This window comes from Numenius arquata, chromosome 11, assembly GCF_964106895.1.
Source record: "Numenius arquata chromosome 11, bNumArq3.hap1.1, whole genome shotgun sequence".
Taxonomy (NCBI): Eukaryota; Metazoa; Chordata; class Aves; order Charadriiformes; family Scolopacidae; genus Numenius; species Numenius arquata.
In genome coordinates this window covers 14,742,004-14,884,248 of record NC_133586.1, presented here as the reverse complement: position 1 = coordinate 14,884,248, position 142,245 = coordinate 14,742,004, and the positions used below count along the sequence as shown (strand labels likewise).

Sequence of the window (142,245 nt, the reverse complement as noted above, 5' to 3'; positions counted from 1 at the left end):
GATTTACACTGAGACTGGTGCTGATTGGCGCAAAAGGGATGTAAACACATGCTTAAGGTTTTGCCGTGTTGGGCCCTTGGGTTCCATTGCGAGCTGTGCTCCTTCTGGAAGTTTTCAGCTTTTCATGGTTGCATATACCTGCATTGCATCTGCCTGGTGTGTTTTCAGTAAAGACTGACTGTACATGAAAAACTGACTTATACAAATGTTGCTTTTTGATTGTTTGGCTTTTGGTTTTGTTTTTTTTTTTTTTAAAGTTGTGAATGAATTGCCAGTGTAGGAGCCAGGTATGTATCTCATATTGTGGTGGTCTGGATCCTTTCACTCCGTGTGCCATTTTCTCCTAAGGGCAGCAGTGGCCGACTGGCTAATGGAGGATGGAGCTGAATTGTATTAATTTTATATTTGTCTCAGGGGATCAGCTCTGTGAATTCCATTGCATGAGGGAAGCTAATGTTTGCCCTGATTTGAATGTAACTTTTTAATATCTTTTAAAAACTATTTTGTTTAATAACGTGGATTTGTTTTTCTTTTTCTAGCATTCTAGTAAATGTTACCTAGTGTGTTGGTTCATTTTTCCCCTCCCAGGGTTGTTTATATACTACCCCAAGGTCATGCCAAAAAGTAATAGAAGTTTAAATGCCAAATGTTTATGAAACTGCTGTCTAAATAACTGATTGATTGCACAGTTGAAATAAAAGTTTTCCTTAGTAAAAGTGCTACTTGATAAATATTTTATTTTCAGTGTCTCTGATGAGTGGCTCACAACAAGGAAGATATAAATACAGTGCCTCATTTTAGGCTGAGTAGCCAGGGAAACGTTGGCACGTAGTCATAAAAAGAGGTAGAGAGTAAATTGCACATGCCTTGTCATTGAAACTCACAGAACTTTCCCAAAGATGGATTCATGTATCATTTATATACCTGGAATTACTTCTCACCTAAAAACTCTGCCTGTGTCCCACTCCTGTCAAACACCCATGCAAGATCTCTGTTTTGGTTTACTTTCATTGGGTGAGGAAGATACAGTTCTCAGCACGGTTGTTCTCAAAAGTCTGGAAAGCTGCCGGCAAAGCGGAACGACTGAGATTTTCCCCAGCATTTGTACACCTGCTAATTGATGAACCTGGTATTTCAACATATGACAAGACTATGAAAACGCAGCTGCTGTTGGTCAAAAGGCAACCTGCTATTTTTACGAAGGCCTATGGCCTAGATGAAAGTCCAGTTAAATTAGTGAGGAAATTATGTTCTATAGGAATTAAAATATTTCTATTGCTCACAGGTTGGTTACTGATTGCCACTTGAAAGCAATTGAAAAATTGGCCAGGCGGTTTAGAGTTAGGTACAAGGTTGGATTTAGAGTAGTGGTGCCTGAGAAAATCTTACACTACTGGAAATGAAACCACAGTAATTACTGCTGTTATTTACCAGGGTCTCTAGGGACAATAAAAACAAAACAGCAATGGAATCTGAACTCTCACAATACTTAGGTAGCTTTGACTTTGGTTTTTCAACTATATTGTTCCTTAAAAGACTGGAACTTTTCACTGGCACTGCATATACTTAATGGGAAACAAAGCGTATTTCACAGATATTTCAAAGCTTTGAAATCACAATATTGGGAACTGAAGATTTGAAATAAGAGTTCACTACCTTTCTTCTATGTCCAGGAAAGGACTGCTTCTGAATACATTAATTTTTACTTTTATTTTGACCCTCTCTAAGGGGCGTGCACCCTGTCACTTAGGGGTGCCCCTAGGAGCCTTTCTGCTCTGGCAGACTCTTGTGCTGATGAATCAGGCTGCCTGGATTCGCCAGTAAAACCATCATGGCTTGCTTTCCTTTTGAATTCTCAGAAGACAAAGGAAATCTGAAAAGCCTCATCATGCTTCTTTATGAATCACAGATGTTCTTACCTGCAGAGTCTGCCTATAGAACAGTTCTGCCTAGTTGGGTAGCTTATATGACATTTATCCCTGGGAGTATTAGAGCACCAGCTGTGGTGACTATTTATAAAACAAACTCTAATCCAAAATTCGTTATTCCTTATGTTCAAATATAGGAACACTGAAATATTATTATTCATAAGTAATTGAGCAAATTAGACCAATGCTGGAAAAAAAATTATTTTAACAACGTATTTGTAAAAAAAAAAAAAAAATCTTAAATATAGTAAATAAATTCAATTTAAAAAGATAGCAAAGAATTCCTAATAGCTAGGGAGCAGTCAGTCAATAGCAATAAATAAATAGTAAAGCCCCATCTTTCATGGAGTTGTTATTGCAAAGGAAATCTTTAAAGCAGCCCTGGTTTGTGATCTGATGCTGTGCTACCTGCCTGCAGCCTGCCACCAACCTGAACCTCTGAGCTTCAGGCAGGTGAGCTCCGTGGGCCACTTTCACTGAATGGCTGCGGGAATTGAAACGACAGCATTGCTGTTTCTCTGTTTAGTTTATCAGTGACATCAATCTATCTGCAGTCTTTGCTTCTCTATTTTTTGGCTAAAAGGACTGATACCTTGGAATACATAGGCCAGCCTTCTGCCATGCTTTGCAGGTTGCTCGGCCCCAAGCAGGAAAGCAGGGAGTAGGGAGGGAAAGGACCTGCAAGTGTGGCAACACACCAGGATTGTGGTATGTGAAATAGCCCTTGCACTACAACAGGTGAGCACCAGTTCTTTATGGGTTAATTCCTCTCCCTGCCCTCATCCTTTCACTCCACAGGTAAAACTGGCATCTCTGTTAAGAAGCAGAGTCTGTGCCTGTATTTGGCTGCTAATACTGTGCAGAGCACCATGCCTTAATGAAACTGGATGCCCCAAGGTCTAAACTGGGTAGGTATATCTCGAAAACCAGCCCAATTCTCCACCAAATCTGGAGCTCCGGTGACTGTGGATTTGGAGTCTCCTTTACACCTAATGCCAGACTTTGCATTTCGTTATATATGAAAAAAGACATCTGATACCCTTTCATTTATTCCTAGTTATTTCTCTGAATATTTACAAATAAATCCAGTTGGGTTTTTGGTTTGGGGATGCATAAGCATTTGTTATCAGTAGGATTAACCTATGCCATATTTTATTTCCAACACATGTTGGCACTGTGCAGCCCAGTCTGTCTCCCCTTTTTCCTTCATCTGCAGTCATGGTCTCCGGACTGGTGCTGGACAGTAGAGCATATCCTCTGTCAGTACGAGAGAAGCTGTAGATGCTAATGCTGTTGTTGTGCATATTGCAGAGTCCTACTCTTTCTGTAATAAATGGATTAAGACGTGGCTTCACCTTTTCCTCCCCACACATTGAAGAGGGTGGAATTTGAACCCTCCTATCTGCACATACCTGCATGCTAGACCCCCACGTAAACAAGCTCAGATGTGACAAAGAGATGCCACGTTGTTTCTACATGATAGTGGAGTGTAAACTTTATTTAAATCTCATAATTTAATCCCATTCCCCACACAGGAATGCATTGTTAAAATATGCAAAAAATGCAAACAATTCAGAATCTAGGTGTGCCTCTGAAAGGTATACCATGTATGGATATCCCTAGTTCGTAGGATCTCCCTTGGCTGGCAGTAGAGGTCTGGGGGCTGGCAAACACTTGGGTGCCAACTGCTCTCTGAGAAACTTCTGCCCTTACTGTCAGGTGTGAATCCCTGTTTGGCCTTCAAGAACCAGCTGAGGTGGTTTTCTGGCAGTGCTGCAAAGTGGTCCAAGTTCCTCAGGGTTTCTTGGGAGAGATGGCGCAAGAGTCACTGGGAGTTGACCAAAATTCCAGGTGAGTCCAGGGGATGCCAGATACTGTAATCATCTGCAGTTTTGAAGGATGAACATGAATTTCTGTGGGTGACTGAAGAATGTTTCCTATTATACTGCTCCATGGGAAGTTTTAAATCAGTGCCCAAAACACTAGATTCTGTTTTAGCTGGAAATTGACTGGGGACTTCCCAGAGGTCATGTTAATAGAATGGTTTTGAATTGCCTTTTTATCTGCATGGCGATACACTGGGGGGAAAAAAAAAAGATTTTTCATGAGTAAAGCAGCAGATTTCTGGCTAGGCTGCCAGGCGGTTGCACCACATGAAAGCAAGAAAAGTGTTGCTCACACTACAGCTCACTACAGCCTTTAAAAATTTGCATTTTGGTGTGCAGGTCTAGGAAATTAACCCCTCTGGTTTGCTGAAAGCTGTCACCAGGGGATGAGTGGCAGAGCTTAATATATGCTGCCTCCTCACTTTTTGCAGTTTACAGTCATATTAGCTTAAAACAATCCCACTGAACTACTTGCTCACAGCCTTCCCTGTATGAGGTCATGCAACTGAAGTTGGAAGTAAGATAGTTTACAGCACAGACCATAAAATTAAAAAAAAAAAATCCATTAAAAATTATATCATTCTTGCTAGCAACCATTATGCTTTGGAATAGATTCTGAATATTTGAAAGTCAGTAACAGCTTGCTCAGTTTCTACCAAATAAAACAATCTGGCTTTGCTTTACGCAAAACCCACAGTCAAGGCAGAATGAATCCCTTGAGATCAAGATTTCCAACTTCAAAGAATAAGCTAATTCCAAGCTTGAGTTCTAAGTATTTCAATTAAAATTCTTCTGCAAAATCAAAAGGAAGACAACCTCTAATTCATAATGGGAAAGAATTCTGATACTGGCTTTTAATAGACTTTATAGAAAAATGACTAAGAGGAAAGCATCTACTTATTTTTTTATTTACTGCATCTCTAGCTTTGCAATCTACACATGGCAAGATAAAATCAGTGAAGGTCTGCACATTAGAAGCCACTGTGGCACAGCCTAGAAGCACAGTCAATACCCAAGAGTCCACTTCTGCCATTGTAAAGACTCAGAGCTTTACCTGAGCCTGGATGACCTGCACGATTAACTTTTGCACACTGACTGGAGATGGGAGAAGCACGCTGTCACCCAGCAGTGTCCTGGCTTGCATCATATCCTATGATTTAGAAGTCTCGGCCTGAGTGATAAGGTTACTGTTTGTAGTTGGGTTGACTGGAAACAGCCTTTTAATAGGAGCAGCCCACAACTTGGTTTAGTGTTCAACAAGGTTTTAAGCGTTTGTGATGATGTTTCTCTTTGGTAGCTCAGCTGGGCTAAAACTTAGAGCCCAGCCCTGCAGCTGCAGATAACTAAATGACAGGATTCCCGTAGGAACAGATGTATAGCACCCTAAAATGTCTGTCTGGAAATCTCAGATTTGGAATTGTACCCACTAGGCATAATACATGTCAAGCAATTTAATCCAGTTTGGTGTTTGCAGACAGTACATATATTTTAAATAATTAGTTCCACATTCTTTTCTTGAAATCCTGGATTTCATATGAATTTTAGCCTGGGGATTAGGGAAGCTGCTCTCAGATGTAATGGGTGAATGCAGCATCTATGTAACTAGGTCACAGTGTACTTAGGCATATTTAGTTATCTGTTCTTGTGTTCTTCCTTACTTTTGTTGCACAATAAACAAAAGAGGTAACTAAGATTGATTCTTTATCTCCTTTTAAAGGATGGCAGAATTCTGAGATTTCATAGTGCTGGTTTTTTACTGCATTTTCTAACAATGGTATGTTTGTGATCTTAGCTTTCATTTTGATTTTTTTTTTTTCTGCTTTAGCTGCATTTTTCTTCAATAGTCTACAAACCCCCAGATGCTTGGTAATTACTGCAAATTCACAGAGGCCACCCTGCTACTGAGACCCCTGCTACCGAGAGCATGCCACCTACATCTAACACAAACATTAATGATATTGTTGTACTAAGATTTTGGTGCCATTTTTTGTTTATTATAGAGCTGGCTTCTGAGCATCCTGCTCTGAATTTCAAAGAAACAAAATTATAGTTGAAAAACTCAACTACTGATCTGGATGGAGGGAAAGGCAAGTGATATAATTTGACTGGTTATAAAAATGAATTGTTCCTCCTGACAGACATGTTCTTGCTAAAATCTGGCCCCATTCTTGGCTATCCATGTCTTTCCTAGAGACATCAGATGTACACCATAAGGCCCAATACAGAATCCTCCAAAGAGAAACTAGTATAGAAACATGAAAACCAGCTGGGCTCTAAATCTGGAGTTCTGTAGCCATGAGCTGAGTATCAGTATTTTGTCTCACTACTAATGCATATCAATTTTAATTGAAGACAGTGAATCACAAATGCATGGATTAAATCTATTCCTTAGTGTGCTCTTTGGCTATAGCAACGAGGTACTGATCCTCTTCCTCAGTGCAGAAAGCTGTTTTTTACCCATCTGCAACTAGGGTTAGAGCAACGGTGGCGTGGCCGGAAGTTGCATATAGTGCTATTGCATAAGCCAGGACAGTCAGAGGTACTGAGGGAGCCTCTGCTCTCCTCCCAGAGACTCTGAGCAGCAGTTTCCATATGGGCTTAACTGACTGGACAAGCAGTTCTAGTGGTTGAAATTCAAGGACTTCAGTCAGTAATGTTCAGTGGGTCTGACCTATCCCAGAAGCAGCGCCCTGTGGACTGCTCTCTCCAAAACCATAAAAAGCAGGCCACAAACCAAAACAAATGCATTTTTGTGTGCAGAAGTTTCAATAATATATAGATCTTGTCAAATGACTATGACTTGCAAAACTTTGTAAAGCAGTTGTTGGTGGTGTATAAGAGAAAAGAGGCAGCGTACCCAGGGAAGGATAGTTTGGGAAGCATTCTGTCTGTCCGGGGCTGGTGCCGAGGCACGGGGCCAAGATGGGAGCGCACACACACACAACCCTGCGAAGCCTGGAGAGCTTAGAGTTAGCTAAGTTACCATTACTGCACCTTCAGTTTTATGGCAAAGATTTCACTTTGGCAATTCTGCAATGCAAACCCCAGAAGAGTCTTTGCCTAAATTTAATTACTTTTTTACAAAGGCACCGATGCATAGGACTGCCTGGGACAAGGCTTCCTTGGATTTTTCTGCAACAAACTTTATAATTTTGACTCCCAGCAAAGTCATTGACAGAGTCTGGATCCAAGAGCAGATTCATAAGCAATTATTGCAAAGATCAGCATGGCCTTTCAAGAAAACTAGAAAGGGCTCTTGAGAGAAGTGAGTAAGCGCAGAAATTAAATGCTTGCTTCTCTTTTCATCACATCACGATAAACAGGAAAATGTAAAGGATTAAAGATGATAATCCAGAGGCACAAGAAATTGCATTTCTTTTATTTCCCCACAGAGTGTCCCCATCTCACTATTCATTGCTCAACAGGAGACCACTTCTCTGAGTAGGCAGTAGTCCGGTTTGCAGAGGAGGCCACAAAGGTTTGTTAAACATGTATTTGCTCCTTTTTAAAATTTATTATATTGATAATGTTACCATAGTAAACTGAAAGTTCCCTTCTACATATCCTAGAGGCAAAGGGAAAGAAATCTTATGTTCTTTGGTAACTTGAAGATCAAATGAGGTTTTTATAATGCACATATATATAGACACACTGGTTTTCTTGTCAAAACTTCTGTACTTAGGTATATAAATAAATACAATAATGAAACTTAAGTTCCTTGGTGATCCATGTCTGTCTTCATGTTTTAAATGTTTAGGTACTATACTGATTAATTTTTACATACTACCTATAAAATTTTATCATTTAAAACTTGGTAATTTGTAGGTTTTAACTTTATAAGTCATATGTGTTGTTGGCAAGAGTATCTGGTGTATTGAATTTTTTTTCCTGAAATACTTGAGCATGGCTACATTATAATGGTAAGTTGAAGAGGTAAGTATGCACTCAAAAAACCAACTCAATTAGTCTCCCTAAGTTTCAGATCTGTCTAAGAGCTCACTTAGAACTTTAAAATTTTTGTTCCAGTACAGATATGACACTAGAGAGCCCTCTGTACACATTTCTGAGACATTTTTTGATCAGCCCACTAATAACTTGTCTTGCAAAGCTTAGAAAAATGTTTCACCAGCCAATGATTTGCTATGTGATTAGACAAAAAGATGATCATTGTCAGGATTTTTACTTGATTTCAAGATATATCATGGAAGAAAACTAACACAATGGACTACAGAAAAAATCTGTCATTCTTTCATGGACTAACTCTTAAAGCAATCTGTTCTGCACTTTTTCCCTACAAACAGTTTTGTATTAATTTCAGATTAAAGTTGAAACATGGATTTTGTTTTGTACTTTGTATTATGTGGATGAATGGTTAATGCAGAAGTTTAGACAGTCTTAATTTTTGTTGATTAAAAGCAGAAATGAAACAGACATGGGCTCATGAGACCTGGTTTACATCACTGTAACAGATGTAGCATTCATCAGTAGGCGAGCAATTTGCGCTAAAATAGCTTCAATGACTTGTGCTCAAACTGTTTCAGTTACGCTCCCTGAGACTGGCAGAGAGATGCTCTACATCTGATACACCCAGAAGGGACCTGGTTAACACATTTTTCCAAAGCAATACCAACTGCATAACCAGCTAGATTAAAAAGGCATAAAAAGCACATCTCTGTGTAACTTACGAACATGCACATGTTTAGTTTTACTACCCTGAAAAAGGGAGATGTGGAGGAGGAGAAAAAATGAGTCTGGAGGAAGAGGTGTAACTATAGCGTAACAGCAAAAACAGATTCCTAGTGTTGTCTCAGGCCTGACAGAAACTCCCTCCAGCTTGATAAATAGTCCTACTTATCACAGTAGTATTGTGAAACACGTACAAGTTTGTATAACTGGCACTTTAATTTGTATAACATGAAAAAGGGCCTTTTAGAAAAGTGAGTTACTGATTTTATTTTTTTCCCTCATAGCAGATGGGGGAATCAAATCTACTGATGCTGGAAGATTGTTATGAGCTAAGGCTACCACAATCCAAATTCCCTTAAACGTGTCCCTTTTCTTCAGCTGAACACTTTCTGTCCAGACGGGAGAGAGACTACTGGCTGCTTGGCTTCTGTGTCCACGTGCCAGAAACCCTGTGCTGCCGGCCTTTGCTATGTGTGTGCCGTACCTTGGCACTGCCCAGGCAGCCTGCTGGACTCCCAGCTCCATGTCCACTGCACAGGGGTCCGTTTCTGTCTCACTGTATAGGAAATCTTCTGCGACGAGTTGATAAACTGCAGTAACTTGACAGGTTAAAGCTGTGTGTGCTTTATTTTAGATCACATATGACTTACATGAGAGGAAAACTTTCGTATTTTGCCCTGGTACTGGAAGTGGCAGAGTTACGGTTCAGCCAGCTTCCAGTTTTTTTTCCCTTCTGATGTCACGCTTTTTTTTTTTCCTTTCCTAATTTTATTCCTCTGGGTTGGAATCTTGGCCCCCATGAAAACAAACAGAACAAATTTTTCACTTTTTCCCTTCTTGAATTCCTTAAATGTTAGTAAATTTCCCCAAGGTGTTTATATTTTTTCTATTAGAACATTTGCATATGTTCATATGTTGCCAAAATGGGCTTCTATGCTACTCTGCTCCCAAGATATGCAGTAGATAAAGGGTTTTACTGCATCTTTTCACATCTAAATGTTAATGCTTTGTTATGGATCCACATCTCATTGATATTTCTCTCCTGATAATGTAATGCAGTGTTGAATGTTCAGACACTATGACAACGATTAGTAAAAGAACTTCCTTTACCTGCTGCTAGTTTGTAGAGAAAGGTTCTTTTAGCAGCCTTCTTTTTAACCTGAATTCAGAAGGAAAGGAACCTAAAAGTTACCACAAACAGCTCGTGTATACTTAATAACATTTTTAGGCCTGATGTGTCACATGGGATTGAAGTTACTGTTATCTCACCAAAGCCACCCTTTTCAACAGTCAAGGTGAGTGGTAATGTATTAAACTTAAATAGGATTTGTTCACAACTGGGTACTCTGGCAGGGAGCAAGAGCTTCCTGTGTGGTTGGTTATTGTTAAAAAGCAGAAAATTATTTCGGAATCACAGTATCATTACAGTTCAAAGTGACCTCACGAGGTCTTGTCTTTTCCTGCACAAAGCAAGGTTAATGCTGAACTTAGGCCAGGCTACTCTGGGCTTTGCCCAGCTGGGTCTTGAAAACCTCCCAGGATGGAGATTCTACAATTTCTTTAGTTTCTTGTCCCAACACTTGCTTAGCCTCAAAGCAATTCCACTCCACTCCCCAACCCCGTCCTCATAGCCAGCCGGAACCCCATTTCAAATTATGACCACCGAGTCTCATTTTCCTGTAACGCACTTCAGTTACACTCTTCTTGGTAATCTTCACTTAGGTGTTGAAAGGTTGCTACTAGGTACCCCTAAACTTTCTTAATTAATGCCAACTTTTGAGAGGAAGAAACATCAGAGTAATTTTAAGGCCAACCACTGAGCCGCGGGGCTATCAGGCGGTGTGTGATATGGTGTGTGATAATGAGAACTTCTGTAGACTTTTTGGGACTATTTGAGATGCTGGTGCAGGCACCTGAGCAGGTAAATTAATTCCCCTCAGACACTGCGTCAGCCGTTTCCAGTGTAGGTTTGGAAGTGTTAGGTCGGTCCAACAGGGTTTTCACAGGCCACTCGCTAAAGACCTGAGTGCAAGTTCAAGCTGAATTTGGATGAAGAGCAAAACAGACATAGTTCTTTGCAACCGGAGCACTGGGTTAAATCTGAATTCCCTGCTCACATTTCTGATGCAGACAATCTCCCCCTAGGAGCCTTTATAGACTCAGTGACATCAATCTGCGCATCCATAATTACAGTCTACATGCTATTACAAGGCAGCCTTGCACAAAAGCTCAGGCAGTCCTGGGAGAATCATCTAGGCCTACAGCGAGCTCCATCACAGAAAATGCAAATCTCTTCACAGATAAGACACATCTTCCTCCACATATAGACTAACTAACTCACACCCACCTTGCTAATAACAGGCTCTACTTCTCTTCAGCAAGATTACACAAAATTAACTAGCAGATCCCACAAGAATATTGGCAATATGCTATAATTCGAGGTACATGCATTCTGGGAATTGCTGCAAAGAAGGAGACTGTGGACAAATAAAAATGATATCTAGGGAGGGACAGAGATCGACATAAAAAAAATTAATGTCATTTTTGTTTAGTTAGCCATGCAAAATGTAAGAGCAAAAACACAGTAATACCAATAACTTAACCTTTACACAAACACCACTTTTTTTTTCCCCTTGGAAAAAGTGTTCCAAATACTAGAAAAGTACCAATTATCCGTCTAACAAGGTGGTATGTAAAGAAATAGCACTGCTATGTGAAATAAGGTGTGTGAGCAAAACCTGTACTTTACAGTTGGACATCTTTATCCCAGTCAAGGGAGGATAAATTCTTATTCAAAATACAATTTTTAATACAGTTAACAGTTTTGATTAAGGACAAGGACTCTGTATGTAACACCTCTGAAATGCAGCCACTGTGGCTGCAGGGAAACTGGCAGAATGCACGCTTCCACAAAATTACAGTGACAGAGCAGCAATTTACCTATCGGCTTGTGTTTTTCAAGGGTTTGTAAGGGTTTACTGACACCGCAAGGGTCACCAGTTGGGCCTAGTGGGTTATGTCTCCTCTGTACCACCCTTGGCCAGTGACCAGCCTGTATGGCGGGAGCCCTCCTTGGAGAGGGTCCTTCACCCAATGTGGGCCTACCTGGAGCGAGCCGCTGGAGCCTGGTGCTTCAGCTCAACGCCCGCCCGGCCTGGAGGGGAGAAGAACGAGTTAGTGGAAAGGTGAGAGGTGAAGCCATTAGAAACCCGGGGAGCGCAGCCCAGAGCGAGAACCAAGAAGCTATTACCCGCGCAGCGCTTGAGGCGGGTGAATGTGGCCGAGAAGCGGCCACAAGGAGCCCGACGTGGTGGCCCCGGTCCCGGCTCCCCCTGCCCCCGGCCCCTCCAGTCAGGGCGGGCAGCGACCGCTCCTCGTGCCCCGTCCCCCGCCCTCGCGCCCACTAACGGTCCCCGCGGCCGCGCGCCGGCCCCTCTGCAGCCGAGCCCGCCCTGCGGCCGGCGCCTCGCACAGCGCGTCCCGCCGGCCAGCGGCCCGCGGCGGAGCCCGCCCCAGCCCCGCCGCCTTTGTTCCCCCCGGGAAGGGCCGCACTCATGGCGGGAGCGCGGGGAGCTCCGCCGCCGCGGGAGCTGCGGGGCCGGCGGCCGGCCGGCAACGGCGGCCGGGGCCCGGGGCGGTGAGCGGCACTGGTGGCCGGGGAGGGCGCTGTGCGGGGCGGCGGGGCCTGGCAGCCCCGGCGGCGGGCGCCGAGCGAGGCAGGCGCCCGCAGCCCACGGGGACCCTGCCCGGCGCGGCTCGGCGCTCTCGCTCACCCCCCGGGCGGCGGCCCTCCGCTTGCCAGGGCCCGCCTCGCCCGGCCCCCGCCGCGGGCCGCCGCGGAGCCCTCCCGCACCCAAACTTTGCAAAGTCTGGCAGCTCCGCTGCTGGGGCGGCGGCGGCGGCCACGGCTGCGGCGGGCGGGGGCGGCGGCGGAGGAGGCGGGGGCGGAGGGGGCGGGGTGCGGGCCGGCGGCGGCGGCAGCAGCATCATCAAAGAGCCCCGATTCTTGCCGCCCTGGGAGCCATGCGCTGCTGTCTGTAATGTCAGCGGAACAGGAGAAGGACCCCATCGCGCTGAAGAGATCCCGAGGTACGGGTAGGGCCGGGGGGGGGTGGCCGCTGCTCGGGCCTAACTCCCGTGAGGAGAGCCGGGATGCGCCCACCGGCCCGGCCCCACCGCCGCTGCCCGCCGGGCTGCGGGCCGGGTCGCCCGCGGTCCCTCCCTGCGGCTGGCGGCGGCGGCGGGGCGGGAGCCGCGCTAAGTTTGCACGGTGGGGCCCGGCCCAGCCCCGCGGGTCCCCCCGCAGCCTCCGGGCCTTGAAATGGCAAACCGGGGGACTGGTCGTGCCCGCAGATGTGCCCCGCCAGCGGAGGCGTGCGGGAGCGCGGCGGGGTCTCCTGTGTCTTTCTGGCTGTGCTGGCCATTAGTATGCGGCGTGCGTACTGCTGGTGCAAGGGAATACGGCGGCGGTGCCACATGTCCGAGTTAGGGTTGATGCAGAGCCCATAAATTACACTTGAGTGTTCGCTTCTCTACCTTGGGTCTGGCTCTTGGGCTTGATTCTGGTTGGGGGGTCGTTTTTTCCCTTTTCAGGAAATGAAAAATTTATCGAAATATTATTCTTTAATAGCACCACTGTTGTATGCCTCTAGTGAGGTTTGGAGTATCCGTTTCTTTGAGATGTGTAAGGAGAAGGGTAGAAATACGGCATCTCTTCCGACTTCGGCTGGGCAACTGACTTTAATGGCAGTAGCCCCTCAGTCTATGTGCAGTTGTGGTGTCCTTATAGTCCTTAAAACCAGAAATGCGTTTCTGAATGAAATAACGAAAGACGGTAAGGTGACCGAGTGGGTGAAAATCATGGCAAAATGATAAGATCTGCAATTTATTGTTTCTCTTTTCCTCACGTCCTGTTTTGCCCCTGGAATTCTTTTGTTCTTGATGTTTTAAGCTTTTTTATGGTTGGGGAAAGGTGTGGATTCTGCTATGCATATTGTCATTGATTTACAGTTTGCTTTTCTAAAACTGCTCTAGTAACAGCTGGATTGCAACCTTGAGAATGAGAGAATGAAAATATGCAGCAGTGTTACGAAGGAGACTGGGATTCATTAGACTCCTTTACTCTAAGCCCTGATTCTGCAAATATTTAAGCACATACAGTTCCACATGCCTGAGTTACCCACCGAGTTCCATGCGATTACCGCTTAATATCAAAACTGTTTACAGTTTCGGGGCCACAGAATCCGTAGCAGGCTCACCAAATCTGGTTGAAATTAGACTCTTTTTAGTTTTCTGTCTACAATGAAAAGTTTATTCGGCTATTTATGTTTCTTGGGAAAACGTTCTCACTGAGATAAAGCACTGTTTAAAAAGACTCTGGCATTCATCCTGTAAAAACCTAGACAGAGATTTGTTAGTGAATATGAAAATGCTCCATAGTGGATTGGCAGTATGCTCAGTATGGCATAAATTACACGCAAAATCATAATCTCTTAATGTGTAAACAGAACTACAAGTTGCAGTTCTCCACTGAAAATGTCTGTCTTGTGTGCGTATGAAGTGAAAAAGAATACAGGAATTATTTCTTTTCCTTTTCCCAAAAGTAAATGACTGAAATACGTTTTACCTGTTCATAAATAAGGGAATAGTTATCAGATACGTATTTATATCTCTAGATCCATTACATATATGATGTTCCAGTCAAAAGGATTGTATTTTTTTGCTGGAAAATTAGCCTCAGACAATGAAATAATTTTTAGCGCTCTTGGTGCAGCATTCCATAATGCTCGGTACACCTTTTAATGCAAGTCTGTGTGGTAGGTACCAAAAGTGACTTTCTGGAAAGTTTATTTTGGCTGCATGAAAATGACCCTTATTCACTTTTTTTTTGGAGGCATGCTAGGACTAACATTCTGTTTCCTTTCATGTATAAATTAAATCATTATAAAATCCACAGGGAAAATATAAATTCGTAGAGCTAAATTAAATCATTGGCCTCACACAGTGAGAACTGAAAATACAAAAGCTTTGTAGCTTTCCAGACGTAGGACTCTGTTCTGCAAACCATATGAATGGCTTCACCCAGGTAATTCATTCATGTGGAAATTGGTGGAACTTGTCACTGGAATTCTAATATTCATATGCTTGTGTTTTTGAGGAATTAAGCAAATTATATAATTATAATTTTATAAAGTTTTAATTTTGCTACTATAAAACAGCACTTGCATGTGATCCTCAGTATTCTGCTCGATCACAGATTTATTAATGTCTCTGCTGCTAGTGTTGAATTTATTAAAAGAAACCTGGATGTTTGTAATATTTTGGTAGCAGTGGTTAACGTTTATGTATTAAGAGTACAGGACCGTGAACAGGAGTGTATTTTATGCAGTTGTGAGGAATGGTGTTCACATTACAATCTCCCACTGAATTTATGATAAATGTATAGGAATGCTGGAGAGGAAGCTAATGGAAAGTGCAGGGACAGTTTTGAGCAAATAGTTTATCAAGAAGATGATTTGTAGAGTTGAAATTTAAGGGAGATCTGTCATCATTCTTTATGTAAAACTTTACGCTGTGATTATTTAGTATCTATGGTCAATGCAGTGGCACTACTTCATAGCATGCTAAGTATATGCAGGATTTTGTATTCTAAATCAAGGCAAAAAGGTGGTTTCTTCTTGTTTTAAGAGTAATCCCTAGTTAGTCTGGTGGTGGATTATACCGTGATATGCTATGCTCAAGCATGAGTTATTTTCAGAACATGATCGTGACATCATGCCCTAGTCTTTGAAATTCAGACTTAAAATTTGATAGGTGTGGATTTGGGATGTCCACAGATCTTCCTTATGTATAATGAAAAATGAAATTAAATTTCAATAGTGACGGCCTAAGCCAAAAGGAAGTTAAAGCAGAAGCAGAACTGGATTCTTACTTGAGGTAGGACTGTTAAATTCCCTGAAACCTCAAAAAAGGAGCAGGGGAGGAAGGAAGTGCTAGGTGTGAAAATTTGTCAGACCTCCTTTGATCAGGAGTATTTGAAATAACTGTTTGATATTTCAGTCTGTATACAGTAGGTCCGCTTCTTCCCTGTGAGAAGAGATTTTGTGTTACTTTACTGAATAGTCCTAAAGATGTTTCAGCTGTCTGCTGGGAATACTTGTCTAACGTAGAGCAGTCTCATGTCATACGTTATGCTTCTTAGCATAATACTATTAGTAATTCACAGTTATCTTCAGGTTGCCTTTGGTAATAAAAACAAACCCGTGTGTTGCATCTTGATAAAGTTTGACTTGTATTCTGAATATGAGTTTTAAACAAAGAACAGAAAAAAAAATTATATATACAGTAACAGTCTAGAATATTAAGAAGTGGGCAATGCAATGTAAAAATTTTAAAGAGCAAATAAGCTATTATTTTAATGGACCTGGGAAAAAATGAATTAATACACAGTTTCTTAATGTAATGGTGTTAGTATCTTAACACGTGTTGCTCTCATGTCACCTGAAAGTGATTTTCATACTTCAGCTCAGGGTTTTCTTTGCATTCCCATATGATGGGAAATCTACTTGAGCCCCCATAAAGGTAGGCCAACTGGGATAATAAGGAATGTGCTAGAATCTTTTTGTTGTTGTTGTTTTTTGTTTGTCTACAGTCTAACTAGAATTTTAAAAATGAAAGCCACGTTTTATACAACTTTGAGAGCTTGTCCCAGTATTACAAAAGGTGGAGAAGAATCCCAGGTGAAGTACAGATATCTCTTTGTATTGCTCAGAGTCATGTCTGATTGAGTAACCCATAAAATGAACATTCTTTACTTCATTTTGTGCCGGAGCAGCCACGCTCGATTATTCTGTGAGGTTTCTGCAGAGTAGGGCAGGTTCACTTAGAGCCCCTCTCATTTTTGCCAGGTGTCTTTTTGTTTGATCAAGTCTTGCATTTAGTGAAATTCCGATCTGATAAACTGGAAATCTGTCTAAACAACATGGCAGGTTTTCAGTGGTTTTCATTCATGCATCTACTACTGTTTGTTTTTTCCTTCATGGTGTATTGTAATGCACTGTTGTATATCAGTACAGTTAGTTTGATAAATGCTATGCCTGTGTAAGTGAAATAGGAGGTGAATCTTAGGCAGGATTTTAAGCAGTTCTTTCAAAAATTTTATGCATTATGCAAACAAGAAATACTTAGCTGGTGAAGGGGAGATGTTAAGAACCGAGGGACAGACAAACATAAAATAAATGGAAATATTTATTCAAACTGCAATGAGCATGAATTGGACATTAAAGTGGTAATGGAGTAAGATAGCTGTATCCGAGGTATGTTAACTTTTACCTCCAGATGTTTTCTAGGACTTGCAATGTAAGGCACCAGAATTAATGCAAGTACAGTATTTGTAACAGATATCTGTTGCTATGACAGACGGAAGTAAACTTAAATACAGTCTGTAAGAAAACTAATGCAGTATTGTCCTGATTGAAATTTTGTAGGTGGTGACAGTGGATTGGATGGGTTAGGAGGACCAGGAGTACAACTTGGAAGCCCTGATAAGAAAAAGCGCAAAGCAAATACACAGGTAAATTCCCTTTGGTTCTTTGTGATTTCTAATAAATAGTGCACTCAGATGTTGTTTGCTGGTATGACTGTCTCGCATTGTTCAGAATATCAGTCTGTTCTCACAAACAGCAGTTACATACAAAAAATATTTCAGTTGTACTGTGAAGTTGAAATCTTCATAATACTAGTTATCCTCACTGAAGTTATTTTAATCTCTGTAGGTTGCCAAAGACCTTTAAAGAGAGGAGCACAGTGAGACTGCAACAACTTGTGTTTTACCATATGGATGTAATTCTGAGACAGACTTTCTTTTAATGACTTTGTAGCCATTGGTAGAAATCTGTACAGCATGAGTAGTTGCCATGAGACTACTTTTCTTCATACTTTTATTCCTAGATGTGTAGGTTTGTGGGCTAATGGATCAGTTCAGTTTGCTAATGTTTTGACCATACTCTTGGCATATTCCCCAAGTGATTTTCAAGCAAAAGCTGTGAGGCAGGTTCGGCTCCTTTCCAGTGAATCCCTGCAATTTGGCATTTCTATACAGTTTCTGTTTCCAGAAAAAGGAAGCCTGAGTACAAAACATCTAAAGCAATTAGATATCTGTAGTGCAGAATTTTCCTTTGTGTGTTCATTTAGCTTTGAATGAGAGTATCTGTTAATTTGGTACTGCCCGGTGAGAGTAATTTTATTTATGTAGGTCAAACATCTACTTTCTGTTAGGCCTATCCAGATCCCATTGAGATGTGGATCTGTTCTCTTAGTTTTTGTTTTGTTCTAAAGTAGTCATGGTGAGAAATACTCGGTTAATTTAATGGTTTCAGACTCCTTCCGGGTGGAGCTTTCCTCTTTTTCTGGAATGATGACAAATGTAGAGGGCACGCAGATTAGTTTCGTTTCTTTTCTTTTCTTACCAGGTTCAAAATTTGCAGCACAGCAGAAATTTTTTTTTTTTTTTTGGGGGGGGAGAGTTCAGTTGAAGTTTATTAGCATTTAGGAGGAAATGCTTCCTGTGAACACAGTTAGCTTGAGGGTGAACCAGCTAGATGTTCCCCACAGGCTAGTCTACAATTGAATTTCATTCTATAGCCTCTCTGATGACATTTAAACAGCCTCTGGGCTCCATTAAACACTTGGTTATGCTCTGTAGCCAGAAATCCTTGTATTTTATACCTACTGACTATGCTTTGCAGACTGTCCACAAGCACTGAATGCTCATAAGGGACACCTCTGTTTGGTACACAGAATATAGAAAATTCCTACATGCAGACTTCTATATTTTATATACCTTTTTTTTAGGGTTTGTAGATTGTCATAGAAGTGGGGTGTCTTAAGACACGTATATTCAGTAAAATGAACCCAAAATAAAACTAAGGAAATGCTTCAAATCTGCTCTTCAATGTTTGGAAAGATTTTATGCATGTGTTTAAGTGACAAATGGCTTTCTGTTTTGTTGCTTTTCTTATGTAAAAGATTAAGAACTAAGTCACACATCAAGTAGTATTTTCAGAAGCATGGTTGTGCAACTGCACAATTTTTAAAACACTGAGATTACAATAAATCATCATGTTGCCTGGAGCCCAAACTCCTCTCTTGCCTCTGTACTGAAATTTCAGACAGCCTGGCAGGGTACAGCGGGTGAGCTTTACAAAACAGCTGAACAGTTCTTTTAGCAGTAGTGCTGTTAATCCAGGACCTTTGAGGTTGGCCTGTCTTCCAGGGAAATACTAAAACTAATTTAAATGTTGTATTTAAAATATTTTTAGGGATCATCATTTCCTCCTCCATCTGAATATGCTCCACCGCCGAATCCAAGCTCTGACCACCTTGTAGCTGCAAATCCATTTGATGACAACTATAATACTGTGTCTTATAAACCACTTCCTTCAGGAAATCCGTATTTTAGTAATCCTGGTTATCCTGGCTTTGGAGGCTATAACACTTTCAGAATGCCACCTCACATGCTGCCTAGAGTGTCCTCGCCATATGGTGGTTCTTACTCTCTTAGAAACCAACCACATCCCCTTCCTCAAAACCCTGTGGGAATGGGTTTTAGCCGACCCCACTCTTTCAGCTTCGGTCCACATGATAACCCAGGTTTTGGGAATCAACCACCTTACAGTAGCGGTCAGATAAATCAAAATGTCAATATGCCTAGTCAGCATTTCAGACCAAATCCTGGTGAGAACTTTGGTCATTCTGGTCAGATACCTCACCCTGATGTGCCATCTAACTTTGGTCCTGGAAACAATCCAAATTTCCCAAATTCTCAGCTAGAGTCAAACCATTCTTTTGTTCCTCCACCAAACACGTACAACCAGACAAAATCATCAGCACAAAAGCAAGACTTTAGTCAAGGTGCAAGCAAAGCATCCAGCCAGAACACTGCTGCTCATCAGCATCATCACAGGACAGAGGACATTGTGGGTCAAGGTAACAGTGACCTCAAAAATGTTACTCGAAACAATGTGGTAAATCAGGATAATAGCCATTCTAATAGCGCTGATAACACTAATGCTGGTCATTCAAATGGGACTCAGAGTAAGTCCCGCCAGCCTCGAGGTACTGCTGAAGGATGCAACTCTGAAAAGAGTGGCAAAACAGCCCTTCATCCCAGTCGTCATGGTCACTCATCCTCTGAACCCGTCTATCCATGTGGAATTTGTACACATGAAGTTAATGATGACCAGGATGCCATCCTCTGTGAAGCCTCTTGTCAAAAATGGTTTCATCGGATCTGTACAGGCATGACTGAATCAGCTTATGGCCTTCTTACAGCAGAAGCATCGGCCGTATGGGGCTGTGATACTTGCATGGCTGACAAAGATGTCCAGTTAATGCGTACAAGAGAGACTGCAGGACCACCTGCATTGAATACGGACGGCTAACAACGTGAATTGGTGGTAGTGGTTGAAATACTTGCTATGAAGATTTGGTTACAAATTGGGTACTTCACTTTCTGCAGACAATCAGTTGTGTTTGATTGCTGTCGTCTTTTTTCCCTTTTCTGTTTTCACTTATAAACTTCCATCTCGGCTTTTGTACTCTTTGTTTTATGTGTGCAAATGTTTTACAGGATGGAATGTTTTTTGTTTCCGATTAAACCGTAAAACATAACTGACAACTGATCACAAGTAGGATGTGCGTTGACAATTTTATCGAAGGCAAAAATGTGCCTGTATGAATAGCACCTAATTTGCTAGTGTAATGTCTTAGTAAATAACACTAGCATTTAGTGCTTGGGTTTAATGGTACTATATTTGCAAGTACTCATTACATATTTTTTTTTGGGGGGGTGAATGTCCATTACAGATGTTCTTGCTATTTTTTCTTTGAATATAGTGGAGACGACATGGGGGAATGTGCAGTACTAATAGTTTTTATTTTAGGGTAAATACAGAGAATTTCATGTGTGCTTTTTCCTATTTTTGAAGCAAAACATTAACACACTATTCAAAAATCGATGACTTCATGCTTAGTAACACAATGAAACCTGCTAACTCTCACACATTTCTATTTCCTTGAGAAGGCAATGATCTCTTTTGACTTCTCAGCAAATACTTTCTGAAGACTCTTGCTAGGTCTTGCAGGATTTGGAAATAGCTACAGAATATGATTACATTGGAAAAAGAACACATCAAGTTTATGAAGTCCAGTGCTTTAAATCTAGAGAATACCAAAACTAGGGTTTCATATGTAACCTTAATTTACCTTAAGCACATACATTAGGAAACAGTTTCTCTGTCTGTCACAGCTGTGCAATCATGCACCTTTCTCTCATCCTTTCTCATTGCTGGTTCTGGTCTGCCGCCTCGCTGCTGCCTGAGAACTGTGAATGAACTAGTGCAGGGAAAGTCCTGCCCATCTTCTAGGGCTTTCAGCTAGAGCCTGCTCGGTCACCCTGAGCTTCCACAGTCCACTTAGCATGAAGGAGGGTGCAAGGTGATGGACTGTGCTCAGCACAGGCTCTGAATTGCAAGGTAATTTGGTCCGCAGAGTCTTAAAACTGAATTACCCACCGCTGCCTCAGCCAGTCTTGCACTGAGGGCTGGGAGATCTAGGGTGAAGAAAAATACAGCTTTCACATCAGGTAAGCTTAGCTCTCATCAGGAGCAAGTAATTGGAATTTAGCTTCTTAGCTAAACTTGATATCCAGCTGACAAGTATGAATGGCACTACAGCTTCACGTGTGATGCTAAGAATTCTATTTTAATATGGGTAATTTGATCTTATTCTTGATCTCAAAAATACCCCCCCCCCCCTTTTTTTTTTTTTTGCAATGTGGGGAAGCATCTGGCCTTGAAGACTTCAGCCTTAGCAGTGTGATGAAGTTGCATATGCAACTGAAAATGGGTCTTTCTGTAGAGAGAAATGTTGTTTTAACTTAACAAAAAGGTGGCACTGTAGTAACAGACTCTGCTTGTAATACTCACCGCTATACTGGAAACCTTTAGTTTTTAAACAATCAGCAATTAAATCATATGTCAGGCATTACAGGTACTAGTCACGCTCCTTAATGTGATAAATTGTTCAGGTCTGTGGTGATGAGAGATGTAGGAGCCTATATAGACTACAGTCATCTATATAAAGAGGTAGTTTTTATGGTAAGCTATGCTAATGAGTGAAAAGCAAGGCCTGTTTGCTAGTTCATCATTGTGCTTCATTTTCAAGGGGCTCTACTGGTACTTTCCTGGAAGATATTGTGCAGATCTACATAACTGTTCTTGTTTTATTTTAGAAGTGTAAAGCTTTGTATACTGTTTTACTGGAGAAGTGCAGTATTGCTCTCCTTTTTTGTCTTGCCTCTCATCAGGAAAAAGGAAATGATGTCTAAAGTGTAAATGACACAATTCTTATCTTGAGGGTTTCCTGTATGGGGATGTAAAGAAAGTGTAAAGCAGATCCATGGCTTCTCCTTTCATCACTGTTTGCTTTATTTAGCAGAGAAATGAAACTTAATTTTTTTTTTTTTGAGGTGTGATATTTAAAAGCAAACAACAAAAAAACCAAGCAAGCAACAACCTCTGTTAGAGAGATTTATTATTCAGTAGTTTTCGTAATGGCTGACTGACTGTTAGAATTTGCTTTTGGTATCTAAAGTAGACATTAAACTAAACTTTGTTTAGGTAGATTTGTTCCTCTGGGAACCAGTGTAATCTCTGCAACAATTTGCACTGTGAAGGTAGTGGAGCCGGTTCAGACTTACAGCAATGTCAATGAAATAAGAAATTTTGCTTAGTGAAAAATCAACAAAAGCTCCAACGATGATATTGTTACCCAAACATACTGTTCAAAATACCTTTCCCACTCCCACACCCTACTCCTGTTGTAAGAAGATGTTTGGGGTGTTTGTTCTCAGAAGTCCAATTAATGTTTTAACCTTTTGGAGAAGACATTGTATTTAAAATACCTGTGTATTTCTTAATCTCTTCCTCAACCCTACATGAAGTTAGGCAAGTGTTTTCTGTATTAGCTACCAAGGATTAGAATTTAAATATAGTGTTCTTACAAACTTAAAATCAATTGTAGGATCACTTTATAAGGCCTTAAATCCTTTATTTGTGAAAGTTATTTTAACAATTTATTTCAGTTTTTCTAAACTGCTACTATGTTGGGTTTGTAACCCAGTAAATTTTCTGCGTTTTAATAGCCTGCAAATTCAAGGCATTAGCAAATGCCAATTATATAAAATAAAAACAAATTAACAACTAAATCAAACTTGTTATGACACAGATCGTAGAGATATGACTGATTAGGATCTCCGAAAGTCATCCAGCCAATACGCTTGCCCTGCTGATACGCTCTTGGCGTGCCTGGACTCTTCATCTAGACAGAGGGTTACACTTTGTTTTTCTCTGCATGTATTGACTAGTAGTAGTTCAAGTATGCACAGGAAAAACAACAATCATGTTTTGTTAGTAAGGTACTAGAAAAATGTCAGCTGGTTAGAATTAGAAATTAGTTATAGAAGGGTGGGTGGGAGGGAGGGTTGATTAGAATAGGTGAGGTTTTTTGTAATACTCTACATGAAACAATTTGTATTGAACTATCATGTGCTTCTTTCATTACTAGTGGTTTAGACTCTACTGGTGCTGCACACCAAAAATATTACAAAGATTTTGTAAATCTTACAAACCTTAACATTTTTGTGTCCTTTTTAAATAGCTCCTTGTCACGGTCAGAAATACAGCCTGTATTACCCAAAATGTTTTGGGTGGTTTTTTGTTTTTTTTTTTTCCCTTTAGGCTGAAATAAATAGGTATAAACTGGATTGAACCGCCCTTGTTACTTAGGGGTTTTCACCCCTTTAAAATACTTGTTTCATTGGTGTCAGGCTAAGTGACAGTACTGCAAATAGGCTACAAGGTAGGTATCAAAAATCCTGTTTCTGGCTGTTTTAGTGATCCCTTCTACAATTTGAGACAAGCAGGTTAACTGTTTGTACCTCCATCTCTTCTTTCAGAAGATCGGACCAACGCTTACTCCCCAAGGGTGTTTAGAGGCCTAGTTATTATTTGAGATCTTTGGGTGAAAGAGACAAGATAAAAGTAATAAAGTTTGCTCTGTTAAAACAGAAATACAACTTCGAGGGCTGCTCAAAGAAGACTATACTTCGTGACCTCTGAAGTTTTTCCATCCAAGAACAAGTTTTGTAATCGCATTTTTCAGGCTTAACTTGAAGCACATGAGCATTACTGAAGTCAGTGGAACTGCATGTGCAGTTGAGACGGTTTCAAAGTGTTTGCAGTTTGGGGCCTACGATATTTGCAAGCAAAATGCTTTTTATGGTTTGAGATTTTTACAAAATCAGTGGTGTTCAAATGTAGCACTTTTTTAATATTTGTCTTTATTCCGACTTAATACGATAACACATCTGCATTAAATATATCCCTTTCATTCTATAAATAAACATTGCCTGGCAGTAGAAGTATTGGTGTAACATTTTTAAAAAAAGAAGTCATGCTTCTTATCATGTTGTATGTGACTTAAATGACTGTTTCATATTAAAACTAATCTTTCCTTATGTACTGCTTAAATATACCTGTTTTGGGATATCAGTTCAGTACTTTTTATACAATCTTGAATGTGTTCCACATTGGTGACATGTATTTTTGAAACAACCTTTTTGTTTTGATTTTAAATTAGAGCATGTCTGAAGTAATACATGCATTAGTGCTGTGGTGTGTGGCAAAGTTAATGTATGTAATTCAAATTGGAAAAAAGTTTCCAGACTTTGTCCAACATTAACCCTGTGGCCAGGGATTAAATTACTATGTAATACAAATTATTTCATATCACGATGTGTTTTAAGCTACTCTATGAAGTATGTGAAACATTATTGTTTATGGATTGGTAGCTCATGTGGTATCTTGCATAGAATGAGGTATGATAGATGGTAGCAATTAATGGTAATTAAAACTGATTACCTTTCAGAACACGCAGCACTTATGTGCATTGTCATCTTGTTGCCATAACTGTTAGTATGAATTTCTTTATATTATCCACTGACAAATGGGTGAACATTTGGTAATAAGCTCATGGGTGTGAAAATTCTATTCTAACACTCTTTACTTTGTTTACAAAACACGCAAGTTTTTTATGTATTGGATGTGATTAGATATATGCAGGCGGATGTAGAACTGGATGTATTTTAAAGTTATTCTGCAATTACTGAGTTTTGTCTGAAGCTTTCTATATTAGAATAGACTCTTCCTTAAAATTGGAAAATTAAGTGTACTTAGCAGAACTCTTAAGGCAATATAACTATCCTACACTACATCTTGAGTTATGCACATTCACTTCTTTGTATGGAACTCCAATGATTCTTGTTGGCTTATGCTTTATATGGAAATAAAGGGTCTTTTTAGTGCCCTAGTGTTGTGTGTCATCAGTTCTGAGGTAATTAATTCTGAATGGTGGTCAGCCCCTTAGGGGTGCTGCATATAGCTTAAAGTATTCAATGTTGCTCTTAGTTTCCTGGTTGAGAAATGGCAAATCCCAACATCATAGGGAATACATATTTTTGTACTGTTTGTCATACTTGATTGATTTTCCATTTTGAGTTCAAACAAATAGTCTGTCTCAATTTTTGATCAAACCCCACCTTTTTACTCGGAGGTTTGTGCACCTGTATTGGAATCACTGTATTGGGGACAGTTTGGGATTGGAGTCAGGAGAGATGTTGTGTCTGTTCCTACACGCTCACCTCATCTACTAAAGGATGGTGTAAATCTGAACTTCCGTATAACTTAAGGAGGGCAAGCTTTTAATATATTTCTTTGTTTTGTTGCTTTTCTTGATGTTGTTTTCTGAAATGTGAAATAATATGGAGCTGTTGAGGGATTTTTACTTAAAAGACAGTCTCTCCTCCAAGCTTTAGAGCAAACAGTGTGTTCTTTAGCGCCTTCTGACTTGGGATTTTTTTGTCCACATTCTCCTTTCAGTATTAAAGATGAGTTGAAAAAGGCAAGTTACCAATCTACTGCCATCCAAACAATGCAAAATATAAGCTGGTTAAGATTGTTGACATTTAGTTTTTTTGTTTAATAATGATGTGAGATTTTACCTTTTAGAAGAACATATATCAGAATCTGATTCAAGCGTTCTTGGAAAATGTGTATGGTAGATTTTGTCCAGCACTGTATGTAACTTGCTTTCTGTTGTCTGGTTTCAGTTTCTTTTAAAATAAAGATAATTTTTGCGGGGAAGTTGCCTGTTGATTTTATGAAGATGATGTAATGCCTAGATTAACTCTTTTAAAAATGTTTTGCCTGTGAGACTGCATTTGGATTAGTTATAATCCTGCAAAAACCGTATGAGATTGTATTGATCAGAAAAGACAGCTCCTGCCTCTCTCGGAGAGGTCTGCTGGTCTGTAAAGGCATTAATCTGAAGTAACTTCAAAGCAGATTAGAAGAGGTCTTGCACCGTAAACCCCGTATCATTCTTACGAGATGGGAGGGAAGGCTCAGGCACCACTTGGCTGAAGAGATTTTTTTAGAGCTTTCTGCACTTGGGAAGAGATTACGCAAAGAATTATTCTAATTTATAAAATTATTACTGAACTATTCCTGTTTGTTGAAATGCCAGAGCTAACACATAGCAAATCAGTACCTTACTAATAATTTTTAAAAGCAACTGATATGGGTGGTCCTAAGCCACACATGCAAAGCAGTTTGTTGGAGTAAATAGCACCTCATAAAATGTTCCTGCTCTTCTTAAAAAATATGGAAAGATGAAAGAATTTAGAATTTGGAAAGGACTGGAGAAAAAAAGGTTATTTATTACATTAAAGATAAGAAAATGTAAACTACTTAACAGACTTTTCCCCCCCCCCATACATTAAAGCCTCTGAAGCTACTAGAAGTGAAAATAACCCCTGGAAGAGATGGATGTATATATTGGCAACTGGAAGGTCCAGAGTATTAATAATATTATTAAGATTTGACTGGAATATAAATCTCCATCCTTCATAGCACAGGAGATAGGAATTTAAGAATAAAGTTTTCCAAGGAAAATTTTATCTCCTCTCACTACAGTTTCATGCACTTTTGACTGATAAGTTAGTGCCGACAGAAGAACAGTCCTGGATGGATCTCTGTCTTGGTTTATTTTGCAAAAGTGTCACAGTGAAAGCTTAGTTATTTGTCCAAGTAAGTTAGCAATGGGGAATGTGTTGGTGGTGGGAGTGGTGTGGAGTGGAGGAATGGGAGGTGGTGCTTCTTCAGGTACATATTAATACAAGATTTTTAAGGTTGATCCAAGACCTTGCTCAGTCCCTTTTATCTGATACCTTGACTTAGAAATGTGTTAGTGACATTTACTGTATTCCACAAATGAAATGCATAGTTTTGCGTTGAAGATCTAGCTTTTAAGTAAATAGACTTTTTTGTTAATGTATTGGAGCTATTTTTGTGTAACTTGAGAACACCAAATACAGGTAACTATAGCTATGTCCTGTCCTGTAAAGTGTGTACACATAATATGTCCTTTCTGGCAGGAATAAATAATGAGCTGCTTCATTTCAGTATATTCTCTATGATTAAACTAAAAGTGACACCTGGATGGCCAAGACACAAGACCAGCACTCAACCGACCTAAGACTCTTATTGTCCGTGAATGAACTCTCCAAAACTGAAGGATGCATTTTGGATGACCACAGCCGCCGCATTCTGGAGTGGTAGGACATTTTGAGTTACTATTACATTATAATCATTCTAGCCAGTGCTGCTATTGGAACACCCTGATTTAAAACCAAACCAAACCCTATACCCTTTAACTGCCAACTCTTCCATTACTTCATCTAGGAAGCAAATAGGATTTTGACTACTGTGTGCGGTTTTGGCCTTTCCATTTTCAATGTAGTAGAACTGGGAAAGCTTCGGAGTCAGCAAGGAAGATAAAGCCATATAAAAGAAAAGTAAGCTAAGAGTGTTTCTAGGTAAAAAACATCTTTCAAGAGCGGAGAAAGGTCTATAAAAACTGAATGGCACAGAAGGGATGTTTGAACTTCCTTGCTTCACACTTGTCTGCACTTGCCTGAAGTTTGTCTTGCAATACCAACAACTAAGAGAGATTAAATAAAGGTAACACGAGAGAGGTTTAAAACAAACAGGAGGGGTTTTGTTCTCACAGGGAGAATCTTTCCTCAGCTTTTATTTACTTACTTATTTTTCCTTACAGTTTGTTAGACTGATAGCAGTCTGTTTATGGAGATGTCATGGTTTAAGTCTGGGGTCAGAACTATAAGCCACAGAAGTCTCATCTTCTGCAGCTGGACAGCAAGGCTCCTTATGCCATGGTGCAGATCCTACCGTAAGTCTGAAAACATATATTGTGCAAGGTTTACAAGAAAAAAAAAAAAGTCACCTGTGCCAAAAATACCTAAAGCATTTTGACTTTCAGTTAATCTCCTTCCTCTTCTACTTTTCAGTGCTCTTGGAATGAGGAATTTAATTCAATTCTCAGATTCCAGTCCATGCAAGCATTCATCCAGACGATACTGATGTAGATGAGTGGGAGTGGAGAATAACCTAGAAATTATATCAATTATGATGGATTTCTTGCTCTGAAAAAGTTTTGAACCTCTGTGATATCTACTTTTATATATATATATATATACGCTGCTTAATAGCAACCACTGCTCTTTAAATATTGCTTTAGAATATAGATAATAGAACATAAAAATCAAATCTTCAGTGATATCAGAAATCTTAGCTCAGTTTTCCTTGGTCATATTTTAAAAGAAAGAAAAGGGGGAAAACTAGACTTTTTGGTTCTGGATTTTTTCCAAATAGTTCTAAGTAGCTGTGTACTTTAGAGGGACTCAGGCATACTGGGATGCTTATCCAGATGTGTTTGGCTCTCCTTTCAAGCTCCCCAGCAGCCGCTGCTTTCTCCACAGTAGCCGTTGTTTCAGCAGACAGAGGGTTACTGTGCGTTCGAGGGAGGCAGAGCACATTGTGCAGACCGGCGATCCTGTGAGAAAATCCGCGTTTCAGAGGACATGGGGAAGTTTCAGTGTATTGCTAAATCGGCCCTCAGCTTCTAATAGTTTTTACCAGACGTTCTCAAACAGCAGTTTGTCTCTTCATGGAAATGCATTTGGATAATAAGAGCCGCGTTCCTCCGAGCCCTGCTGAGGCGTGAACGACGAAGATCACCTCACGCGCTCCTGCAAACATCGCCGGATCCCTCCGCGGTGACCCCGGAAGCGCTCTTGCAGAGCACCGGAAGCTCTCCTGCCCCTGGCAACGGCGGCGCGCCCGTAGCAACAGGGCCGCCATGCCGGTGTGGCTGCGGGAGCACTGCTGGCGGCAGACAGCCTCCGCCGTCTACCTCTCGCTGCCCGTGCGCGGCCTTCGGGTCACCCCCGCCAACATCTTCTGCACCGACCAATACCTGAAGGTGAGGTGGCCGAACTCCTCTCAGGAGGCTGCTGTTCATGAGGTGTCACCGCATTGGCATGTGCTGTGACCAGAGGCCTGTGGCTTGGCCTTGCTTTATAGCTGTGTTAAAAAGCACTGGCTTAATACGCCATGGCAGCAGTGCTGTCAAGTTTATAATCTTTTATAATATTTATTCTATAACCTCTTTCTGTATGGTGCAGGCTGGTAAATACCCATCTCACCAGAGATAGCAGCTTTACCACTCTTCATTCTTCTCTGTGGTAATGCTCCTGCTACTCAATAAGTACCAGCTGCCTTTTCTCTCATACACAGCTGCTTATATTATGACTCATAATTCTAATTTTGAGGCTTCTGTTGCAGTGCTGAAGAACCAACTTTTTCAGTTTCTTTTATCTAGTCTAATAAAATACATAACCTTTATACTGCATACTAAGCAAATTAGTTTTGTCAATAGCATGTGTTTCTTGAGGATTACTGTATGCTTGTACTGAATATTTTGAATATATGAGATTTAATTAAAAATTGTAAATATTAGTACACGTTATATTTTTATAGGTAAGCATCCCTCCCTTTTTATTTGAAGCCATTTTATATGCTCCTATTGACGACACAAACAGCACAGCGAAGATTGGAAATGGAGTCATTTTTTTCACTTTGTATAAAAAAGAGGCAGCCATGTGGGATTCCCTAACTCTAGGAAATGGTAAGTTCTCTACTGTGAAACTAGGTTTTGTGTGAGAAACTCAACCTGTGCCAAAACGTTACAAACTCTAATAAGCAATGTGAAACTTCCTGCTGCTAGATAGCTGGTAAGTTAAACCTTGTTGTTTATTGTTTAAACCAGAAAGTATATGAAAACAGACAAAGAATATCTACTGCCTCTAGTGCACACAGCACAAAGCAATGTTTCTTGTAACTTACATTTTGTGTGTTAGCAAATCTTAGACTTTTCTTTTTTAGAGATGGGCTTGATAGAGACTGCTTTGTGAAATTTGAACCATGTTGCGTTTTCCCTGACAAATAGCAAAAAGAATACTGTTTTTATGAATATGGTACATAACAGTAGAACTTCATGCCTAAATTACTAGAATAGTTTTTATTTTTTTGTCAAGCTGACAAGGAGAAACTGCAGTATCTAAGAGAGAATGCTGTTCTAAAAGCCCATGAAAAGGCAAAAGAGGAGACAGAAGCAAAAAAAGTTACAAAACAGGAACACAAAAAATATGCTTTGGAGGCCACAATGAAGGTAAGCTTAGGAGAAACTCTGCAAGACATGTAGTGTAAACAATTACCAAATAATCTGGCAGCTGCTTGGTTAAATGTACCTTAAAAATATGAAAAGTACTCATTTCTACTACAGTGGTGGAGACCCTTGTTATATCTTTGTAGTTAAAACATATCTATTACCAAATATGAAAATGATACAGAAAAAAAATATTTATAAGTTGCCATTTTCCATGAGTAATACTAAAATAATAAAAATAATTGGCGAGGAGGTCATATTTTTGTCAATTCAAAGGAGGCTACAATAATATGGCAAAACCATAATCTTTTGTGGCCTTTGCATCAGTGCAAGTGTTTAGTCATTTGGCACTGTTAAAAATACTGATTTTTAGACAAAATTTTTATGTGTATAAAAGTCTGGTCACTTTATTTGTGTTGAAAAAGATTTTAAAAAGTATACAATGAGATTTTAAGATTGCATATGCAATTTGGACCAAAATGGACTGCAGTTAGTGACTTTCTTAATAGCAATGTTGTGCCTATTCTGCCTATGTAATAATCTGAAAGAGGAGAAATAAGAAATAGTGTATTAAAGTGAAGCCATGTATTTTACATCTATGGATATTCCAGAGACCTGCGTTGGAATATGGGTAGGATTTTCATTGTTTGCAAGTAAAACTTATTTCTGAATGTTTCTGGATCATACCTTAGTCGTGGTAGTGAAATAGTGAAAAGATAAGACTTGCAAAATTTAACCAGAAATCTTTATCAGTCATTTTTAAGCATCTTTCATAACTCTGCTTATATGATCACAGCAATGATGATGCTATGCTTGGGATATGAAACTGGGAAAATAATGGTAACTTTTGTTACCATTGGTAATAGTCATCTTACTATTATCAGGTGTTACATGTCTCATAGGTTTATCATTCAAACAGCTAGAAGAAGCAGAAAGAAAAAGAATTGAAGATCTGAAAGAAAAGGAGCGGCAGAAGGTCACTGAGGAGTTGGAGTTATGGAAAAAACAGCAAGAAGATGCTGAGAAACAAAAGAGGGTACAAAAAGAAGGGGAATTACATGAAGAAGTAGAGCAATTAAAGGAGAAGAAAAAGGAAAAAATGAACAAAACTAGGATTCCTAATGAAGGAACTTCTAAGACCAGACTCAAACCTACTAAAGGTTGTATTATTGGAGTGTATTTTATTATTCTTTAAAGTGGGGGTATAACTTTATTCCTAAATATTTCGGTTCATCATTTATCTTTGTCTCCACCATATCAAACTAATTCTTTTAGACTGCAGTTATTTTAGAGTCTTTATTTTCAGGCAATTTATTGAGCTAAAGCATGTGAGTTCTTAGCTCTTGTTTAAATCTTTGGAAATACAGGGGCAGGTTTTGTTCTAAGCTTTAGAAAAGTGAAACAGCAAGCCTCTCTGACAGTGTAATGCAGACTTTGAGGGTGGAGTTCCTGTTACCGTAAGTTACCTAACTGCTGGTTTTCGGAGAAATACGCAGTCTCCTTTCGCACTCTCTATCCCATGTCTTGGCCCCACAGAGAGCCAATTCAGGGAACAATCTAAAACAACAGAAAATGTTTCATTTTTGTTTTGCTTGTTTGTTTTGGTAAGGTTAGTTTTAGCTAATTAAGCTAACAACTTTTGCAGTTGCCCAGTCAGAGAATCATATAAGCAACAGAGATAGTGATGTAAGAGAAGTTTAACTTCAGTTCTGATAGATAATGTAGCCAGTAAATAGATGGCATGATACAGCCAGAACAAACATTTTTTGAACTTTCCCTTCAAAAGAACAACTCTAGACCTATTAGAGGTTAAGTTCTAATGTGCAAAATTTCTAAATTAGGGGTACTTTGGTAGAAAACCAGAAAAATCCCTTTTACTTCATTTTTCATTTCCAGTACTCCAATTCTCTTCATAGGTCATGGTTCCTATAGTATGTTTTCAGAAAACTTAAAGGAAGAGCAGTTACCAGCTCCTCGATCTGCTGCTACAATTAAAATCACCTTTACATCACGAGTTTTTCCTACAGCTCTGCGAGAATCTTGCGTCGCAGAAGAGGAGGAGGTAGGATTGCTCTCTGTTTTAGTATGATGGTTCTACTGTCTTCCAAGGTGGTGAATTTTTTACACCTTACTCAGTAAGTTGACAAAAATGTTACCTCTGCCAAGAAACGTTACCTGTGCGATATTCTTACCTTCTAAGGAAGACAGTCTTATTTAAGTTAAGATTTAAAGAAAGCCTTTTATTTAAAAATTATTTTCACCAAGCATGGGATTATGCAGATTAATAAATAGCATGTACTTTTTTTGTTGGGAGGGGAAAAAAAAGAAAGGCAGCGATATTAATTGAATTCCTTGAAGTACAAAATTTGAAATGTCTTTACTATTATATTTAAGATTCTTTAAGTTCTTCCTTCTTAAAAAGAAGCTCACAGTTATCTCTTTTGAGCTCTATTGAATGAACACAAAGAGTCATTTTGGAAGTTCCAAAACAAACAAGCAAACAAAAATGTGTTAGTGATGCAATAACCTTAGTTCTCACATAGTCATAAAATATTTGGGGAAACTTGGAAGGTTTTCATATCTGACAATATTAAATATTTCTGCCTGTCCAAATATATGGCAAATGGAATTCTTTTGATAGGACTGAGTGAAGAGATGAAAGCAAAATCCTTTTTTTTGGATTTGAATTTTCCTTCAGAAACAATACTTGCACGTTGTGTATTGACAGTGGCTACGTAAACAAGCAGAAGCTCGAAGAACATTAAGTGCTGATTTGTCTGAGCTGGAAGATTTAAAAGAAGAGGAGAAGAATCCAGATTGGTTAAAGGAGAAAGGAAAGTAAGTTACATTCCATTTGAAGATGTATTTAAAATGAAGTATTAATTATATAATGTGTGTCTATTGTTTAGTTTTGATATTTTTATCCTAGACACAGATTCATTTCCTTTCATTTGTACTTTTTATTGAGAGGTTAAACATCTGTGTAAAACAAGCTGTAGGGATTTGATAAAAATATTGGTATGTTTATATAGCTGTGTTATACAGAAAGGTTTGATTAGGGGATCGTAATTAGATACATAGTTTACAAAACTAGTCCCGTGTCTACATAGATATGTCCACCTCTTACTGTTCTTCATTGCTTTTAAGCAGTCACTGATTTTAAGTCATGTGTCTATATGCTTTATTGTCAGCATCAAGTTTCACTGAACTTCAGCTATGTTGTTCTCAGGAAAGGCTGTAAATGGCCATTTGCAAGGAAAAGTTGCTAAAACTTCAAATTTTTTGAAAATTAATTGTGAACAATATGTAGTTATTTATTTTGTGATATATCACCTTGTTTAAAATGCGTATTTCACTTTTTGTTTTATACTTAGCAAAATGTTTGCAACGGGAAACTATCTTGCAGCTGTAAATGCATATAACCTCGCAGTGCGGCTAAACAATAAGCTTCCCCTACTGTATCTGAATCGTGCTGCTTGCCACCTTAAACTGAGAAATTTACATAAAGCTATTGAAGATTCCTCTAAGGTATAAATATATAGGTTCTCAGACTGTCATCTTATATGTGGTTGTGATTTACTACTGTGATGCTTCTGTTTCATGCAGATAATAAAATTGATTCAAAATTGATAAAATGAAGCCATTTTAATGAAATATTAAATTTTATGAGCTTTCATAAATTTAAAAGAAAACAACAGCAAAAACCCCCCCCAACAATGCTTCCACGCATTTAGGCCAAAGGGCCTTATGTTGACTCAGTATGTGTTTCTTTACAGTTAAAATAGTGTAGCAATATAGACACTTGGAAAAAAAAGACAACTTTGAGAAGGAAAAAAGAAACTGTACAAGATACTTTTTGTATTATGTTGTGGTGTTCTTAATTTTGTGGGAATAAAAAAAAAAGGTGATGGTGATGAGGAAGATGCCTTAGAAAAACCCGAACAAACCAGTTTTAAAGAAGGACTTTATCAATTTGATATTTTAGTAGCCATTATTTGTGCAATGAGAGAGGAGGGATATCAAATGGCGTGTGAATAATTTGAAGAAAGTTGTCCCAGAATTATTATTTTTTGAAGTAATAAGTACTTGATGCTTGAAACTTGTTTTTTTTAGTAACTACTGCTGCAGCGCATGTACTTTTTTTAGGGCTGGTTTTTTTTTTTTTTTTTGTAGCATGGTATGTAATATCATGTATGAAAACAGAATACATTATTTGACTGTAATAAACATTTAACACAGTATTTTTCAGTTTTTAGCCATGGCAATGAAACTGTATTTAGCAAACTGTGGGGTGACATACAAATCTTAATGACTAGAATCACAAGGTATATAATTATATTTGAGTAGTTATTTTTTATTTCTATTCGAATTGTTATGTTACTGTATAATAACAGTAATTAGGTGAGAGAAGTGTGTGTAAATAAGAAAAAAACACCAAAATTATGGAGAATCGACCAAAAAATATTTTGGGTATTTTCGTTTGTAAAGGCACTAGAACTGCTGACGCCACCTGTTCCTGATAATGAGAATGCTCGAGTAAAAGCGTATGTGAGACGGGGAACTGCGTTTTGTCAGCTGGAATTATATACTGAAGGTGAGACCTTGATTTTGTGAAAACATGCACATGGATTTATAGTGACATGCAAGTAATTCTGTTTAGCTGAATGAGATGGCTCACACCTTTATTTTTTTTTCAGGAGAGTTGTAAAAGGAGGCCTATATAATCTATGTCTCTTTTTGTTATGAGCTGTTATACCACATTCCTTAATTTTTTTTTTTTTTTTATGTTACTGGCTAATTGCAATTCCACTTGAAAAATCTTTACAAGTTTTTTTAAAAAAATGATTGCATACTCCTAATTTAAGGGAGTACATGTCAGTTTTTCCTTTGAGGAAAGGGCTTTAGTGAGTTGTGTATCCTCTGTTTGGTCTATTGGGTAGTCGGTCTTTCTGTGCATAACACTCAGCTACTGACTGAAGCAGCAGAAGGTATTAGTTAAAAAAAAATGAGAGGTCAGAGATGAGGTATTTGCATTAGGAAGCATTCAAATGTGGGATGCAAACTGATATGAACTAGGTTGCACTAGTTTTGCTGTTCATGAAGTAATGGTTTATTAGTTTTGAGATTATATTTGCAGTATTTACAACTATAGAACAAATTAACTTACGATAACCTGAAATACTCCTATAATATTTGCTTGTGAAGTGCTTAGTACCATATCTTTGTAAAATGATGTATGAAACCTGTATTGATGAGCAAAATGTTTCATAAAGTATGTGTGATTTGTGTGAAAATACCGGAATTAGGTGTCCCTACTGAGGTCTCCAAGAGTATCAGTTTAGCTGTGTAAGGCAAATTTACAAATGAAAATTGGTAATAGAAAGCGAAGCATATTCAAAATGTTAGTGTGGGCTTTTTGCATTGGTTACCTTTTTCTGCCTATGAATCACTTTGTCATTCCCTTACAGCTTCATTTACACTTGGAAACCTTATAAAAAAGACAATTAAACAAGATTTTATTTACTTCCTGTACTCAGGGTTTGCTTTTTTCCCCCAAGTTCTAGCATTCACAGTTCATGTCCTTGTTTTTTTTCTTGTTTTCATGCACTTTAGTTCTGTCATTCAACTTTTCTCTCTTCTGCAGAACGCTTTTGAACACTCCCCTCATGCACGCATGCATATATATACATATATATTTATGAATGAAGAGGCCCTGTTTTCATGTTTCAATACCTGAAGATGTTTATGTAGCAGTTTCCACTAAAATGTTTTTTAAAATAATATAAACAAAATATAAATTTATTTACTGACAAAAGTTAAACCTAATGTCATTCTGATTCCATCTTGCTCAGTAGCAAAACTCAAAATCAATACTTTATGCATATGATTAAGGAACAGTTATTTCCAGGTAGTTGCTGAAGAGGATGCTCTTGCATTATTGATTGACATTCTTATTGATGTATCTAAATTAGGTCTCCAGGATTATGAAGCAGCTCTCAAGATTGATCCTGAAAATAAAACTATAGAAAAAGATGCTGAGAAGATTCGACACCTAATTCAAGGAACAACACAAGATTCTTAATTAAAAAAAAAAAAGCAGCTTTTTGACCAGGGTGCCTTTTGAGGGCATCAGAAGGAACTTTAGTTCCCTTCAATATCTTGTTAACTAGACATTTTTCTGTTTCACTCAGAACACCTACAGAATTGGTAAAACGTTGGGTATATGAATTACTATTTTTGGAAAGTGTAGTAGTATTATAGATTAGATATATTTTATATCATTTTGATACAAAGTTGTTGTGGTTCTGCTTTCTATGAAATATTCGTGGGTTGAATATTAAAACATGCTTTTGGTACTTGATTTAAAGTTACTCATGACTAAATGAAGTATCTGTCTGGAAATATCTACTGAATCTAGACAATGGATTTTCAAACAACTTCAGTAGCTCTATATAGTCAACAGCTGTTAACTTCTTATCTTTCTGTTCTCCACCAAAGCTGAAACAGATGTGTGTGGTATGGTTATGGGTATAACCTTTCCTCTTTTTTTATTGTTCATAGTGTTTAGTACATCTGAAACTAAGACAGTGAATTTAGATACTCAAATTCAGGCCTCTAGTTTGGAAAAACTCCACCTGGAAACTTAGAGGTAGATTTTATGTAGTGCAGAACATTCTTTTTAACATTATGTACATTCAATATTTTCAGAATATTTTGAAATATTTGTTCGGGCTGACCAAACAAGGTAATTGGAAAAATTATAAACTTGTAGCATTGTATTCTAGTGGTAAATTAATCCTGTGATAAATTGTCCTATCAATGAATATGACTTAATTCTTCCATCCTACTGCAATTAGTAATCTTACAGTTTAGCTATACAGCATATTCTAAATCAAAAAGATTGTTATGTATATGAGCATATAATTTTTTCTTGAGCTAGTATTTTAACTTGTACTCTGTTGACATTGGCCACTGTCTCGGGAATACTGGTGTGATTGAAGATTCTCAAAAAAAGGACCATCCTGGAGAGGTTACAAGTGGTGTAAATTGGCATGAAGTATGACACTGTGCTTTGAAGTCCTGCACCTGTCATTTTGGATAGTGGAAGAATGTAATATAGTTTTATATTGTTTATGTATATATGTTAGCATTTGTATTACAGTGACAATGAAATGCCTGAAATACCGGACTTGAAGTGGTTCTGTTTTGTTAAGCATTCTATGCAAGTTGTGACCATTTCAACTACGCTCCCTTCAGTAGCCGTTTTAGCAGACTTCTGGATTTGCCACATCAGCCGGTTTCCTGAATACCATTTATGACTGATTTCTGTCTTTAGAAGGAAATATTTATTATGCAGATATATGTCATCCTGTGTAAACTTTTTACTCTTGGAACAGGGAGAAGGTGGCAGGTGTTGGTTCCAGTTGCTTTAGCTAGAGCCTTGAGAGGAGTGCTGGGGTGAGTTAGAAATGTTTGGGGTAGCTGCTGTTCTGTCTTTCCTACAGGTCCCTACTGCATTGCAATGGAAGGAGGTGAGAATACTTTATTTATAGCAATTAAAGGAGGGCAGTGCAGGAGCTGTAGTGGCTCAGTTGAGTGTAATGGTACACTTGCCAAAATAGGGCTATTTTCTGAGGGGAAGTGGGGGCTAAGGAGGAGAGACAGTGGCAATGGGAAAAAGAAAGTGCAAAGAAGGAGGCGCAGGTTCGAAGTTCCATGCTTTCTGTTTTGCTTTCAGAGCCTGTTAGAACAACCTGTATACATCTGTGTAGGCTGTTTGTATTGTAGTGGTTTGTTATAGATATAGAGAGGCATCTTGTTCTACTGCTGTGAAATAGAAACAGTGCCCTCTTTAAAGGTTAGGGAAGCAAATGTGCTTGGTGGCATGAGGAATATCTGCCTGTTTCATCTGATTATATTGGGAGCAAATGGATGTTCAACTTCTGACTTCAATAGCTAAGCCGACGGTGTGTACATCGTATCAAAGTCATGCTTGGTGTTGGTATTAGTGTCCTGAGATGTAGGAATGTGGAGACTGACTAAGTTTTAAAATCAGAAAATACTTCCATTTAACAAATAGACCTTCAGGTCAACGTCTCTTGCACTTAACTCTTCTATAAAATTCGAGTTCCGCACTTATGATACCGGTTTCAAAAGTTTTATTTTTATGTGTTTAGGTCTGATTGAGAGAAGTGTATCATCAAATGGGCTACATGTTTTTTGATACATCTTATTCAACCCAGCAAAACCAAAAGAAATCAGATATTGACAGTTATTCCCAGAATGACTGAAATAACAGATTGGTTTTCTTAAAGCTAAGTATCTAGTCTAACTTGATGACAGAAAGATAGAGATGCATTTTTACAGACTATGCTGTAAATTGGGGTAGTCACATACCCCACTTCTGTCAATGGTGGTGTTTAAATAACTACCTTGAAATGACCCACAAACGAGTAAGTGTTTTGGAAAGGTTTGATCCACTGGGTGATAAGTTCCGGTTACCACCTGTGAGATAGGTGGAATAGCACCATATTGACTTGAAGTTGTTTTAAACAGTAAAACCTGAGGCTTTGCCAAAGAACCATTGGTCATGAGTGTTTTGGGGTTCAGCATATGGGAAAACACCAGATTGTCAGGATTTGCGCAGAGAGGCGAAGGAGGAGGTTGGTTTAACTCAGTGTTTGGACTTAAGGCAGTTTCTCAGCAGAAGTCATTTTCTTTCCCTACTGAGAGATTTTAATTCAGCATTTCAAATAACAGGGCAAAGAATTTCATATTTGTTAAATGTTTGTGGTTGAAGCAAATATTGCTCAAGATGTGTATTGAAATACATGCACCATGGAAAGCGAGGAACTTAACACTGCTGAGCTTTGACCTTATTTAGTAATCTGTGGACAGCGATAAGTGGACTCATGTTGACTATAAAGTATAGCAACAGTTGGAATTTGCATCAATTTCTGCATTAGTGATAATCTTGAGCATAGAAAATATCTTAATATGTGTGGCAGAAATAATTAGTATGGATAATAAAAATATAAATGAGAGTAAGAATATGGTGAGGCTTTGTGGATGCTTTGTTTTAGTTTTGTCTTTTCTAACGGATAGAAATACGTATGCTAAAATAGAGCCTTAAACAAACCTACAAATGACTAACTACTTCCTTGCTCATGTTCATGTGCATGCATTTTTATTTTTTTTCCTCTGTGGGGCATGAATTAAAATATGACACATACTTGGTAGTACATTCATGCCACGTACTCTAACATAATATTGATGAGCGTGGAGTAAAATGGCACGGAATCAGGTACCTCCCTTAGTTTTGCTGAGTGAGCCCTTCAAGGCCTGTGCTTCAGAGGTGCGATGCAATCTTTATTTCTCAATCACTTAAGAGATGAAGAAAACACTGAAGTTGCTAGTTTAGCTAAAACTCAAGTAAGAAACTCTAACTTCTCCTTTGCTGTGTATTAACGAGGCCTGTTGTCTCCCGTTTATGTTTTGCACCGGTACCAGAGCCCTGCTCGGCGGAGACCCCTGGGCCTTGGGCCCTGCTCCGCGGGGCCCGTTGATGCGGGGCGGGAGCTGCCTCATCCCGGTCGCGGGCGGCCCTCGGGACGGACAGCTGCTCCTGGAGCAGTTCCAAACCTCCGCTGTTGGGAAACTTTCCAGTTAGGTTAATTCGCCGCCACCTACTCGAAGGATCGAGTATTTCTAGCCCACAGGCAGGCCCAACCTGGCGCTCGGCGGCGCGGCGTTGCCATGGCAGCGGGGGCCCGGCGGGGCGGGGCAGGTCGGCCGCCGCGGTGCTTGCTGGGCATTGTAGTTCGCCGGGCGTGAGGGGCGGCGGACGGCGGCGGGGCGCGGACTGCGCTGCCCAGGGTGCTGCGGGGCACCGCCGCAGTGCGCAGGCGCGGACCGGGCGGGTCGGTGTTGTTTTTGACGGCGTCACCGGCGGTGGCGGCAGCGGCGGCCCCTCGTCCGTGCTGGGCCCCCCTGGGGGCCGTGCTCAGGTAAGGCGACGGGAGCGGCCCGCGGCGGGGGGGGGCTGCCGCCTCCCGGCCGGACCTCGGTGCGCAGTCACCCGGGGAGCGTGGCGGCCCGGGCCGCGGAGGGGCTACTTGGAGTGGGGCGAAGCCTGGGGGCGTTGGGGCCGGGGCAGGGAGCCAGTGAGCCGGGGTGCAGTGGGGCCGCCGGGCCTCTCTGAGGCGGCCGAGCGGGCTCCGCGGGCAGCGCTCCCCGCCGGGCCGGCCCCGGGCGCTGGCCTTTGCCAGCTTCCTCCTCTTTCATCATCTGCCTCCGTCTCTCCGGCTGATGCAAGGTGTTCTCTTTCATAAATGGTGTTACTGTGGCTGTAGCTGTTGCGGCCCGGCCCGCGCTGTGCTGCAGGTGTGAGCGTGAGGGTGGCAGCGGGTGCTGGGCGAGGAGCGCCCGGCCGTGGGGTGGGCCGCCGTTCAGAAGCTGCGTTGGCCTGGCTGGAAATCATAGCAGGGAAATAGTCGTTATGGGTTGCTAAGTATATTCATCAAGAAGAATGTTACTTTGGGGAAGAAATTATACAGCTTTGTAGAAATAATAAACCTGCACGAAAACCCTGAGGTATAATACTGCTGTAACATGTTTTTATTTTTGCTGTGCAGCAAAGAAGCTGCTGTAGAAGAGAACTGAGTTTTTACTTGGAATGACAGCACAGCAAACTCTAAAGAACACCGATGCCTGTCGGTGCCTTGTTATTCATTTTTGTCAATGCTTATTGAGGTTTTTTTTAGTCTAGGAAATCCTCTTTGGAGACAGAAAAACTTGTTTAGACTGTAATGGTTATTCTTTCTGAGACTGGTATTTATTTTACTTCAGAGTGGATAAATAGGATGTGATATGTGTTACATTGTCAACAATACATATGGCTGTAAACTTACGCACCTTACGCTTCTGGTTTGCATTTCACTAAGCTGAGGAAAGTAGTTCACACTTCTGATTCCCTGCACCCTTCCCTCCACCCCTAACAAAAATACTTGGAGGTTGAACTCTGAATATAGTGGGTATTTATTTTGTCTAGATAGAAATTTAAAAGGTGGTGTCACTGTGAGCGTAGGATATTTGTGGGCCTAGAATCAGCTTTGCAGTTTAAACTGGAGTATAGAAGAACTTGAACTGTAACTTTCTTTTGAAAAATAGCAGCAATGAAGGTATTTAGCGAGAAGCCAAACCAGTGAAGCTGTGTCTGGGGGAAGTGTGTCCTTTTTTTTTAATCTTTCCTTCTGGCTTGGCCAGACATATAGGGGATGTGGAATACTCTACTGTATCCTACAGTTATCCCTGCTGATATTGGACTAGAACCCCCGTTAGCATCATCTTGATTTGTTAGGAAGTTTGCAGTCTTAATGTCTGTTTAATTCCTGCCTGAAACAACTTTTTTTTTTTTAATAGCTTGCATTCAGGAAGACAGTGCAAACTGTATCCAGCACCTTTGGGCAGGTAGGAAAAGCCTCCTGGTTCTTAGTGGGTCTTTATCACTTGGTGGTGAAGAATACAAGCAGATGAAGATTTTGTGAATAGATCAGTTCAGCCATTGGCTGAGATTAGCTTTGCGTGTTTCAGTTTACTTGTATTTGACCTCAGATTTAGTTATGACTATGTGTGTTATATTAATCTCTTACAGAAATAAGCTTTTACAGAAATTATCTCTAGCTAATGATTGAAGTTTAGGAACACTGTACCTAGGTTTGTTTGTTTGTTTGTTTGTTTTTATTTAAGCTTTTTTGGCTGTTTTGCTCTTTTAGAGCTAACTAATGATAATTAATAAAATGCTTTACTTTTGATAACTGTTTTACACATGTATGTGTGCTGAATGTGCTTGTACGAATATAGCAACCCCTAGAGATACCCTTCAATCTGATGCCACGCTAGCTATCTATCACCTCTGATAAATTTAACAGTTCTATCTGTAAACCTCAACAATTCTGTCATTATTCTTTTTTATTCCATACTTTTTCTTGATATTAAAAACTTTTCTATTTTGGATATTGATCACCTGTATGCAGTTAAATATGCAGTTTTAGTATAATCTGGTTGAAAATAAGGTAAGTAAGGCCAGCAAATAATAGAAAATGATGATTATTTGTCTGCTTGTTCCTGTGTTTATTTTTTTAATATTTTTTTATTATGCCATTACTGACATAGTTAGGTCCTGAAGCTTTCATTTGGGAACAGAAGACAGGTGATTAATGCTTCATGGAGCCTGAGGCCATGGTTGTGTATTCAGTAGAATTGGTTTTATGCAGTGCTTAATTACCTGTCAGTCTGTGGTCTGGTTGGAGAGGGAGAACGCGATAAATGATGAAATGCTGAGTTAGCTAAGACAGACACTACAATGTTCAGCACAGAGTCTGCTGTTAAAACTTGCTCTTTCCAAATTTGTAAATGCACTTGTATCAACAGATTTTTAATTTTTTTTTTTTCCCTGTTAAAGTGTTTGCATTATGTGACTTGGTTGTTTTTCATCTGGCACTGAGATGCACTAACACTGGAATTGCCACGTTATGAAACCACAGCCTGAATTTCTTCCACAGTGGAGATCAAACTCGCTAGTAAGGACTGGGTAACCACCTGTACTTTATTTGCCCCAAACTGTATTTTTTGTGGTTACACAAAAGGCTTGGTTTTCAACAGCAATAAATTTGGTACTCTTGTGGTCACTCTTATTCACTGAACTGTAGAATAATTCAATGGAAATGTTTTTATACTGAAGAGAATTCTTAAAAGATAATTTCAGATCACCAGTACAGTTTTTGCAATGTAGCCAGTGATGTTTCTGACAGGGAGCAAGTTCTGGTGCTGGTAGTTACCTTCCTCTGAAATGAATGCTGCTGCTGCTGAATGCCTGGTCAAATTAAATAAAATAAAAATAATTTCATGACAGCAAGCAGATGTTACTGTCTCGTGAGAACTCTGGAACACACAGTCTTTGCCATTTGGGCATTTGTTATTTTTTGATGATTGAAGTAGTGTGATTTTAAAAAAATATATTTATGATTCAAAAGAGTATGAATTTCAAAAAACTAAACAAGGAAAAAACCCCACCCAAACAAAAAAACAACCCAAACCACCTCCCATACTGATGTTGCCTACCTGAGATTCCAGGAAAAGCACTAATGAAGGAAGAAAAAGATCTAGAGGGAAATGACAACCATATTCAAAGTGAGGCTGTATAATAAATGGAAATCCAGTTTTTCAGTAGGTTTGATGCCTATGTTGATTGTTAGTATTTTTGCTTTATAAACTGTGGCTGTGATGATCACTTGATTACTATTGCCTTTTTTACAGAGGAATCCCAAATACGTTAGTTGAAATTGATGAGGAAAAAGTGTTACATTAGAAAAACAGATGATAGCTACCATAATGCAGAGATATGAGGCAAATGTTTACTGTATTATTTAAGAAACCTAAATGGAAATGGAAGTTTCATATTTTGTTGTGCAAATTTTTAGCCTCACTGACATATTTAGATGTTCTAATTCAAGGTTTGTGTATATTTTCTGTGTTAACAAACTAGGAGTAAAGACAGAATTGATAATGAAGTAGGGAGTAAATAAATTTAAACAAATAGGTGCTTTTCTGTGTGTTCTTACTGGAAGTAACGAGGTGTGGGAAATAAAGCAGATGTCTGAAGTTCTCAGAAATCTGCTTTTCTATAAAACAACGTTTATATTGACGGCTTTATTGAACCAATATTTCTTTTGCTGTTTTGTTACATTGGATGCATAACTTAACACACGATAGGAAATTGTTCTATTTTGGGGAAGTTTTTTTTCCCCCCTGAGTTAAATCTATAGTGAATTTTATTTAACAACTTGATATATTTTTATTTTAAGGAACAAGAAATGTGTTAAATTTCGTTTTAAAGTCTTTCTGTTAGTTAAGAACTTTAAAAAATAAGCTGGATGTGTAACAATAATGAGTGCTCTGTGTTCCTGGCACAGGAGAAAAAATAAACAGGCAGCTGCAGGCAGATAGTTCTCTTCTGAAAATAACTTCCCAAGTCATCCAGTAGCATTGTAACAAGTGAAATTTGTACTTTGGGTTTTTTTGTTCTGTTTTTGTACTCTCCAGGTACTCTCTCAATTTTCTTCAGAATCAGTATTTTTAAGAGTACTTAAAAGGAGTGAAAGAAACACAAAACATTGTTTTTGCACAGTAGTTGAAGATACTTAGTTCCAAAGCTCCTAATGTGTTGTCTCCAAAAAAAGGTTTTTTCTTGAATAAACTGTAGTTCCTGTGCATGTAACAATGACTTCACCTACTGAAACGTCTTGAACAATTATGCTGCAGACAAACTTTAATTATTGATTTATTGACTAGCCTCGTTTGTATCTGTTCTTAGCTAGTCTAAGAGCTTTTTGACTGGCTAAAATAGTTATGTACCTGACAAAGCTATGTTTGCTCTGACTATAAAAAAGATAATAGGCAAATATAAAAAAGATAATGGGCAAAATAATATTTTTTCCCCTAAACTTTTATTCTATCTTTTTCTTTTTTTTTTTTTTTTTTTTTTTCCCCAATTCCAGAATAACAGTTTGTGAGTTAGCGTAGTGTTCTGTAACATTATGATTTGGATTCTTCTGTTTTCTTTGTTTCAAGAGAGCAGTGAAATTACATATCTCGCGTGTTAAAAGAATCTACTTTTACTTGCAGTGTGTTTTGAAAATGTCTGAAAATTCCAGTGACAGTGATTCGTCTTGTGGCTGGACTGTCATCAATCATGAGGTACCCAATCTCAAATTAATAAAGTTCTATCAGGTTAAGACTAGCCGTATGCAGTAAACTATTAATTCAGCTTCATAGTTCTTGTTTTGTGTGGACATTGCATGTCAACACAGAATATAGAAGAGAGAGATATATAAATAAGAAAGCATATAATAATAATAATATATAATTCTTGTAAATAAGAATTTTAGTGAGATGTTCTCCTTTGTTCCGTCTTTCCTGAAGACATTGACATGCTCTGTGACTTTTCTGTTGTTGCTAATCTAGTTCTTCTTATCTCCTTCCACACCCCCCCACCCCCACCCCCCCCCCCAAAAAAAAAAAAAAAAAAAAGAAAATGTTGGGAATAATGGGCAGGAAAAATAGAAGGAGATGATTGCATGAGTTCTCCAGGTGTTTTCTACCACTAAACTAGCTGATCCTAGCTCAACAGTTGCTGTTTAGGAGCAGCCTGCTGTCCTTATATTCTGTCTGCCTTACTATGAAGCTACAGTGAGTACAGGAGTGCCAACATTTTATTAGGTTTACTGGGAAATGAAGGTGATGGCAGGGCAGTGCAGCTCTCCTTACAGGAGGTCAGGAAGGAGAAGAATAGCCTGCTTGGAGCTTAACATGGTGATTGTTGAGGGCTTGCTGTGCTTACGCTTGGACAGTCTTGAAAACTGTAACAGCCTGGAAGAACGTTGAGGGCGGTAAGAGATTCTTCTGTGGGAAGGGCTCAGTTTTGAAGCAAATTTCTTCTGTGTTTTCCAGGGACTCCCAGCAGCTTTTAGCTCAAGTTCTTTGCAGTTCACGCTGGAATTCTGGGTTTCCTTGGCCTTATTTTTCAGGAAGGAGAGCACAAGGCATAAAATACATAGAAATAATCTGGATGTTGTCACCTTGTGGAGGAGGAATTCAAATGGCAGTGCAGAACTGAGCTAGTGGCAGCAACTAAGAGAATGGGGTTTTGTCCATTAGGCAAACTGTCGCTGAAGAGGTATCCTCCATAAGGAAGTGTACAAAAGTGATCTAGTTATTGTGTAAGGAAGTTGTCGTGGTAGATTGTGTGGCAGCAGATGGGAAGAGCTAACAGGCAAAAGACTGTTCTTGGTTCAAAATATTTGCCTTTTAAAACTTATTCAATTGATGTGTGGAGCTCTATCAAATTTGTATGGTTTCAGTTTTGTTTCTGTCCATCTTCTGATCTCTGCTATAGCTTCATTTATTAGGCATACTTTTATTTGGGATGAAATGCTAGAATTCCCTCTTTATTTGGTCAAGTCTTGGGGTATAGCTCTTTGTAAAGTCACTGTTATGTCTGTGTAGCCCTGGTTTAATTTGTGTGTTTGTTTTCTATCTTCTGATGTTTGATTAGTTATGTAAAGTGACAATGGCTTTACTAAAACAAAGGTAATTTTTAATTCCTAGTAGAATAAACCTTGAGACAAAAGGAAAAAAAAAAAGTGAAGCAATTCAAGTTCTGTTGGAATGGGATTCGTCGTTGCCTAGGTGTCTGCAGGGTAGGCGTCTGAATCTGATGTTGGTGTCTAAGTTTGCATAGTATAGATTAAATCAATACAATCAATGGAGTCTAGAGAGTGGTAATTCTTATGCCAAGGTCAACACTTATATTTGATCAAATGACTTGCTGTCTTGACTTTGTTCAATGGACTTGTTCGTAAAGGTGCCTTCAACAGTTTGCTCAGGTGTAGGCACTTGAAGTTAGATAAGATTAACGTTTTATCTTACTTTCCCCTGGTGGTGAACAAGGCAGGCCTGAGTGCTCACAAACTCTGAGGGGCCCTACCTATTAGTGTGGACCTCCAGTATACTTTTCTACTTTTAGTCCTGAGGTTTTTTGTATCTCTTCAGATCTTGGCTGATGGGTGCATCTAGTATGGGGGTGAGGTTTTTTTTGTTTGTTTTGTTTTTAAGTATTAAGCATTGTCTTGGAAACTGAGCAGGTTCTTGAGCCAGAATCCTCAGAGCAAATGGGTTAACTGTTTTCCTGGAATGACACTTACGTATTGGCTGCTTGTGTTGTCTTGTTGCCTGTCCCAAAACATTTCAAGGAACAGTACTTGAGATATTTCATTCATAGGAGGAAAATAGGAAGTAATGGGAAGAGATCATGGGTAGTGATCAGCTGTTTCTCCTTCACTGGACACTCCCCTCCTTGCTGATTATAATGAAAATCTAGGTAATTCGAAAGGCAAGCCATTACAAGCTTGTGATGGTACTAAAGTTTTGAAAGCTCACTTTAATTTCAAAAGTGGGATACAGGAGTGCACAGGCTGCCAGACTTTACAGATATCTAGTAAATGTGAAAGGATTTAGGAGTTGGCTACAACAGTTGGGTCACTCAGCTGTGAATTGCAGGCTTTACTTTCAGACTTGGAATGGTTATTTTACACATTATATGTATCTATAAAAGCTAACCAAGTCCAAAACCCCAAATAATTTTGTATTTTCTTTACTACTATTTCACTCAGATTTTAATAAGTTACTTATAATTGAGTGGTGAATTTCTGCAAAACGTTTGAGATGAAAATTGTGATACTTTTTTAGTCAAAAGAAAAAAAATAGAAAGTATTTGTTAAATTACTAAAGCAGTTAATTTTTGAAACATTTTAAAAAGTAACATAACTTTGTAATGTGATGTAGAATGTATCTCAAGCAACTCTTTTTGAGGTATCTAATCTTCCTGAAGTACAGCCTCCTCTTAAAAACAAAAACATACATGTTTGCTTGAGTTTTGAAATGAGACGTCTAGGGAAAGTGATCTGGAAGTATTACTACTACTGTAATTTCACACCTGCTGTTGCAAAAATAGCTATGTCTGTTTACAAAAACAGCTCAAGTTATTTATAGAGCAGAGTGACTTAGTATTTTTCGGTTACCTTTTGCATGTTTATAGTTTTCTAATAACCTTACTTGTGTTCTATCAGTTCTTGTAAACAAAAATTGCAATATGAAAATTAAATTAGAATTGTCAACCATATTGCTTGGCTTTAGTGCCCTGCAATCTCTGAGCATTTTTTATCTTCAGTTCCTGTTTTGCTCTGAGGTTGTTGCTGACTGGCAGCTGACTAATAATTAAGGCTTCTTTCTGGATTAAAGACAGAAATCCAATTTAGAGACTGTATAAATATGTATTTTCCGGGTGTCAGAGATGTACTATTAAAACAGCCATTCAAATTTGCTGAGAGGAATTGAGATGGAGTAGAGTTATACATAGCTTTTTCCTGGTACTTACTAGAGTTGATGGTGATACTCTTGAATTTCCATTTTTGGGAGTGGGTGGTGTATTTACATACAATATATGGGCATATGTGCAAGAATTAGATCTCATATTCAAAACTCATTTGACAACCTCCTCTGTCTCTCTAAATTCTATTTAATAAATAGGTCTAATAAAGCTAATAGAAAATAATTATTTAAAATACTTAGCATAGTTGTTAATTGATGTCTAAATTGCTTTGTTTTCTAGAATTGTCCTCCTCTGTCCTTTTTTAATCATGGTCATAAGTATTGCACACTAACAGTTGTTTCCCTCTAGTTAATTACTTGGTATTTCTCTTGCTTTTCGCTTAAAAATCTTCAGTTTTAAAGGTTATTCTTCTTCTCTTCTGTTTTTATTGTTAATGTCCTGTTTTCTTTGTAACCTTTTCCTTCTGCTTTATTGATGGAAAACCCAGTAACTGTAATGTTCATTTAAAACTCTTCAACTCTCCAGGGTTCTGACATAGAAACAGTGACTTCAGAAAATGGAAGCATAAATGATAACCATGAGTTTGTTTCAGAAGAATACGTTTCTTTGCAAGAAGAGGAGCAGCCAGTTGATTTGCAAGGTAAGATATTAAAAGAGGAGCAGTTCCATAAAATAGGTAAGTGTCTGTTGTAGCATTGGCACAAAATTAGTATTTTTAATGGTTTGTGTACTTTGTAGGCCTCTGTCAAAGTACCTGCTTCATCAGTGTTATGGAAAATATTCAGTCATCAACTTTAGACAAGTATTTTTTTTCTTTAAATAGATATTAGTAGAGTGTCTTCCATTTTGTCAGTACTTTAGATGTGTTATAGTATGCACTAGTGTTGCTGGAAAATAGTTCACAGAAGTGCTATTCATAAAAGAAATTTGCTATATTAAACGTTTCTTAATAATAATATCCTAGATCAAATAAGAGTACTTTGGAAGGAACTATCAATGCTTTTACACCTAAAAATAACATTGTAGCACTGTGTTGGCATTTCTTGAGTTGGAAGTGTAAGTCTGGTGCATATTAATATAATGAAAATCCTTCCACTTGTTTTAATTACTAAATTTAATACTCAATTTGTTAATAGTGGTATGAGAACGCAGACTTGACAGGTTCAGTGTGCAGTTGACTAAATTTGAGCTTGGCCATGTTCCCAAATTCATAACTTCTCCTTGTAGAGACAGGGCTAGACACTCAAACTCCATGACTATCTGGAAAATATCTTAATTACAAATGTACTGTGGTATCAGCTTACAGTATAGTGTTGGTTTTTATCTAACTGTGCTTTTCATTCATAGGTTACTTGCATTATGATCAGTATGAGCGTTTGAATTTGTGTCCTCCAAAACATTGTATTACATAATGACAAATTGGATTCTGATGTTTGTTAGAGGGATATTAAAAATGAGATAGAGTATATTTTTAGGAAACCTTACCTGATATGAGTAGATAACAGAAATCTGTGACAATTATACGTATTTTAATATTATATGGGAGTGGTCATAATATGTGGAGTTACTGGTTTTAATTCTATGTTTGTTTTTTCCTCTTTTTATTTAAATAGCTCAGTGTGACAATGATGGAGAGATACCAGAGATAGATAATACTCTCTCTGCTTTTGAGGAAACTCAGACAGTTCCAGAGGTAAATTATGTTATGTTACTCAGAAGCTTCTGTAAGCCCCCTCTGCCAGTGTCAAGTAATGTTTTGAAGGCATTAAAATAAAGATACTGATTTTTTTTGAAGTATTAAGAATTATTGCTACTTTAATTTTTTTTTTTTATGTTGTACGTATCTGAGTAGTTTTTACGTTGCTCATTTCCCTAGGGAAAGAAAGAGAAAATCCCTGATGATGGCTCCTGCATTGGAACTATTAGCGATGATTCTGACATTGTTACGCTTGAAGCTCCAAAACCAGAAGAAACTCAAAGTCAGGAGGAAGCTCCAGCTGATGGTGAAGAAGCTCGAAGCTCAGAGGATTTTAACATGGGTTCCTCCTCCAGCAGTCAATATGCATTTTCCCATCTGGAAACTGGTAAGAGCAATAAATTACTAAGCAACTGTGTGCAAAAATGTCACTGGGGTTGGGAGGGAAATGATCTTTGCTTAGGGAACCTTCTTTGTGTGCAGAGGGGAAAAAAAATGGTCTTGTTGAGCAGAGTTCTGAGTATTTGCAGTCTCTAGGACAACTCTTAGTTGCCCTAACTCTAAAACTTTGTCTAAATATATGTTTGCAATCTTTTTATTTGAAAGCATTTCTTTCCCATTAAGTGTTAAATATTTTAAATAGGAAGTAAATTTCTAGCTTATTTTTGAGAGTTAAAATGACTTTTAGTTTGTAGAAAAATTGTAGGTTTCCTATTGGAAATTTTCAGCTTTTATAGAGTTGGCATAAATAACTAACAACTGGGAGAGGATTGATTTTTGGGGCCATGAGGACTAATAGCAGCATGAGTACAAAAATTTTTTTGCTTACCTTCATAGCTATGTAGAATATATATATATATTTAATTTTTTTTTTTTAAGATACTCCCAAAACTTGACAGAAATGCAATGCATGGTATTCAGGAGGAAGGATATGAATATTTGGCCTATTGAAAATAAGCAAACAAACCCCCAACAAATGCAAACAGAAAATCTTACTGTTGTGTTACTCTTCTCTAGTTCTTCATTTTTAATTCTGTTTGGCTGCTTGTTTGTAACCTTTTCTGTACTCTCTATTTTCTATAGCACTTTTGTTTTACTGACTTTTACCTTTCAAATAAGTTTATTACAAGAGCAGGATTTTTCTTAAAATACTGTTTTGTTGTAGAAGTAGAATACAGCATTGTTAAAGGTTCATGTATCTGTATAGTATCCATCGGAATCAGAAAATGACAGCTTAGCATGTAATTGTGACAGGTGATGATTTTTAACAAAGCTGTTCCCTTCTTTAAGTCTTCTGGATGACTTGACTTAATTTTTAATTTAAAATTGAGTTGACTTTCTTTTTTCTTTTAGGTCTGAGTTCTAAAATTGTTTTTTTTTCCCCCATGTTTTTGTACACAAAAGTCAGTTGGCTGGAGAAGCTGAGGAAGATTCCTGATTGTGTAAGGGGATGGGGAAATGAGGTGAAAGAGCATGTGGCTCGCAGTCTTCCTTTCCAAGGTGGTGTGATTAAATTTGATCAGCTTGTGTAAAGCTGATTGCTTATGGCTTGCTTGGAGTGTTCTTAAAATTATCAGTAGCAATCTGACTTGATCTTACAGTACTGATATTCCAAACAGATGCTGAAAGCCACTCCTCAGTGAAGAATTTGGCTAAGCTGTTGGTGTTTTATTTGCTTTTTTGAAAAATGTCAAACTTACATGTAAATTTGGAATGGGCATTGGTAAGCTTTGCAATACATTTTAATATGTATGCTTAACCATTTAAGTGAATGGTTCTTGTTGGATTCCAAATCTGTGTGTGACTGGCAAAAAGAATTTCTTCCTTCTAACTTAAACTGGTTTCAGCACGGTCTTTAGTGCTGTGTATTTGACCGAGGATTATAGAAATGTCTGGAGTACTTTTGCATTTATTTGAAATGCCAAAGTTACAGCAGTCAAAATTTTCATGCCCCTTTTTGGCGATGGAAATCTTTGCCATCCACTTCTTGTTGAGATTTCTATTATGTTGGAAAAGGATGAGCTTTAGGTTTTCCTAATATAGATACTAAAACATTCTACAAAGATTTTCTGCCACTTTTAACTTGGAATCCAATTCCTGTTTAGGCTGTCTTCACCATGCAAACAGAAGTGTTTTTATATTGCTTCATGAATGAAGTTACCTAGCAGAAGCACTCATATACTGAAATAAACTGCATCTGGGCTTTGGACATGTCTGTGCAGAAACGTCAAAGAAAATCACGTTCTTAACTGACATTGTTACTTCATCTAGTTTCTAGTGTAGATCTGACACTTCAAAATCATAGCAGAAGCTAGAATTTTGGGCTGCTGCTGTGGTCACACTTTGTTTCATTCATTTAATCCTGTGAATTTTAGAGTACAGCTTTGTACTGAATTCTTAGAGCAGCTGAAAGGCAATGTCATTCTTGTCCAAAAGAGTAATGCTGTCGACAGATTGCCAGTAAGTGTTTATGAATGGCTCTAAGTGTCTTACAGCCTTTTCTCTTTGCTTTCTGATTGTCTTTTTTTTTCTTTTTTTTTCCCTATACTTTGCTGTCCAGTGTGTATCAAAGAATTTCCCATTTGGCTAGAAACAGCTTGTTCCTTAATGACTTTCGTATTCCATATGTGTCAGCTTCTTTGGTTGTTGAAAAAAACCTAAAAAACCAAATAAGCAATAATAACACTTGTCTTACTAATTATGTCCTGTATAATCCTTTGTAATGTCTGACCTCTGCATTCTAGTAAAAATACCCCTCTCCTGACTAATTTCTGAATACTTGTCTTTATTGTCCAGGATTGGAGAAGAATGCATCTGCTTAAATGACTAATTCTAAAATAGTGTCCTTTTCTGCCAAGCTATATAAATTAATTTAAGAATTTGCATGTCAAATAGCTGTTTAAGTGTTTTGTCTTTATTGCAATGTCTGCTTGTTCAGTCTGTTTTGACTAATTGACTAAAATGGATTTTTTTTTAGTAAGAGGGGAAGTTATCTTTCACTATCTGGCCTGTTGCTTGTCTGTGGAGTCAGAAATTAGACATGTATTCCAGATACTAATTGGTAACCTTTTCTGGGGTTGATGCAATCACTTCTATGAAGTTGGAATTTATTTTCAGTGAAGAATTTTAACTGGTAATGCTTTTTATAGATAAAGGCTAGCACTGCTTGGCATTTTTGTCTATTCAGTGATGTGTGCATGGCTCTGCTCAAGCAAATGATTCTCAGTTGTGACTGTTCAAGGACAGTAACTCTGTATTTACATTTTTACATTTGAGTGATGATTTGTGATATGAGAACGAACAACCATATTTCTAGAAGAGGCATTAGCGTTGTGTAATTGCAGGCATCAAATTTAGAACTGTCTGAGCAGGAGCACTTTGTCATGTGCTGGAGGCTTCATTCATCACATTGAATCTATTTCAGGCATGTGAATTAGGTACATGAATATAAATTTTGAAAGCTTTTTTTTCACCCTCCTACTGCTTCTCCTTGATATTTGCCTTACACTTGAAAAGGATTCTTTCAAAGGAGGGAGATTAAATAATCATTACTTCTATAATGGATTATATAAATTTGTTTACAGTAGGTACAGCAAGCATTTGTACCACTAATAGCAACAAGCAATTACAGCTCTCTTGTTATTTTCCCAGTTAGAATATATGGCTTTTGGGCCATAGAAACATCAACGTACAAATGGTATCATAAATACCATTTTATGAAAATGCTATAAAAGATACTTTTTATGGTTAGAATTTGTTCTTATCTCAAATCCTGGCTGATTCAATCTTCCAAAACGTCAGTCAGGTAACAGAAGCGCTTTGGATTCAGAGTGTTAGGGAGGGACAAACACAGAAGCACCTGAATGGTTCTTTTCCTGCGCAGCAGCGGTTGAAAATGGCTTTTTTGAAAGGTGGGAAAAGATGTTAATAGGTAGTATATAGTAGATGTTAAAGTAAACAAAACTACATAGTTAAATAAATTTGCAATGGAGAACTGTGTTTGGGTATTTATAATAACTACATTAATGGAACTTTAATGGAATTTTGTCTGCAGCTGCATGTAGATCACTGGATGAAATTTTTTGAGAGAATATAATAAAATTCTGTCTTTCAGGAGGCTTTATTTTAGCGAGTCTTTATGTTACTCTCTTGTTATTAAATAGTTCAGTATCTGTAAGCGAAGGAAAATTGAATTCTTAACCTTTCTACTCACAAGAATTTGCAGAGGCAGTACATGTATGTGCTTTAAGAGGCAGGATTGTCTGAAAGAAATACTGTCTAATCAGTGAAAGATAAGGTATGGAGAAGTGTCATATACTTTTTTGCTGAGTTCTTGATTCTCTATCTTTTTCTTTTAAAAAATGATTTTTTTAACTTTGGAGATCAAGCATTCCTTGTGTATTATCCAGCATAAACTATCACACTGCGATTTTCTTTTTTAATTTTGTCTTATTAATGTTTTTTAAGATAAATGCCAAATATATTTTGCATAAATATGATGGATTTTGGTACTCAAGTTGAATTTTAAAGACTGTTCTATGTTGGTTGTCAGTTTTTTCATCTCAGGTTAGCAATGATGAATCAAGTAGTGATGAAACTAGCAATCAGTCCAGTCCCACAGTACGAAAACGTCGGGCTAAGAAGAGGCTGATCTCCAGCTCCGAGGGTGAGGGTGGGTCACCTGCTGAACCGGAGTCTGAACCTCCTAGAGAAGAGCAGCCCAAACGCCAGTTCAGTAGCGGCCTTAACAGATGCATCATACTTGCTTTGGTGATTGCAATCAGCATGGGCTTTGGACACTTCTATGGTGAGTTTATAGAAAACAAAATACATAGAATCAACATCTTGCATAACAAATATTATTTTATTGTGGCACTGATTTTTTTAATTTCTTGTTCTCTGCTAACAATCTAAATCTAAAAATGAGAAAAAGTATCTGCTAATGTATGGATAATATAGGAAGGCCCTTCAACAGTGCTATTGTATTTAATTAATTATAAAGTAAATAAAAATTAATTAATTTTTTGTTGCCCTTCCAGATAGAACTTTCTTCTTGTTCTCATAATGCAGTGCGTACCCTTCATTTTTCACATCTGTTCTTCTGAAATAGCTTTGTAGTAGTGCTTCTCATTCCTAACAGCATTCACAGAACTATTTCAGGCTTTTGTCCCATATGTACTTACCTGGTAAGTGTAAGAGCAAGGCATGTTTTTAACAGGAGTTTGTAGTATCAGTATTTTTCTCTCTCCAGTGCAGAAAAATACGCTGTACTTGTCCTTGCAATTCCAGAGTGGTTTAGGGAATTCAGGATAGCAGCATTTTTTCCATGTTCAATGTGGTGTCTTAAGTTAAACATTACACAGATTGTTACTACACTTAACAAAACAGAACTCATTACAGATCTAAATCCACATAGTGCAGTCCTGATCTTCTAAGATACGTGTCACAATAGAAATGATAGAGGACATTTATTTATAATAGTAACTTCTCCTGAGTGGTTTTAGTTTTATATCAAAATGTGCCGTCTCAAATGTGCCGATTCGAGACTGGGAATATGATTCTGATTAAATTTTATTCTCACTGATTGTTAGGGGTCTAAATTTTGACATTTATTTTGAGATTTATACTGATTTTCACTTGACCCTGATTTTTTTTATTCTTAGGTAAACCTGAAGGTAAGAGTCATGAGTGATGTGTTGTGGATGATGTGCTTGCATTCAGATTTCCTTTTTAAATTGTGCGTGTGTATGTGTACACACACATCCATACATGTATGCATACTTACAGTAAAAAAAAAAAAGTCTGAAGAATTACTAGTATATGTGGGATTATAGGAGTGACTAATCCACACGTGTAAAATACTTTTTATTTAGCAGCTGCAGCTAGTAGTAGCTGGTGTAAAAACTGATTGATGTACATTGGCATGCTAGAAGCAGAGAGGAGCACAGGGCTAGACCAATGCTTTGTGGTGGTCACTTGAGGTTTCACTTCTGTTAATCATTTTATTGTGTTTAAATTGGGGTCAGTGATAAATATTATCCTTTTAAAGAACTTTGATATCTATGGATGAGAAATAGATTTTGGAACTGTACTCAGGGTCATATCTTTATTAAGGAATTCACTTTGCCTTGTTCATTTATTGAATCTGTACTTTTAAATAAAAATTGTCATCGCTGGTGACAGTGCTGACAGCATTCTCAACAGAAAGAAGGAAAGCTCTCTGTGGCTTTAGTTTTTGCTTCTTTGAGTGAAAGTTCTTCATGGTTATGTGACAACTAATCTTTCTACCACTAGAAAGGAAATTAAACCCTGCTTTCCTGGGGCTTTATTGGTTTTGTAAAACACAAACTTTAAAAGAAAAATCCATCTCCCTAGAAGACGACGTTGCATTTTTTGTGATTCAACTTGGAATGAATGTTTTCCACTACAGTCTTTTAGTGCTAGGCTAATTGCCACGTGAGAAGATTGGAAAGGGTTACTTTTTATGAAATTACTTTTTTCTTTAGGGGGGATGGGGGTTAGAATAGTGTTTTCTCTCTAGCTAGAGCTCCAGGACCCCTTTAAGACTCTTGAAGATGTAGAAAGCAACTAGGATTAGCTTTTAGTCAGTAACTCTATCCTAATCAGTATTAAACTGAGTTAGCTGGCTTTATGATGCTCTAGGAGTGAGATCTGAAGGAGGGCAAGCTTTCCAGGAAAATAGGTAACTGGAAAAGCTAAAGTTAGGAAGCCCTTGTCAGAAGAGTGTCTCCTTATGGACATTCAAATATTTAATATTTTTTCTTTAACCAGAATCTGCAAAAGGGAATATTGCTGTAATGTTAGGGATTTGGATAGATTGCTTAAAGAATCTGAAGGATACTGTGACTTAGAGTACCAACTGGAAACACAAACCAATTGCAGAGGAATGGTACCTTACTATGAGCATTTTCACTGTCTTTGGTACCCTTTCTGTGTTGCTAAATGTAATTTTTGCTTACTGAATCTAAATTACAATTCTTGATAAGCAGAGAAACAGGGTTTGAGTTCTCAAAATTACAGTTTTTCAGTAGTTCAGGTTCCTCTTAACATGAACCTTTACACTAAATTATGATTTTTCAGAGACAGTCTTAAGATTCTTAGGGTCAATGGACTTCTTCAAAAGTATCTGTAAAACATAGATATGAAAAACAAATTTACTGTCAGTATATTTAAATTCACTTATGCAAGGATCTGTGCTCCAACAAGTGTTTATTAGGACTCTACAAACTTAAAATCATTGCCGTAAAAAGGTTTCTTTCCCTTAGCTGAATTGAACTATTGAGGTTCAGCTTGGTTTAGTAGAGCATTGTCTGTTTTGAAGTTCATACTTGACAATATGTTAAATAGAAATTGAGAGCACAAAAAATTCTTTGGTGTAATAGTATTTCTTCTGTTTAATAATATGCTTCCCCTCCCCCGTTAAATACAGGAATAGAAATCTGCCTATGCTGCATTGGTTTTGAAAGAAGTGCTTAAAACTTGCTGTTGACATCTGCTGTGGAGTCAATTCAAGATAATTTTAAAAGCAGAGAAATAAAAACTACATCAGTGTTAGGATTTACAGAACGTGTATAGGTGGGGAAGTACCGGTAAAGAAGTTTTGCTTGATGGGAAAAAATCAGTGGCTGGTGTAATGAAGATAACTAGTGTGTCCCAGCCTTTATCTGATAATTGAAAGACGGGGTATTTGCTTACTCTCCACTCATGGATAAGAATGACAAGATAGGGCCTGCAGTGCGTAATAATGGTGTTCCTGCATGAGAGCTTAAATACTGTGTTAAGATCCTCTTACTCATGTAACCTGACCTAACAGTAAAAGTTGTAATTCTGAAATGAATAGTGCATGGATTAATGGTCTCCGTTTTACCCTGATTGGCTTGCATGTTACTAAAAAAAACGACAAAAAAAAATCACACGTACTCTTTCCTGCATAACTTTTCGTTGTTTTGTGATTTTTGTGATACTTCTATATAGCGTTCCAAAATTCCTTAATTTGTTATCATCAAATAAAAGCGAATTTTGGGGTCTTCTTGAGAAATTGTTTATCATTGGAAGAAACAAAATCAGTATGTAACAATCTGGTTTTATAATCTTTATTTTGTTACAGCTAAACAGTTACTAGTAAGTACTGGGCAGAAATTGCACACTAAGAATGCTTTTGAATTTGCAGACAAAATGTTGTTTAGTTAGTCTGTTCCTCTAACTACTTAATGTAAGTTGCACTATCAAAAGAAAGTTTTTATCTTTGTAGGTACAATACAGGTCCAGAAACGTCAGCAGCTGGTGACAAAGACGCGTGAATTAAAGGATTTGAAAGATGACCTTTACCAGTGCCAACAAGAGCAAGGAGAAAACGTGAATTATAAAGTGGGGGTAGGTATTAATTTAGCTGGAAGTCATTGGGTTATTCTGTCGTTATGTGTGCAATTTACACAAATTAATTTATTGAAATTAATTTATCTCACAAATCCATTACATTTTTTTCTTCAGGAAGTTCTTTCTGAGTACGTCATTTTTCTTTCCCTGAATTCTTGACAAAGATTTTTTATTTTCATCAAATTTGTTATTAGAATGTGTTTAAACATACTGGGCTTTATGTGTATAGTCTAGGAGTTACCTGGACACAGAGACTATTTCTTTCCCTGTGGCATAATGCCAGGTTGTCATTAATGAAGACAGCTGCAGTAGAACATGCTGGTAACCTACAGATTCCTTTTTATTTTTTTTTTTTTTATGTTGCTGCTAGCAGCATTTATACATATTTCAATAGGTTTGGTTCTAGAGTTTGACAGGGGTGCCAAGAGACTGCGGCAATCCTTTTGTCTTAGGATATAGTTACATGAACACGTATTTTCAGCAGCAAATTTGGTTCAGAATCAGTTCCTGACTTTCTGCCCCAGCTGTTGAATGCCCTTGCTTCTGGGTTTGCAGCCTCTAAACCCAGTTTTCTGAATGTAAATCAACAGCAAACACGGATGTTTTAACTTTCTTTTAAGATGGATCAATTCACATACCCAGTTTGCTATCCTTCAGCTACTGAAACCAATATAAGCGAGGAGTGATGACCTGTGGTTGGAATGGAGAGCCTCTCACGTGGTCTTTGTTGCCAAGAAAGTGTTTGTGTGTATATCCAAGATAAACAAACTAGCTCTATTTTTGCATCTTGCAGCAACGTGTTTCACTGCATCCAAAATTATAAGTAAACTCTGTCTGGGCTACCGTGGCCTTTCATCTTTCTAGCTGAAATTGTAACAATTCTAATTGAAGTATTTTTGCTTATTTTCTTTTTGTTTGTATTAGTCACTCAAGGGAGATCTTGCCACATGTTTGACCTCTACTGAGGTGGAGAAGAAATCCTTTGAATCTCAAAAAAAAAGTCTTGCTGCAGAAAATCAGCACTTAAGAGAATCTTTAGAGAAGGAAGAAAAAGCTTTGGCCTCACTTCAGGAAGAATTAAGAAAGCTAAGACAACAAATCAGAAACTTAGAAGATAAAGGTACTAGCACTGAGTCTATTGTAATGGAAAATCAGAAACTACGGGAACATTTGGAAGAGGAAAAGCAAAGAAACCACAACTTCCTTAGGCAAAAGGAAACACTTTTTGCAGAGGCACAGATGTTAAGGAGAGAACTGGACAAAGAACGTCACGTTACAGAAGCTCTAAAAAAAGAACTGGAACAGTTAAGCTCTCGTCAAACACCTGACAATGCTGATGATGATACATTAAGAGAAAATGAAGAAATAGAAACTCTGCGAGGAAGACTAGTAGAACTAGAAAAAAAGCTAAACTTTGAGCAACAGCGCTCTGATTTATGGGAGAAGCTGTATGTTGAAGCGAAAGACCAAACTGAAAAACAAGAAATGAATGAAAAGGGACAAAAGAAAGGTCCTAAAGGGCAAAGTAAGACTAAAAAGAAATCAAAGGAATCATTTTTTGGTTCAGTTAAAGAAACGTTTGATGCTATGAAAAACTCCACAAAAGAGTTTGTAAGACACCACAAAGAAAAGATTAAGCAGGCTAAAGAAGCAGTGAAAGAAAACCTGAAAAAATTCTCAGATTCTGTAAAGTCTACATTCAGACACTTCAAAGATACCACAAAAAACATCTTTGATGAAAAGAAGTCAAATGATAAAAGACACGAGGCAAACAAGAAAGCTCGAACTTTTTACCGAGAACATAATTCTTATGAGAATCTGAAGCACATGCATTATAGGGGACCTAACATGCCAAAAGAATTCAGAGATGGAAGGAAACATCAGTTTACAGCCTTTGAAAAAGATACCGATTCACAGAAATGTCTCAATGATCCTTTGTGTAATAGAAAACATCAGTTTGTCCTAAAGGGCTGCTCTGGTATTTTTGAATGTGCTCATCAAGAATTCATTAGTCTCTTTAACAGAGTATCGGATCCTATCAGGGTGGATGAATTTAATCGGCTAATGAAAAAGTATTTGCAACAAGTTGTACATAACTTTCATCACTGGAGAGAACTAGAAAGTTTCATCAATAAGTTTTTTCATAATGGGGTATTTATACATGACCAGATGCTGTTCACTGACTTTGTTAACGATGTCAAGGATTACCTGGAAGATATGAAGGAATACCAAAATAATAATGAAAAGGTTTTTGACGATTTGGACAAATACATCTACAGATACTACTTTCATTATGATAATTTACCCCAGTATGGACCCAGGTTTGTTTGCATGTTTCCTGAACTTGTTAACACAATGAAGTAGTCTTTGTAAAGACAACTAGTGTTCTTATTCTAACAGGTGATCTTCTAGCATGTATGTGTATATACGTATATCCACACTAGAAGACCTTCTGAATGACTCAACAGAAATACTAGATTGTATTATATAAAGAGGATCTGTAGTATCTTTATATATAAATTTTGTGTGTGATCTTAGTTTAGGAGGCACTGCAGATCTACTGTACATAGCCCGATCTAATATTTCTACTGAGTTCTGTAGAAAACTGTGTGACTGCAAGTAGGATTACGTTAGACTGAACAGCTGTGATTGCCTATCTGGTGGAATGAGTAACTAGCTCAGGAGAAGCACTACCTAGGACTTCCTTGTTGTCCTTCCCTGAATGAGGTGGTTTTTGGATATATTTCAGCAGTCTCAAAAGTCTGGTTCTGGCAGGTATATTCCGTGCTGCCTTTCAGGGATTTCACTACTCTTTTAGAGCTTAGTATAATACTGAGTTAGTCTGTGTGCCCAGAGCAGAGCTACTCAAATGGTAGGCTTCAGTTCACATCCTGACCCTGACTACGCTTTGTTCAGACTTGCTTGCAAAGGTCCTTGGCATGAATTGTTTCCTACGTTATTTTCCTGTATCTACTGATATTCTCAGGGCTTCTACAGAGCGGCTGAGGTCTGCTGCCTGCCTGGCCCAATGGAGCTAGATACGGTGGACTGTTTCTACTGCACAGACTTTGGTGAAAGAAAATTAAGGAAGGAGCCTTAATATATTGTGTGGAACTTGCTCTTTCTGGAACACTTATGTATATACTTTATGTGGCTTTTAATATCGTTACTATTACAAAATCAACTATATAGTCTCTTGTACTAATGTTTATTCTGATCAGGTAAGAAAAAATGTGATATATTAGCTAATTTATAGTACAGAAGAAGTTGTCCTTGTAGATATAACAGAGCTCTTCCCTGTGCTGGTATTCAGTGCAAAGCATAATATTTAGATCAAGGTGCAGTTCTTCATCAAGTTTCTGTTTTGGACTTCTGTTGTTTATTATTTCATGTGTTTTATTGCAGCAGGAAGTCTGAATACTTAACTACTTTGGGGTTACTAAATATTATGTGAGGTAGTACTTATTAAAAGTCAAACCATGAGGATGATACTCCTATTATCAGCTACCAAGTAGCCTTTTTAATGTGTAGTTTTGGCAAACACATTTTATGTTTTTATTAATTTAAATACTGAATTTTTGTGCACTTTAGTTCCGTTTGCAGAAAAACAGAATTTCAAATTCATTTGCTGATTGCTTTATACAGAAGTTTGTATGATACTGAGGATGAAAATAGCCTTAGCTTAGCAAAAGGGTACAGACACTAGTCATATGGTAATAGCACGTAGTATAATGGGACTGTTTGCGTCAAAAACTGCAACAGGTGAGCAACAGTGTTTTGCCAGTGCCCCCTCTCTCTGTGTAAATGAACTTACTGTACATGAAAATTGCTGAAGTGCCTATATTTATGCAAAACATGCTTTCCTAAGGGTCTGTAAAGTTTTCACTATTTTTATAGAGCAGAATATAATAGAATAACTGAAAAATAGATTGAGACCTTGCTCAAGCATCACAGTAGGGATAATCAAACAGCTGTTTACCTAGTTTTATTCTAAGAAGAACTTCGGGCAACCAGCTGCAGAGCGTTTTTATTTTTAGAAAGGATTTCAAATATACCAACTTACTGATGATTTAAACAAACAAGTAACACCCATGCCCATTTGGCTTACAAGAGAAAGGACTACTTCTTAATACTAATTTTGTTTTCTTTTCAGTCAGCCTCAGCATGTTAAAAACTGTTCTTAATAATGTGATTGTGTTTCAAAATGCTTTTAGAGATGCTTTCGTAAGAGTAGTAATAAGCTTTTGTTTTACTCCTTGCAGTCGACCTAAAAGGCCTTCTTTTACACAAACTGAAAATTCCAGACATGAAAAACAAGCTCAGAAGTACCACCACCGTAATAAAAGAGAAGGTAAATGGCATAAACATGGCCGCACTAATGGAAGACACATGGCAAATCTTGAAATAGAGTTGGGGCAATTACCCTTTGATCCAAAATATTGAGTAATATATGGTAAAAATAAGATTAGAATTAATAATTCACATCATCTCTGGAAACTAATTGTTTTTCAACCAAGCAGCAAGATGCAAGTTTTTTCTCTAATTTGATTTTGACACATTTTTTAAAGGCAGAAGTCAAGCTTTCTAATTTGCATATTCTGTACTGTTGCTTTAACTGTTCTTTGGAAGCGATGGTAGTTTGGGTGCCAGCAGTATTGTTGCAGAAACTAGGCATGCAATGACTCGTGTATGAAAAATATGCTTAATTGCATTCCATTAGTGTAGTTCAAGCTTGAGTCATGCATAATGTACCAATAATTAACTCTAATGTTTGATATACTAACTTCATCTCATCCTTCAAAAAATAGGTCTACATTATGGTAATGTATTTGCTAGTGTTTTGTAATTTTACACTTGCTTCTTGTCTTTAGGGGGAGGGGGGTTTCAAAAGCCTGTTGAATTGTGAAGAATTTGCTGTGCTGCATTCTAATCAGCTTCCTGATTTAAGCACTTGAAATGTCTTGCATATCTGCATATTGTAGAAGAAAAATAAAGAGACATTGTGGGTAAAAGTCTTTATTTATAAAACAAACCTGGCATAGCTGTACAGTTCTATAAAAATGGTCCACTCTTGTCTAATTTCTTATTGTTTAAATAGTCATGTGGTAACTTTGGTCTTCCTCATGTTTTCTAGTGTTGTAAGGTAGGTCAGCACCCCCACCCTGCCATACTGCTACTGAAGTTGCCTTCAGGAAGAGGTTTAGATGTTTCCAGACAGCCAGTGGCTGCAAAATCAGCCTTCCCCATTTAACTTACCCGGTTTCAGACTCACTACTCTCTCCTGTCTGCAGTACAAGATCTTCTAAGCATAGTACTGCTAAGCAAAACTGATCTCATTAGGTCTTAAGTCTAGAAACTGATCTTCAGGTATGATTCATTTCAGGTTTTTTTTCCTGTAGATGTAGATGTGGCTTCCAACTCGTCCTTGAGGTACATGAGTGTGAAAGACAGTGGCTGTTTTCTCATAGCCCCTTAAAGCTAGAAATGATGATATTTCCTGTAAATGAACATACACATTAGTTTCCACAGTCAGAAAGTGTAGTTGGGAGCATCAGAACAGTGTTCCAAAGTCTTCTGAAAACCATCAATTCAACTTTCCCCTCGAAGTTTTATCCTTTATTTTAGGAAGGACTGCTAGAAAGAGAGGTACCTATCCTGCCTGGAGTGGATATTCACCAGAGACTGTTGTTTGAGTACATGGACTTCATAGAAGAACTGGGGGGAAGAGGTACTCTGGCTGCAGGCATTTTTGCTTGTCATTGTTGTTAACAGGTGTATGGTCCTGGGAACAGACCGCGCATTTGTTTAAATATGGTGTGAGGAGAATTCCATAAAACATTACTTTATGGCATGTAGAATTTGCACAGAGGAGAGGGCATACATGAGAGTCAAGTATATATCACTGCAATGGTATCTATACTATGTTATGGACTAGAGGGTTCAATTTTCATTTAAGCTGCATTTAAAAAAGTTGTTGACAAAAATTTTCAAAAATCTTAACTGTAACTCTCCCTTAATTTATTTTGTAACTTGACCTCAAAACCAGTTTTGTTTCATCTTGCAGTTACCATACCTGTTCTAGCACACTGAAGAAGATCAAGTGACTGGGTAATAACGTATCATTGTAAAACTCCTTATTAAGCCAGCCAAGTGGGTTAGAATAAAACACATCTGCTTCATCAGTATAGCTCTGATTTCCGGTTAGGTCTGGGGGACACTGAAGGAATCTCATTTTTAGAGGACAATGAACGTGACTATGGAGAAAAACAAAACAAACACTTCAGGATAAATTGACCAATATCTAAGATTTGCAATGACTCATCACTTAAAGATACCTCAGTCAAAACCAAGATTGAGTAATTACTTTTTTCCCCCAGTCGTATTTTCTTCCCTTCTGTACTTCATACAAAAATGAGAGTGGATTCGGCTCCAGACTGCTGTGACTATGTTGTTAGCAGTTCACAGAAAGCAGTTTTATCTTAATAAAAATACCATCTGCATAACATCATTTTATTAAAAAGGTACTTTTCCCTATCAGCTTCACTGTTTATGTCTGCTTTAACGTTTTGTTTACTTACCAGGATCTATTGCAAACTTTTGGAACAGTGACTTCAGGCACTGTATGTTGCAATTACATTTCTTTACTCTCTAGCGGCAGAAGTAAAGGTAAAATTGAGACATTTTGACTGTAACAATTAGTCTTTAGTTTTGCTAGAAAAGTTACCACAATGAGGCAGCATGAATTACTTTTCAGAAGTCATAAGACTTACTGCATATCCTCATACAAAGCTATTTTACAAAAACTGAATAAAGCTTAGATGCTGACTTTTATTCTGTGGTATAACCATTTGGCTTATTTCCCCTATTTGTTCTGTATTAACCGTAGGAAAAATCAAAACTCTTCCTGTATCCATCTATCCATCTCGATTTATTAAGCTGAGGAAAAAAATAATTTCTGCTTAAGTGTATGGATTTTAATGTAATACACTGTTAAATATTTTAATACCTGTAAAATGGAGTAGAGTGGCATGGCATCATGAAGAAGACGTGTGCTTGTGACTGGTAAGAGTTACTACAGAGTTGCTGTACGTGACTCATAACATCAAGAGAGCCTCGCTGATGAATCAAGCCTGTGTACAGGGCTGGGACTATGTTTGATAAAAGCAGGAAAGTTGCTGCAGATTTCTTCCATGCTTTCAGGTGTTTCAAAGAATATCCTAGAAAAACATTTGAGTAAGTTTTGGAGATAAACAAATACTAACTGTTCCACATAGTATTTTTGAAAGTACCATAACTTAGTGGAAAACCATTACTCGGTTGATAACAGTATTGCTTTGAGGTATTTTTAGTACCTTCAGTCTTTACTCTTTAAATGGAAATTCAAAGGTTAGACTTTGGCCTTAGTAACTTAGATTTAACAGTAGATGTTAAGCCGATACCTGTCTTTTGAAGTACAGAAGTTTGATTTCAAAGCCAGTGCTTTGTCTCTTTAGAGCTTGATTTTAATCTCTTGTGAGAGAAAAATAGCCCATTCAGTAGTTTGGATGAATGATTTGTGGCAACTTACTGATGTGTTCTGATTCACGCATGTCCAAGTAGAGACAGAATAAATGTTAACTACATGTGCTGTGGTATGGCTGTGGTATTCTTTTTCTCCAACATGCTGAAAGCTACAGCATTCCCTTATTGTTAGTCATTTTTGAGCTGCTATCCTTGGAAGAGTTTACTCCTCCATCTTTTCCCATCCCTGTCCTTCCTGAAGGAGCTAAGAATAGAAAGAGGCATTTCTACTGGTGGAAGATAGCTGTCTAAACCTGCTTCTCACAACTGCAACTTAGATGAACCTGCCACAGAAGACAGCTTCACATTGCAACCAGTCTGGAAACCCATAGTAAATCATGTGCTTCTCAGTATTAGGAGATAAAAATATTTTATGCAGCCTAGCTCTGTGACCACCTTCACTGACTGACAAGAAACAAGTTAAAATAGGCCTGTTTCAGAAGTGAGTTACAAATAAGTTAAATTAGTCTTCCGTTGGTCTGTTCTGACAAATTGCAGATCTTTATCTCGGATGAAAACAAAGCCACTAATTAGTCTGTGGTTTAAACACGAGTGGAAACATTCCATTATAGGCATTTTTTTTTCACTGCTTCTGTGAGACACTTAGCTTACGTTTAAGTGTGCTTGGAAATAACTCTGAAATTGATGTGGTTTTTTTTTTCTTTTATTTATAATATTTTGAGCAATTAAAGACCACTTAGTAACCGAGTTCTCAGAAATGACTTTTGTAATTCTTTTTTTACTGAAGTACCCAAACACGATAATTAGCTGTTGATAAATTGAGATGGGCTCATTCCCTTATAGACATGAATGTTAAGAGGGATCGTAACAAAAAATAGTGGTCTGATTGGAATTTTTCTGCATGTGAGGTAGAACTGGTTCATCTTAAATGTGCTATTGAACTAAGCCAAGAGATACTACGTATTTGATCTTAGCAGAGAGCAAAATTATTGAGATACCTACTTTTCTTTAGATCAGCAAAACAGGTTAAAGAAAATTACAATTTCCATTGATTCATCTGTTTTGAACTTGTATTTAAACTAAAACCATATATCTTCATGTTCCAGAAGTTTTAATCTTTCATTTGTAACTTTTCAGCATACTAGACTTTACGTCATTTTACTTTTCCTGTAGATACACTAGTGTAATTAATACCTAGTTTTGTAAAATATGAAGTTCTTCCTTATTGGGCTCTTTTCTGTGTTTTAAAGAAAAAAAAAAACCACAAAACAAAACAAACAACCACAAAACAGAACAGGGAAAAAAGATAAATTAATACTTTAAAAGTTTCTGCTTCAGTATCAGAAAAATCTTAAGTTATAAAAAGCAATCTGCTGTCTGGTTTAAATTGTGGACAGATTCTCTTTTATTTTTAAGCTAACCATGTTAGTTTAGGGACTTTATTCCTGTTTTAACAAATTCACCTTAGAAGAGAATACTGATCTAAAACTTCTGTGGAAAGTAGCCTCCAGCTGGTGGTTGGTCAAGAGCAGACAGAAAACTAGCATCAGCATATGCTAACACACCTGAACCTACAAAAGGATAATTTTAGCTCTTGAATACTGCAGGATTTTTTGTTGCATACTCAAAGGCATTTGTCAGGCATGTTTGAGAGAAGCAGGTGGAAAAATACTACAAAGGAGCCAAGGAACAAAATTCACAGTAAGGGTGGCATTGCTAAAAATTTAGGAGTCACTGAGGCAATTTTCATTTTTTTTGCAGGAAGTATTTTTACCTATGCTAAGGATTTTCCATATGTGCTTCTCTCATTTGCTGTTTCTTTTTTTTTTTTTTTTTTTCCCCTAGCTGTAAGAAAAAGTTAGGTTAGTTTTAAGAATCCTTCGTCAAATACCTACATTGACTATTAACAGTTTCTCTTCAGGTAAAAATTATATACTGGGAAGGTTGCAAGACATTTGAAGCCAATGCTTACCACAAAAAACCATGCAAAATGGTAGTACTGGATAGATGAACCTGAATTCTTTATGGCTCAGCATGCTGTAATAAAACAGATAGAATACTACAGGGAGAAAGTTAAATGCATCAGTTCTGTTGACAAAGTATGTTTTAGAGCATGGAGGGCTGGAAGAAAAGCACATACATGTACTAGAAAGCTTTTGACATTTAAGCAGTTTAGAGTAAAAATGCAAATTCTCACTTTATAATGAGTACATTCAAATTAAGATTATTTGGTCAGTTTAAGCCAAGCACTAATTAAAATACCTGGCTACTATACCCATTAAGTGGTCTGATTCTGTGACTACTAAATATCACCTAGGTAGTACTTCACCACTTTGCTTTCTGTTATAATAGCAATAAGAAGGATGTTAAGCTAAGATTCAAGTACACGTTTGTATCTAACAAAGTAGCATTCACCTCTGCTAGTACAACTGTACACAATTTCCCATGCCAACTTTTAGGTCTTTTTTTTGGGATTACTGTGAGACTTGTGTCATGGGAATCAAGCAAATTCTTACAAGACTAAGGGAGACACAAAAAAGGCCTAAAACCAGTAGAGCTACACCCAGTTCTGAGTTTGACTGAAAGAAGAGATGGCATTTGTGGCTTCACTACTGTTTTGCTGTAATTTATTTCTGCTGTAGTCCAGTGCCATTTATTACTTCATATTTATTAATTTGCTGTATCTTTTCTTGCCTGAAAGTGTCTTTTGTTTAATCTACAGTTAATTCTGATGCTTTAGAAACAGCTTACCATCTCAACTTAAAATCAGACTTCTCAACATAAAATCAGACATACGGTATGATAAATATTAAGAGCTATGTGTAGACTTGTGAGTGGAGTAAGTCTTAGAAGCCTAAGAACCGCTCGTCTTACTGTGGATGTATTAAAGAACCAAATGAAATAGTATTTTCATTAACAGGCATCCAGTAAATGCAGTTTTCTAGCTAGTTCTGTTGTTGCTTAAACACATTAGGTGATTGAATGTTTGGGGTTTTTTCATTTTCCATTGAATTTCGTGCTGAATTATTTTATTCTTTAAAGGTCTAATCAATTCTAAAAATACATGTTTGGTAACTATACAAGAAGTAGTATTACATAAAATTCTAGAAACTATTGTATAATTGACTACATTTCTTGGGAGTATTTGAATAGCTTAAAGTTTTCTATCACTTAACCTGAATACTATGCTTTTTTGTTCTAGAGAGGACATGCCCTTTAAAAAGAACACAACCAGTGAAAGATAGTAGTTACACTTAGGAGAAATTACCTGTATACCAACACTGTCCAAACCACTGTCACTAGAAAGATGCGATACCTTTTTGGTGCCACCACACAGCCATGAATAAAGAAAGGGAGATGGGTACCCAAAATGACTGGTAGTCCCTGAGTGAAGTACCAGTGCCAAGGATGAGATCCGTAAAATGTTCCCAAATTCTGCAGCACGTTGAATTTCAAGAAGTTCAGCTGAACCAGTACCCACTGGAAAATTTAGGGTAGGGAGGAAGAAAAAGTTAAATACAAATCTAAAGTGAAAACCAACAGCTAGAGTGAATTACACAGTCATGACTGGCCTTAAATGATACAGCACCTTCATTCGTACTTACCTTTTTCTATTAAGACTCATCACAGATTTCCTATATTGAGCAATTAAACAGAATTTTGTAAGTTTTGTGGTTTGTTGATAACTACTGATTGAGAGCTAAGCATACTGATTTTAAGCAATGGTCTGTCATTGAAAATCACTGAGAAGCCAGTGTTTAAGGATTAACGGCTGAGGATATAGTTAAGAGATCATAGGCCAGACACAGTCACAGAACTAACAGAAGTCAGAAACATCTGTCCATGTTAAAATGCTAAAGATCAACCTTTTAAAGTTAAGTTTAAAGCAACTTACCTTTCCAAAAAACACACGGTCAATAATTAAAGAAGTTCCTACTGTGACCAATCTGCAAAAATGGAAAGTTGGTTGCGCTGATACTGCCCGAATTACTTTTGTATCAGATTCTACACTTCTTCAAATAGCTGTCAAAACTCCCTGAATAGTTATTCTTGATTTATTTTTTGTTACATTATCCATACTCTTAGCTGTTTTACAGTGGCCAGTTACCATCACCTGGTATCCTTGGCACAATCCCAGATTAAGCTGGAATGCTGTTCATGTCTCATACTTTCCTAGTGCTTTTCTGCAGCATATACATTAATTTAAAGGAAGCACATACCTTCTTTAAACTTTTGCAAAAGGACTTTATTTTTTGCTTGTTTTTTACATGAAATCAGCTTTTCTGGGTTGTCTGCCATCTTAAGATAGAGCTACGCACATTCATAGTTAAATTCAGAAAGAACTTACCCAATTGGAATGCAGTTGTGTAGGATAAGGTCTGCTTTCCTCTGTTCTTGCAAAAAATGAGTGAAGACCAAAGGTATCCATGGGATAACAGCGGTGGGACGAATAACAATTGCAAGTGCTATCAGAGCTAAATATTTGCAACTGAAACGAGGGAACATAAGAAAAACAGAAGTGTATCAAAAGGTTTGGTCTATTCTTTTGCAGACAGTGACACTTCAACAATTTAAATACTGTCATGTTTCTGACAAAAGGTTTTTTCATACTGTGGATAGCTTTGATCCTCTCACTGGAAGGTTGCCAAATATGTAATTGCTTTTCTTAGCCATGGGGTTGCTAACTAGAAGCACGTATTTGCTTTAAAATAGATAGCTGGTAAAGAAAGTTGTGACCACAAGTTCACCCATATCTGAACCCAAACGAGCTTTTGTTATCTTTTCTCGTTACCACAAATTCCAGTCCTTTGAAGTTTAAAGTTTCCCATAAAGTGATACTTTGTGCAAGGGAACTGGAGATAACTAATTTTATACATCAGCTATATCACAGCTTCAAATACATTTTAAAGGAAATACCACTGTGCTGTTCCTTCCAAGATCTGGAGCTCTTACTACAAGAATGAGGGGATTTTGGTTCTTTGTATCTTAAGGTAAAAGTTAGCATTTTAAACAGTATCAGTAGATTGGTGTTATTCCAAGCCAAAAATTATCAGTACCGTTAGTACAAAATTTCTTACCTGCTCCCCATCTTGGAACCTTTTATTGGATAGTAGGAAAGAGCAAAAATGGTAAGAAGAGTTTCCATGGTGTTTGTTAGAGTTCTGGTACAGGAATACCATGTAAACCAGGAACACAGCTGGCAGAAGTACTGAAAATAATTATGAACAACAGGATGCAAAAGGAGAAATGTTAAAACAAATTCTGTAGTTTTAAATGGTGATAATTCTTCAAGGTGTGACAGTATCATTTTGCTGTTGCTTACACTGCAACAGCGTTCATTAACGTGCATAGAATTTTTTTTAAGGCTGACACTCACCACACACTTTGCTGTTTCTGCATTTTCAAGGTGTTGTGCTAATAAGTAAAGCTTCACATCAGCAAAAGCTGCCAGCACAGCCTGTGCAAGTCTAGGGACCCATATCTGGGTAAGCAGAGAAAATGTCACTTGCAACAAACCTGCTAAATTCCAAGTTCAATGAGAGAACTACTGATTTAGTGGATGACTGTTCAGACATGAAACCAGTAAGTGAATTAATGAATATTCTTTAGATCTTTTAATGATTTTTTTAATACAAATAATAAGATCCTTTGGTAGGCCTAATATTTCTGCCAAAACAAAGAAACGCTGAAGTTCAACTGAAATTATTCAGAAATTGAAAGGAGGATTCTTTGCCATTCCTCTCCAATAGAAGTCAAAAGGGGCTGCTGTTACTGAGTTTAGTACAAATATACATTATTAAACACTTTGGAAAACTGAACCACTGGGGATTTATGATGTAGTGGCAAGCAATATCAGTATGAAACTCGAGACTGACGGAGGCCAAGAATAATCCTCCGCAGTCACAGGCATCAGTACTGTGATGGGAGATCCATGAGCCAGTTCTGCACCCGTGTGAAACACTTCAGAGGTCTCTGAGCTCACACATCTCTAATTGCCACGTTCAAGCCTTTGTATTTTACCCAGACAATGATAAACATACACTGAATTTAAATACCATGCTTTTAAATTGAATTTAAGAAGCAGATGCGTTCTTTTGATTATACTCACCAGCAGCTGGACGTCGTCTTTAGACAGCAGCTGCAGAGCTTTGTAGATGCTTGCAAAGATGAGTGGGTATGAGTAGCCCCTTAAGCCGCTTGCCCATTCCCAAGTCAGGTAGCCATAATTACTAATACTAAGGATCGATCATGAACAACCGAAACGGGAAGTTTCATTCGAGTCCTGTTATTCTCAGACATTTACCCTTGTGGCCAAAAGCCGGGGGGTATTTCTGTGACTGGCCAGGCCAGTGCCATACCGCCGTGAAACGCTCCCCCCGCCCCTGGCCGCGACCCCCGGTGGCGCCGGTACGAAGCGGTGCCGTGTTCCCTCCCCAAGCCTCAGCCGTGAGGGCCGAGGGAAGGATATTTGAAGGCCATGCGATGCGCCACCTCCAGCGACTGCCAGTACTCGTCCGGCACGAAGCTGGTCTGGACAAGGAAGCAGTTGAGCGTCCGCAGCCCCACTGTCAGCGCCAGCAGCGCCGCCCGTCCGCCGGCACCCCCTGCGGAAGGGAAGGGAAGGCTGTCCGTCCAGGGCCCCTCCGAGGGCCGCCACCGCCCTGTCCTGCCCTGCCCCGCCCCGCCCCGCTTACCGGCGCCCCGCTGTCCAGGGTCGCTGTACAGTACCGACCGCCGCTTGCGGAGCCGCACCGCCGCCGGCCTCCGCGCCCGGACCCGCGCTAACAGCCCGCCGGCCGCCTCCATCCGCGGGGGCGGGGAAACCGCCGGCACTTCCTTCCGGTCGCTCTAGCGAACGGGAGGCCTCTGCTCGGTGGTCTCCCGTCCTTCAGGTGAGGAGCGCCGGGACCGTGGGGCGAAGCGTTCCTGGCGCGGAGAGCTCCGGGCTTTCTGTCCCCCTGTCCCTTCTCCCCTCTCCCCGCCGGGGAGCGAAGGCGCCGCTGAGGAGCGGCCGCGGCACTTCACGCTCGTGCCCGCGGGTGCAGCAGCGCCGCCTGCCTCCATGTTGGGGCGTCTGCCGCTGCCTCAGGTGGCGCTGGCCGTGGCGCTCGGCGTGGCCAGTGGGCTCTACATCTACCGGCCCGTCTTCCAGCCGCCCCCGCAGCCACCCGAGGGCACGGCGGTGCCGCCGGCGGACGCCGGGCCGGAAAAGAGGCCCTAACGGAATCGTGTGAGCTGCGCCATTCCCCGGTACCGCCTGGCAGCCCGGACCTCCGCGCCCCCCGCACAGAAGATGGCGCCCGAGCCTCTCGGCGAGTCGGAGAGTTCGTCGCCTGCCTCCTCGGCAGCCCGGGCCGGCTCTGAAGCAACCCGCCAGCTGAAGGTGTATCTGCAGACGTGTGTTCGGTACCGGCCTGTCGGGACGTGAATGTTGACATTTGTATAAAATCCTGAATGTTTAAAGTGGTTGTTCTCACGTCTAAGTTTAAGTAACCACCGGGGAACTGGAAAAAGAAAGGCGCTGTTGTACGGTTACGCTATATGGGTTGGGTTTTTTTTGATTGCCTCTGATCTGATCCTCCAAGCGATAAATACTGTTTTTATCGACTTTTCACGGTTTCAGTTCTTAATACTTCAGTTCTGTTGGGGAGTGCAGTTGTACTGATGGCTGAAAAGGGAACTGCACCCAACTTGATGTCCTTGGCTTATACCTGTACATATACACACACATGGGGCACACATGCACATACGCGTCTTTCATCCCTGACAGAATGAGGCCGGAGCAGCTATTTAATAGATAAGGTTGCCTGAAAGCCAGCTTGTACTTGGAGAAGTGCTTCAGCATGTAGCTCAGTAGGACAGCATTAATCTTGCAATAGCTGACAGAACAGAATCTGAGACTCAGGGAAACTACAGCAGTAGATATTTCAAGACTTCAGTAAATCTAAAAGGAAGCCAAAACCTGCAGATCTTGAGAGGAACTTCTTCCAGATTTTAGTTTTAACACAGAATCTTGTTTGGACAGCATGAGGGAAGAAATCCTTTCCCTGGATGTGCTGTTATTTAAAGCCAGGATCGATGTGCTGGCTGGAGGCAGTGGGCAGACCTTGCAGGAGCTGAGAGGAGAGGACAGCAATAGAAATTGGACTGGGAGGTGCAGCTGAGTGTGTGATAAATCTAGTTTGGACACTAGGAAACGCCACAGGTCAGTGATGAGAGCAAACACAGAACTGCTGTGGGGACTCCAGCAGCTTCCTCTGTTTACGAGTCTATTAAAAGCCTATTTTAAAAAGGCGTAACTGTAGCAGGCACTTTCGTAAGCATAATTGCTGGCAGTTTGTCCATAAAGGTGGCAGTTGATTTTGAAAAGTCTCAAGAGAGAGGATGTCAGAACTGATGCAGACAGAAGGGGTAATTGATGCAACTGAGCTTGCTGAAATTTGGAGACATTTAAAGTGGCTTTATTTTTGGGAGAGCACAAAGTGCTTTCCTCTTGTGAGGGAGGTAGCCAGCAGGCGGCAGAGGCGCCTCACTGAAACCACATTACCTGGCACCACGTGTTTTCTCTTCAAAACCTGTTTTGCCTCTCATGAATTTTTATTAAAAAGGCGTGTGTACTTTCGGAAGGGCGGGGAGGAGGACCGCCAGGAGAGCCAGCCTCTTCGATTAAAGCCGCCCTTGTGACCGTGAGCCCAGCGAGTGGCAGGAGGCAGCGCCGTTCCCGCCCCTACCTCGGCCCTTACGGGAAGTGATGTTGCTTTGACGGAAAAGGCACGCTTGCAGCCCCAAAAAGGGCAGGTGCGGAGGGACGCGGTGCTGCGGGAGCCCCGGTGGCCGGGGGAGGCGAGCAGGTAGGAGGGCGGCGAGCCGGGGTGGGGGGCATGGGGCTTTCGCCCTCCTGGCATCCCCCGACGGGGCGGTTGGAGGCACGGGAGGGCTTCAGAGCGACCCCCCCCGCTGTGAGATGAGTTAATAAATCATCTCAGGACAAGTGGTTTGGGCAGCGAACTGGCAGGAAAAGGTGGTTTCCCTGTACTGCAGAGCGGGGCAGTGTCCCAGGCTGCTGGCACCTCTTCTGACACTGCTGCTGTGAACACGAGCACACAAATAATCCCTCTCAGGCCTTCCCTTGTAGCAGCTGTGGGGACCTGCAAGTTTCCCACAGCTCAAGGCATGCATTTCTTTTGTAAAACAGAAGAGTGGATTGTGTGTCTGATTTAAAACAAAACAAAAAAAAAAGCCTTTAAAAATGGTAAATTGTTGAGGGAGCAATATAAGTGTGTTTTATCTGTTTAGCCAGAATTTAAATCATGTATTTGAGTATCAACAGATCTGTCGCTTCTTTCTGAACGCTGCAGGTTTGTCTGACAGTGTGCTTGTTGAGAGGGCTCTGGAGGTCTCCTCAGCCTGATTGCAATGCTTGGGCTAAACTAATGCTTTGATGATCTTGGATCTAAAGAAAGTTAAATCCATCAGAAAAACATCTTGTTTTTTCTAGCTCTGTAAGTAACTAGATTATATTAATATATGCGGTATTTTTTTATGGTGCTAGCAAAGTTTAAAGGATATGCCTAGAACTGTCAAAAAACCCCAGCTTTAGTTTTTATCTCTCCTTAGAGATGCATCAGGTGTATTTTGAGCTTTCTGGTCCTATGACTCCTCAAACACTTTCTCTAATGATTAGTGCTTATGAGTTTTTAATCAGGATAGCACGTTTGTACGTTTGGAGTTAGGAGTTCTGCAAGGTGTTATTGGCAAGGTGATGTTTCTCTATGCGTAACAGTTTTTATTGACACTCTACAAGACACTTATTGATTTCCACGCATAAAATGCAATAGTGGCACTGATCAGTTTCTAATACCTATTCTGCCTGCCTTTTCTTGGAAATTTATTTTTACATAGACTTGTCTTCTCAGCCCTTGTTTCTTTTCATAGACTTATACTACTTCTGTGACTGTTCCAATTATTTTCCAGCCAGGGAAAAGCATATAATACAATATGCATTTCAAATGTTGGTACGTAACTGTTGGAATAGTATTTGTGATGCTAAATGGATGTCTTAAAAGCATGGTTAAAAAGATGGAAAAAAGAACAGCATGTTCTTGTGTTTCTAGTTCAGGGTTCTAATTTTATGTCTACTTAATCTCTTGCACAAAGGAGTTCTGGGTGGGGGGAATGTGCTACATTTTACACTGTTTTATTTTTCCAGTTAATAAAATTTCTCATCTGCAACCAGATATCTAAAACCAGATTGTAATTTTGTTTTCATCACTATCGTTAAACAAGGGAACACGTTATTTTATCACTTGACTACACATTTCCTTTTCTTTCAAAGAGAAGATTGGTGAGATAAAAGAATTTTTAACTAGCTTTTGGCACTTAGAGAAACAAGTATTGTGAGCAGTAGTACTTGTGTCTTCTTTATATTCCTGGTTGTTCTGTTAACGTCAGGTATCTGCTGTGCTGGCACAATGAACATTGATTACTCTGTTGGTTTTCAGCATAACCCTGGACTTGCAGATCAACACCATTACTAAGAACAGTCTGTCATAGTCAGCAGAGGGCTAGTAAGAAATTAATTTCGAAACAGGCAAAACTGGCACTAGAGATGGAATATAAGGAATGACAACTCCTTTTTGTCATTAATGTCTCAGCATATAATTATAACAAGGTGCATTTAAAATGTATTAAACTTGTGATTTAAATAGTTAATCATCAAATACTCTCTTCTGTATTAAAGTTACGTTATTGTACTCCACTGCACATGTGATCTGATCCTGCAGATAGTTAAGTTTGTTCTTCAGTAATTTCAAAGGGTTACTTACATGTTTATAACTAAGCATTTGCTGGACTGGGCATGTCAAGTGCTCAAGGACTTGCTTTTGCTCCTCTTCTCTTGCAGATACCACTCATGCTGGAGATACAATCATGTTTACAGAACTGACTTCAAACATGGCTGAAAAGTTGTTCAAGTACAGCGTAGTTTAAGAAATGCTTACCTAAAAAGACAGAAACAGCAGAAACACTTTTTTTTTTTTTTTTCTCTATTTATAAAAATATATTCCCAACCAGTCTTCTTGGGGAATAGCATCTGGTTATGAGATTATTTTTTTTTCCTCATTTCTTTTTTGTTCTTCTTAGTCTGAAAGCTGCATCGCTGTCGGGAGGCAGGACTAACTTGAACCACATTAAATCAGCTGAGATCATACGCTTTTATCCCCAGTGAAGTTAAAACCATAGTGAGTGAGAAGTCCTAGCCCCTAATTTCTTTCCTGGAACATCCTTATATTGTTTTGTTTTCATACATAATACAACAGAATTTACTTTTGGTTATTGTAATAAGTAGTCTCAATGTCTGTGATTTATTTTCCAGTCTAATAAGCTTTGAAGATTAAATTATGGCATATAGATTAAAATATGACACACAATCAGCGCGATTTTTTCCTGTGATGTTGCTGTGGCTTCAAGGGGTTGAAAATATTCTGGTATGTCTGTAGCAGTTTTGCATAGTACCAGGTGTTTGAATCCTTTTCACATACTGGCCAGCACTTTGGAGCTGACCTGACAAGTTCTTCAGTATTTTAAACTACTACAGGGGAAAAAAAAGCAAATGTCCTTGCTTTTATGGCTCTGAGGATAATATCAAAGCATAAACCAATGCAGTGCTATTTTCCTGAGTTTGCAAATCCATTTCCCATAGCTGTTCCCTTTCTCTCTGTCTGATTCTTTTACTGGTAAGAAATGGGTAAGACTAAACCATATTAGAAAAAGGCACCCCTGGAAGACAGTGTGAAGACTGGTAGTAAGATAGGAAAGGGGCAGGAATCAGCAATGAAGATACAGACTTAGCAGGAGGAGTACAGCCTTTCTAGAAATTTATGGTTTGTGGTGGAAAAACGGAGTTGGTAGATACATCAGCAGTGTTTTTAAATTAAAAGTTAAATTTGTGGGCACTTGCAAATAGTATTTTGAAAATCACTCTACACTTCCACAGTGAATCCTTTGAGTAAAAGAGCTACATGAATGAAAGGACTGTAAGGAGTATACCTAGCTGAAATATTTTATATGCAAATAAAACACTGGATGGGTATAAGGACAAATGCTACACAAATCAAGTAGCTGATTCCAGATTAACTTTGGAGTTTGATTGCAGTTTTGCAGCTGGCCATCATACTGCTTATGTGTACAGCTGTCAGTTGAAAAGGTGATAAAAGGACAAAGGAATAAATAGAAAAATAGTTAAGTATTACTCAAGATTTGTTTTTTTTCCTTTCAGGTAAGGTGAGCTCCATGGTAGAAGTAATGCCTTTTATTAGACCAACTTACGTTGTTGGAAGGGATAGGTGAGCTTTCAGGAATATAAGCCTCTTTCAGGTTTGAATTAGAAACAGCAGAATACAAAATAGTAATTGAAAACAATTGATACATGATCTTTGTAGTACTTTTGTTAAGAATATTAACCCATGAGGCAGCATATGTCACTAGAAGGTGAGGAAGGTTCTATTGCTGAAGTACTACTGTTTTAAAGGCATCTTCCCATTTCTAATTAAACACTTCAAAATGGCAGTGCTGTCACGGTAGCCACTATATAACCATGAAAGTGAACAGCATGCACTCTCTAAAGTTAACCAAGTTTCACTCTGAGGGCCTATCTCATTATTTTCATAACTGTTGGATATTTCATTTGGTTCTCATTGCTCTATGAACTGAAAAGGAAGAAAAGAGTTCTTTGCAGTAACATCCCTGGGGAATGGGAATATTTGGACTGGACTGAAGGTGTTTATTAGTGATAAGGATTAATAAAGAATGTATGTTAGCTAGGAGGAAAAGAAAAGTTGATTCATTTTTATGATAAAAAAAATTCAAGCTTTCTGGTTTTCTTGTATGTCTCTGCCAGTCTTGCAAGTTTTATATTTTCATAATGTAGTTGCTGAGTGTAGGTGCTGTAGTTAATGAGTTATGTTCCTCCTGGAAGTCCCTGCTGATAATTGCATGACTAACATGGAGTGTGATGCATTTTGAAAACTTCAGGATATCACTCAAAGCTAGGAGTCATAGGAGTTGCTTGTGCTGTGAAAGTGTTTTATGTGAGGTTTGCAACGAGAGATCAATTGCTGTTACAGTTATTGCCAGCGGGTGGTGCTTTCCCAGTCTACTTTGAAGCCTAGCTAACATTCAGAATGTAGATTATAGCAAAAAGTAGGATGGGGGTTTTGTGTTTAGTTGTTTGTAAGTTTTTTTAATTGAAAAAGTTAATCATAATTCCCCTTCCCCCACTTGTTTGGTTCCAAACCAAACTTTATGTGTGACTGGATGTGACCCAAAATACAGGTATCAAGTTAGGTTCTAGCCCTGCTAGTATTACCTGTTTGCAACAGTGTGTCTTATCCAGCACTTTAAGATCCTGTGAACGTAACAGCACATGCTCCACTGACTTTCTCCTCTAACAATGATTCAACTTGACAGGTCTTTCTGCTGGGGCATGAGCTATACTTACTTTTTCCATATTCTTTCTTGCATTAAAATGGTGTCAGGGTAAACATCTCTGTACACAGATGGTGTCATCCAAGTTTAAAGACAGTACTGTCTGAATTTAATAGTATTTCTTCTGAATTTGATAGCAAAACTCTCATAATTTTAGTTCGGATAAAAGTAGCCCTAAGTTGGAATTGTTGAAGTGGTATTTTTTTTTAACGCTCTTTAGCTGTGAAGTAGAAGAGGTGACTATAAATCTTTATTTGATAGTTTTCTAGAATTGTCAGTTTGGATATAGTACCCAATGCACAGAACAGGGGCTGAGATCCTGCTGTGTGTCAGTAGAGGCTGAAGAGCAGGCTTTGGAAGACCTATGAAAAGAATGTGCTGCAAAAGTTAGAATCATGGTTTCTAATAGGTATAAAAACAAAACAAAACACAAAACCCCCCAACATTTGAGCTGCTAGTACGGTGAAACTCAACCAGTTTTTATTCTTTTAACTTTTTATTTTAAATAAAATATATTTTAAATAACAGATGTGCTTAAATTTAATTTGCTTTTAAATAAAAAATGTTTTTAAATCCAAATTGAAAGTAAATGCAAAATTGAATGACGATGATGGCAGTGTGTGCTGTGGCTGGTCTGGAGCAATTTGGCCAGCTAGTGGGTCCCCCTTTTAGAACTGAAAAACTTTTAAGTGCCGTCTGTCAGTGGAAGCATGCATCTGACTCTTTCCTTTATCCCACTGCTGATTTTTCACAAACTATATAGGAACTTCATATCTTTGTGGCTTCTTCCCCTCTGTGAAGGAGTGCTAAAACTGATCAACGGATTCAGATGTTGAGGGAGAAGGCAGAAATGAGAGAAATTCAGTGTCTCTGCCCCTCTCCCTGATCAGCTTTGTTTCCTTAGGAAACCAGGCTAAGAGACATGTCCTCATTTCAGCTTTGTTTTTCGCATTGCAAATTTGGAGCTTTGCTCCAAGAAGTCCTTATAGCATTTGCAATCTTCAGTGTGGTGTGTTGAGCCTTAGGGATTTTTTCTTCGGCCTAGTGTCCTGGGGGATCATGAAGAATGGGAGCAGTAACATTTTTTGTAATTGGGAGTTACACAGGGAGTGGAATCGGGTCAATAGAACTGAAAGACCGGCTTTGGTAATGTCCCCCAGAACCACCACCTTTACAAGATCACTCGTTCCTCTTGCACAAGATCAACCAGTCAGGTTAGTCTTACTTAACTTAGGGAGTTACTGAATAAATGTGGAAATGAAGGAGCTCTAATGTTAATGATGTTCATGGTTTAAGAAATGGTAGAGGAGAAAAATAGGCATCATGGGTGTTTAGTTAGGTTTCATATGCTTCATTGCATGGAAGATCAAACAATAATATAGGACAAAAGAAATACTTTGCTATAGCTCAGAAGAGGCATACTTCTCTATCTGTCAAATAATGCAAGTAACTGCCCTTTCAGTTTTTCCTCCTGAGAGCAAATCTCAAATGAAAAAGACACTGTTGTCAGTTTATGGGGAGAATGAAGGACCACTTGTCCTATTAAGTAGATTTACAAAAGATGTGAACGGGGTCTCCTTGTGCTGGAAAGAAAGCCCAGCTGTGTCCAAATTGGAACTCTTCTGAGGTCAGTTTTAAGAAGCGGTATGTTTTACTTGGCAATGACATATTGGATCAGGTCGTGCAAAGAACAAATTCATATTGATTAAGCTTAAGCATGAATAAAAATATGAAAGCAACTTTCAAAACTGTATTAATATTATACGATTGCAAACCACTGAAAATCTTTTCTAAGGAAGCTGTAGCACAGGTTACCCTTACATTAGTACAACAGCTTTCTGTAAAGCAACTACGTTTTTTAATTAAAAAAATATACTTAGTTATCAACCCTTTTAATATGTAGATAAAGATTATCGATCTAAAATGAGATTTGTAACTTTTCAGACAGCGACATCAGATTATTAGCATGTTTTTATAGCTTCTTACCAAAACACAGGGACACTTCTGTCGGCAGGCATTACTGTTCTGGGCGCTCTTTTCATGCGGTCAGGCACCCACTTCATAAATTTTACAAAACGTGGAACCAGAACCAGTCTCACAGAAGAGCTGTACCGTGTTGAGTAATTCATGCATGCTTAGGTTAAATATTCCTCTTTTGAGTACAGATGATGTAATTTGAATAGTGTGAATGTTGCCGAAATATCTTTTCCTACATGCAAAAGGATCAAATTTGTTCATTTCAGTCAAAATGAACAATCATGTTTGTTCTTACACTAATACATTTTATTGCCATTTTAAATACAGAACTTTTTATTCACCATTTCTTGGTGTCTTAACTGCTTGTACATTGACAATGTATTTTTTCCTATTATTTTCTTTCTAATATTTCAGAACTCTAATAAGAGAGAGAGAACTTGGTTTAGGAATTAAATTTTTTTTTTCTTTTCATTCAGATCTGGAGCAAGCACCTACACTCTTGGCTTTGCCTCAGGATAAACTGTGCCTACACATTAATAGAAATTGATGTGGAGGCAGTAAACTTGTAGTTCAACAGAATTGTCAAATCATTTAGATCCACTTGTTTGGGATAATTTTACTAGTCTTTTCTGGGATACTAACAGGTTCTTCAAATATAAGCAAATTTTATTTCAGGAAGCAATCTTTTGATGTTTTTCCTGTGAAAAAGGTGACAGAGTTTGATATCAAGTTTGTCAAAATGCTGATGTTGAGTGCCCAATTAAGGGGAAGGATTCCTTTATTTGGCAGTATGATGTTCCATGAAACCAAAATTAATGCTTTTAATTTGTTGATTATTTTAGTGTTAACTTTTTTTAATTCTTGAAGAGAGCCTGGTAACTCTTGGAAGTTAGTCATCTAGAGCCTGTCTTGGAGGGAAATATTTTTAAGAAGCTCTTTGCTGTGTAAAATGCTAATGACTTTAAACATACCAGTACTTTATATCTTACAATGTTAAAAGAAAGCTCTGTCACCATTACTAGAAATTGCCTAGGCTCTAGTTGAGCTTATAGTTGAAAGAACAAAACATGAAAGTTTTACTTTAAATTTGAGTGTTACTAAATATGTAGCAGATGTGCCTTTTGGGTAGCAGGAAAGCCTGCCTGACCTACTTTCATTTTAATCACTGAAGGGGTATTTCATGATTTGATGCTGGCAAAGTTCAGCTATTGCATTTCTGGTGTGAAAGCTGATCTTCCGAGTGTGGGTTGACTTTTCTTTCTTTTTTTCTTGGAAGGATATTGGTGAGAGGAAAGCAGAAAAAATTCAATATATAGGATTTCGTCTCCTCCTTTCGGGTCTTTTTAGTTCTGTCTTGAGATATTGGCGTGTTACTGCATTTGTGGGCTGTTGCAGCATTAAGTAGCAAGCTCATTCACCTGACAGCTGGTCAATTTTGCTTTGTAGCACATCTCATCGGTCCCTCTAATTTTTTCCAGAATGTCTTTTTGTGAGAAGCTGACTTTATTCCAAGGAAACAACTATAATTCTGTTCTAGAGGAATCCGCCTATACCAATTAATATGTTCATACTTTGCCTATTTAGTTTTTTCTCACTGCTTTTTGTGTTTTGTAGGGTATTTCTCTCACTGAAATAGTTGCTGTATAGCACATCCTCTGACTCTTCTGAAGTTTGCTAGCCTATATGCGAATCAGTTCATAGACAGTGTGTCCCAGTGGCTGCTTTTCCCCGTCTTGCATTTTTAAAAGTTTCCTCTTTGATTTCCTGTAGAGGTTTTGTGGCACAGGTAGGATTTATGGACACTAAGAAGTAACATGACCCTTGGCAGTCTGCTGGTTAGTTTTCATTGCATAGGCTTGCAGGTCATCTGTTGAATGCACATGTGAAAACTACAGCTGTTGATAAGGGCATGGTGAGCTTTTAGTGTGTGTTGGAAAAAGCCATTAACTGGTCAGAGTGCTAAAGAAGTGACCTCCAATAGAATTAGGTAATTGGGGCGTGGGGAGAGTGGAGTCAGTTAACAGTGGTGTTAGGCAAAGCTTTTGGCTTTGAAAACACAGATGAGTTGTTCAGTAGCGTTATCTGAAATGGACTGGTGCTAGATCCTCTTCTTCCCCGATTTCTGTCCCCAGTGCCAGATGTCTTAATTCCTTCAAGAACTGTAACAATCCAGCATTTTCTTCTAGGTGAAACACCTGCCACAGGGCAGTTCAGACACTTGCAGCTTTTCTCAAGAGCATGGAATGTATGAAGGCAAATATTCTGATGCTTGTGATGAAGAATGTTCCATGCTGTGCACTGTGTTTGACTGCTCAAATTTCCTCCTAAATTCTTAGGCCTGTATAGCATAGATCAGTTTTACAAGAGGGCCATAAATTCCATGCATTCAGGTCATGTTCATACAACCAGTTCATAAAACTTCTTCATAAAAAGTGAGAAGATTTAATAAATAAATAGGTGGCCATTCTTTTTTAGAGCTGTAGTTTCAAAACTACATTTCACAGTTTCAGAACTTTACTGGTGTAATTTTGATCCCCTACATAAACTTAGAAAATGTCCAAGCTCTTATAACCCCCTAGGATTGGGGTAGCAGGGAGAGGAAAGCATACCTTGGGCTGGCCACAGTGGTTCCTGTTCCAGCTGCTGCTGTACCGTTTGCGTGCACTTCCTGCCACCGCAGTAGGGTTGGCTCAGCTGTTTCTGCAGTGTTTGCTGAGGTGCTGCAAATGTGTTTGTTTAAAAACAGAGACTTTAAGTAACCAAACATTGATGTCCTCCCAGTTTGTAAACTGAGGCCCTCTGTTTTGGTACTAACTCTGCAGTTTGAAATCAACATAACTTCACCCTTAGAAAATAAGCTTTGTTTCAGCTGTACCTTTCTAGCAAAGTCTTACTGTTTCGGATAAAACCCTTTCCTGGAAGGGGGAAGGGAAAATTAGTTGGCATTCCTCACACCAACTTGATAAGAGGGAAGTTAAGCAGCCTTGTTTCATCCTGAAATGAAAAGCTGAAGTCTGGGAATTATTTATGAATTGTTTTCCCCTTAAAGATGGCAAAAATCTTACAATGTGGAAGAGTTTGAACTCCATTTACATTGCTGGTTGAGACTTCCAGACAGGCAGTTTGTGTTCAGTGTGTGTAGCCATCACTCAGGGCTGTTTGCAACATGGCAGAAGGGTTGTTGCTTTATCTGTCAACACTTCTTATCCTGTTCCTCCTTCTGCACTCTGGAGCAGTTACCAGAAATTCTCGGGTGTTTGTGGTCTGAATATTTCTTCACAGTAAGTAATTGTGCTGGTATCGATCAGGGAAGCAGTTAAAGATTAAAAATGTTCACGTTGCTGAAAATTGAGCCAAAACTTTTTTATAGCACATAGGAGCAAAAAAGGGACTTCTATATTCTTCTGAAACTGTGGTGGAATTTATAGAAGATTGGGATGAGCCAAGAATGGGTAGAGTTTTAAAAATTATCACCTGTGACAAAATGTCAAGGAAATGGAGTTTAGTTAAATCTGGGAAAAAGCTAAGGCAGGGCATGAAAAATTGTTCCACCACAGACGGTTGTTTGCCAGCTCTGTATAACAGAGCATAGATGTTCACTGGGGAAAGGGAAGTAAAAATTGCCTTTATTTGCAGAAGAGAAGGCGAGATTGTTGAGCACTGAAATGAGTTAATTAAGGAGCTTGTGGAGTTGTCAGAAATTACTAGTAGACAAATGCATTAAGGACACGTTAAATGTTATAGCAGGCTGTCTGTGTCTGCAGCACTTAAATGACAAGACAGTAGAGTAGTCTTAGAAACCTTCTTAATTTCCATTCTCGCTTCTCTGCTCTTGAAATACTGTGAGGAAAGAAACTGAGACAAGAAAGGGTTATGCAAGGCAACCTGTCTTCTGTTAAAGCTCACATCTGCTAAGTCTTACATGGCAAGTGCAAAACTCACGCTGTCCACACCTTTCAGTCCTCTACTGTTAGCATCTGTAATGTCAGGGATGCTTGTGAGAGGGGACAAGGCCTTGTGGTGACTGCAGACGGCTGTGCAGTTCCTCTGTCATCCCTTGGACCCAGCGCAGGGACCTCCATCCAGGGAGTGTGTTGGTGCAGGCACCAGTGCTGAAACCTGGCTGGGCATGGGGATCTTGCCTGTTGGGTGCCTGTGTTAACAGGCCCTGATGAACGGACTCGTTGTTGAGGAAGAGTTGGTTTACATGAAATTAGTGAAATGTTGAAAATGTCTGCATGTGTCTCTTAGGATTGGGCAGGGGCTTGCAGGTTTAGCTGCAGTGGTTCGGAAAGTTTCTGGCAACAGCTTAACTCTGGTCTTTTGTTGAGAGCTTGTTGCCATCAAAAGTGGTTCAGCAGAAGGGGCTGGATGTGGAGGCCACAAAGCCCTGTACTACTGCTGCCGCTGCCCTCCCAAATCCTTCAGCTCCTCACATGGTCTCACTCTGTCTGCGCCAATTTTGTTATCGGTAACTTTTTCTGCCATCCGTAAAGCATAAAATAAAACCAGGCTCAAAACTGAAATTCTCCATTAGGCTTTAGGAGCTTTCGGTGCTCGCTGTGTTTCATTATAGTAGGTTACCGTGTTTGCTGTAGATTTTTGTTGTTGTTGTAATTAAACAGACTGCAACTTCCTCTCCCTATGACAAGAAGGAGGAGGGTTAGTAGTTTATGCAAAGACTCAATGTTTGTTAACTGGTTTAGGGAGATCTGGTTAACTACGTTGCTTAGTTTTAAAAGGAGGAAAAGAGATCAGTTGATCGCTCAGTGAGACCACATGACAAGCAGCTGAATGTAATTAGGTGGGTAGGGTGGTTATGTGGGGTTGGCAGCTTTGTGTGTCAGTGCGAATTTTAGAGCTATTTATTCTGAACTACACTATATTTGTTTTTATTTTCTTTCTCTGCTGATACAACCTGTAGATGAGAAACGGCTCTTTTTGCATGACTATGGTATTCAGGAGATCTGAACTGTGTCAGGAAACTTGTCACTGAAGTACCCTTGGAAAACCACAGATCCATTTGCAGCTGTTAAGTATAGGTATGTAAACACTTTCGCTTTTTTTATTTATTTTTATAAGATTTATTACATTGTTTTCCTTGAGCTGACACTTGTGTGCCAACTGTTCCTCTGTTAGGAGCTTTGAAACAATGTTGCTGTACTTTTGACAAACTGCCTGAAATATTTTGATTTTGAGAGACAGGTCAGCAGTGCTGCATCCTCATGTTCTAGAGGAGAAAGTAAACTTAAAACTGGGAAGTATACTGGCTTATGTAAAACTGGGAAGTATACTGGCTTATGTAAAACACAGGCTTTGGGTTTAAATGACAAAACTGCAGCTTTTTGGTATGTCTGATCATTGCTTTTCGCAAAGACATCAGTCAGATTTAAAGACAGACCTGGGTAAGTTTATCAATAAGATTAAAACGAATGACTGCAGTGCCCAATGTCTGGATTCAATAACCGTAAGATGCCCTTTCTAGTCCCAAGTCATCAGACTACATTTCTTTCTGTGTAAAGTCAAACATTCTACAGTTAGAAGGTGGAATTAAACCTTTGATAGTAAAGTGTACCACACAAATAACGTTTCATAATACAGAACAAAATAACTCAGTATTTTTAAATAGTGTACTGCTTGAAATTCCCCCCTCCCTTTATTCCTGTGTTCTCATTAACATACAAAGATAAATTATACTTAACAAAACAGTCCTTTAGAATGGTGGTGTTTTTAACTGAGTTGCGCACCAAGGTGTGTGTTCTCATATATACTAAATGTATACATTCCTTTGATGATAAAAGGAATAAAAAGGGTGTGTTACACAGTCTATTTTAAATTTGCAGAAGAAATTGGACTGCAAGGAACCATGACAGCTCATCTAGTTCACGTTCCTTGTTCAATCATATAGTAATGGTTTCTGTCTTAAAATTAATTATGGTAAAGGCAATATGGGGATGGGATGTTATTACTGTGTTTTGTAACTCCTCTGGAAGAAACTCAAAATGTATATTCCCATCTGACTAGGTCATTCCTTGCCACCCCAAGCATGAATTTGTAATCAGGCATCCTTTCTAGCCCATGTTTTTGCCAGCATTTTTCTAATCATGGACCAAAACTCCACTTTTTGTAGACTGTAAACAACCAAGTTGGAATTCAGAGAACAGAAAACAGTATTCTCCTCCAGTTCTGCAGGAAGGTCACAAGGCTTTCCCAGGGTTTTAATTGATGTCTAGCATAGAGTATGTTAAGATGATTTTTCTAGTCCTGATCATCACCCTTTGACTTGTGTTTATGAGAAAGAAGTTACAAATTCATAAATGTATTTAAATAAATGTTTTCTTGTTGTTTCCTTGTAGATGTCCTCAGTGTATAAAAAAACTTACATAAAGTAACTAGGAGGAAGGATTTTTGTAAACATTAATCCTTGACTTAGTAATCATTTTTTTTTTTTTTTTCTGTGCTGCACTGGATGGATAGTCATATCCATCATATCATAGTTGCTTCATTGTAATTTACTGTTATATAATGCTTCTTAATTACTACATTACGTGTACATTTTGGGTATGTGTTATAGAAACAATTTCTAGCACATTTTAGGGTAGTGATTTCTAATAGCCTAAATTATTTGAGGATTAAATTTTGATAATGTTTGGGTTCTGTTGTATAGAGCAAAACATAAAAGAAAATATTCTAATATAGGGTGCTGCCCTGCCTGCCTTACCTTCACCATACTCCTAGTGGGTTTCAGTATATTTGCTTTTTTCCAGCATGTCTTTTGTTTACAACACTATCTTAAACAAAACACCCTTAATAATTAAGCCTGGTAAAGACAAACTAGTAATCTAATTCAGCTGGAATTCTTTAAACGTCACTAAGAATGGCATCAAAGAGAAATTGTTTTGGGGTTTTTTTTGCCTTTAAAAAAAATAATTGAAAAAAAGAAGACCAAGAAACATCCTGAAACTATACAAAATTTAAAGAATGAACTAAAAAGATTCTTAAAAGCAGTTAATGGAAAGACGTGGACCATATCCTAGTGGAATGAGGGAAATAAGCTCTAGTCAAAAGGAAGTAGAAATAACTTTTCAAGGAAAAAAAGTTAAGAATAACTTTTATTTGGTCTAAAATGTTTGACTTCATAACCAGGAAATAATGTGACTCCTGATTTGCATTTTCTTTACAAAAATACAGTTTGATGCTTTATGGTGCAACTGTTGGTATAAACAGAAGCAGAACTGGGATCTTAGTGAGGTGGGAATTCTCTGGGAGTGAGTGGGCTGATGTATGTTAGTGTAGCACCACTATAGGCACTGCAGCTGTACTGATTAGTGCTAACAGATTTTCTTTTTTCACATATTGAATTTGTTTTTACTGAAATCTCATTACTGAATTTTTATTTCCTCCTATGGGAAATCACATGCACTGATTTAAAGTCAAACCAAATGCTGCAAGCCAAAGTCAGCCTTTTAATAAAAAATGATACAGCAACGCCTGCTTTTAATGAGTCTTTTCAAATAGAAATTCTTGTTGGACAGTACCATTGCATACTCCCAGTTTCTTGTGACTTGTGCACAGAAGCATAGCTGAATAGATTCTTTCATATCTATATACTCTTTATATCCGGTTTTTCATTTAGAGGTTTGATGCCTTTCTCAATCAAAATATAAAATGTAAAAACCTGCAAGTTGTTATATGAAGTTGGTTTGTCAGTTTGCATGAGATTTTTGGATTCTTCATATGTAAGCGGAGTTTTATACCTAGTGTGAAGTCAAGAAAGCAGTCTGAATCCACTGTGGTATGAAAACTACATATGCATTTTCTTGATGCAGTTTTCTACAGGGAACTTGCACTGTTTGGATCAATTAGAGCAGTCTGACTGGCAATTTCTTTTCTTAGAATAACTTTATATATTTTTTCTTGGGCTATAGGGGTGGTTGTTCTGTAAGCTCACTGCTGCCATGTCATTTATTAGCTACAGCAGAAACATTCTCAATTATAATTTTAATTGAAGACTTCTGGGGAGAGAGGTAGGAAATTGCCTGTTATTGTAGGTCAGTTAAAGTGAAAATTGAGGGTGCTGTACGTCTGCATGAAATGTTAAGAAAGAGTTCTGCTGGAAGGCATCTACAGCATGGAAAGCTGGCAACAGCTGCCAGGTTTCAGCCAGGGTTGTTACTCCAGAGCCATCTTGGGGCCCTCCCTTGATTCGGGAACAACTCAAAAGGATAATATGGGCAAACTGTGGCGTTAGACTTGTGATTTTTCTTGCTTTCCTTGCAGGGCTCATGCATACCTTCATGACAAGAACTAGTGTAAGAAATTCTAGTTTGCTGTGCTGTTTATCTGAGCAGTCTTTGCTGTATATCAAGATTTAAATATAATTCATGCTGTAATATGGGATTCTGCTCAGAGCAGTAAGAGAAATGGTGTTGCCAACTCAGGTTGAAAAACGGCAGGCTTTTTGAATGGAAGCTTTGTGTTGTGCAGTTCAGCCCGCTTAATCGGTGCTTTTTTTGAATTATCCCTTCCCTGAGACTCTAGAAAAGAAGCAGTGCTAGGATACAAATTGAAACAAACATTTTGCCAAGGCCCTGTCTGACTATTTTGGCAGACTGCATAGCCTCGATAAAAAGTTTGGACAGTGTTAGTACAGGCTGCAGTTCCGGAGCTGTTCAAGTGGAAGATTTGGTGACTTGTTGAAAACACAGGCTTATTTTTCAATTCTTGTGAAAAAAGCCCCCAACCTGTAGTTTTAGCTTTTCTTCATTAGAAGAGTTCTAGTAATATTTTTGAACTGCAAGGGTGCTCCAAAATGTCTGTGTCTTGCTGTTACAGATCAAGATTTCTGCTTTGCTGTCGAATGTTAGTAACTTCCTGAAGAGAACAGGATCGTGGCCTGAGTACAGCGTGGCTGTGTTTCAGGCAGAAGTGGTGTTTTATTATGTAATCGACAAGTTAAATTCTGCTCAAAGTATTCTCAGCAAGTTATTTCTAGCCTTTTCATTGCATTTATGATATACAGAAGCATCACATATGCTTACTATTTCCAGACACGTTTACTAGAAAATCCTGCCCAGTCCTGGCTGAAAATCTCTCTCTTATACTGTAACTATTACAGACCCTGAAATCAAAGTCTTAGTTCCTTTTTGCGACTTCTTAAGAGCGGATTATTTGTGACTGACCCATCTCTCAGTTTCCTGTCTCCGCATTGCAGTGGTTGCCAGCATGATCTGGAGTAGGCCCAGTGAGCTCAGCACCTGCAAGGATGCTTCTGTCAAGATTTTATGATTTTTAAAATTTTAGAAGTGAATCCTAGCTGTGAGCCTCAGTTTTATCAGTCCAGATACGTCCTTCTGCCTCTCTCCATGTGTACCACTTCCCTGCTTAGCATCTCTGACTGTCCCTTGTATTTGAAGTCCAGGCACATTGGATTTGAAATTAAGAAGTAGAAGGAATAACCTTTTCTAATGATTGGACAAGTTTTTTCTCAAGCTTCTGACAGTTTCCCTTGCTTTCCCACAGAAACTATAAATCTATTTTGCCCTTTGTGCTAGATCCATTTAAGAAACCCTTCTGATTAAATATTTTCACAAATAACATGTAAATCCTAATGTCCTGCCTGATATTCATAGAAAATAGAGATTTTACAGCTCATTAGAAATGGATATTGATTAGTTGTTCAGTCAATAACTTTGATAATCAGCAAGTTTTCTGAGGAACAGTATGTTTTCACTGGTGGCTGGAAGTGTGATCTGACTCGAGTCCTGCTCCAAAGGCCATGATGCCTTGTAGTTAGCTGCTTTCATTTGGCATGTAGACACAGACTAACTTCTGATGGATTTACAAAATCTTTGGATATTTCAAAGTCATCTAAGTAACGAGAAAACTTTTAACTTCCTGAGGCATAAATAGCCAGAACAAAACGCAGTAAATGCTATATATACTGTGTCCCCCTGTTATTTATTGTTGAGCTAAATCAAGTAACTTGCACCAAAAATAAGGACAAATTACAATATTATAGAAAAACAATAATGCTAAAGAATGGGAGCAGCTGTTAAAAAAAAAAAAAGTAACTTTTGTTGCATCTTCCAATCAAAAAGTAGAGTTAGCAAGCAACATAGTTTACCTCTTATGAAGAACAAGAGAAGCCGATATTTCCCAATCCAAAGGATGAAAAGGTGGATTAAATTCTGCACTGAAATTCTTTCCTGCCTCACCCCTTTGTACACTTGCCCACATCAATGGATGAACAATGAAGTTTTATAGTCCCGTTTGTTTCATATTCAGGTTGTCTGTTGGCTGACATTCTCCATAGACTTTTAATTGACCTAATCATGTTAATTTATTTTTGCCAGATTATTTCCCTGTAATGCAGCATGTATCTTGTATCCTTCACAAGCTTGGCAGTGTGACCTTTTGGAAAATCATTATTGGATTCCAGGTATCTGTCCTACAAAACAAGGTGGAAGGCAGCTGAGAACTTTCCGTCCCTGGAGGAGAAAAAAAAATAATATATTTTTAAAGAAGCTGCAAATATTTTCCTCTGGCTGTTTACAGTGTGTGCTTTAACGGGCTTAAACAAAGAACTTGGCCTGACTAATGTGTATTGCAGCCTACTGAATCACCCATGTAGGCAGAGCATAAAGCATAATACTTTCTTTAGCATGAGTACATGCACATGTTTTCCCTGAGATGTTGCTTCATTTATATTCTAACTGCACATATGAAATTGCTTCCTTTTTCAGTTTTTAGATTTTTTTTAACCTTTTCGTATTCCTTTTATTCTGCTTTTTCATGTGTCTGTTATTCTCACTGTCTGCTGAAGGTTTTTATCTCCAGGGAAACCAAGCCATTCCTTAAAGAAACGCTCAATTCTTATGATCCTGTGTGATTCTTACTATCTTCTCCTTTATCTTTCAGTGGCTATTTCTGAGTGCAGAAATAGAAAGGTACTCTTTTTCCTTGCCCTTCTGAATTTGGAAGTGTTGCTGAATGAGTGGGTGAGCAAACTTCTGGATATTTCCCTCCTCCTGTGAATACGACCAGCTTTGTGGGTGAAATCCTAGTGGCTCCTGTATTGACTGAAAGAGTTGGAAACTGTGTCGATCTATGTAAGACTGTCATTCATAATTCCTTGTTATTGTCAAGAAGAGGTACAGTGAAGTGATGTGTTACAATTGTAAAGGTTAGGCTGCGGGTAAGCTATGAGCTGGGTCCCAAAGCGGTCAGAATTGTCACGTCACGAAAGGATGCTGGGCATAGCTCTGAATTTCCTGTTTATAAGTTAGTGAAAAAGCATGGCACGTTAACTTGTAAGGCATTGTGGCTTTAATGTATTTATTAGAGGAACAGTTGAATGGTTGAGAAAGGAGTAAGTAGTATGGAGCTGTTTTAAAAAAATAAGTAAATAAAAAAAAATTTTTGCTTTATTTTCCCCAGTCTATCTGGAGTTTATTCACATGGTACAGATGTTTGCTTCACTGCTACAACTTGAAAGCAACTTCTGATGAGAGTTTGAGAGGTAACTTGAGAGGCAAAAGCTCTCATTCCCAGGAGGACGACAGGTCCTCTGGGAGAATTCAACTGTTCTCATCAGATACCATTGCAAATCTTTATTATCTACAGTATTTTCTTACCATGAAGAATGAAAGTCTTAGAAACTTATGAGGGAATAGAGATGGTGCTGTTCTTTTTGCAGAAAAGTTGAAACTGCACAGAGATCCTTTCGCATGGGTGACATTGGAGTATCACCTGCAACATTCCTGGTTTTATTTTCCATTTTTTTTCCAGTTCCATGCTGACTTTCATTCCTTTATGTAACTGAGCCATTCTTTGAAATTCAGTCTCCTTTTTGTTCGTTTGGTTATGCTGAAATGCAGATGTAGTTGCAAAACTAACTGTTGTTTCCTTTCCTGGCTTCTCCATTCCCAGTTTACCCTTGTTTTCTAGAAATGAAATCCAGAATCTGCTGTTTCCTTGCCCGGCCTGTTGTGCAAGGTTCTCACCACACTTGCAGACCTGTTGCTTCACTTACCCTTTTTGTGCTCCCTTTCTGGGTAGGATCATGATTTTTATGCCTGGCATCTCCCATGATAACTCATTCTCGGAGTGCTTTGTGTGCCTGTCAGTTCTTCTTGCTTTGCAAAATTCTGTGGTTCTAACAATGCTGACAGCTGACAAAGTGTCCTAGAGCACCCTCAGCTGAGATAGAAGCGACATCAGCATTTGGAAGCTAAAGCTTCACAGACTATTTTCTTTGCATGTGTTTTTGCAGACTCCTATATGTATCCTGATCACACTTAAAATTACATACATCCTTCCAAGAAAGAGACAATCCTTAGATGTTGATCCTACAATTACTTAGAATTCCTCTATAGTTGAAACTAAAAAGGTCATAATGGTAAAATGTCATGTAAAGCAATTGAGCACAATCAAAAGATAAATGCTTGGAGCAACTGAATCTCTTCCTTTCTTTTGTGAGAGGAAGGGATGTTTTTCTTCTTGTTATTTATATTAAAGTCCCAGAAGTTGCAGAAAGTGTCATTTTGGCCAAAATTAAAGCAAGCCAAGTCATATATTTTCCTAGGAAAAAAATAGCGCAGCTCAGAATCTTTCAGTAAAGTGCTTATTTATTAACTCTCTTCCCCCAGCATAGCAGTTACTTGAGGTATGAAAAATTCTTGCCATAATTTGTTTATATTACATTTGCATATATCTGGCCGCTTTTAGCCAAAGGCATTTCTAATAGTGTTGACTAAGCAGGAACATTGTTTAACTCTCTGTCCCTTGTTTCGACAGAGCTGGCAAGTGTCTGATGGTGACCAGTTCTGCAAGCATTAAGGTGCTACTGAAGCCTTAGAGCAGGGTGAGGCCGTTCGCTACGCTGCACTCACGCTAGGCAAGAATATCGTTATTGCTTTGCTGTAGTGTGATGGGAGTGCTGGTATGACAGGGTTAGCGAATTTATTCCTTTGAGGTCCAGATCACTTTCTCAGTGCTTCTGCTGTACCAGATCATGTCATGTATAAAACAGCTCTTGAAGTTGTTCAAGTCTGTGTAGTGCCCACGTGAGAAGCTTTTTTAGTATGAGTTGATAATTTTGCAAGTGCAAGTAAAATCTGTACAAATGTATTATTACCATGTACTTGTACTTACACGTGGTTCATCAAGAGACCTGTAGTATCTTCCTTTTCTGTCTGTGTGGGATTTGGACTCCTCTTTCCCCAATGGCCACGTCAACTCTTTAATAATAAGCATGCAGCCTCAACTGCTTTTTACAAATAAAGCCATATTTGGGGAAACCTTCATTTGCAAAGCATTTTTGAACTCTAAATAGCATTGTATTTTTCAGAGTGTATTTACAAATATGAGTCGATTATATATGAATACAGTGGAACCTTAAGCAGACTCCAGCTTTTTTGCCTGTTGCACACTGCTCTTGCTGTGATAGATGCCAAGGGATGCAACCCCTTCACTGCGCTCCCTCCGTCCATTGGGACCTGGATCTCTATTGCAGGGGGACTTCACTGCAGTTTGGCTCCTACCTCTAGGACACAGCCTAGTGAATGTCCCACTGTTCCAGTGGGGTCTGGTTTTCTCAAGCAAAGAGGGCAAGGCCAAGACACAACTCCTCTGTCTTTGTCTGTAAGATTTCCCTGAGAGCTGAGTGACACTTGCAGAATGTGGACACTGTTAAAAGTTAACTGTAACCGTTGAGTTGGGGAGTTGCTCTCCGTCCCCAAAGGACAATGTGATAAAATCCCATGATATCTTAAAATCTGAATTAATTATTGGTGTAATACCTGTGTTTTGGCAAATTTGAATTATTCTGTCTCTTTATAGTTGAGTGTTATATCCTACCATGTTAGTCACTGGCATCATGGCTGGCTACATTGCAGCTCTAGGATGCTGGGGTGATGTCAAGCTTTACAGAGAGTTATTTCACTTGGTATGAGGGGGAAGAGTGGGTTGAGTCAAACAAACAGTTTTATTTGAGTAGTTCCATACAGAATAGTGGCTTTTTTGCTCTGGGAGCGCAGGCTAGGTGGTGTAGTATGGTGAGCATCCCCTCCACACCCAAAAAGCTTCTTCTGTTAAATATGTATTGCTTCTCTGGAAAATGAGGTGGTGTTGCAGGTGTGGTCTGAAGTCATGTCAGACATAATACCTTCTGTTCCAGTATTTGCCAAAGAATAATTTTTCTCTTCTTTGGAAATCTGTGGTAAAGGTGGCTTTCACCATGGTACCTGTGGGGCAGTGCAGCGTCCTTGCGTCTGTACAAGAGAGAAAGAAAGAAAACAGCAGTTTGCTGTATCCTCCTGGCACCTGGGAGAGAAGGATATAGAGCTATGAACAGAACTGAACAGCTGTGATCTATATACTCTATCATGAATATGTTTTTGTATGAAAACACTTGTTAGGAACGATGTCATTGTATTAAGGTGTGTGGGTTATGTAGCAGATACGTTAGATCTGCTCCTAGGTGGGTCATGCACAAATCTCTTCTGAAATGCTGTTTGCCTCTAGGAATAAATGGGACATGTGAACTGTGTAATTGCTTCCCAGCCATGCTGTCAGGCAGCACCCTCCGTAGACATGGAGACATGAGGCACACCTCTTTATCTCTGAGCACCCATCAACATGAATGCAAACAGGTGACACGTAAGCCTCTTGGCTGTGTGCTAAAGAGGTGGTGCTAGAAAAATACTCCTAGTGGAAGTACTATCTCCAGTGCCCTAACTGTTGCTTTAGCAGAGGTTGTGGTAAGTGGTATACTTTACTTCAAATTGATGTGCTTGAGGACTATCTGATTAAGAGCATGTTCAGATTTACTGAATTTTACACTGTTTGTGTGTGTGTGTGTGTGTGTGTACACATTTTTATTTGCAGCTTAGTGGTTTGGCTTTTTTTTTTCCCCTTGTGTTTTCATTTATTCATCTCGTTGTGCCTTCTTCCTTTTTCCTTCTGCCCTCCATCAGCTTTGTAGCAGCACAGGATTTGCATGTTTTGTGCAAGGCCCGTTCAGAAAGCATATTCCCTGTCCCCATCCTGCACAGGGGAAATCCTGCATGCCAAGCCAATTTCCTTAATTTATACAGGAGCAGCATTGCCATAGTCTTGAATGTTTTATCAGGCAATAGGGTTGTAATATTTCTGTCCTGGAGGCAAAAATATGGGCCTGTTAACATGGATACCTGTTAACGTGAAAGTAACTTGGGCTAGGAAATCCACTGAACAAGAGCGGTGCTTGCTTTGCAGAGCATCCCTTCTTGGCAAGCCATGATCTGGACATGTGAGTATGTGGAGGCTCCAGAGTGGCAGCTGTACAGGCACAGCTTAAGTGATGGCTGTGGGGGTCCTGACAGCAATGGGAAAGGCCAGTGGAGTTTTCCCAGCACTTGTTCATCTGCATGCCAGGTGAAGTGCAAAATCAGAGCTGAATGGGATTTAGGGAGGGGTTTACAAAAGGCAAAACCCTGGAGGGCTTGATGTAGAGCCTAAAGCTGTGTCCATCAGTGAATTTTTTTCAGCTGAGTTCTTACTTGTAGAAGCAAGATTTGAGAATACTCATTCTAAAATGAATTCAGTTTTCTTTTTTTTTTTTTTTCTTTTGGTGACCAGATGAATCCTAATTGTATCATCAGTTTTCTCTGATTCTTCCTTTTCAACCTTCCACTCTCCTGATATACATGGTATAGAAATGTGGAAGGAAAGTCTGGAAGGTGTGGTGCTATAAAGCCTAATTTTTTAAAAAAAGCAAAATCGGAAGGAAAAAAATGAGATGGGTTTTTAGTAACAGGGCCATGACTTTTAAAATCTCCACAGCAGTTTTTCTCTGAATGTACTTTGCTGTGAATGAATTCTTATTTCTGTTGTGTGGAGCTGGATGTGTCGGGGCGCTAGGACTGCAGGTCTCGGAAGTAGAGGGTGGAGATCTCTTTTTAAATATTTGTACAGGGAGGAGGACAAAGCATGAAACAGCTATGAAAATAGGTCTTTGCATGTCTGCAAGGATAGGTTAACTGTGCAGGGTTTCACAAGAACCACTCCCTGGAGATATTTGAGTAATAGATTGACATTATAGGGTGCAGTGAAAGGTGTGTGCATTTCAAAAACCTAATGAGAAAATTTCCTTCTCAAAGAAAGCCTTTAGAAGTCATTTTTATGCCCTTCCTGAGAAGGGCTTCTACCAGCCATATGGAGAATTGAGGTTTAAGTGGTCCAAATGATGTGGTGTGTTTGTCCAAACAGATACTCTATGAATTGGATATGACAATAGGAATACCTTTAGGTTTTACTTCCCCAAGGTCTAACCTTGACCTTTCTGTTTTAATCACAGCTTTCACCCAGCTCTGTCCAGTGGAAGGGTGTAGCTGAACCCTAACAGTTTCTTACAGCTCCAAGTAAGAGCTATAGTGCCCTTTCTTCCTCCATAAGGTCTTGCACAATGGCGCATGATATATTAGCTTTCTTATAATGTAAATTAGCAGTGATTAGGTGGCACTATCATTTGTATCTGTTATTAAAAGTATATTCTGTATACCTATAGCTAGCTAACAAAATCCCAACAAGACAAGGCAAATACAGGTGGGATAGCTTAGGAAAAGACATGAAGCTAGCTTGTCTTTGTATAATACAGTGGCCCTATGATTTGCATGTAAGCTTTTTTAAGCAACAATTATTTTAGGGGATTGAAGCTGAAAGAACATGTACTTGGGTAGAGGGGGAGCTTATACAGTCCTTTGCCCTTGGAGGACATCTGAGGGCAAAAGAAACACCGTGTATGAGATGGAAGTAGAAATCAAATCCAGTCTTTAGTAAAAACCTCCTTGTTTGCTTTTAAAAATGTTTTTCCCTTTCTTCTAGTGCATTTCAATGAAAAGACTTTGTAGAGCTACAAGGTAGGCAATCTGATTTTACTTTTTTTTTCCCTTCCCTAACAAGGGGAATGATTTAAAAAACAACAAAAAACCTAAAACCCCCTTTTGCTGGTATGTGTGTATCTAATGGGTCAGGGCTCTTGATTTCTTCTAAAAATGTTCTTATGTCAGCGTGTGACTGCCTGTTCAACTTTCTCACTTGAATATGCTGCTTCTTCAGACCTGTGTGGTGGATGCAGGCCTGCAATTGTGGTATATTTATCCAAAAAGCTCACTGATAACTATTACTTGGGGTTTTTTTGTTTCAATCTTTATTGCAAAACTTTGTATTAAAACACAACAGTGGAAAGTGAATTAGCTGGCTGTGGTGTGGTAGTGTGTGTGAGTCACCTAAACCCCCTTTTCCTGCAAGGTTTTACTGTCATTGAGGGCATAATGTAAAATATGCCTTGGCTGGGGAAAGGGAGACTTCAAAACTGGAAATGGCAAAAAAGTGTCAGATGCTTTCCAGTGACTCTTCAGTTGAAGAGTATCTGAGTGTAAATCTGACCGTTGTCTGCATTTGATCGTGGTAGGTTCACTTATGGCTAAGTTGACTAATCACAGTTCTGCCTTGTAACCAAGAGCAGTACTAACATAAAGTTGAAGCTTTAAAGATAGTTATGGTTTTAGCTTAATGATGATGATTGACGCCCACATACTTGAGATATGGAGTTTATTCTAAACCTCAAGCTGTGAGTTGATATTCAAGAAATGAATTGGTGTTTTGCCATTGATGCAAGCTACTGCAGTGGTTGACTTGAAATGAATAATTTTATCTAGTTCAAGCTACAGAGAGCTCCAAAAATGCTTATTTACAGTTGAAACAGCAGATTTTACTCTTTTTTTTTGTATTTCATTTCATCATCTATTTTCTGTTTTGTATTTTGGTGTCTATTTCCCTCCTTCATAAGAGGCAATTCAATGCCAGCTTTATGTTGCTTTTAGAATGGTTATTTTAGGCTTATCTTTTCATGTTCTTGTCTTTGAACACGACACAAAGCAGCTTTTTACTGTTTGTTTTGGGGGAAGAGAGGCTCAGTAGCTACTCAACAGGAAAGTACTAGTGTGCTTACATCAGTCTTTTCTAGTATATGTGAAATTTGCCAGTGATTTTTATTATACATTCTAGCTGTTGCTGCACTTTGATCAGACTATACTTGATATTGTTATTTCTTCAAAGGAATAAAAAGGGGCCATGTGTTGTTTAATGGCAATTCAGGATCAAGATTTCATAGAATCGTCTAGGTTGGAAGAGACCCTTGGGATCATCGAGTCCAACCATCTACCCTACACTACAAAGTTCTCCCCTATACCATATCCCCCAACACCACATCTAAGCGGCTCTTAAACACATCCAGGGATGGTGACTCAACCACCTCCCTGGGCAGCCTATTCCAATGCCCGACCACTCTTTCTGTGAAAAATTCTTTCCTAATGTTCAGTCTAAACCTACCCTGTTGGAGCTTGAAGCCATTCCCTCTTGTTCTGTCATTAATTACCTGTGCAAAGAGACCAGCACCAACCTCTCTACAGTGTCCTTTCAAGTAGTTGTAGAGAGTGATGAGGTCTCCCCTCAGCCTCCTCTTCCTCATACTAAACACTCCCATTTTAGTTCAAATGATTAACTAGTTCAACTAAATAGTCAATTTAGTTCAACTAAATAGTCCCATTTTAGTTCAAATTATTAACTAGCATCATGATGAAAGCTTGAAAAACTTTGAAAATTGGTCCTCTAAACAAAAAAAACTCCAACAAAAAGAACAACATATTGCTTGAATTTTTCCTCCTTGTATGAGAAAACTTTTTCAGGACTGAGATATAGCTATTAATAGAAAATTGTCATTTTTATTTAAATGCAGAGGGCATCTGGAAAAAAATACTTTTTTTGCATATGTTTATAGTGTCACAGTGAATGTGAGGTCAGAATTGCATTCCTGGGATGTTTAAGTAGCTTTTGCCAACTTCCATGCAGATTAAAAACAGTTTTGCAGTTCACGTTCCAGATGTCTTGAATACTTTGACCTTGATTTTCGGTCTTTCCTGAAGAAGTTAAAGTTGTGTTGCCTTCTCTTTCTAGAGAGGAATGTAATAAAATTAACTATGTACTTTTTCAGTCACAGCTGAATTTGATACTGATAATTGAGACTTTAAGGTGAAACCACTGTAAAAAAAGTACAGAACCGGTCCTATTGCTGGATGCTTTGTAGTTCAAGTAGTGATTTGTATTTTAAACATTTGTCAAAAGAAGCCTTGGCAGAGTTGTTGACTGACTAATCCTTTTTGCTTTGCTTTTGAAGGTGTCTCCTGAATTCTCACTATGTCTGATGGGGACTATGATTACCTTATAAAATTTCTAGCACTTGGTGATTCTGGAGTAGGAAAGACCAGCCTTCTTTACCAATATACGGATGGCAAATTTAATTCCAAATTTATCACAACGGTGGGCATTGATTTTCGGGAAAAGAGAGTGGTGAGTTTTCACAGCGTGCTACTTTAAAAGGGTATCTGTCTTGGTGATGGTTAGAATCTATTTTTTAAAAATCTGGCCTACCGATCCTTACGTGTAGGCATGCAATCAATAGCTATTGTGTACTTAATCTTGTGACAAGGAAATGGTCTCATTTTACTTGGTTATTTTTGTTGTTCTTGTGTGTCATCCCTCCTCATTTCCCCCAAAGTTAGAGCTGATTCTAAACAAACACCTCTTATTGCTCAGCAAGCGTTGATGAGTGTATCTACTCTGTGAGTTGTGCATATAGTACCTGGAGTAGCACTTTTATTGTTGAACTCCTTTCCACAAGGAAAAGATTGGGCTGCAGTAAAAATGGTTTTGCTGTTTGTGAACAACAATGACTAGTGAACAAAGCCTGTAATATTGATTTAAAAATCGTTTAAAAATGTGTGAATGAAGTAGGATAGCATGATGCATAGAGCTGATCTGGCTTCCTAAGCAGTTACCACTACTGGACAAGAATTGTGAAAAATGAGGTTTATTTATTTGGGGTTTTTAACCTCTGAATTGTTACTAAACTAGGCAAACGCACTTTTGATGTGAAGCTGGGCACTGCATTAATATAACCAATTGGATGCTGGTCCTTACTGCATTGAGAAATTGAGTTGGCACAAGTTTTTCTCATTCTTGTGTAGAAGTATTAGATGCCTGTCAGTGTAGTCTGATGATTTCCCAAGTGTCCAGAAATCTGGATGGTGTCACGGGCAGTGTGCAGACTGGCTTTGGATGGATGACATGCACCACAGTAGTGCAAGGAGTAAATACCTTTTGAAACACAAACCTGGTCTCTTGAGTAAGTTAGTATTCCTTTTGTGGGATAGTGAACGTGGTGGGTTTACTTGATCAGCACATTTGGTAACTCAGGATAAGATTTAGGTTTCATAACCTGAATCATATAATCCACAAATTCAGCAAGTTTATTTGTCTCTAAAGATATGTTTGTAACTGGTAATCTTAGGTACAATGACAGCTGAAGGTAAAGAAGACGACCTAACATGAAGTGTTCTGAACAAGAAATGACTCTTTTTATCTGATCCTTCCAAAGCAAACAGATGCCCTTATTTCTGTTTTCATGTTGAGTAAACTCTTCAGCTTTTGTTATTATCATCCAATTTCTGCTTTTTAAGATATGATATGATAAGGTCTCTATCAGCAATCTTTTGGCAGCTAAGAAGAGAGGTCATTATCTCTATGAGTATATTCTGTTTGCTAATGAGGTTCTGTTAGTAGTACAAATACATTGCCAGATTGCATGATCCAATTGTTGCTTTCTTATATTCTGATTTGAACATGTTACAAGATAATACCAAAAAATAGAAAATCAAAATACTAAAATCAAGCTTGTCTAATGAAACTTAATGGCCACTCTAAATATCTGTTTGGAGTCCATAGTCTAATGTATATGTCTTTTCCAGTTTCACTTTTACCCTGATTTTTAAATATTCATTTGGATGTCTTATAAAGCAGAGAGATTGAGTTGTAGTTGGAATCTTTGCAGATTTGCTGCATTTAATGACTTTAAATGTTAGTTATTTTTGTGTTCTATAGAGGCTGGACTGCTGACACTCAGTCTTGCAAATTTACCTTTTACAGGTGTATAGACCCAATGGGCCAGATGGTGTTGGTGGCAGAGGACAGAGGATACATCTTCAGCTCTGGGATACTGCAGGGCAGGAAAGGTATGTTCCACCCCCAACTAGCAAGTGAGGCAGTTGTCATCAAGCTAGATGCCAGTGGAATTGAGTACATGAATTCTTTTTATTGATTATTACATTTTGATTGTATGACTGAAGATGGGAAAGAGCACTTACTTTAATTTTAACAGTAATGGAAAGTTTCCTATGAATACCCATTAAATTGCAACTGTAACCTACAACTGTAGAACATTAAAACTGTAATTGTTGCTTTTTGTCTTTTGGAAACTTCTGGTTTATTTTTTCATGGCCAATGCATATAGATGCTTTTAAAGCTTTTCTTTTTTAAGTTTTCCTTAAATTTCTGTAAATATGTCGAGGCCTTGGGAAAGTCAGACAGGTGAAATCACCTCAAAGGATCCTTTTCTATTTGGCTATCAAAAGACTAGCATCCTAGTGGTTGATAGACTGAAAATCAAGAACTGATGTGTATAGGGTTCAAAGTCTGAATTTCATTCTTATTTTAATTTCTGAATCTTGATCAAGTCATGCTTTATAGTAGAAGACTTAGTCTAAAGCTCTCACACTTGAGTGAAATCTCTCCTTGACTTCCTTAGGCCTTGATTAAACCACAGTAATATTATGCAGTCCCTACATCAGCAAAACAATGATGATAAATATTTCATTCTAGTTAATTCAGTCTTAAGTTACCTCAGTTTCATGACTTTGTGTAATTATATTTTCAAAGTGACTTGTCAGATGAGCCAACTAATTTAACTTTGCTGGTCTAGGTTCCGTAGCTTGACAACAGCTTTCTTCAGAGATGCCATGGGGTTTCTTCTGCTCTTTGATCTGACAAATGAGCAAAGCTTTCTCAATGTCAGGAACTGGATAAGTATGGCATTTCTTTATTTTTTCTTTTTTCTTTCTTTCTTTGCATGGGCGGGGAGGGGGCTATGTTTGTAAATATGGAGTCTCACTGAGAAATAGAACTGAAAATACTCTTTTTTTTTTTTTTTAATAGCTTTGTCAGTAAAAGAAAATGAATGTTTTATTCATAATTGTAATAGCTGCTAGTGGTGGCTTCTAGTGCTTACCTGAAATTCAGCTTTGCCTACTGAACTTGAATCTTAACCTATATAAAAGCAAGCTGAGAGAACATCATAACCCTGGCTCTGGAGATACTCAGTAATTTCAGTGTGTGAAAGGCCTATGCAAAACTCTATTTTGACTCGCCTGAAGCTTTGTCAGCAAAACTTAGTGGAAGGCAAATGTTACTAGACTGGTGTGTCTAGACAAAGGAGTTCCCAAACTGCATCATCCATCAGAAGAGGGAAGTATAATCCTTTCCTGGCAGCTCACTGAAGATGCCTGGTGAGCTTAACTCCTTACACTACAAATATACAGCTTCCATGCTAACTATGTAAATCTTCTGCTCCCGTGACTTGTTCCCTGCCTTTTTCACTGGATATGTGATAGTGGATTGTCCACCTGTTCTCTCGCTCCTCAGGGCAATAGCAGAAGTCCTGTGAGATAACAGAGAGCATGGTTGTTTTCTGTTTTTCAAAGAGTCGTTTTCCTGAAGGACTTTGTGTCCCCTGAAATGTGATAGTGTTCTTAGTGAGCTTTATGTGTGACAGTAAGTTGTGACCCCTATTCATGTTGTTGCTGTTAGGTCAGCTACAAATGCATGCATATTGTGAAAACCCTGACATTGTATTATGTGGAAACAAGAGTGACCTGGAAGACCAAAGAGTGGTGAAAGAAGAAGAGGCTAAGGAACTTGCAGAAAAATACGGGTAAGTAACTTCCTTCCAGTTATTGCGGTATTTAAAGCCGAATTAAATGTTTTCTGTAATGCCTTTTCTGTATACTGAAAGGTTATTGTGGGAATAAGCATTTTAGAATGCTTAACTGGCTGGTATGATATCTTTTTTTTCTGTCGGAGATTAATGTTTTCTGCGCTGCCTAAAAATTCATACTTAGTATTGCAATAATCTTGCCCTGGAGAATGGTTAATCTTTCCTTGGCAGTAAACAAAGTAAACATTCTGGAAAAGAGAGAGAATTTAGCTGGAGAGGCAGGTGAATGATGGGGGTCTAATTCTTTGCTCTTGCCTATGATGAGGCTTTCAATGGGGCACAGGAAAGCCAGGTCTCTTACAAAGTGAAATCCAAAAGAGCATTTGGTGAGGTGATGAGTGTCACATCAGATTTTAGGGAAAACAAAAATAATACCAAGCAATGATATCCTAATTTACAAGCTGAGTTGTTTTACCAAAGTTTATTGTAGGGTAGCCGTTGTCTCTGGTGTGGCCATGGAAACACATGGCCTCAGTTTCTTTGAGAGCCTCAGAATGCATTCACCAGCGTTGGGAGAGTCTGCTTACAGAGTGCTGGGTTCCCACAAAAGAGCACTTCTGGTCTAGACCATGGTTCCACAGTTCTCTGCCACCTGCCCGTTGAATCTTCCCTCAGCTGTTCAAGCAATTTTGTTGGTACTTCACCCTAGGTGAATTCACCTAAGGTGAATTCATAGCGATTTAGCCTCAAAGGGGTCAGCCATGTTTTCTTGCAGGCATCTGCACTCTCACAGACTCCTGGGGAGTCTGAAAATCAAGTCAGACGTTCTCCTTCCCTACAGGCACAGGTCATGTGTCCCTCAAGGAACTGTGTGAAATCTTTGTTCCTATCAGATACTAATTTATCCTGTAGTACTCTTATACCCCCTTAAGTCTTCCATGTCATCTCTGGACTACATTTGCATTTCAGTGTAGATCAGAAGTGTGCTTTTGAAGCAAATAATCGGATTTATTTATTGTGGGTTGATTCTTATAGTGGAGCAGCTTTATAGCATGTGAACAGGATCCCTGTTCCTAATTGAAAACTAAATTAGATGATGTGCTCCAACCAGTAATCTGCATTCAGTACAGAGAAATAGATTAGAGCTGGTCCAAAGTAAAGCCCACAAAACGTGCACAGTGTGTGAGCACTAGGTCCCCAGTGCTAACTGCCTTGTTCTGCAGGTCTGGTCCTGTTGTACCATGCTATTTCCTATCACATAGTCACAAATTGGCTTTCCTTGACCTTGAAGAATCATAGGAGGCAAGTCAGATGCAATCTGTCTATTGGAGACAAGTGGGTTTAGTGCAATATCACCTTCTTTTTCCTTCTCCTGTGAAAATGCTTGCTTGAAGTCCATACCACACAGACAACAGCAAGTGTTTATGGTACTTTAACCAGATCCTTGTGAAGAAGCAAAAACTTCTAAACAGCAGCAGATGGCATGTGACCATTTCTTAAAGATTTGAGAGAGATGTCTTTGCATGTGACTTCTGGAAATAATTTATGAATGTTTATCTTTGTGGCTGAAAATGCCAACTTAATTTAGGAATAGGGAGCTAAAAGTTAGAGTTATAGATCACGTCCAATTTGTAGGCGGTTACAAAGTTCTCTGCCCTGCAGAGATGAGACAGGACAGCTGCTAGCAGTCACTTACTCCTGAGGGGAGCAAGATAAATCCTGCTGCAGCCAACAGTCTTCTGATAACAGAAGTGCGAGATTGTGAATATCCTCTTTCTGTGGAAAGGCCTTACACTAGTAAGTAGTGTATTTTGCATATGATCACAGAAGACGTACACACTGAGACAGTACGGTAATATTTTTTGACCACTCATTGAATCTTGCAAGTTAAGTAAGAAATACTTAACATTATTAAGTGATTATATCAGTCACTTGGGGAGTAACACTAATGTAGCCACTCCAGCACCATCCTGTGGAGAGCACTGAGCGCAGGTCAAATCCTGCAGACATACCACTGAAACATCCTGACCCACAAAAATAATGAAAATTTGCTTTGTATTTTCAATACCAAGGTGCCCAGAAATTTTTGTTAATAAAGACATAGGTGGTCTGAGCGCTGAGGGTTTTTTTTTTGGGGGGGGGGGGGGTGTTTTTTTTTTAATATGTAAGAGAGTTTATAGTTGAGGTGTCAACAGAATAAACAGTCACCTTTTGTAATGATAAGACACATTAGGAGTCTTTATTGACCTGCTCTGGCAGGGGGGTTTGACTAGATGATCTCCAGAGGTCCCTTCCAACCCCATATCATTCTGTGATTCTGTGATTGCCTTGCCTGCAGGGGAAGGTCCATGCTAGCATTCTCTCTTTTGCAGTGACTCCCTAGCTGATGTGGATAGAAATCAGCAAGGAGAAACTATGCACGCAAGGCCATATAAAGCAGTCGCGTCTCTTGCGGGGAACGGAGCTGAAAAAAACAGACCTCAGGAGCATAACTTTGGGAACTCATACTGGCCAGTGCCTCTGTAAATTGTGGACTCCATGATGTAAATTAAAGCTTATCCTTCTGCCTTACCTTCAGTCAGCCATTAATTCAGTCATTAATTTCTTTTGCGTTACAGACCACTGACCATTTAGTGTCTCTCTGCTATGGAGCAGCAGTAACAGCATTTGTGTGATTGCTAAGTACGTGGCAGTAGTCATGTATTTTTTTTTCTCCTATGAATATAAACTGTGTGATGTAAGTTTGTGGGTTTTGTCTTCTGCAGAATACCATATTTTGAAACCAGTGCAGCTAATGGGAATAATGTAAGCAAAGCCATTGAAACCCTGCTTGACCTCATTATGAAGCGCATGGAACGGTGTGTGGATAAATCCTGGATCCCGGAAGGGGTCGTGCGCTCCAATGGGCACAGCTCTACAGAACAACTGAATGAGGAGCAAGAAAAAGGAAGATGCGGCTGTTAACTCAGTGACAATTTATTTTAATGTATATGCTAAAGTATAGTACAGTTGCAGCTTAACTGTTTAACTTCTGGACAGATTGCATTGTGTAGTTATTTAATGAGCTATATTAATTCTTGATACTAATTTTTGATTTTTTCCTCTCAAACAACATTGACCTTTGCTTGCAAGGTGTGCAGTTTATTAGTGATAGGACAAAGGTTTAATTTGGTGTAGCACTGGATATTCCTCTAATTCTCTACTTTGGAGGGAAGGAGAAAAATTTTCATTACCAAATTTAGAAATATCTCTCTGTATGGGCAATGAGAAATTGTAGGCTTCTGTAGTGAAGGATTTTTCAATTGCCCTAGGAAGGCTCCATTAACTACACAGGCTAGGCATTTAGATTAGATATTGTGACAGCTCTTACACTCTGCTAACAGCAAGCTTACCAGGTTCTTGGTTTTGAACAGAAATATTTAATCATTTCATCAATCAATAACAATCTTAAAGAGCAAATCCTGTGTTTTCCACAAAAGCCTGCAAATAGCTTTTCCTTGCTCTCTCAAACCATCAGTTTTTAGTGATGAAAATCGAAAGCAAGCTATTCTATATTGAATAAAATCTACAGAGAAGAGAGCATATGTAGAACACTTTGGGTATGTCATGAAATTGAACATGTAAACTACAACTGTACTATATAAAATATAGCCAACACAGCCTGTGAGACCTCCTGACATCATTGGAATTTCTAGAACATGCATATACATATATTTATATGTAAATGGCATAACTATACATCTGTTGTTATGTTTCTTTTATGTTACCACTCATGTTTTAACAAGAATGTAGAGCAACCTAGATGTCAGCAAAATTTAATCAGATCTAGTGCTTTGCACTGAATTTGTTTTACCAAAACAGATTTGGAAGGTTTCTTCAAATTTGGATTGAAAAATGAATGATGATTGTTTTCTGGTGAGATGCATCTAAGATACCAGTTCTATTTAGATCAGTATTTCTATAAATTTATAATGCTAATTTTATTCTGCCAGCCTTTGTGTCCTATACATCTTGGTTGTCATATATTCATTTATGGCTTGTTTATTTCCTTTAGGTTGTATTCCAAAAAGAGTATTGAGTTGCTTTTCTTTTTAGTCCCCCACAGATTGCATAAATGTCAGTTTTGGTTTCAGTGGATCATGTTACTCTTTGATTATTTTTATTTATTCAAACAACCTAAGGAACAATCAGTATTTTTGGGGCCTTTTTTCCAGACTGATTTATGAGATGTGCCTACCAAACTGTTTTCTAGCCTGGCAGAGGTTGTATAACTGTAAAGTATTGCCAATTAAAGTCATAACACGCCAAATTGAGTCGTTACAGACTTTCCACAGCAGTTTGTTTACAAAACTCCAAAGCTATTACTTCTTTAGGAATGTATTTATTTATTTAAATATTCTAACTACTGCAGTTTCAGGCAAACATTGATATCAGTTGTGAACATGAATTGCAGCATAAGACATTTTTTGAAGGACCAAAAATGTTTCTAGAATAGGGGCTAGTAAAAAAAAAAAATTCATTAATATAGCCTCTGGCTATATTAATAATACAAGAATAACTGTTAAAATTTGGTTATTAAAATATTTTACGAAGTAATGCATAGTTCTTTAACAAACACAACATGTAAATATTAGATTTTTATCACAGCCTACACAGAATATTTTAAAAGTGCAATATAATTTGACTGCTCTGGGGCTAGGACAGAGATTAAATCAATTTATATTGAATAAGCATAGGGGTTTTTTTTCTACTATACAATACCAAGATTCTAAAATGCTTGTGGACCAGAGTTGTGGTTTAAGTCAGAGTGCCTTTTGAAGTGACCATCATGTTTCTGACCAGCAGAGTATCAAACTCTACTGTAGGACACAATACGTTTCAATGTACTTCAGTGTCTGAATTTCTTTTAATGTGACTCTTTGCTTTTCAGAGGGTTGCAGTGGAACTTTGTCATGCATTAACTTTAATGGGAGTTTTTATGCTTGTAGCTCCATCCAGTTCTTGAAAACAGTAAGGATTATTGCAACCAACTACTGAGCTAAGTGACTACTGAAATGATGTAAAAATACTTCTTTATGAATAGTTATGTTTAGATTGGATATTAAATACTGAAACTGTCATATTTTTGTCATGCATATTATATGTAACTATTAACTGTATAAAGAGAGTCTACATAAAATTGCTTTGGTGTCAGCCTTTGAAATGTGCCATAAGATTTATCTGTTTGAATTATTCTGTGACAAAACTTTGGTCCCTTTTTAGCTCTCATGAGAGATCATGGTAAATGTTTCAACAGTGAATTACACTATTCTTGCTAATCTAGCACTGGTTTTAAAAACCAACCAACCAAAGAAGAGCTCTCATGTGATGAGAACCTGTTATTTCAAGAAAAGTTGTTTTCATTCAGTGTCATTTGAAGATGTTGATCTGTAATGGAACAAAGTTTTGGAAAGGATTTCCATTATGATGCTTTGTCCCAGGATTTCTTACTATAAATAGTTAAACATTCCTGATCTGAACCTTGTCAGCGTTTGTTGAACTGAATTGCAGCATTTCCTGTTGTTTCATTTCAGTATTGGTCTGTGTCCTTCTGCACTGTCCCTATCTGTTATGTTTTTTTTTTAGTTCAAACGCATCTAAGTTCTCTTCTGTGGCCTAGGTACTTCTTGATGTTACCCTCTGGCACTGACAAAACCAGTCGGATGTGGGGCTGATGTGTCCTGGGTGATGCCAGAAGGAGCTCAGACCCATAGAAGAAAATAGAGGCAACAGTACTGTATTCATGAGACATTCAGAAAGCTGCTAATGTGAGCGTGTAGCATGTTCAGAGCAAACGGAATAAAGCAATACATTTTGTAAAAATCTACTGCTTCTACAAAGGTAAGGAGCCTGATTTTTCAGAGTAGCCGCTTCCATCAAGAGTGCTGTAGATTACCAGGTAGGTTATGATATGCTGGAAGGCACAGCTGCTTTTCAGACATTCCTTGATTGGCAAGAGAAATGAGCTGAACTAAACTTCATGAAGTTTAACAAGGTTAAGTGTGACTGGGTATTCCATCTGGGTTGGAATAACCCCATGCACTAGTACTGGCTGAAAAAACGTTTTGCAGAAGAGGGGATGGCGTTCTCTTCAAAAGTAGGTTGACCAGGAGCCAGAAGTGTGCTCCTGTGGCAAAGGCGGCCAACTGCATCTGGGGCTGCATTAGTAAAATGAAGCAAGCAGGTTGAGAAAGTAAGTCTTCCCTTACATTCAGTAATTATAAGACCACCTCTGAAATTCTGTGTCCCATTTTAGACACCACAGTAGAAGAAAGACATTGACGCACTGGAGTGAGTCCAGCAGATGCCACCAAGATCAGGGGGCTGCAGCACAAGGGGTAGGAGGAAGAGAGAACTGGGTTTGCTTAGCTTTAAGAAGAGAAAGCTAAGGGAGACCTTTCTGCTTTCTTGAACTGTCTCATGGGAGAGTATAGATGGAGCCAGACTGTTCTCAGTGCACAGGAATAGGGAAAAGCAACAGAGAAAAGCTGGTGTATAGAAAATTCTGACTAGACATTACAAAAAAATTGTCACAGTAGTCAGAAGTTAGTCAGTAATCAGAAATTAGTCAGAATTTTCTGTAGTAGTCAGAAATCGGAACAGCAGCCGAGGGAAGTTAGGGCATCTCCATCCTTGAAGACACTAAAAACTCAAGTGGATGTGGCCCTGAGCCATCTTGTGTAATTTGTCCTGCTTTGAGCAGGACTTTGGTCTAGCTGACCTTCAGAAGTGTCTTCCAGCTAACATGATTATACAGTCTATGAACCTGATCCTACAAGTGCACATGCCTGACAGTTGTCAGTTCTTTTATATGACTGCATATGACAGTTTATATGAACTGTATATGACAGTTCTTCGATTGGGAAACTTGTCTGCAAATATTTATGTACTTGCCCAAGAGATTTGTTATGAGTTTTAGGTATTGAGATGTTTGGTGAAACAATTCTTGCTGTGGTAATCTGTGTCAAAAATCAAACAAATGACCCACTCGGTTTGCTGCAAAACCTCTTCTTTCAGTGACGCTGTTTTTCAGCTGGATACCTAATTCTGTCTATGAATAACTGTTAATGGAGTAGAAGTACATATTCTTTTTTGATTATTAATCTGGATTCTGGGTCTATCCACCTCCAATCTATTTTGGCTTATAGATCAGGAATAAGCACTTCAAATCCACAACATAATGGCTTGTATTTGAAGAGGAGATTAGCGCCTTGGTATGAAAAAAGGAGGGGGGGGAAAATCCAGTTGTAAATGCTTGTATTATCACTGTACTCTCATATCCCATCTGTCTGCTGGAGGTGTTGGTGACAGTCTGTAATCCACAGTGTTTAAATTGTAGAAGCCACCAAAGACTTCACAATACAGTAGTCTGCCAGGAGAAAGCTGTCTTCAGTGAAATAAATACAGCTCACGAGGGAAAAAAAGTCACATGAGCAGGAAACTCAAAGTAACCAAACTGGAAAAGAAGGATTGCAATTGCATATGCCAAAGCACAGCAGCCCTAGACCTAAGCAAACTTGTTTACTATTTATAGGGTTTTGCCTCTAGCTGTAAACTTGGTGTCTTCATAGCTTGCCTCATAAAATTGCTTTGTGTGTGTGTCTACTGTTTCCTCTTATCAGCTGGGTTGTCGTCTTCTGTCACAGCCACAGAGCCCTCCCTCCGGGGTACGGCATGAGGCTAACTAATATCCTGTGCAGTCCTATCTTGCTCTCTGTCTCTCAGCCAGTTTGGAGCTCTTCTTCCTTGGGGCTGGAGGTGAGTACTAGTCACCAGTCATATGCTCTAGCCTGTGTCTCCTGCAATAGGATGTGGCTGAGGTCTGGTTTTCAAAAAGATTGGAGACAAGTTCTGTGCTGATAAGGTTACTGACTCTACTGTACTGAAGCAATTTTTTTCTTCCTTCCATCTTCCTTAAGATAGCCACAAGCTGACTGCCTTTTTTGTTCTTCTAGAAACCTGAAAGCAAAAACTGCCCTAAAGGCACGTGCAATTCAACACACAGATTTTTCACCAAATTCTCGGATAGTTAACTTCTTTTAAATGGAGAAGCAGGAGTTGTGGTGGTAAAGCCTTACATGGTAAGGAAGATTTCAGACTCTGAGGTGGAAAGGCATCCCAAGATTGAAGAACAGATATAAAACCCTCTCCAATTCCAAACAATTTAGGAAGCTACAGGGCCTACTGTTTAGGTCCTTTCACAATTGACAGGTAACTGTAGGAGGGGGAACAGCAGGAGTAATAGGTTCCTTAGAATATGGTGGCAGGGACTGCATCAGAAACAGAGGCTGTGTCTGGTCTCTTCAACCACGCTCAGGAAAAGCTTTGTTTTTCAGGTAGGCTTTATGTGATCCTATTTACAGGACTCCTGGGGGTATTGCTTTATTTTGGGCTGCTGGTTTCTTTGCAGGATAGGTTGCTCAGATGCCTGTAGTGTGCGGCATAGGAGCATTACTGCTGTCATGTTGCTAGGCTGTTCATCGTGGGTGTGAGGAGAGGCTTCCATGGCCCCTGATACAATTGGAAGTCCCATTTTCCAGTGAGCAGCTTGGGAAGAGGTATTGCACTGGCATGTTGCACCTCTTGGTGCAAAACCAGCTGCTTGGGGACCTGGGGCTGGGCTGGCCGCTGGCCCTCCTGCCATGTTGCCAAACACCCATTGCCAGATTAAGTTTTAGAATCATAGCATAGTTTGGGTGGGAAGGGAGCTTTAAAGGTCATCTAGTCCAACCCTCCCTGCAATGAGCAGGGACATCTTCAGCTAGATCAGGTTGCTCAGAGCCCCATGTAACCTTACCTTGAATGCTTCCAGGGATGGGGCACCTACCACCTCTCTGGGAAACCCACGCCAGTGTCTCACCATTCTCAGTGTAAAGAATTTATTCCTTATATCTAGTCTAAATCTCCCCCTTTTAGTCTAAAGCCATTACCCCTTGTCCTATTGCAACAGGCCCTGCTAAAAAGTCCCTCCCCGTCTTTCCTGTAGCCCCTTTTAGGTACTGGAAGGGGCTATAAGGTCTCCCTGGAGCTTTGTCTTCTCCAGGCTGAACAACCCCAGCTCTCTCAGCCTGTCTTCATAGCAGAGGGGCTCCAGCCCTCTGAGCAACTTCACGGCCTCTTCTGGACTTGCTCCAACAGGTCCATGTCCTTCTAATGTCAGGAGCCACAGAGCTGGATGCAGCACTGAGGGGGTCACACCAGATTCTTTGCTCTACCAGAGTAGAGCGGGGAATCCCCTCCCTCGCCCTGCTGGCCCCGCTCCTGGGGATGCAGCTCAGGTTGTCCAACTCCCAGTATGCAGCTGGCTTGACAGGGCTATGATGGGAATGACCTGGTGGGTCTGGGGGGGCTGTGCCGGGCCTCCTGAGGAAGCAGCCGACAGTTGTCCTGGCCAGCGTCATGGCTGTCACCCCATCACCCCCACTAACTCCTGTCAGGCTGGCTGGGAGCCCGGAGCCGGCACGTGCTTGTTTCCTGCCCGGTGCCTGTGTCGGGGCAGTTGCAGCTTGTCAGACAGCCCTGCAGCCGCCGGGGTCCGTAATGGCGGCGGCGACACCGCAAACCGAGCCACGTTCCCCCCTCACCGCCGCCTCCCCGCTGCCGGCCCGGGGCGGCCGGCGAAAGTCTGCGCATGCGCCCGCTCCCGCGGCGCCTTGGCGCCTCGCGGCCGGCAGGGGGCGCCGCGCCCCCTCTGCCGGGCGAAACCGCGGCGCTTCCGGTCAGCTGATCGCGTCCTTCCGGCGGGGCGGTGGGGCCCAGCCATGCGGATTGAGAAGTGCTACTTTTGCTCGGGGCCCATCTACCCGGGCCACGGCGTCATGTTCGTGCGCAACGACTGCAAGGTACCCACCGACCGCCGGCGGGAGGGCGCGACTGGGCGACTTTCGGCGCCGGGGCTCGCTCCCCATTGCGGCCTGGCCCAGCGAGGGTGTGCTCGCGGCGGGGCGCTCTTGGCCTCGCCGGGCCTGCGCCGGAGGGGGCCCAAAGGTGCCCGCCCTGCGCTCACCCCCCGCCGGCGGTGTCCGCTGACAGACGCTGCCGAGGCCCGAGGTCTTCCCGGGGCTGGTGCCGCTGTCCCGGGCCGGCGTGCCGCTGCCTGCGCTCCTGTCAGGCTTTCTCTTCGGCATGTGGGGGGGTCTCGGGGTGATGTACTTTAAATTCGGACAAGAGGGCGGTGGCAGGCAGCGTTTCCCTCGCCCTGCCGGAGCCCACGGCCGTTTGGTGGGGCTATACTGTAATTTGGCAACTGTTGTGGCTGTGGGGAAGAGTGTGGGCTAAATTACTTGTTTCTACTGGGAAATTATATGCTTCTCAGGACAATTAAAAACTTCCATCCTTTAATTTTCTGATTTTAGAGAAGTAGAGGCTTCAGAATAATGGCAGGTGATTCTAAAGCTTTGAACGATCCAGATCACAGACACTAAAAGCTGTGGACTGAAGCTAATGCTTTATGTCTGTCTCATGGTACTCTACTAAAAGTTGTAACTCACTCAGATATCTGATGTGACTTACCCAATTGATGTTGTCACAACAGGACATGCATAGCACTTTGGGCCTTAAATTTTGGTGACAGTTTTGTACATAAAATGTTGTGTATAGTTTCCCAGCCTCTGCTGTACTTCTTAGCAGTCCTATAGGGCATTGGAGACCCCAGTGTGAAACGAAGCTTACATTCATAGCTTCCTTCCTGTGCTCAGACGTCAAAATAAATACTGGCTCAACTGTATTGCTCATCTGAGTCACATCTTTTGGGAATTTAGAGATAGATGTAGATTGACACAGTTCCGTTTACTAGAAAATGGCCACAAGGTGTCTTGCGTTTTAAAAATTAAATAATAAAGTAGCACAATGGCAGGTTAGTTGTGAACAGAGATTTGTCTGAGTTAGGTGAGAACACGTGACAGAAGAAGGTTTAAAAAAATATTGTTTGAAGATGATTACCTTTACTAGAAGTTTCATATTTTCTGTTCATTTTCTTTAGAAGTGACTACTAGATGGGAAGGAGAGTATGGTTGAAGAAAAATGTGGTTTTCAAAAACTCATGAATAACAAGTGTAATTTTGAGTTTTCTCAAGGAAAGTTCCAGCTCTGCTCTGTATACCAGACAGCCAGGTTCAAAGTGATGTGCAAATTTAGGGAGGATTAAGAACTGTAAATAGGGATACGGTTATGTGTTGTCCTTCATCCCCCCCCATCTTACTGCCATCTTGCAGCATGCTCTTTGAGTGGAAAATGTCTGTTGGATTTGGGGCAGTTTGGGATAGGGGGTTGTTTGGCTGTGTTGCGCGATTTCAGTACTAATAAAAGGGAAATTTCAAGCCTGGATAGTGATGTTTTTTTCTTGCATCTTTAATGGGCCTGAGAGCATCACCTGGATGAACATAAGGTGCTTCCATGGCTAGCAGTGGCAGGTGCCTAAAATGGGTCTAGTGTTCTGTAGAATATGTAGAAAAATGGAAGGGCAGGGGAAAAAGGTCATTTAGAATGTTTTGGCATATGCTTTAACAGCTTTCAGTAAATTCAGTCCAGGACTTAACTAATGTGCCTAGGACTCCTGTTGCAGGGTAATCTTTAATGCTTAAAGCTACATTCCAGAAGGTAGACTTTTTGTGTGTGTGTATTGCATTGAAAAATGTTATATGAGAGGTCTGAGGATTTTTTGCTGTTGTCAGGATGGCACTGTATCTAAAAAGTGGTGACAGGTATAGAGAATTGTTTATTTACAGTACAGGTTTGGGTTTATAGTTATTTTTGCAGATGATAATTCTCACAACTTCAGTATATTTTATTTATAATCAGCTTAATTATAAGCATTTGTGCATGTTCCTGACAGCTGTGAAAATTATTTTATAATGAAAAAACAAGAATAGTACTTGAAATTCTGTTTGTTAATAGCTATATTTAAGCTAAAAATGTTGAAATTTGAAAGATCAATGTAATTTTCAATGAGCAGTATTATTAGAGAAACTTCAGTGTTTGATATCATGCTTGCAATAGGGCAGGAATAATATGATTTGACTGTAAGTTTATTTCCCTTCCCTCCCTTCTTCTTAAAGATATTTAGATTCTGCAAATCAAAATGCCACAGAAACTTCAAAAAGAAGCGAAATCCCAGAAAGATGAGATGGACCAAGGCATTCCGGAAAGCAGCTGGCAAAGAATTGACAGTGGTAAGAAGTTGAACTGGTTCACACTTTACATTAGCTCACGAAAATGGCAAAAATCTAGTCTCGTCCGGTTGCCAACAGATTAGGTTAGCTAGCTTAATGTGTTATCATTTAATTAGATGAACATGAGGGATGGAGTACGTAAGTGGAGAAAAGAGGGAATGTGAAAGAGGATGTGAGAGTTTTCTTGAGAGTGGGCTATTCATGTAGCTTGATTGTAACTTGGAACTTCCTATTTCAACTTCAATGTGGAAGCCAGTGTATGAGATTAGATTTAGCAGTTTCCAAGTCCAAGGCATTTTTTCCCATCTATAAATCTACTCTCTGTACATTTGGTAATTGTATTTCTGCACAGTCAGATAATCTGGGTTACTGGGTACGCCAAGAAGTCTCTGTGTAGACACATAAGATGGTTACCCTTTGAAGTCTCCTTAAAGCATACAATGTATAGGAGAAGTCCTTGCATAGATAGGAATGTTTCAAAAACAGTATATGAGATCTTAAAATAGTTCGAAACAATTTCAAGGCAAAGTTACTTCAGTGGTAAAAATACTGAACGCACACGTTTGGTGGGACAGTCCTTAAATAATTCAAGAATTACTGTGACTTAACTACATGTTTTTTGACATAGTACTAACAATTTAGTAAGTATTTTGACATGGTGATTTGCTGCTTTCTGTGGATCTTCCAAGGAGAAGAATGTGTTTTTATTTTTTAATGTGACTTTGAGAAGCCATGAGTCATTGCCATCTTCTGTAATTGTATTTCTTGCTTTCAAGTTCTTTCTGGCTAAACTGAATTACCTTTTTGGAAGTAGCTAAGGTCTTAATTTAGAATTCCTTTATACACATCTAAATAGGTGACATTATGCTCCAATTTTGAGATATATCTATGTATGCTAAGAATTAAAACAATATATAAACATAGTGCTTTGTTGTAGTTTGGTTGGTATCTATTCTTACATAAGCCAGCTTTGGGGAGAGTGTGTAAGTAAGCTTGTAACAATGGAAAATACTGTAGTTTGGAAGAAGGTGACAGTTCTTTCTGCTTTAAACAGGTACATTGGACAGACGTTAAATATATTTACTTGTTTTCCTGGATTTCAGTTATTTTCTGAAGGACTTGCTTATTCTCTCACTCAGAATGACTGAGGAGTCGGTCATTCTGTCCCCTCGTGTTTGGAATTGAAAAGTTCTGTTGGCCAGTATGAGGCAGCTCTAGTTTATCTCCATGTGTGAAGCTTAGAAGAGTGTGGCGCTTTGAACATCTCTACTCTTATGAGACTTTTTTTTGCTGTTTATGGTGTGTTCTCATGATACAAACCAATGCTGTATATTTTAAATAGGTAAAAGCTGACTCAGTTTAGGATAAACTGTAGTGAATTTATATGGTGCTGTGTCACGTTTGGGTAAAAATGAATTTTAGCTAATTTTTTGTTTTTAAGAATAAGAATGACATGTAAATGTTAGCATACAGTGTGCTCTACAGCTTATATTTTGGATATTTTGCTCGATGCTATCCCAGTGTGAAAACTAACATTTGTGTGCCAATGGAGTGTGGCTTGTGAGTGTGTATGTGCCTTTTCTTGCTATTCTGTCCAGTTGCTGTCATTGAAGCTGTCTTTAGGTCATGTGAAAATTAGCAGCTGGTTAATAACTCGGCTTTACCACTACAAAAAAGAATCTGTGGGCAGGGAAAAGTCCTCAGATAAAAGTTGATATAAAGCTAAATATGCATAGCAAAAAAAAAAAAAAAACCAGGAAATTGTTCTTCTATCTTAAACTCTTGGGGAAAAAAAACAACAAAAAGAAAAACCTCCCGCTGCCCCAAACACCCCATGTCATCAATTGAAGTATTTCACAATTTCGAATGGTTTTATATTGTTTCAATATTCTTAAAATGAAATAGTGTTTCTTTTTTGAACCTTTTCAAAATTACAGGCTGTTGAGTAGAACTTATGTGACCTGCATTAAATGCTTTTGACTCTACATGTTTTCAATTTTGCCTTCCACCTGTCTACTCTACTCTGTATTTCCTATTCCACATTGTCGTCTTTGTTCCTTTTGTTTTGCTAAAAAGAAAATAGCCAAGGGAGATGTTTCAGTAAATAATTCTCTTCAGACAAATCACCGTGGTTTCTGACACTTTGAGGTCAAACACTCCACTCTATTTCCTTCTAGCTTAGTAATCTCTAAAGGTTGTTAAAGTATAGGAACTGAGATTCTGAAAGGGGGGAAAAATTGTGTAAAATACTAAGATATATGAGTGCTATAGTAAGAACGTATTGATCTAAATATGCTTCTGTATATAATCTGTATTTACTTTTTCTGAATATAGGATAATTCGTTTGAGTTTGAAAAACGTAGAAATGAACCAGTGAAATACCAGAGAGAGTTGTGGAACAAGACTGGTGAGTCATTTTAGAAAAAAGCAAAAGAAGAACTATGGGGTGTGAGCTTTTATTCTACATGAATGTTATCAGAAGATTTCTTAATAGTTCTGACACTCTGTAGTGATTGTGTTTGAAATAACTGGAATTGTGACCAGATTCTTATGTGCGGAGGAGGTTTGAGTTGTGAACAGGTGTGGAGTTTCACTTGATTTTATTTTTTTTTCAGAAACTGGTTAGGAAATGAAGTGCAACATTCCTCTATTTTTGAATTATTATCTTCAAAAAACCTTAGTGGTTATCCAGCTTTTTAAGAGGCTCTTAGTGTAAGCCTTTTATACTGATGGAGTTGCTTTTTTGTTCCTGCTCATTCCACTTCAGTTTAATAAATCAGTTGCTATAAAATGGAAGAGTTATTTATGTCATGAAATCAGATGCAAGTTACCGCCTTCTCCTTTGTGGCATTCACTCAAGTAGAGTGAGAGTCTTTTGTTGTGATGGCTCACTGTAGAAAATATATATAGGCATGAAAGTGGAAGCATAAACAAGTTTTAAAATACAGTTCATCATAGTTGGTGCACAGAATAATCCTCTACTCTGCTCTTCGAAGAAGGAGTAACTTCCTCTATATAGTATAAGAGTGGCCTCTGATACAGAGCTATTATGGGATACTGGTAGAATTGGTCTGCAAAATCACATGTATTTTCAACCGTAGGTATGTAAGCACATTTAAAACAACTTCTGCTTTATTTCAGTTGATGCAATGAAGAGAGTGGAGGAAATAAAGCAAAAACGCCAAGCCAGATTTATTATGAACAGGTGAGGAGAAGTATTTGTGTTGTGGGAGCTCTCACAAGCCTGTATTAGGCAGTCGATTTTTCCAGAGAAATGATGATCAAAAGTTTTAAATGGTTGTTTGCTTTGTACAGACACATCCATCCAAGCAATAGGGTAAAATATTTTCAGTGGGCTCTACTGGGCTACCAAACTGCTATGCCTTATTGGCTGTCCAGTGAAATGTAGCTTTTGGACACTCAATGATAATAGTTATATTTCCTTGTTTGTAACATGGAGTCTTAGATTAAAAAAAAATTCTGGTAAGAGCTGATATAGTGCTGGGGTTTTTTTCTGGTTTTGTACCCAGTATATGCTTGAATTGGTTTTCAAATACTTTTTACCTTTATTTCCTTATAATCGTAGTTAATTACTGCTTACGTACCTTTAGCTAAAGATGTGTGTCACGCATTAAAACAAAAACATACATCTCTTCTTTGAGGGTAATTAAGTTGAATTCCCCTTCCCCAGATTAAAGAAGAGCAAAGAGTTGCAGAAGGCAGAAGACATCAAAGAAGTCAAACAGAACATCCACCTTCTTCGTGCTCCACATGCAGGTAAAAACTTGCTTTACCTGGTTTGCTTAGCTTAACTTGTGTGTACAATTTTATGATTAATACTGATTTTTTTGGCGGTATGATTAATTCTACAGATAAATAATCCTGTGCATTTCTCTTGAAATTAATTTGTCTATTGAATGTGGAGAATAGCTCTTGCTACCAAATGGAAGCAGTGCCTTTGTTCTGAATTAAACATACCTTTTATTTGTCTAGTCCTGCATTCATCCTTCCATTTCCTTATTTTGAGTATTTTAAACTGCACTCAATACCTGGTACTCTCTGAACTGCACGTTTGTTAACCAATACGTTAATTTAAGTCCTCACTTTGAATTAATTATTTGAACTCAACAGACTCTGCTACCTACTGAAATAAAATACAGTAGTTAAACTCTACTTTTTGAATTTGTTAGCTAATTGTGAGTTGGGTTTTTTTTTGTAGTTTACTGTGTATAACGAAACATGCATGAAAATGCTGTTTCTTCAGTGTAAGCCTAACATTTTAAAAAATATGGTAATTTAACAAATTTTCACTCAAATCTATGCCTAGTACAGATATAATAATGTATATCGTTTGTTGGTGAACTGAGTTTTTCAGTTGGAGAAACCTGTTTCTCCTAAATGATGTTCTGGTTTCTAAACTCTTTATTACAAATATTAGCTTATGTTAGATGGTGTTGATAAAAATGGATTGTAAAGATGATTTGTTTTTTAAAATAAAGTTAATGGAATAGAGTAATGCTGAGAAGTTACAAGTATTTCCATTACTTACTGTTTTATAAAAATTACCATTGATTTTGTCTCTGCAAATAGGTGTGACACATTATTAGACATTAACAAGAATTCTGCTCTATGGGGCTTTTTCCCAGCTTGCGTTAAGATTGTATATATGTGAAACAAGGTTTTGTCAATATATATTTAAACTTCGGTTTAATCTATCCCTTGTTTTTTGAGGGAAGAAAACAAAAAAGGTTCTGAATTCAAAAGATTAAATCTGAGTGTTCATTTCTTTTGTTTGGCTTTGCTTATGTTAAATGAATGATGCACAATAGCACATCCTACATCTGTTAGTCAAACAACAGCTACCTCTTCAGTGTTTTGCAATTCCTGCCTGGCCTTAAAGAGAGCAGAATCCAATGTCAGTCCCAGATTATTTTTTGTTTTCTTTGGTTTTGGTAGCATTGTTGAGAGTTAGCACTATTGACATCCAACACAGCATTCAGGAGGGCTTAAATCTTCCCATAAGGCCATTCATCTGTTAAAAGTAATACATTTTTGCAGGTTCTGCCAGGTATTGCCAGATATATCAAAGTTCATCATACTAGAGGAAAACATACGTTGACTGCATTCAAGATTTTGCATAAAAACAGTATCAGCTTTTCTGTTAAAACAATTCTTCAGTAGTTTTAGGTGGTGATGGAGGTTAGCAATAAATACTTGTAAGCTTGATGGGTTTAGTCCCAAAAAACTCTATAAGCAATATATTTAGGCTGTTTCACCTAGAATAGATGCATATATTGTTCAAAGAAAAACAGTTATTTATGTTGAGAGAGACATCTTTAATTTATTTTTTTCTTTGCTTTGAAGGCACACCAAAACAGCTGGAGGACAAAATGGTGCAGAAGTTACAAGAGGATGTGGCTATGGAAGAAGACTCTTAAAATGCTTTTATTTTCTATTTATATTTCTTCAGCAGTTATAGTTCCTTACTGCCTCACCTGACATCATTCAGAACTGTGCTTACAGTTGAAGAAAAATATATTTTAATGAGTAGTGGTCATTTACAGTTTGAATGATTTTCGGTTTTATAAAAAATAAGATAGATCCTGGCTTGGACAGTACTTAAAATAATGTAATTTGAGCAAACCTTGTCAGCAGGAAGGAGAATAAGGCGTATTGTTTAAGACACTCTGTGCTCCTTGGAAAGTTGCACTTTCTTTCTGGATAACTTTTCCCTGATAATTCAAGGAATAAAAGACGTTGGTCCTGAGCTTTTCCTACTTTGTCTGTTGTTCTTTTGTAGTGGTAAAAGCAGATAAAAATATATCTTAATGTTTACAAGGTGGAGCAGGAGGTATTCTTTTTTGTCAATCCAGTGCAGTCCAGACTTCTTTTCACTCTTGTTACTGGGAAAATTTTTCAGTTTGTTATGAATGCATGTAGTGTTTGTTTTATCTCCTTTTTAAGTCAGCTTCCCCAGGATTACATTGCAGTTGACACCTAAGCCTGGCAAAGCTAACATTGGACATTCTTCCGTTTGGAAAATAGTAGAGGTGATAGCATGCAGTCTGAAGATGGACCTGCCATCCCCCTGACCTGCCAAAACTCAAATCTGACATGTAATCATGCTGACTGAGATGCTCAATAAATCACACTTTTCACTGTTTTTACCTAATACTCAAGATTATTTCGATAGAAAAGAAGATCGTGTTAAAGCATAGACATTTTGCATACTGTGGTGGGATTTATCTTTATTCAGTGTGTCTTCAGCACTGAGATAAATACCCTGCTTTTTTCAACTGTCAGCAGTTTATCTACAACAGTGTGATCAGAGAAGCCTTTCAAAGGCATCTAAAATAGTATTAACTTTCTTGTCAGTGTTAGTTATCCTGAAAAATGGTAATTTGTAGTTCTATTCCAAACTTCATTATGTGCTGTATCAAGCACTGGAAAACTTCCTCCTGCCTACTACCTACATGTGTATTGTGTAGTCAGAAAAGTCACATTCGAACATACGAAACAGGGCAATGGGGAGTGTGTGAAATAAACAAGCATTGTACTCAGTTTTTCATCTTGTGATTTATGAATTATGTTTAGATATTTAGAAAACTTTGAGATAAAAATAATTCAATTCTAGTAATAAAAATGTATAATTCCTTCATATTTTAATGAAATTAAAATTTTGCTATAGTTCAAAATTTGCTTATAAGATGGTAGCTGATAAGTATTTTAGGTGTACAGTATTAGTATTTCCCCTCTAAACTGTAATATAAATGAATACCTGAAAAGCCTATGGTAAGTTGAACAGAAAACATGTCAGTGGGGTAAAATCACTAAGATGCTGCAGTATAATGTTTGGACATAGTGAAAGGAGACCTTCACAGAATGTTAATTAGTATGTTTTTGTGTAGATGTACAAGTTGACTCAGTATTTCAGCTCGGGAAATGTATTTGTTGCATGGCTCATTTTACCATAGTATTTGATGTCCTTAATCCTTGAAATAGGATGCTTTATCTTAAAATCTTATTACAGATTTTTTTTTACTGAGTTTTAAAGATATGGTGTTCAGTGAGTGCCAAGTTTTAATTTTCTCCAAAAATAGTAAAGTAAATCTGTGCAAAGCAGAGAAAGGTGATGAATAATCCCGTTGGATGTTATGCAGTATTTATATACAATCTTTTACCTCATATGAGGTTTTCTTAGTATTAAATAATTTATATTACATAGTATCTGTAGTTTTTGTCTGCATCTTTAAATGAAATGCAGTCCTTAACTTCTTTGTGTGCTCTATAAAAGCGTCTGTATGGGATTTTTAACCCTTTCTTATGAAGGTCTGTAAGTGAAGCACTCGTTTTGCAGCAGCTGAGAAGAGCCATTTGAGGTATACACTACAACCATAAATGCTGAACATCCCGACAGTTCTATGAGTTGCTTAGCCTGTGCACCTCATTACAGCCTGTGCAATAGTATAATTGCAAGTAAGGTCTATTTGGAAGTTAATACTGAAGTTGTCCATCATTGTGCAGGTGTACTATTTTCCTGAGAAGCGGAGACTTGTTGCCTGCCCTGCTGTGTGTACCTTGTGAATACATAGGAGGTAGTTGAGTTCAAAAATTTGTCATAAGCACCTGTTCTGAGGGTACCCTTGTGATTTTCTTGTATTCTTTTTTTTTCTTTTTTTCTTTTTTTTTTTTTTTTTAAATTTAATTGCTGTGGTGTCCTCTTCTCTTGTCCATGTCAGCTAGAGCAGGATGCTGCTGAGACAGCGCATGGTGAGGGGGGAACAACTGCGGCTGAAGAACACCACGGGGCTGTTGATCCTCCATCCTGCCCGTCTCCATGTGCAGAGACCTTCCTGAGGAGCTGCTGAGCTGTGGAATAATGGGGGGTTTTTCTTTTAGGGGGCTGTCTGTCAAACCACATGTCTAATAGGAATTGTTCTTATTCAAAGACATTTTGGTGAAGAGAGATTATTTTCTTTGCTTGCTTGGGATGAAAATTTTTGATAAGACAAAGCTGACTGAAAATTCCTTTAAATTTTGGATTTTCTGTACAAGACTTGGAGAGAAAATGTCCAGCTGAGCAGACAGGGAGCCCTCATCCGCCTCCTGCCTGTGGCGCTGAGCAGCGCCCAGCCCTTTGGGGGGAGGCAGGACTTGCCCTCAGTTCCCCCTTCAATAGCAAGTTGGAGAGACGGTATTTAATGGGCAGCACATCGTTACTCATCAGAGATCTCTGTTTTAGTGTCGTATGTGCAAATCACTGATCCCGTCTGTGGTGAGATCTATTAGGAGCGGAGCACAAGGTAACGTGAGTACAGTCTGTTACAAGACTGATGATGTGTCTGTTTGATTTGATATTTAATCAGAAAAATTATTTATGAATAACTGATAGTGCTTACTTCCAATATACAGTCCGTCTTCCTTGGCATTTACTAGATCCAACAAACTTGCTGTTTTGTGTTTGTACTTGATGTGACTGGGGGCCTTTCTTCAAAACAAAGTATGATGGTATCGACCAGAATAAATGTGATACTCCAAGAAATGTCTTTTAGTTTTAGTTGCTGTCATCTCTTCTTAGAAGCAGATGTGTGTTTCTGTTTTTTTACAGACTGACTCTGCAAAAGGTGGAAATGTGGATTTTTAATAGTGATTTATGAAGTGACCTTTTCTCATATTTCCCCTTTTCCTTTTTAATCCATCACTTTAATGACTTCAAGTTAAGCACCGGCTTTGTTTTCAGGAGTAGGTTAACATCCTCCTAACACATTGTAGCTGCTGCCTCAGCTTTTGCCGCAGAGCCTGGAGCAGGCCTGCGGCCCTGTGAACTTACAGCACTCCCATGAGGCTCCAGAGACACCTGCTACATCTTTTATCCAATTTCATCCTTTTTTGGTATGTGATTATCATCTTAACTATCCCAAATCCCACTGCTCAGGGTGCTGTGTGGGGAACAGGCCTTGAAAGCCTGCGGCCTACCCATGGTGGTGCCATCTTAGAAACAAGGGCGCCTTCCTGAGGTAAAACAGGCCCTAGAGAGCTCAGGTCCTTTTGCTGAGGCCATTTCCACTTTTTCATACAAAGTAAGACCTGGAGATAACTTCTTTTTGCCTTTGGTCATGGGTTGGTTTTGCAATCTGTTGTTTGTTGCTTCGGTTATGTGCGGAGTCTCTCATTTTCTTGTGAAATTTTGATCCTGAGAGAATGACAAAAAAATGAAGTGGTAGGTGATGGTGGGGTTTTTTTTGGTTTGCTTGTTTGTTTTGTTTTTAAGAAAAAAAAAAGCAAAAACCTTCTCAGGCTTCCCTTTCAGTCTTTTCTTTGCAAGTGCTGACAAATATGGTGTGGAAAAAGTGAAAATTACTGCTTTCTCTAGAATCGAGTTATGCTGAACTGGTATGGATTTTCTTCACAGGAAATTGGGCCCTCCCATATTTTTGAAAGATCTGTCTTTTTAGTACTTGGCAAGGGAAAAATCTTTGAGATTCAGTGGGTAATGGTAATTTTGCAAACTAGCCGAGAAACAAAAGGTGTTCGATACAGTAAAAACATTTTGGAAATAACATTTTTTTCCTGTAACTATACTGTAAAAGCTTACAGCTTAAAAGCTTTGTCCAACCTTTTTTTCCTAACCTCCTAAATATTACATTTGGTTGGATGTCTTTTAAATATTGAAAACCAGTTCCTGAGAGAAACTTGATGGTGACTAGAAATTGTCAGTTTGCAGGAAAATGTTGGCTGTACTGTAGCTAACTGACTTGGTATGCTCTTATTCTTAGAGTAACAGCGTGAAGGAGCCCAGAACACGTATGATCTTTTGTGACACAAAGAAACAAATCAGTTCAATATGTTGACATGGTCATATGTGTCAATGGCTGGAAAAGCAATATAGACAGCTGCTAATAGGTGCAAAGGCTTATGTCCCAGGAGACGATATTTCAGCCTCCAGGCTGTTCAATTCCTCAATTACTGTTCTGGCCTCAAAAATTCAATCTCCTTCGCCAGCGTAACTTATTTATGGGCTGCACTGAACTGCGACCAGGGAGAGCAGAAAGCTGAAATAAATCAACCACTGATAAAATTTTTTAAGTCTGCTTGTTGTCTGTCTGTCTATTTTTAGATCTCAATTTAAAAAGGCTTTATGCAGAGAAATAGCTAGGATTTTTTTTTTTATTGATATCAGTAATAATTAGTCTTTGATGTTTTTTCCTAAATACAAGGAATTTTTTTTCCTAGTTGTGGCCTAATTGATCTGATTATAGCCCTGGTGTTTTGAACAAGCAACATTACTTGAGACTGGATAGGAACAGAGGGAGAAATATGGACTCGTGGAGGTAGCTGAGGTGGAAGACGTTCTTTGCTGGTTTTGGTTGTTTGGTGTTCCCCCCACCCCACCTTAGGTTTTTCATATTATGTTTAGTTTGGTAAAGTCACTCTTGTTTCTTAAATTGCTGTTTCTTCACCTTTAAAATACTCAGAGAATATTTATCTTATGCATATATTTATATATATATGGCAGTAACAGCATGTTCTGGGTAAAGGGATATCAGCTCTAGCTCTACAAGCAGTGTGATTTATTAGTGGCATTGTTTCACTACAGAGAACTGACTCCTGAATGGAAATAAATGTTAGTTATAAGGCAATAATTTTGGGCATCACCTGGAATCAAGGCAGGGGTGTCTGCATAATTGAAAAGAAATTCTTGTTTACAGTGATATAAGCTGTTTTCTGTAAAGTGCCACTGTGCACTAAACTCGCTGATTAAGAGAATTACTTTGGTAATCCACTTTGACTGAAGTGATACCTGAGTGGAGAATTTGATAGATTTCTTAGTACTTGACAAAATAAAAAGCTGTTAGAAATTCTCTCTTGTGTTGAAGAGTTGCAGTGGTTGCAGTACCTCTGTTTAGGCAAGATGTTGCCAAAGGTAATGCTTTCATTTTTTTAGCTTCATTGCAGAAACTGCCTCTAAAAAGCAGTGCTGGGCAAGGTGAGTGGTGGAAAGACCAAACGATTTTCTCTCATACAAGGACCATTGCCTGCCATTCCCAGCACTGAGCAAGTTCAGATGCACTTCAAATCCCCATGTATTCACGCTTTACGTATTCCCTGACACAAAACTTCGGGACAGAGGAGTACAAGCCATACAGGTTTAGCTTGATTTATAAGGGTGGCAGACCTGAACCCAGCAGTCTTCAGGTGCAACTGTGAAGACAGCTTTTTCATCTGATGGTGGGTTTGGAAGTCAGAAAGAACCAGCTAGGCTGGCCCCTGGGCTGCTCCTGGTTTCTCTGTTTGGTGCGTTGTGCCTGGTTACAGATGGAAAGTTATTCAAGGTTAATTTGATTAACTCTACCCAGTTTGTGAGTAATCTCTGGGGAAAATCTTTCTTTTGAAATAGAAGTTACAGATATCATAATGTGATCCTAATTCATGTGTGGTATTTAGAAAGAAATAGTATTTATCCTTGAGCTAGGAATAAATTTAGAATGATCTATGCACAAAGCACTCTCTAATCCAGATTTCTTTAGGGCATGGCCTTGCTACTGCTTGGGATGCCTCTTGTGGAGGATCCCCAGGATATCTGGGGAATACTATGATGCTGCTTTGAAATAACTTGTGCTTTTTCTCCATAGATGTCTGCCTCCATGTCTGGTGTTGACTTGGGAGGAGATTATGTGCCAGATTTTGTCACTGGTGCTGTCAGAAAGCTGTGATACAAAGGTGACAGCATTCTTCGCTTTTCACAGCTGATGTAAATTCATTTGTTTTGAAATGGAAGGAGATGGCTCTCCAAAAATTACTTTTACTGGCTGTTGAAGGCTTTCTACACAGATATATAGACTTCAGGGTCTGCTTAACATACAGCTGTGAACACGGGAGGCATTCTTAGGTCAAACTAAAGGTGCTTGAGCAGGGTAAAAACCTGTAGGCTTCTAATAACAAATGTATCCACTTCCTCTGGTGATAGGAAAATAGTGTCTGCACGCAGCAATACTGCAAGCTTTTCCAGTGATCATCATGGTCTACACTTCACTCAGTTCTATTTTCCTATTTTATCATATGTAATGATCTACATGAACCTGGTCATATGAGGAACATTTAAACCATACTCTCCCTATTTTCTAAGGATATGCCAATTTTTGCTGAACTACTTCTCCCAGACTGTAGGGTTTTTTGGCAGTTGTTTAAATCTGCCTTAATTACAAGTTTCATCTGTTTGTCCAAAATTTGTTAATAGTTTTCATTACACTTTTCATTATAATCATGTTGAGTCCGATTTTGGAAACCCTTAAAGCCTTTAGACTGAAAATAAAGGAACTTTCATGCTGGTTCATATCTAAAGTTCATTTAACCTAGTATGGCCAGTATGACAGATCCTTTCAGAGAAGTATAACAAAGCATGTATCTGAGTGACCTTTTCCATGGTTTATCTTCCCAAATTCAAATATTAATTTCAGGATTTCTTTGGAAATTGCTGGTGCACCAGTCTTATACGACTGTAACTAACTTAATTTTGAGGCTCCCCTGTACTTTTATTTCTCAAATGTAATGTGGCGATGAATACTCCCGTTTAATTGGTAATTGTGAGGAAGCACTTGTGATTTGGTTTTGATGCTATAGGGTCTTCTGTATCTCTCATGTTGCAAGAGGCTGAATAATCATTCTCTTGTCACCCTCTCTGCAGTGTCTGCAGTGTTGTGGACCTCCAGTTACCTACTTTATAAACCAAAGGGCCCTAATCTGTTATCCTCTTCTGTAGGAAGGCATACTCCTTTGAGCATCTTTGTTGCTCTTTTTTACATCTACTCTTCTTGTCTGGTTTGTGGGATGAATTTCTTGAAATATTCCAAATATGGATGTGTCCTGGACACCTGCACTGTTTCCTCTCTGTTCTTAGTTTCTTTTGTAACTGTCTTTTCAACCAATACACATATTTTTTTCCTGCATGTTTTTCAGAAAGAAAATAACTTTCACTATTCTCAATTAAGAATTTGCCAGGTCATTCACTATGTTTTCTCTTTTTAAATCCTTAGTGAACGGACAAGTCCATGGCTACCTGCATGCATCAGACATTATGGTTAGGATTTTGCCTTTTAGAGAAGTGAGATAGACAACATTATAAAAAAATAAACAGACACACAAAAAAGAGCTGCAAAGGGATTAAATTCTGTCAAAACAGATCTCAAGACATGGGCATCTGCTCCTCTTAACAAGCCAAGAATATCACCTCAAGTGCTCTTCGTTCATGAGAACTGTGACTTGGAATGAGTGGTGCTGTTGTCTTAAATGCTTGAGCATAGCTCATCATAGATGCAGGGAAGCGTTGACTGCTATGGAGTTTTATGAATTATTTACCTTTTTAGAAATAAATTCTGACATCCTAAATACAGTATGCCATTTCCCTTCCCACACATTAAACGCGATAGCAGAGCAGTGAGTAGACAGCTACAAGTTATCAGACCTGAATTTTATTCCTGGCCCTGCTTTCCTCAGTAATTTTAAGTTGCTCAGCTTTTCTGAGTCCTGTCTAAGATGATCTACCTGATCTCAAGGAGTACATTCTCTTTCTTTCAACTTTTTCCAAGCATAGAAAGGGACTGAAGTGGGACTTACCTCAGTGATTAATCTTAATTTTATCTTAGAAGCCTACAGGACATTTTTTATGCCACCTCATTCTTACTCTGATTCATCCTTTCCATCTTTTTTTTGATAGGTTTGTGTCACTGACTGGGGCCTCTATGGCCAGGTTCAGTCATAAGACAGTTTTACTTGTTGCTGTGGAACTCAGATGGGACTGCTAATTTCTGTGCCTGATATAAATAAGTATAATACAAATCAGTCCTGGTGCTGTTTAGTAATGAGTCTGTTTGTCTGAACATGAACACCTGACCGTGATAAAGAAGCTCCCATGAAAACAAGAAGTTGACTGTTGTTTTGCTAGGTGAATGCCTAGGGCATGGGACATCTTACTGATTTCTGTTTCTGCTGAATTACGGAATCACAGAATTGTTGGATTTGGAAGGGACCTTCTAGAGATCATCTAGTCCGACTCCCCTGCAAAAGCAGGATTGCCTAGAGCACATTACTCAGGACTGCATCCAGGCGGGTCTTGAAAATCTCCAGAGATGGGGACTCCACAACCTCCCTGGGCAGCCTGTTCCAGGGCTCTCTCACCCTCACTGTAAAGAAGTTCTTCCTCATATTTGAATGGAACTTCCTATATTCCAGCTTGTGCCCATTGCCCCTCATCCTGTTACTGGGAACCACTGAAAAGAGTCTGGCTCCATCCTCCCTTAAACCACCCTTTAGATACTTATAAGCATTGATAAGGTCTCCCCTCAGCCTTCTCTTCTCCAGGCTAGAGTCCCAGCTCTCTCAGCCAAGTTACATATACATACATACATACATACATACATGAAGTTACATAATTGGAAATTCTAGTAGTTCTTATATCTTGCAACGCTTTGTATTCTATATGACTTTTTCCTTAAGCCATGTTTCAGAAACTCTCTGTGCTTATGTAATTTGGAAATCCTAATAGACTGGCGTAAGTCTAGTAAGCAACCAAATTTAGCACTGAAATCTCTATTATCACTAGGGAGACAGGACAAAAGAGCTGAAATATTCCTAAACTATTCACTGAGGATATAGTTACATGTATTTTGTGATTCCAAAGTTGCAAATTTTATGTTTTATAGCATGAAATGTAATACAGTATTTTAAAATGAAATTTAAAACTTTTTTTCCTTGGCCCCTCAAGCTTATGAAGAAAGTATCTCAGCCAAGTAAGAATGCCTTAAAGTGAAGTTTTATTTGGTCTGCAGACAAGCAAAACAGGTAGATAAAAGACAGATTTCCACTATTCTAAATGAAGTTTTAATTCTGAAACTTGGGTTAATCAAAACCAAAACTGGCAACTTTTCAGCTTCCTGATGACAGCAGCATTTGATTTCATCTCACTGTCCAAAAATCATTCTCGCCACCTGACAACTCTGAAGGTTTTTAAGCTGAAGCTGTGCATGTTCAGAGATAAGAAAATTCAGCATTCAAATAAAGAATATATGGGTTGCTATACTAACTATATTATGTATTTTCATATATATTTCTTAAAGTTCCACATTTTTTCTTTAAAACAAAACAAGGAAGGCCCAGTTAATTGGTGTCAGAAAACAGTGGAAAATTATGAGGGAGAATCAGGCCCTTGGCTGAAATCAGATTTGTACGGCCTGTGTTTTAGAAACTTGATTTGTTTGAGCCATTGCAGCCTGAAGCAAACAAGTATCTTTCTTGAAAACTTGATGATGGGATTCCAGATAATCAGTAACCTAGGGCGTGCTCCTAAGGATGACTGCAAAATGCAGTCAGAAAAGCTTTCCTTTCTTGGATGATAAAAACTTGAAATGAGTCTTAACATCCAGTCATTAGCATTCAAAGCCCTATCCAGTCATGAACGTGTCTTTTTGCTCTTCTCTCCGCAGCGTTATATTTATCAGTCGGTAAGAATTTGATACATAAGCCAGAACCTGAAGAAGGTGTTCATTGTGTGGTGGTTTGGCTGCCTGGGAAAAGATCTTGCTTTGTCGGTTCCCTGACTGATCTTGTGAAGTATTCCTGAGGGAAGATTTCTTTCCAGGACTGTCCTCTTTTGGTGTGACCATCTGTCTCTACACAGTCATTTGGGCAAAAATATAAAATACAAACAGGAAATTGCCCCGTTGCCAGATTAGCTGCAGAATATGCACTAACGCTCTACTCACTCATGAGGATTTAGTGCCAGGGTTCTTTGCTAGGGATAAAACACTGTATCATATTTTCCCTTCCTGTCAGTGTTGGATTATAAACTAAATCCTGCTTGTTTTACTTTCAGAAGTAGTCCCAAAGGATTTTGGTGGGATTAATTGCATATGAAAAGCAAGCAGGATTTGGCATTCTGTGTACTTTGAAAATGAAATAGAAGTAAACATTATCAAAAGCTTGAGCTTACTGATGCTATTTCAGCTTGTTTTGTGATCTGAATCTTTACTGCTGAATACTTATTTAAAGATGCTCATGTAACTTCAGAAAAATCACTTAAATTTCTGAAAGGGAAAAGGAAGAAGTCTGTGTGTGTAGGACCTCAGTTCAACAAAGACTTGAAATACAGCTCAAGTCCCTCTTCCTCCCTGAAGTTAGGCATGTAATTTAGGTGCTTTGTTGAATTTAGGAGTCAACAAAGAACTATACTCCTTTTCATCAGATGTACATTTGGGTTTTTGGTGTAGTTTTTCCTCTGTAATATACTAAAGCATCTGCTGGGGAGGGGATGCAAAACACCGTTATGATACATTGGGGATAATGCCCTGAAGAAGCTTTTGTCCTACTGATTTAGAGTTTGCAGAACAAATTTTAATACTGGATAGCGTGGGTGGATGTAGGGATGAAGAGCTCCAAAAAGTCAGTCAATACATGATGAACTTGAGACAGTTATAGCATCAACTGTCCTAGGTTTTATGTGATGGGGGAGTGGAAGAAGTTATGTCAAAACAGACCTAAACAATTTATTTTTTTTTACTCCTCTAATATTTTGTAACCCATTTTTATGGCTTTTTGGTGAGGCTATTTCACCTACCTCAGTCTTGGACCTTTTTGAAGTCGCCAGTTTGTAATTAGGGATTGATTTTTTTGAATGCTGTGAGGAATCTCTTTCAATTACTTGTTCTCCTGCAGTTTAACTGAGTTTACAGTAATCTAAAAGGAACCTTTGGGGAAGGTTGGCTTTCCTGGGGAGGGAATGGAGGGAAACTGGGTGTCCAAGTGCCCTGGAAGCACAGAGCTCCCATGTGGGCAGGGAGCTTAGGGAACATGTATTGTAATTTACCCAAATCCTTCAGAGTGCATGGACCCAAGGTGAGAGCCAAGTGGCCTGGTTAATCCCAGTACCTAAGGGGCACCATCAGTTTTCAGAAACTAATTTCAGGATCCTGAAGCTCAGTTGTAATTTTGTGTGGAATCAGCCACGGAGAGAGGAGAAAGCATGGTTTGATACCTTGAGCACTACAGCCACAGGGTTTCTGTGCAACAGGCTTTCCTTGCTGCTGTTACTGTTCTATCGGTAAAATTAAAGCTAAATATTTTGCAAGGATAACATCCAGTCTGTCTTGGATGTTTTGTGTCTTAGGCTAGAAAGAAGCAAACTGGATCTGGTCTTATTCAAGGGACACTGACCCTTCAGCAGCCATTGTGCAGGCTGGGTGATATCTAAAGCAACAGTTTTCAATAAGAAAGTTTCTCTTGTACTTTCTTGCTGCCCTGCAGCTGTTTGCTTCAGCCATCACCATCATCTTCAGAACTTCCCCCCGCAGCTCCTTCCTGTTCTCCGTCTCCTTGCATGATGGTGGTTTGATTCTTTCCCAGTCCATAGATGCTGTTACGATAAACACGTTAGGGAAATAGTAACACATGATCAAATGCAAAGCTGCATTTTGAAATTTCCACAGAAAAGTTTTCAAGTGAAACCCAAGCCCATGATTCCTGACCTGAATTTTTTGTTCCAAGGAAGCACATTAACTTCCTGAATGAACTAAAATGACCTAAAATGGCATGATGTGGCTTTCCCCTGGGGCAAGGACACAGCGCTCTATTTGTCTGTATCTCTACATTTGCTGTCTTAGTCAGTTACCTCACATATCGGCAGCCCAGCAGTCTTTGTAGGGGCATAGGTAATAAATCCTACATGATAACTTTCTTACTGTTATTGTATGATCTGGGTGATTTAATACCACTCTCAGATGGTGACAGACAGCAGCATAAAACACTAGGCCCCAACAGCTAGATGTGAAATAATTGTTGTGGTGCTCTTTGCTTCTAATTCCAGACAGAGGGGAGACCTGATACATGGTTTAAGTGCTGAAATATGTAATGCGTTTTTAGTGTTTTTATGGGAATCTTTCACATTGTGTTTAGGTACTCATCCATCATGAGGTATACTGGTTTATCAAAAAGTTCCAGAACCAAGGGCATAATTTCCTATAGGTTGATATGAAGGAGCATGGTGTTTGTGAGATGCTGGTATTTTAACCACTTTTGACTAAAAGTTAACAAACTCATAAATGAGAGAAAAAATTCTTGACATTGTTCTGCACATCCGTTTTTGAGCATTTCTTTTGAGTTATCCTGATTTGATCTCAGATGTTCCCTAGTCTCTTTGCTTCAGCCTGTCTTCTCTGAATATTGATAGTGATAGATGAAAACAGAAGATCCAATTACTTAATCGTTTTACACATGCTTTCGCTTTCAGCAAAGCAGCAAGGTGCAAAATCAAAGCATGTTTAAGATAGTTTCAGTCCTCATTTTTAGTTGTGGCACATTACCTCTCTAAGAAACAGCTAATGGTACGTACAGCATAACTACTTGAATTAAATATATGTACCACATCTTTTAATTCTCAGTGTCTGGATGTTTAGTATGAAGAGTTATTTTATTGGTTAATATTCCTTTGCAGCATCATTAGTAGGAAAATGGGAAACATATAAAAAGGTTCCACAGATACTGCAACGTACCAGAGAAGCAAGCTTTTTATTTTTATCCTTCAACAAATTACACTCCTCCCTACTGTATAAGAGATGTGTTTATTTTTTCACCTATGTGTTATTGATCCCACAGTTGTCATGCTTTTCATTTTGTTACCAAATCTGCACAAGTTTGATCTTGTGGCATCATGTTTAAATTTTGAACTGCGTCATTGTCTTGCCATCTGTTAAACCCCTATGTCTGCTGAGCACTATTGTGAGAGAGCCACCAATTGCTCGCCAAGTCAGAGAAGGTAACAGATTTTTAATTATGCAGACAGGATGGGAGTGGTGGGGGACTGAACAGTGAGTGGTTATTGCGCGGGTAGTGGTTGTGTCTCACAAACAGCCTGCTAACAGCATGTAGTCTACCAGAAGTGGCTAATGTTGTGCATGCATAACTGCTCCTTGGAGATAAGCTGAAGGAAGTGGACTTCCTGCGGCCCGGGAGGAGGTGGGGGGGGGGCTGTGTTTGATTGGTGCCTGGCTGTGAGAAAAGTGGGCACAGAATTAATTTAATCACAAGTTTGGTAGCTGGAAGAAGCTGAAAGCTCCCTGTAGTCTGTCTTCTGACCTAATGTGTGCCGAACATATAGCTGCTTGCTTTGATAAATGAGAAGCCCCATATAAATAATTGCTTCTTCTATTTTCCATTGATTAGTATCCAGGATAGGCCACTTTGGAACTGAAAATGAAGAGATTAGGTGTACGTAACCTCTGCCTGTTGGATGCACACAACCTTCAGACTGTTTTGCACCAACAGGTTGCTGGGTGCTCACACAGCCAGCCTCCACTTGCAGATCTCCATTTCATCAAAGCAGACAGGAGGGAAGAGGCCCCAGCAGCTCAAAGCAGGTCTGCTATTTGGTTGGGACAAAAATCCCCCAAGCTTTAACAGGAATTTGTGCTGCTTTATTCTGTTTTCCGTGCCTTTACAAGTTTACTTGGAAAGAAAAAGGGATTAAGAACATCTATGGCAGCACTAAACTGAAGATCAAAGAGCAGAGCCTGTTTGCAGGGATTGTGGCTGCATAATTAAAGACTAGTCTGGAGGTGGACTGCGGGGGACTTATTGTTTCCTTAGAATTACTATATGCAAACTGGGCGTAAAATGAATTTTTTTAGGTTATGAGACACAGTGGATGCCACATCCGGGAAACAAGGCTGTCTGCAAGCAGTCAAGCTGGGTCTGGATCCTCTAGAGTGCTGCTAACACTGCCTGTTGTCAAGACCCTAGGACTGGGATAGGACAGGGGGTCTTAAATTGCAGGAAGGTGATACACCACCAAACACTGGGGTTAGGAAAGAGGAATTGCTCTGCTTCTGGCTTTTGAAACATGACTTTGTCAGCCCTCAGTTGGTGCTGACATTACAGCAAGAGATTAGATTTACAGGCTGGAGCCTTTCACAAATCCTAAACTGTCCTGGCTAGTGTTTTTCATTTCAGCCCTGGTTCCCCTAACTGGAGTGTTTTTAATCAGGAGTTTCTTTTGCTAAATAACTTGCACTTATACCCTGACATCATGGAAGAAACTTAAAACATGGCAAGGAAGTCTGAGTTTGTGCTTCCCTTTCATCTCAGTTCTGCCTTTCTGCCACCTCCGGCACTGAATGAAGCTGTAAATTAATTTTCTCCACTGCCTGGGCTGCAGGATGGCCGGAGATGCTCTGTGCATGCCTGGTGGGTGCTGCCTGCCCTGGGTTGCCCCCAAAGAGGAGGGAGAAGATTGGTTTCTCACACGCTGAGACAGCTGCTGGAGGTGTGGGGATAGGGCCCGGTCCCAAACCATGATCAATGCCTTGCATTTGTCAGAGCAACCTGTAAAGGGCTTGTATGCTGCCCACATGTTGGGTTCTGCATTGTTGGGCACGCACCCAATGCAAAATACTTAATCCTGGAGGTTTTTACCAAGAATGATATTGACTTGCTGATTAATCAAATGACTGGTTAAAATAAGGGAAATAGAAAGTACACTATTGACTTGATTTCTCCTCTGCTGTGCTCTTCATTAGATTATACTGTCTCATTATGACTTCTGAGATTTTTCTCTTCTGTTGATGTAAATATAGTCAATGGAATCAAAACCTCATGGAAATTAAATTTGCTGTGTCATCAGATCTCTAATCTTGCTTGATTACAGCTCTGTTGTCAGAGCCAGGCTTCACATGCTTTAAATTCCCAGATCATTACTGAATTGTTTAGTGTGTAGCTGAGCATATCTTTGCAATGTTGCAAAGACAGGAGTTTACTTGCTAATTCTCAGTGAAAGCACCGTTCTTGGCTGATCCAAGGGTAGCTTGTTGGAGAAATGTCAATAAAATTGGGGGGGTGTGTGTGATTGTTTTGTGGCTTTTTTTGGTTTTGAATGCAGGACAGAGGTATTTTCAGCATGGTACCAGTTGGAAAGGCATTGCAAATGCGAGCTTCTGAGTCAGCAAAGAGCCATCCAGGTTAGGAATTAGAATAAATGGTACAGATTGTTTTGACAAAAACAAATGAATCTATAAATGTACCCGTTTCAGCTAATAGATCTTTTCATAAGTATTCATGCCATGTCCTGGTGTGACGCTAGCAAATACCTTTGCTGTTGAAGAAAAAATAGAGGAGAATTTGTGTAGCTGCTGGTGATGCACAGTGTAAACAATTTAGGTTAAATGAGGGGCGGGGGAAGGAGAATTTAAGGACGTCTTGAAATAATTTGTAATACTGATAAATTGGGACTTGTAGCCAAAATAAGTGGTGCACTTCTAGAAGTGGGGAAGTATAAATTTAATGGGATAATATGCCAGGTATCATTGACAGTCTTGTCTGTACTTTCATCTGTGTTGCTAATGTGAATAAGTTTGAAATGATCTGTCTTCAAGTGATTTCACTGTCTTGTACAGTAGCCTGTACAAAATTATAGTAGTGCTTAGACATTTGTGTCTTGATAACTAATTAGAACCTACTCAGTGTGGGCTCTGGTGGACAATAAATTCAATTATCTCTTAAGTTTCCCAGGCCAATACTGAGGAAAGGCTGTGTGAAAAGCAGAAAATGGTGCTTGTTAGTATTTGCTGACTAAAACCTGTAATGAATGTAACTTGGTTATTTTAATGTATTACAGTTATGTTCCCCTGTATATGAAAGGCCAGTGTATGGTGAATTTTTTTTTTTTTTTTTTTTTTTTGCCAGGAATATCTATTTTAAAAATTGAGGAAAAATATTCAATACCCACCCTAGATATATCCAGTATTAATATTACTGGCAGAGTATACTCATGCAAGCTATGCACATATTAATGACATGCTTTTACACATCACTAAAACTTGCCTATGTTTGTGAGTATACTCCCTATGAACCTCACTAATTCTTGCTATGTAATCTTGAGCTTTGTATCCCAAGCTTCAAGAATACACACAGAATTACAGCTTTCAGCTCGTGTTGGCACATTGATAAATCGCAACTGGTAGTGAGTTGCTACAAAAGCAGATCATCCACTTACATAAAGTGTTTTTTCCCTGGAAGATCAGATGCCTCTGTTCATCGGGTATGTATAGCTACTGGGCTGGCCTCTCAGGGCCATCCCAGCGCAGGGGCCAGCCCCAGCAGTGTGCCCTGCGTGGTTGCTTTTAACTACCCTGCGGCCATGGTGCCTGGTAGCTTTGCTCAGTACCATGATCTTCAGAGCCGCCTTTGGATGTTAAAATGCTGAAGTGTAAAGTTTACCAAAGGGATAGGCAAACAAAGCAAGCGTGGCAGAAAGGGCATTGATGGATGGTGCTGGTGGATGGGGAGAAATGATGCATTTCTTCTGGCTGACACAGCAGGGACAACTTGGATGGAAGTCATGGACACTGAAAGTAATGAGGTCATTTTTTTTTGTTTGGGATCCACTACATCCCCATGACAGTGACAGAAAGAAGATCAGGAAATCTTTATAATTAAGAGGAGGTTGTAGGAGAAGAAAAATACAGTTTGTATAGAATTTTAATTATAATTAGTCAAGGAGAATAACAACCTTTTAAAAAAAAGCCTAAGATGTGAACACATTTCTAGAGCTAATCCGGGATTCATTTCTTTTTTTTTTTTAACAACATCTTTTTAATTTGTTGAACAGCCAAAAGCTATTTTGGAGCAAATCCAAGGAAATAAACCTTGTACAATAAATAAAGTAGAAGTTATAAAACATCAGCATTCTAGTGACTGCAAAAATATTATGAGTATTGAATCATTTGACAGTGTAATAAAGGAGGTCTTTTAAAAAAAAATTCTGAACATATGTTCTCTCACTGCTTACAATCTGAATTTTAAAGTTGAAATATTTAATACACAATTGTAAAGATAATGACTATGCTTGTCCTCATTAAGGTCCTTATTTGGAAAAATAAGAGTGCATAATAAGTGTAAGTAGGTATCTAGACAGCAGGGTCAGTAATAAGAGTAACAATAGCCATCTGGTAATGACTGGGAGCTATACTTACAGAAGGTGAAATTAAACAGAGAAGCAATGGCTTCTAATTACACAGCTAAAAAAAGCCCTGGCTGGTTGTTTACAGTACACTGCTGAAAGCATATTGCAGCTAGGGCATGAGAAGAAATATCCAGTCCTCTGATAAATGGGAACTGGGAATATGCAATAAAGAAATACCACTCATTTTGATATTTTGTCTTTAGTGATGCCTGGTTTCATACACTCTGTAAAGTCTTCCACTGACCCTGGGAATTCTGCCCACGTAAAGAGTGATCTTGCCTGCCAAGGAGGCAAATACCTAGAGAAAAAAGTAATTTCTCCTGCTTCTTGAGAGAAAATATTGATGTAACTTGATGGTAAGTATGGAAAATGTGACTAATCTTTGGGAGCTTGATCCTGCTGGCCAAAAACTATGCAGTGTTACCCTCTCATGACTATGTTGGTGGGTGATTTGCCTGCCTAAAGTTGAGGCTTAGCAAAGCTCCTTTAGTTTTAATATTGCTGCAGCTGCAAATCAGGCCTAAAAATCTTGGCACCTTGTCTCTGAGTTTTGAGAGGGGGGGGAAATAATATTTTTAGCTTTTAGCATTAAATTTCTAAGGACTAGGGAGTAGACCATATGATTAATATTCAGAAAAGGTACTGACTTGTGTCAAGTTGTCAATTACAAGCATATCAGCCAAAATCAGCTGCAAGGAAAAACTTGATAAAAATAATAGAAAGACGTTTATCAAAGAAAAGTGCGATTTCATTAGAAACACACATTGGTTGACTAGTGATTTTGATTAAAAAGATAGTGTGATAGCTGGTGGACCTTCTCTAGGACAGAGCAATCCTTCTCATTTATCTTGCGTTAGAAAAAGATGCCAATAATCTTGTTGAAGGAAGAGTAAAATTAAAAGCACAACCAGACAAATATAAAGGGAAAGGAATGAACATTTTCATGGAGAGAGGTTTGAAAGTGATGGAAGCTGCAGTTCTGTGGGCAGTTTCAAGTACAAGCTCTCTTATTCTCATGTATAGCTGAAATACAGTTTTAAAGTGAGTTTGCAGAGTGGAATTTAGTATTGTGGTATATTTAGGAAGATGTTTGCATCTTTTGTGCAGTGATGCACCTCTCGAAGCAAATGAATACATTGCAAGTATATAATATTAAGATACTTTGTAGTAGAATTTTTTTACTCATTTGCAAATCTCATTAGAGCAAGAGAATAAATGTCAGCAGTAGGGAAAATGGAAAGATTGGCCTTGATGCCAAGAGACAGCCTCTCGTCTGCACTCAACTTGTTTGTGACAGAAAAAGGCAGGCAGGTGAAACCTCCAGTAAGGCACCTACATCTCACTTCACAAATCAGTTCCTGGATATGTCCCCAAGGATCTGCACTCTAGCCTTGCACAGACATCCCAACAGAAATGGAAAAAATGTACTAGACTTAATTCCACTGTCTCCAGAATATGGCAGTAGACTCATACCACTCCATGTTTCTTTTGTAGACTTCTACAAGATGAATGTTCCCCGCGTCTCCCTGTTATTCAGGTTCTCAGCAGTTATTAGAACAAGTGGCTCTCCTTGATTAGTGTGCCTGTCATCAGCCCTTTGATGGATCACATGCCTGGTGTTATTGCTAGCACAATGTGTTTGGTGGTGTCACTTCTAAGAGTTAACTGGTGTAAACTGGATTTGAAACAAAGGGAACTGTACTAATTGACACCAGAAAGGATATGTTCCATTATTTCTAGACCTGTAATGATTTTGTTGTAGTTCCCCAGCTGATGTAAACTAAATTTTACAGAATGCTTTATTTCTGTTAATTCATAATATACGCTATTAGCAGCTGGTGATTTGGAGAAAAAATTGCCTGTTTTTCTTGTGGGTGAAAATAGCAGTCTCTGTTTTTGAGAATTACTTTTAGTGTTTCCCATGTTATCCACCACACTGGCAACCATTCTGTTACTGAACCTTGTTATTGTATCTTAATCCAACTTTCTGTTTCACCTGCATGTTTGCTATCTCAGCTGACAGTAGCAAATTCTTGTCAGCCAGCACTGCAATGGTAGTGCTGGGGGTCCCGATCTGGACAAACATGGTCCCAAACATGTGCACTGCTTTTGCAGGGCATGTAGCTTTTATTCCTTTGTAGGGTGGCCCCTGCCATGGCTGGGCACTCAGCACTTCTGATGTGCTCAGTCTTCTTTTTCCCTCTTTCCTCCCTTTCCTCATCGTGTTCTTGGTTTCCTGCTCCAATGAAATGAAAAACCTCTCTGGTCTGTGTGCTTGGCAGTTGGATTTTTTCATTCCTAGAATTCTTCCCTCTTCTGTTTGAAAGCTTGGTGTGCTTGTGTCTGGCTGTCATGATTTAGAGTGTGAACGTCTCAAACAATCTTGAATGGGTTCTTGCAAAGCTTGTAGTGTGCCGATGATGAACTGAGGCAGAGAGGAGAGTGACAAAGTCACAGAGGATTCATTGGCAGAACTAGGAACCGAGTTATGTTTTAGCCATGAGGCCATTTTGCTTACTGCATCAAGGAATAAATTCTTAATTTTCATAGTAACGTTTTTTTAAATGTTCTTAAATGATTTTGGGGTTTGAACTGAATTCAGATTTATGTGTCCATTTCTTTTGACAGCAGTGATGATTTTGAGGGCAGATTTGTTCTCTGGGGCTGTTTCATAACAGGGCTCCCACTGACCACTGTCCCAACAGACCAGGAGAGGGAGCCTGGGACAGGCATGAGCAGCTGCCAGAATGGAAAGGGTGGCAGGAGCTGCAGGAGCAACCACTGAAAGAAATGTAATCAAGATCAGCACCTACGCAGTAACAGAACCTTCGCTTTTGTTCCTTTTAAAATGATAACCAGTCTCTTAAAGTCTTTGCAAAAGAAACTTTGTTTTCTGAATTTTGAGACCTCTTAAAGTACAACTTTCCTACTGA

The 142,245-nt window shown here is 38.9% G+C and overlaps 7 protein-coding genes across 9 annotated transcripts; 5 read left to right on the top strand and 2 right to left on the bottom strand.

The window, feature by feature from the left end:
• Positions 1-12,540: 12,540 nt before the first annotated feature.
• On the top strand, positions 12,541-19,941 carry PYGO1 (pygopus family PHD finger 1). Its single transcript, XM_074156506.1, has 3 exons — positions 12,541-12,589; positions 16,987-17,072; positions 18,820-19,941. Exons 1-3 carry the CDS (start codon positions 12,541-12,543, stop codon positions 19,939-19,941), a joined length of 1,257 nt encoding a protein of 418 aa, XP_074012607.1.
• An 8,896-nt stretch (positions 19,942-28,837) lies between these two features.
• DNAAF4 (dynein axonemal assembly factor 4) lies at positions 28,838-36,287 on the top strand. Of its 2 annotated transcripts, XM_074156375.1 has the most exons (9): positions 28,838-28,960; positions 29,518-29,665; positions 30,075-30,208; positions 31,125-31,365; positions 32,122-32,267; positions 32,934-33,043; positions 33,580-33,733; positions 34,694-34,799; positions 36,178-36,287. In XM_074156375.1, the coding sequence occupies exons 1-9, from the start codon at positions 28,838-28,840 to the stop codon at positions 36,285-36,287; spliced, it is 1,272 nt and encodes a 423-aa protein (XP_074012476.1). The 2 variants fall into 2 exon arrangements, with proteins under 2 accessions (XP_074012476.1, XP_074012477.1); XM_074156376.1 differs by lacking the exon at positions 34,694-34,799 and having other exon boundaries at positions 36,178-36,231.
• Positions 36,288-38,566: 2,279 nt separating this feature from the next.
• Positions 38,567-38,919, bottom strand: PIERCE2 (piercer of microtubule wall 2). Its single transcript, XM_074156638.1, is given in 2 exon segments — positions 38,567-38,895; positions 38,898-38,919. Coding segments are annotated over 2 exon segments (351 nt in total).
• Positions 38,920-40,114: 1,195 nt separating this feature from the next.
• CCPG1 (cell cycle progression 1) lies at positions 40,115-65,869 on the top strand. The gene is made up of 10 exons (XM_074156542.1): positions 40,115-40,212; positions 41,627-41,674; positions 44,891-44,962; positions 48,681-48,795; positions 49,769-49,848; positions 50,032-50,239; positions 54,404-54,658; positions 58,124-58,245; positions 59,173-60,569; positions 62,511-65,869. Exons 3-10 carry the CDS (start codon positions 44,903-44,905, stop codon positions 62,689-62,691), a joined length of 2,418 nt encoding a protein of 805 aa, XP_074012643.1. The 5' UTR covers positions 40,115-40,212; positions 41,627-41,674; positions 44,891-44,902; the 3' UTR covers positions 62,692-65,869.
• On the bottom strand, positions 63,251-72,576 carry PIGB (phosphatidylinositol glycan anchor biosynthesis class B). The gene is made up of 12 exons (XM_074156543.1): positions 72,465-72,576; positions 72,242-72,374; positions 71,879-71,999; positions 71,147-71,251; positions 70,848-70,978; positions 70,118-70,258; positions 69,665-69,716; positions 69,038-69,249; positions 67,742-67,806; positions 65,255-65,465; positions 64,322-64,502; positions 63,251-63,745 (listed from the first exon to the last, which is right to left on the bottom strand). Exons 1-12 carry the CDS (start codon positions 72,574-72,576, stop codon positions 63,623-63,625), a joined length of 1,587 nt encoding a protein of 528 aa, XP_074012644.1. The 3' UTR covers positions 63,251-63,622.
• A 1,928-nt stretch (positions 72,577-74,504) lies between these two features.
• RAB27A (RAB27A, member RAS oncogene family) lies at positions 74,505-109,613 on the top strand. Of its 2 annotated transcripts, none has more exons than XM_074155641.1 (7): positions 74,505-74,621; positions 86,156-86,273; positions 100,451-100,623; positions 102,259-102,344; positions 103,091-103,194; positions 103,975-104,098; positions 106,867-109,312. In XM_074155641.1, exons 3-7 carry the CDS (start codon positions 100,471-100,473, stop codon positions 107,063-107,065), a joined length of 666 nt encoding a protein of 221 aa, XP_074011742.1. In that variant the 5' UTR covers positions 74,505-74,621; positions 86,156-86,273; positions 100,451-100,470; the 3' UTR covers positions 107,066-109,312. The 2 variants fall into 2 exon arrangements, with proteins under 2 accessions (XP_074011742.1, XP_074011743.1); XM_074155642.1 differs by lacking the exons at positions 74,505-74,621; positions 86,156-86,273 and adding exons at positions 95,758-95,993; positions 98,098-98,132 and having other exon boundaries at positions 106,867-109,613.
• Positions 109,614-113,862: 4,249 nt separating this feature from the next.
• Positions 113,863-124,846, top strand: RSL24D1 (ribosomal L24 domain containing 1). Its single transcript, XM_074155950.1, has 6 exons — positions 113,863-113,982; positions 116,197-116,310; positions 118,645-118,717; positions 119,452-119,515; positions 120,002-120,087; positions 121,675-124,846. Exons 1-6 carry the CDS (start codon positions 113,902-113,904, stop codon positions 121,746-121,748), a joined length of 492 nt encoding a protein of 163 aa, XP_074012051.1. The 5' UTR covers positions 113,863-113,901; the 3' UTR covers positions 121,749-124,846.
• The last annotated feature ends 17,399 nt before the right edge of the window (positions 124,847-142,245 follow it).

What these genes read in the sequence shown, in the direction of transcription:
- PYGO1 (XM_074156506.1), top strand. Translation starts at nt 12,541, where the DNA reads ATGTCAGCGGAACAGGAGAAGGACCCCATCGCGCTGAAGAGATCCCGA. An exon ending in CGCGCTGAAGAGATCCCGAG is followed by an intron (nt 12,590 to 16,986) that starts GTACGGGTAGGG and finishes GAAATTTTGTAG; the next exon opens with GTGGTGACAGTGGATTGGAT. An exon ending in AGCGCAAAGCAAATACACAG is followed by an intron (nt 17,073 to 18,819) that starts GTAAATTCCCTT and finishes AAATATTTTTAG; the next exon opens with GGATCATCATTTCCTCCTCC.
- DNAAF4 (XM_074156375.1), top strand. Translation starts at nt 28,838, where the DNA reads ATGCCGGTGTGGCTGCGGGAGCACTGCTGGCGGCAGACAGCCTCCGCC. An exon ending in CAGACTCAAACCTACTAAAG is followed by an intron (nt 31,366 to 32,121) that starts GTTGTATTATTG and finishes TTCTCTTCATAG; the next exon opens with GTCATGGTTCCTATAGTATG. An exon ending in GCGTCGCAGAAGAGGAGGAG is followed by an intron (nt 32,268 to 32,933) that starts GTAGGATTGCTC and finishes GTGTATTGACAG; the next exon opens with TGGCTACGTAAACAAGCAGA.
- CCPG1 (XM_074156542.1), top strand. Translation starts at nt 44,903, where the DNA reads ATGTCTGAAAATTCCAGTGACAGTGATTCGTCTTGTGGCTGGACTGTC. An exon ending in ATTTTCCCATCTGGAAACTG is followed by an intron (nt 50,240 to 54,403) that starts GTAAGAGCAATA and finishes GTTGGTTGTCAG; the next exon opens with TTTTTTCATCTCAGGTTAGC. An exon ending in ACGTGAATTATAAAGTGGGG is followed by an intron (nt 58,246 to 59,172) that starts GTAGGTATTAAT and finishes TGTTTGTATTAG; the next exon opens with TCACTCAAGGGAGATCTTGC.
- PIGB (XM_074156543.1), bottom strand. Translation starts at nt 72,576, where the DNA reads ATGGAGGCGGCCGGCGGGCTGTTAGCGCGGGTCCGGGCGCGGAGGCCG. An exon ending in CAGAAACAGCAAAGTGTGTG is followed by an intron (nt 70,979 to 71,146) that starts GTGAGTGTCAGC and finishes AATTATTTTCAG; the next exon opens with TACTTCTGCCAGCTGTGTTC. An exon ending in ATTTTGCATGGTTTTTTGTG is followed by an intron (nt 65,466 to 67,741) that starts GTAAGCATTGGC and finishes ATGTTTTTCTAG; the next exon opens with GATATTCTTTGAAACACCTG.
- RAB27A (XM_074155642.1), top strand. Translation starts at nt 100,471, where the DNA reads ATGTCTGATGGGGACTATGATTACCTTATAAAATTTCTAGCACTTGGT. An exon ending in GATACTGCAGGGCAGGAAAG is followed by an intron (nt 102,345 to 103,090) that starts GTATGTTCCACC and finishes TTGCTGGTCTAG; the next exon opens with GTTCCGTAGCTTGACAACAG. An exon ending in CAATGTCAGGAACTGGATAA is followed by an intron (nt 103,195 to 103,974) that starts GTATGGCATTTC and finishes TGTTGCTGTTAG; the next exon opens with GTCAGCTACAAATGCATGCA.
- RSL24D1 (XM_074155950.1), top strand. Translation starts at nt 113,902, where the DNA reads ATGCGGATTGAGAAGTGCTACTTTTGCTCGGGGCCCATCTACCCGGGC. An exon ending in CTGGCAAAGAATTGACAGTG is followed by an intron (nt 116,311 to 118,644) that starts GTAAGAAGTTGA and finishes TTCTGAATATAG; the next exon opens with GATAATTCGTTTGAGTTTGA. An exon ending in AGAGTTGTGGAACAAGACTG is followed by an intron (nt 118,718 to 119,451) that starts GTGAGTCATTTT and finishes GCTTTATTTCAG; the next exon opens with TTGATGCAATGAAGAGAGTG.